A 144,179-nucleotide genomic window follows, 5' to 3' on the forward strand; every position below is an offset into this window, starting at 1 on the left:
ACTTTAAATCATATTTAAGGTTTTCACATACTTCCATATTTGTATTAATAACTATTTTCTGTCACATATTAACCAAGCTATCAATTATAAAAATCTCTTTGTACCAATGAAAACAAGATGTGATATTTCTTTTATGTCAACATATCTATAAATTGTATTTGTTTCAAACCCTGCCCCTGATAAACTGCTAAAGTCAACGAAATATGCAAAGATAACACCTTCATAAGTGAACATTTATAAAATGTTCATTTTAGCTATGAACATATAGGTTTATCTATAAGTCAGTATTGTTCTTGGGCACCCACGTAACGGTCCTTAAGGCATTGAACACCACCCGTGGAGGTTAGGCCTGCAGACTCTGACTTAAAGATAGATGAATAAATGTACTTTTACACTTGGCTTGGTGATTTAAGTTGGCTAGGGATGGTTGTTGGCTGCTTTTTGAGGGTGAAATGCAACTAATTGACCCACACTTTTTTTTTTTAACATTTATTTAGTATGAATTTTATAACAGAGGTTTTAACTTAACATGCTTGTGGATAATTAACATGGTTAAAAGAGTGGTTTTACAAATGATAAAAAGTTTAGGTTTTGCCCCTTCCACAACCTTCATGGAAGCTGCTCTTTCTCTTTTCTGTTTTTTTCACCCTTTTCGTTCTCTCTGCCTAAATAAATCATTTTCTGCATTAAAAAAAAAAAAAAGTTTAGATTTTGGGCCCAGAGTGAACACTATTAATGGGTAATTCCCTTTGATTTTTTCCCTGAGAGGGCTATCCAGCACAAAGTTTACATGAGTAAACAGCTAGAGTGGGGACAAAGGGATGTGGAGTAAACAGATTCAAGCTGGGAAAGCCCTTTATTGTCCCTATCTTCTCCCTAACATAATGGGCCCGCTGCCTTGGCCTGTCCCTATAAAATTTTTTGGCCTTCCAAAAGGTTTGAGTCCCTAATCCATAACTTTCCCTAATATTTTCCCTAATATTTTGCCAGCCACTCCAAGTGAATTCAGCAGGTCCTGAATTAGATATTGCAATTATTTTTTCTTACTTTATCTGACTTCCCCTATAATTTTCTGAAAATATATTCCTAGAAATTGAACTTTTGTACCCCAGAGAATGGATATTTTAATTTTAGTATATACATTTAAAGTGCCAATTTTAGAAACACATTTTTATATGTATCTTAAACTATCTCCATTTATATTTTGAAATATATAATACAAAGAAAAGAGTATATAACATACATGTATATTTTAAAAGAATAAAAACGAACACTCATGTCACCACTACACAGATTAAGAAATAAAATACTGGCAGTCCCAGCACTTTGGGAGGCGGAGGCAGGCAGGTAGGTCACCTGCGGTCAGGTATTCGAGAACAGCCTGGTCAACATGGTGAAACCTCGTCTCTGCTAATAATGCAAAAATTAGCCAGGTGTGGTAGTGGGTGCCTGTAATCCCAGCTACTTGGGAGGCTGACACAAGAGAATTGCTTGAACCCAGGAAACGGAGGTTGCAGTAAACTGAGACTGTGCCATTGCACTCCAGCCTGGGTGACAAGAGTACAACTCTGTCTCAAAAAAACAAAACAACTGGCAGTGTCTCAGGAAATCAACCTCTCCCTCTCTCTCTCCATCTTTCTTTCATTGTCTCTCTGCCTCTGTTCTCTTTATTTCTCTGTCTCTCTCTCACAACCTTTGTCTCAAGCACAGTTTTATGAGTTTAATATAATAGAAAAATCACAGATTAGTATAAAAAACTGAAAACAATGTTTTAAGGTGTTTGACATGTCTTAAATACAGTGTTGCAAATTGAAAGCTTTGATGTCAAGGTTATGTCTAGTAGGATTAAGCACAGTATTTTGTAAACATAAAAGCTATAAATAATAAGTAACCACCAAGTATACACCATGAATAATAAAATCAATCAAACTAGTTGTAAATTAGACTTTTGAAAAAACACTATTTTCCCAACTTAATTTCTGAATGGTTGTTCTCAGAACCCTCCATCGTATGATTTGAAATAAGTCAAGTAAACTGCAAATGTGTGTAGATTCAGGCCGGGCGCGGTGGCTCACGCATGTAATCCCAGCACATTGGGAGGCCGAGGCGGTGGATCACTAGGTCAAGAGATCGAGACCATCCTGGTTACCATTGTGAAACCCCGTCTCTACTAAAAATACAAAAAATTAGCTGGGCATGGTGGTGCATGCCTGTAATCCCAGCTACTCAGGAGGCTGAGGCAGGAGAATTGCCTGAACCCAGGAGGAGGAGGTTGCAGTGAGCCGAGATCGCGCCATTGCACTCTAGCCTAGGTAACAAGAGCGAAACTACGACTAAAAAAAAAAAAAAAAAAAAAAAAAAAAAAAAAAAAAAGTGTGTAGATTCATACCTAGATTCAGAAAACTGGCAAAATAGAGAAGTGTGTGAGTGAACAGACCAGCTCTGCAGCTGTAAAAGCAACTTGGAGGCACCATGTCAGGCAAAATGGGATTCACCAAATTACCGAATATATTGCTACTGATTTGGGGGCTGTGTTCCTGGAACAAGAACGTAAGGCAGGAGCAGAAAGAAGTCAGCAGTCACACATTGACATTTCATCATGATCTGATTTTCTTTAGCAACCTAAACTCCAACTAGTTTAAAGGATCTATGGACAACATCATATAAAGTTGAACTAAACTTCAAAAGCCCCAGATAATTTTGCTTAGGATTGTCTTGGCTATATCGGCTCTTTTTGGTTTCACATAAAATTTAAAAAAGTTTTTTCTAATTCTGTAAAGAAAGTCAATGGTTGCTTGAAGGGAATAGCACTGAATCTGTAAATTACTTTGGGCAGTGTGGCCATTTTCATGATACAGATTCTTACTATCCATGAGCATGGAATGTTTTGCTATTTGTTTGCGTACTCTCTTATTTCCTTGAGTAGTGGTTTGTAGTTTACCTTCAAGAGGTCCTTCACATCCTTTATAAGTTGTATTCCTAGGTATTTCATTTTCTTTGTAGCAATTGTGAATGGAAGTTCACTCATGATTTGGCTTTCTGTTTGTCTATTTTTGGTGTATAGGAATGCTTGTGATTTTTGCACATTGATTTCATATCCTGAGACTTTTGAAGTTGCTTATTAGCTTAAGGAGTTTTTGGGCTGAGACGATGGGGTTTTCTAAATATACAATCATGTCATCTGCAAACAGAGACAGTTTGACTCCCTCTATTTCTATTTGAATATCCTTTATTTCTCATCATGCTACTTGACTTCAAACTCTACTATAAGGCCACAGTAACCAAAACAGCATGGTACTCGTACAAAACAGATATATAGACCAATGGAACAAAACAGAGGTCTCAGAAATAACACCACACATCTATAACCATCTGATCTTCAACAAATCTGACAAACACAAACAATGGGAAAGGATTCCCTATTTTTAAAATGTTACTGGGAAAACTGGACAGCAATATGCAGAAAACTGAAACTGGATGCCTTCCTTACACCTTATACAAAAATTAACTCAAGATAGATAAGTGACTTAAATGTAAGACCTAAAACATAAAAACCCTAGAAGAAAACCTAGGCAATACTATTCAGGACATAGGCATCGGCAAAGACTTCATGACTAAAACACCAAAACAATGGCAAAAAAGCCAAAATTGACAAATGGGATCTAATTAAACTAAAGAACTTCCACACAGCAAAAGAAACTATCATCAGAGTGAACAGACAACCTACGGAATGGGAGAAAATTTTTGTAATCTATCCATCTGACAAAGGTCTAATATACAGAATCTACAAGAAACTTAAATTTACAAGATAAAACAATCTCATCAAAAGGTGGGTGAAGGATATGAGCAGACATTTCTCAAAAGACAACACTTATGTGGCAAACAAACATGAAAAAAAGCTCATCATTATTGTTCATTAGAGAAATGCAAATCAAAACCACAAGAAACCATCTTGTGACAGTTAGAATGGTGATGATTTAAAAAGTCTGGAAACAACAGATGCTGGTGAGGATGCAGAGAAATAGAAATGCTTTTACACTGTTAGTGGGAGTGTAAATTAGTTCAACCATTGTGGAAGACAGTGTGGCAATTCCTCAAGGATCTAGAACTAGAAATACAATTTGACTTGGCAATCCTATTATTGGGAATATACCCGAAGGATTATAAATCATTCTACTATAAAGACACATGCACATGTATGTTTATTGCAGCACTATTTACAGTAGCAAAGACTTGAAAGCAACCCAAATACCCACCCATGATAGACTGGATAAAGAAAGTATTGCATATATACACCATGGACTACTATGCAGCCAAAAAATAATGAGTTCATTTCCTTGCAAGGGCATTGATAAAGCTAGAAACCATTGTTCTCAGCAAACTAACATAAGAACAGAAAACAAGACACCACATGTTTTCACTCATAAGTGAGAGTTGAACAATGAGAACACATGGACACAGGGAGGGGAACATCACACACCGAGGCCTGTTGAGTGGTTGGGAACTAGGGGAGGGATACATTAGGACAAATACCTAATGGATTTGGGGCTTAAAACTTAGACAATTGGTTGATAGGTGCAGCCAACCACCATGGCACACGTATACCTAGGTAACAAACCTGCATGTTCACATTCTGCACATGTATCCCAGAACTTAAAGTATAATTTTAAAACATAAATAAAATACAATAAAAATCCAATGGAAAAAAGCTCCAGATATTTATGTAATAAAACATATGAAAAATATGAACAATTGTTCCCCAGTATGTGTATTCCATGAACCATCTAATATTGAGAATTACTTAAAGCCTACACAACAGTTATCTTTCATACCTGTTACAAATGCACTTTTATATTTTAAAAACAAAAACAATTGTTTAGCATCATTAGATATGAAGTCAGTTAAGCAAACATAATTTTTATTCTGGGAATCATGACTTTTTTACTGCTTTATTATATATATGTTATTTAATGATGTGTCATCTTGAGTGAGGATATCTAGAGTCTATACTTTTACCCTTTATATTTTAAATGCAAAGTATAGCTTTTCTAATGGGTTCTTCCCAAATATTGATTCTTCATATGAGAGTTAATATGTAATCATGATGAGTATAACCTATTTGGAGGATACAATGTTTAGACATTGAAATCTCAACATGGTTTAAGGGAAATTTAACAAAGTCATACAGGAATAATTAAATTGACCATGACTATCAATCAAGTGCTGTTAGAAACTCAAACTCCAATCTCACTCTTTTTACCAAAAAAACGGGGACTATAAAGCCTATTTCATGATGCAGAATGTGCCATTTTATAAAAGAATCTGAATTGAGGACACATAATTCACATTATTCAGGACAGGAAAAGTAAATCGTTACAGAGCTACACAAAAAGGTAAATAATAAGTAGCTAGCAGTAGGAATAGTTCTGTAATAAATAATAAGTAGATAGCAGTAGGTAGGATTATTTCTGTGGGTACCTCCCAAAAGAAAAAAAATCCTTTAAATCAGACATTATACTTGGTTACTTATTTGCTATGAGTATTTAAAAATTACAGATTAAGAAACTAACAGAGGCAGATTTTTCTACAATTACTATGAAAAGCTCCAACAACTCTCAGTGAGTGAAGAAAGAAGAATTCAGGATAAGGAAAAAATGACAGCATATAAACTGAATGAGAATATAGAACATTTTATTTTCCATATCCAGTTAAAGGTTTTTCACCAATTACTAATGAGAAACAATTTAGTTATCTCAACAACAAAGTTTAAAACATAGATACCATATATTATAGATAATACATAACATGTATTAATTCCCATGCATCTTAAATAAATTGTCCTATATGTCATGTAACCAGAATGTTCTGCCAACTTAATTCTGTGGACACGATCAGAAAGAACTTTATTTTGACCCTTGGAAGCTAATTTTTCTTTTGGCCTTATATGAAAATTAAGGCCACACTTTTTTGTTGTTTAGCCTTAGTCACTCAAAATGACAAACACAATCGCAATGCGGTAATTAAGTATGTTCAGTCTCGGACAATTCTATCCTTGGTTGTTGGGAGACCTTCCACATCACCAGGGCTCTTTGATTCACAGAGTCCTTCATGCAGTAAATGTATTCCTATCCCAGCCAGTCAATTACTACTTCTTTAGCCCTCAGGAATTTGATGTCACCTTATTTCCTTTCTAAGTCAGGTTTATCTATTCCCGTGGCTTTATTGAACAGAACTCAGTACAATTCAACACAACTACTCTATTGCGTGTGTCCCATCCTTCATCCACATAAAGCAACTTCCTTCTCCCCAACAAATCCTGGACTGCAGACCAATGCAGCCGCCAGGTGCACATGTTATGCTCTCAACTTTTCCACCAATAAGAGCCCACAACTCACTATGTGTGAAAGTGAGGAAGATACCCCAAACTATTTCTTTTAGAGAGATTATAAGTCTAATAAAGGGTAACTTTAAATGTACTTGTGTGTGTGTATACATATATATAACAAAGAAATGAAATGTGTATATAGAGAGAACATCATCATACACATAATAGGTAAAATGTAGACAGCCTTCCCCTTTTAGAAAGGGGATGAGAAAAGATGTTTCACTACAGCATCTTCTTGGTGTCCTCCCTGCCCCATTCTCAAAGCTGTCCACCGGTCATTCTCTGGGGCAGATGAATGCCATCATGCTGATGGCATAAACAATCAAAATAGATTGAACTTACTGTCCACCGGTCATTCTCTGGGGCAGATGAATGCCATCATGCTGATGGCATAAACAATCAAAATAGATTGAACTTACTGTCCTCAAGTGTCCATCTAAAAACAAAGACTAGAATCAGTTATTTAAACTGAACTGAGAATCTAGGCACAGTGGTTCACACCTATAATCCCAGCACTTTGGGAGGCAGAGGTGGGTAGATAGCTTGAGGCCAGGAGTTCAAGACCAGTCTAGCCAACACACAAATTAGCCAGGCATGATGATTCGTATCTGTAATACCAACTACTTGGGAGACTGAGATGGGAAGCTCACTTGAGCCCAGGAGGCGGAGGTTGCAGTAAGTAGAAATTGCTATACTGCACTCCAGCCTGAGCAACAGAGCAAGACACTGTCTCAAATAAATAAACTGAACTGAGAACTAAAGTCTATCAGTTGGCTAGGATGTCATGTTGGAGACAGTCAATATCTGTCCCCCACCTCAACTAATGTAGGTCCCTCTTAGGGGCCCAAACAATAATAAATAACACTTGTTTTCACAAGGGATATCAGGTGCACCCCCAAGAATATTTATTGTGTGAAAGCCAGTTACTACCTTCCCTTCCTCCCCAAATCCTGTGGCTTGTACTGGCTTGTACAGGGTGGCCATAATGATCTTCAAGTATTTAAGAAAACATGACCAATAGGTCAAGTATATGTAATATGATTGTGCAAATCTCAAAAGTGAGGCTAAATTTGCATATACATGGAAGATAGTCAGAGTTTTAACTGACTCATGTATTACTATAATTTATGCCTACCCTGTGAGAACTTCTTCTTACTTGGGTGCCTTCTAATTAAAAAGAGTATTGATACAGGTATTTCTGACTTTTATATAATGAATTACACCACCTTGACATTGCAAGGCTACCAGACTATCCTCGAATCATAGGTCGGGAGGTTATGGACTGTAGAATTGTCTTAGACTTTCTCGGAGCTGGCTGAGGTAGTCATTGCAATCTCTAACACTTCCTACTGTACCTGGTTTATATTTCAGGTGAAGTGGAATTATTGATATAGAAATTTAAGGAGAAATGTCAATATAGAAATTTTAGGAGAAAACTACTTGCATTTCTGGGAGAGATTCCAGTGAGATTTGTTCATTTGAGCCTGGGAACCAACAGGAATAGTAGCGGTCAGTACTGCCAGATGGCCTCAACCTGATGTTTGGAATTGTGTTGAGAGTAGCCTTAAAAAACACTATTTGAATTGAACAGCTGCGGTTTCCGTTTTTGTTGGTCATATTTATCAGAGTGACTGATACAATACCGCACTTAGGAGAAAATTCTTTAGAAACCAGGATAAAGTTGAGAAAATTGTTGGCAGATGATTCTCTGTAGATCTCTCTCATTTTTCCGTATCTTGAATGCACAGACACCAATTGATCTTTGTTCTGCAGCAAAAGGCAGTCATGTATACTGTTTAGAATCATAAATAAGTTATCATTCTGTGGCAAAGATCAGGCCTGCTAACTCTCTGTTTTGAATGACGTGGGTTCCATAACTCAGGAATCCTCTCCTGTAGAATATGTCAAGCATTAATCTGGGCACTTCTTGGAAAAGGAAACTGGCAAATATGCAGATGCTCGTGCTTCTTGTTTTCTTGTGAGTAATAAATTCCTTTTTACCTTAGTTAATATAATGCATATTAATTTTATTAAATTTTAGGTCTTTAATAAACGAAAAATAGTTTTGCATTATATAGAAATCTGAGGAGCATTTGATAAACATTTAAATCATTTTCCACATTTACATCAATTTACTCAAAAATTCAAATTTATTCAGAAAAAATGAGTCCCTAATATTAATATTTAGAAGAGCTAGGTACACCCTTGAGGTAAACTTCTCTGAGACCTCATCACAAAAGAGACCTGAGGTTAGCCAGGCCTTCAAGGTTGACTGACTTTGCTAACAAGCCTAATGGTATGAGGTAAAGGTAACTGAGAACATAATACAAGCAAAGTTATAGAAACGGAAATATGAGAACACATGGATACAGGGAGGGGAGCACTACACACAGGGGTCTGTTGGGGGGAAATAGGGGAGGGACAGCAGGGGGTGGGGAGTTGGGGACAGATAGCATGAGGAGAAATGCCAGATACAGGTGTTGGGGAGGAAGGCAGCAAATCACACTGACATATGTGTACCTATGCAACAATTTTGCATGTTCTTCACATGTGCCCCAAAACCTAAAATGCAATTTAAAAAAAGAAACGGAAATACATAAAGGAAAAAACGAGACATTTACTCACTGAAGAGATAAGAACATTAATTGAGGTAAAGAAGAGAAAAAAAGCAGTGAGAATCAGGGTTTTCTTGTATGCCATAAACTTTAATATTCAGAGAAGATTATGATCTCAAAATGTTAGAACAATTTCCTTATTTGTGTTTATTGATTTCTATTACTTCTCTGGGATAGAACAGTTATATCAGATTGACACTCACAGATTTACAAAATTGCATTGCTTTTCCCACAGGTGTTTTTCAGGGCAGAAGCAGGGACAGTTAGTTTCCAATGAATCTGAAACCATTTTATTAATGTGGAACATTCTGGTTAACAATTGGCATTGTGTCAAAGATACTCATCTCACACTTAGCACTGTTTTTTCTTTCAAGCATTTCAAAACACTAAGTGGAGAGAACAAACAGACTTTTGAATATCTTGATGTTTTTACATAAAAGCTACACATTATTTCCAATCTGGAGGCTTCATTTTCATGTTCATTTGTGGAAGCTGTAGTTATAAATTTAACAGGTGGTGCATTCCCTTGTTCCAGAACAGGGCAGATGGATCCCTCGTCACTGTTGCTGGTCATTAATGGTAAGCAGCTGCCTTGCCAGAAAAGTGAGACAGCACATGAGTCACAACCGCATGTTAATGCATTTCTGCAGTGATTCAATCACTTCATTTTAATGGTCTTGTTCAAATGTTTTCTTTCCTCCATTATACGCCACTTTAGTAATTAAAAACTGATTTATACATACCACACATGCGCATGATTGTGTGTGTCTATGTATGTATGTTTTACTTTTCTCCTTAAAATACAATTCTCCCTTATCAGTAGGAGGCTGTCACCATCCTTTTGTGGGTTATGAGGCATACCAGTGATGCTGGTTTCCCAAAAATATTGTTCCTTATTAGCACATTTTAGTTCTGACAATTCACATTGTATATTTGTTCTGTTAGTGTAAGACTTTTGTCCTTAGGTGTCTTTTTCAAATGCAAATTTTCCTTATAGCAACACTAAATCATTAGCAGTTATTAATAATTTATCTTGGACATATTTTTTATGAGGAGGAGTGCAAATGAATTTTGACATCCATAGTAAGAACAGCAAATTTCACAGTTTAAGAATAATTTATGCTGGACATGACGGCTCACGCCTGTAATGCAGCACTTTGGGATGCCAAGGTGGGAAGATGACTTAAACCTGGGAGTTTGAGGTTACAGAGAGCTGTCATACCATTGCACTCCACCCAGGTTGACAGAGCAAGACCTGTCTCAAAAAAAATAAAGAATTATTTGCCATTCTGACCATGACCTGTAATTTCTTGGGAAGTTTGGGAAAAATGAAAAGTTTTCAGGTTTTAATTCCAGCAACTCTCTTATTTAGTAAATGTGGATTTATAAAGAAATGTGGTTAATTTATAAAGAAAAGAGTTTTAGTTGACTCACAGTTCCACATTGCTGGGGAAGCCTTGGGAAATTTACAATCATGGTAGAAGGCACCTCCTCACAGGGCAGCAAGAGACAGAATGAGTGCCAGCAGGGAAAGCGCCAGATTTATAAAACCATCAGATCTCATGAGACTCACCATCATAAGAATATCATGAGGGAACTGCCCACATGATTCAATCGCTTTCTACAGTGTCCCTCCTATGACACATGGGGATTATGGGAACTACAATTCAAGATGAGATTTGGGTGGGGACACAGCCAAAAATTGAAGTGTGTGTGTGTGTGTGTGTGCGCGCGCACATGTGTATGTGGGTGCTTGCACGTGGGTATGTGCCTGCATGCCCTTTGATGATGATGGTTGTTGCCAGTGTGGGGTGGCAGAGTAAAGTATATCCTCTGCCTTAGTGGTGCTGCTGGCACTGTAGGGTGGTGGGGCAAAGTTTATTCTCTGCCTCAGTGGCAGCAATGTGAAGAATTTTAACCCCAGTGTCTGGCGAATGCCTGTTGCCTGGTAAGTACACAATAGTCTTTGAATAGAGAGAGAAATAATTATGAAGATGTAATGGAGAAAACAAGGGAGGGAGGACATGGTACAGAGGGAATAACTACCTAATATTAATTTTGTTCTGTCCATTTTATTTTCTAATGGGCTAAAAAAAATGCCATAACCATAGACCACGGTTCTAAATCCATTAAAACTTCACCTTTTCCTCATGATAATAAGTCATTCGTACTAAACAAAATCAATAGCTGAAGTCCTGCAACATGGGATATAAGAGTAATAATAGAAACACTCCAGAGCTTCAGAATCTGCCGAGGTCAGTCTCCCCAGTCTACGTAAATTATCTCATTATTTCACATCTCAAGCTGGATATTTGCCTTATATGACCCAAGAAATCAATATATGAATTAGCTGTCAGAAAGAGAAGATGTTGAAAAGAACGTTTTAAAAGATAGAGTATAATAGGAGTTGAAAATCTCTGTGATTCCATTTTTCAATCTGCTGATTCATAATCCAACCCCAAAATAAGGCATCATTTTGTGATGTGCATCATGTATGACAGAAATAAGTAAAATCGTATTAAAGATTAAGCATGATTATAATTTAGTTTCACCTTACAAGGGCATTTTTATGGTATTTTAAAAACGTACTATACTAATTCTGGTCAATGAAAGTATAGTAAAGGTATTAGATTCATCTCATCTACTTTTTTAAATAGTCGAAGGAATGATGAGCTTGATTTTTACATAGTAAGATTCCCTTGAATCTTGGGACTTCAAGCAGTTAAGTTCTCTTCTGGTTCCTAACAGGACAGATAGTATGAAGATACGCTATACTTACTGATGCACGAAGAGTTATTAAGACACAATATGTTTCCCAAAAACAGAAACTCAAGGAGGTGATAATACAATTTTATGAAACGATTTTTTAAAGAATAATACAGCTGTCAGGTGTGGTGGCTTACAACTGTAATTGTAATCCAAGCATTTTGGGAGGCGTAGACAGGCGAATCACGAGGTCAGGAGTTTGACATCCGCCTGACCAACATGGTGAAACCCCGTCTCTACTAAAAATACAAAAATTAGCTGGGTCTGGTGGCACGCACCTATAATCCCAGTTGCTCAGAAGGCTGAGGCAGGAGAATTGCTTCAACCCAGGAGGTGGAGGTTGCAGTGAGCCAAGATTGCACCAGTGCATTCCAGCCTGGGTAACAGAGGGAGACTCCAACAAAAAAAAAAAAAAGAGAAGAATACAGCTTTTCTCGAAATCTAAATATGCAATTTGCTTTGGCAATCACATATTTTTGAAGTGTTTTATTATATATGACAGTGTCCTGTATATATTTGTAGAGCTTAGCTGGTGATTATAAGTAAATTTTTCTAGAGTTGAGAGAGACAATTGCATGGGTAGGGTGCTAGATGGCCTTTTTTCTGACCATTAACAACGGTATAGTAGGAATCTTATTTTTCAACGCCAAAAGTTGTCATTTACTCAGTATTGTGCTCGTGCTCTTGACAATCCTCTAAACACTGCAGAACAATGCCTCTTGTAAGCAGAACTTCGGCACACAGATGTCCAGAAAATTTCCCAGCCTCATGTGAATAGTAAATAACACAATTTGACTCTCTGTGCCTCATTGACACCAGGAATGCGAAGGGAAGATAAGTTTACCAAGCAGGGCAGAAAGCAGTAAGTTGTAAAGTGGGTGTAGAGAATTACGGAGCAAGTGTGGGATGAACAAAGACAACAGTAGTGGCTTGGATTCCATTCTGTGAAAAATAATTACAGAAATAAGAGCTAAGAAAACTTGCTTCAAGGTTCTTCACAGAGCTCTGAGGTGAAGCTATTTCTTTTCTGACATAGATAAATAACCAGGCTGCTTCCAAGCTAAGATAATTTTGCCTTTGTGGTGCAGTCAGCAATGGGTGTGTTTAGTTTGGAGTAGCACGCCTGTCACCAGTGCAAACATGCTATGTGCCTCCTCCAAGCCCCAGCAGGTGCAGCACCCTCTTGGGCGTATCCGCACGCAGGTCCCGCCCCATCCTCTGCCTGCCACGAACTGCTGAACTTATTTGGAGTTAATTCCCGCAGTGCTCCAAACAGAACACCATCCTGCTCTGTTTACAGGAGAAATCAATGGGGCGATAAAGTTGTCAAAATGGGACTGCTTTTCTTTAATTCTGAACTTTTTTTAGATTGTCACAGAACTTAGACACTCCTGTGGATGTTCAAATGGGCTGAGAAACCATGGCCTGTTTTCAGATATATCGAATATGGACTGGGAAGGGAGATTTTTTTCTCTAGGTGAAGATTTTATGTCATAGAGGATGGGCCAGACCAACAGCCCCACCTTGAGAAATATGTGAGAAAACAACAAAGAATGAAGAAAACTCCTGGAGCAACAGTTCCCACACAAGCCTTTTTGGTCCTGAGATTGCTAAGATCCATACGTTACTTATTTTTCAGAGGTTTTTTCCTAGTTCTCTACCTTAAAACCCATAGGTTAAAATGCTGATGGAATATTCTGTGTAATCCCTGTATTCGTCTCAAAAGCGTTGAAGCTTTCCTCTGTGACCCAGCCCTTTCCACTGATTTAGATGACTCCAAGTTCAACTTGTGCTTATGACACTACCCTTCATGAGTCTATGAAATGCCAACACGGTAACATTGCCAGGCTAACGTGTTAGAATCATTTGCAGAATAATTATAGGAAAGTAAGACAATTGCTATTGAATGCATAATATGTGGCAGGCTCTATGTGTGTTAGCTTGTTTCATCTGCACAACTGAGGTAGAGTCTGTCACCTTTGCCCACTTTATACATGTTTAAACGGAGACACAAAGGAAGTTAAATCCCTTTCCTAATGCCACACGTGTGATAAGCAGTACAGCCAAGACTCTAGCAGTCCAAAGCAGTATATACTCAAGGGAATATGTTCCTGGGATTCAGAGCTGGGAAAAACAATTCATATGTAAGCATAATCAGAAAAGCTTCATTGAGAAACTCCAACTTCTGCTAGATTGTAAGCTGGCAGAAGGAAATGAAGACGCCAGATTGAAGAATAAAGAAAGGGCTGAATAAAGAGATAAAAAGAGTATAAGCTCTAGCATATAAGAGTCAGTCCATTTAAAAGTTCATTTGTATACTAGAGATAGAGTGATGAAATAATATAATAGAGAATATGATTATGACCTGGAAATTTTAGACAGGAATGGATAAATTACATAAACCATTCAGGGGCTTGAGTGAAATGATTAACAAAAGTCCTGATTGATGAATAATAATCTGACAGCGAAGACAGGGAAAACTAAAGGAGAGAAACAATCTTATTTCATGAGTGGGTGACAGGATTTGAAATAATGGTAGCTATAAAGAGTTCAAAAACACTAAGTTGATAGGCATTATTTTTAGGGAATAAATGAAATCCAGGATAAGTAGTGAGTGAAAATAAAAATTAATGTGCCTTCTCTATTTTGAATTTAATAAAGAGGAAAACGGAACCATTGTCTCTAAAAGTTGGAAACATATTGCTAAAGCATATGTAAGAAAATTATTAATTTACTTTATATGCCACATGTCTTTAAACACTGTATAATTTATCTGTGAGTTATTCTTAATGGGATATAGGAACAAAGAAACATTAACTATAAGAATATGGCTGTAAAGTCAACTTGTTCACAGCCATTTAGTCAACAAATAGTCACTGGATGCTCACTCTATGTCAGAGGCCAGGCCAGATCTTAGTGATCAGGATGTTCAAATGGGCTGAGAAACCATGGCCTTCAGCATACACCGCTGAAGAAAATTCCAGCTGAGTGCACTCAGAGGGAGGATAGATGTGAAATGAACCAGGGTAACAGAAGAAGAGGAGTCCCATGTCTTAGGGCCAATGGGGTTAAATTGAGACTGCTATGAGAAATTATATCTAGTCAAAACAAAAGTATTCCAAGAATTCAAAAAAATGGAGATTGATAAGAGGGAGAGGTGAGAAAAAGGGAGGAGTCAGTGATGAATCTCCACTGTCTATGTTAAGATGGGTCCATTTGCATCCATCAAGAAAAACCAGGTATGAATAGGAAGAAATAACGATAAATGATAAGAAAATGTAATGTCTCAGTATTGCATGCTTGTAGAATAAGAATAAAAAAATATGAATAAATGAATTAATTAAATTGCATGCCACTTTAAACATTGAAAAATTATATATTTTTTGAAAAACAATGAGAATACTGAAGTAAGTCATATATAGTTACCAACATTTTATATTTTAAAAAACGGCAGCATAGTACATCCAAAAAAGGCTCATGGACTCAGAGAGACACCAGTTCAGATCTCAGCACTGACGAAGTTCATAAATCTCTAAGTCTCACTGAGAAGAAATAGAAGCTAATAGTCCTGCTTGGTTAGGATTTCTAGGGTATTTGATGCAGCAGAACAATATTAAAACAGCATTTCCTTTTGTCTCCACATGTGTGGAGTACTTTAGCTCACCCTAATATTAAGTGGGAATTCTAGTATTGAAAATCTGGACATAATAGAAAGCTGAGTTCTTACATATAAAGTTATATTTAATTATTTTCTTACTCTATCACACAGACACTGCATAGAGAAGTCAGTGAAAACATATAACTAGTAGGCATTTAATAAATATTTATTGGTTAAATTGCTAATAAATAGTAGATGAATTTTATCGACAACATTGTTAAATCAGAAAAGGAAAGCTCATAGTAGAGTGGGAGGTGACTTGTGAAACATGCAGTTTAAGTGAACAGACAATTGGAAATAGGATTTTAGTTTGAGTAATTAGCAAGAGTCAAGTCATGAAACCAGAGCTTTACTAGATCTTGTAGGTAGGATGAGGAAGAAAGGTAGTAGAGAATGCACCAATTGCAGTGAAAGATGAAAATAGCATCCAAATAAATCTCCAAAGTCCTCTTTCTTTTAAAGATGTATACTTTCTAAAATGGGATACATTTAACAATTTAAAAAATTGACTTTGGTTTAAATTACATTGAGTCTGATAGAGTTTTCTTCAGAAAAAAAAAATCCAGTTAAAATGGTTAGTTTCACTAAACATGATCTTATGAGTCATATGAGGATATTTTTTTCTGTATTTATTCACCTCCATAGAAAAAAATATATTTTTAGAATTTAAGTGTAAAATGTAATGAAGAATTAATGAATCGAGCTCATTAGAATATAATAATCAGTATTTTCTTTCAAGTAGTTTCAGTAATTTGTGTTCTCAGCTAACTAAAACTGGACTCTTCAAAATGATATCAAACAGTTGAAATATTTTTAGAACCTTTATCAGACATATTCATACCCCCTGTGATCTCAGAGTCTGTATCATATCAAAAGAATAAATGTCCAGAACTTTAATGAGATCCTTTGAGGAAAACTTACATTTCTGGCAATGATAAATGGTTGTACGTACAGTTTTGAAGTTGTACCGCATGTCCTTTTCTATGAAGAGAAAACCTAATTACATAAGTTTATGGCATAAATTTAGAAAAAAGCTGTACTCCAGCTTAATTAAAGCTAAAAATTCTGACATCCATCAAACAGTATTTGATAGTATATTTTGCATACCAATGGTATTACATTGCATATGTACAAATGAAGCCCAGAGAAGTGTATTGACCCTCATCATACATACTGTGGTCTGCTTCCTAAACTTCCTAAACAATTCAGAAGTTAAAAGACTTAGTAATTTGAGGCCTGGCATGGTGGTTCATGCCTGTAATACCAGCACTTTGGGAGGTTGAGGCGGGTAGATCACCTGAGGTCAGAAGTTTGAGACCAGCCTGGCCAGCGTGATGAAATCCCATCTCTACCAAAAATATAAAAATTGGCCAGGCCCAGTGGTGGGTGCCTGTAATCTCAGCTACTTGGGAGGCTAAGGAAGGAGAATCACTTGAATCTGGGAGGCGAAGGTTGCAGGGAGCTGAGGCACCATTGCACTCCAGCCTGGGCAACAAGAGCAAAACTCAGTCTCAAAAAAAAAAAATTTAAAAACTTAGTTATTTAAAGGAAATTACAGGTATTGCATTGTTTCCAATAACAGATTGATGATGACTGATAGATATTTTAAATACGATTCACAAGTTAAATTGAAGAATTTATATTTTAATTTCAATTTAGAGAATTTTTCCCCAATTATTTTATCTTATCTTCCTCTATAACTCATGCCTTACTTCTTTACAAAGAAGTGAGTATCCACCTTTCTCCTCTGTAACTCATGCCCCACTTCTGGCGTCATTCATCAGATTGAAGACATCAAGACTACATTCACTGTGACTCCTACCATAGTCATAATCTCAGTTTAGAAGGATGGTCCATAAACCATATTCTCAGATAATGCCATTGTTCTAAAAAATAAGTTGAGATGTTTTATTTCTAAAATTATATTCTGATAGTCTTCTCAAATTAGTAGAAATAGTTGATTGGCCAAATTTAGATAGTTCTCTAATACGCTTTTCTTAAACTTTTGGCAGATGTTATTGCTTATCCATGGTTTAGATAATAATTTAATTTAAAAACACACTGCAAGCACCTATTAATATTATTCCTGGGTTATGATTTGTATTAATTAAATATTTGTTGAATGAACAAATGTGAAATTTTGGGAAGAATCATGCTTAGCTGGACTATCTTTTAATTTTTCAATGAGCCCATGTGCTTTTGGTACATTTTACATGCATTAATTCAATAAAGGAATTTATTCAGTAAGCAAATTTCTAGCATAGCTATTAGCACTGGGGATTTGGCAGACCGTAGCCTCACAAGGCTTAGAGTCTAGTGCAATTCTTCTCACATTTTCATGTATGTTTTGCATCCCCGTGGATGTGAATACTGTTACAATGCAGATTGATTAGGTCTGAGATCAATATTCTGCTTTCCCCAGGTGACTTCAGTGATGCCACACACTGGCCACATGCTAAGTAGAAAGGGTCTAGTAGGTGAGACTGACACTAATCATATAGCTAACTAAACAAAGTGTAAAATTACAACCACGACAACATACTATGAAGGAGATCATATAACAGAGAATTTGTCCCAACAGGGAAGAGCAAAAAAGTCATCCCTAAGGAAGTGAAAAGAGAGGTGCTATCTGAAAAATAGAGGCTATGATGCAACAAGGCAAAAGGAATAGGATTCCATGGAGAGAACAGGAAACAGAGGAAATGCAGGCATCTGGCAACAGTAAAATCACAAATACAAATATGTTGTCTGACTAACACACACCCCACCTACACTCATGCAGAAAAGGGTAAAATTAGTAGCTTTCTCACATTGGATAACTTCTCAGGGCACAATCTCAAGATTGGTGATTCAATAAAAAATTACATAATGTTTCACATGTCTAGACTTCAATCCATTCTAAATGATTATTTTCCTTCTTTAACCGGTATTGTGTCTGGATTTTCCATCTATTTAACAGCACAGCTTCTGTGCTGCTAAGTTGTTAAGAAACAGAACACTGAATAAGGAAATGTGTGTGAGTGTAAAAGATTTAAATCTAGCTTTTTCAAGTAATGACTTGATCAAATTCTAAGCAAAACTAGAGCATAATTTCCCACATCCGGCAAAATAGGCCCTCCGTAACACTGTGCTGTATTACCACCTGTCAGAAGGAAACTGGATTTTCAAATTAAAAAAAAAAGTCTTCACAAAAACAGAATATAAAAATAAATTGAATATCAAATTTAAAATATGCAATCAATATAAATCATTATAATTGCATAATACATGCTATGCTTGTCAAATTTTTATATTATACCGTTTAGTAAGAAGATTCACCCATCTAAATTATGGTTTCTTAAATTAGGTAGCACTTTTGGTGGCATATTTCATGTGGTAAAACTACTTGATAGTTTATAGAATGGAGATGATAATATTAACATTATTAAGATTCCACAAGTATATTCAAGGATGATTTTTACTTTTACTATTAGTGTATTCAAGGAAGGTTCTTACATTTCCTGCTAATTGTGAGAATGTCCCTTCTCTCTAGCACAGGAGGTTTTGATTTCTTACTGAATGAAGAAAACTTTTTCAGAGATGGAAAGTCAAATAAATACTCTTCTAAATTCAAAAAGTTTGCCTTTTTTCCCATGAAATCTCTTTATGGTCTACTAAAATATTAAAAAAAAGAAATATCAAAAGAGGAATATAAAAATCTGAAATTTTCAGATTTATTTCAACATGATTCCAAGACTACAATATTTATTTTGCTTATAAAAAAAACTGTGGGCGTGGAGCCATGGCTCAGGGCTGAGCGTGGTGGCTCACGCCTGTAATCCTAGCACTTTGGGAGGCTGAGGCAGGTGGATCACGAGGTCAAGAGATCGAGACCCTTCTGGCCAACACAGTGAAACTACATATACTATATTTATATTTATATTATATTTGTCTCCACTAAATATACAAAAAATTAACCAGCTGTGGTAGCATGGGCCTGTGGTCCCAGCTACTTGGGAGGCTGAGGCAGAAGAATCACTTGAACCCAGGAGGCAGAGGTTGCAGTGAGCTGAGATTGTGCCACTGCACTCCAGCCTGGTGATAGAGCAAGACCCCATCTCAAAAGAGAAAAAGAAAAAAAAATTGCAACATTTATATTGTCGCCTTGCTGATTATCTGATCAAAAACATAGAAAAGATCAGAATGTTTGCTGGTCAGGATATTACCAGAAAGGGGTGCTGACACAGAAGCCTAAGAGAAGGTTCTTGGACCTCATTTAAGAAAACATCAGGGACAAGTCCATAAAGTGAAAGCAAGTTTATTAGGAAAGTAAAGAAATGGTGTATTATTCCATTTCCAGGCTGCTGATAAAGACATACCTGAGACTGGGAGGAAAAGAGTTTTAATGGACTTAGAGTTCCACATGGCTGGGAGGCCACACAATCATGGTGGAAGGCAAGGAGAAGCAAGTCATATCTCACATGGATGGTGGCAGGCAAAGAGAGAGTTTGTGCAGGGAAACTCCCATTTTTAAAACAATCAGATTTCATGAGACTTATTCACTATCATGAGAACAGCATGAGAATGACCCTCCAGCATGATTCAATTACCTCCCACCGGGTTCCTCCCATGAAACCTGAGAATTGTGGGAGTTACAATCCAAACTGAGATTTGGGTGGGGACACAGCTAAACCGTATCAAGTGGTTACTCCATAGCCAAAGCAGCCTCACGGGTTGTTTGACTGAGTATATGTATAGTTATTTCTTGATTTTATATGCTAAACAAGGGGTGGATTATTCAGGAGTGTTCTGGGTAAGGGCAGGCAATTCCCGGAACTATGGGTTCCTCTCTCTTTTAGACCATACAGGGCAATTTCTGGACTTTGCCATGGCATTTATAAACTTTCACGGCCCTAATGGGAGTGTCTTATAGCATGCTAATGCATTAAGTAGACTATAATAAACAGTGAAGATGAACAGAGGTCACTTTTGTTGCCATCATGGATTTGGTGGGTTTTGGCTGGATTCTTTCCTGCATTCTGTTTTATCGGCAGGGACTTTGTCCCCTGTTTCTTGGGCTTACCCCCATCTCATCCTTTGACTAAGAATGCCTAACCTTCTGGGAATGCAGCCAAACAGGTCTCAGTCTTATTTTACCGAGCCCCTATTCAAGATGGAATCACACTGGTTCAAGTGCCTCTGACAAGATGAGGAGAAAATGGAGACAATAACATCAGAAATATGAGACAGAAAGAGAAAGGAATGTGGGGAGACTAGAAGCCATTGTAGAACTAAAAGAGGAAAACAAATGTTAAAGAAGGAAAAAATTACATTTGCAAAAATTAAGCCCTCAGACCCTTGGGTCTGTTAAGGTAGACTTGGCTGTAGTAACAAATAGACACAAATTTTAATGGCTTACACATGAAAAGTTCATTTCTTAATCACAATCTTGGGAGGAAAAAATGGCTTATCATGAGCTGGGCACAATGGTTTATGCCTGTAATACCAGCACTTTGGGAGGCCAAGGTGGGTGGATCACGAGGTCAAGAGATCAATACCATCCTGACCAACATGGTGAAACCCTGTCTCTACTTAAAAAAAAAAAAAAGAAAAAAAAGGAAAAAAAGAAATTCAAAAATTAGCTGGGCATGGTGGTGTGTGCCTGTAATCCCAACTAACTGGGAGGATGAGGCAGGAGACTCACTTGAACCTGGGAGGCGGACACAGTGAGCTGAGATCATGTGACTGCACTCCAGCCTGGGAGACAGAGCTAGACTCCATTACAAAAAAACAAAAAGCCTCATTGCTTCAGTCAGTGAGTCGACACAACACTCAACAACTCAGGGCAGAAACTCCTTCCATTTGGGGATTTCACCAAGTCCTATAATAACCTCTAGGTCATCTGCTTGTAGATGATCAAGGGACAAAAGAATGAAAAGCAGCGTGTGGAGGTTTTCTGGGCCCCCTGCCGGGAAGGAACACATCCCTTTGCTCATATTTCATTGGCCGAATCTAATTGGAATGAAAGACAAGAAATGTAGTCCAACTGTGGACTCCAGAAGAGGAAAGTGTAGATTTCAGCAAACAGATTTTCACCACAACTCCATTTTTGAAACTAACTACAAAGGTCATAGCATGGCATAAAGAAGCAGCCCTGGGTGACACAGCATGACCCTATTTATGGTGCGTTTAGATAATTTTTTCTGAAAATTTGGGAACCCTACTCAGTATCCCACAATTTATTCCTTTTTATTGTGTTAAAAAAAGTTATTTAAACCTAATTATGGGGAGATATTCTGGAGCCCTCATATGAAGATTTGCAAAGCTGAACTTTGAGTTAATGCTTTCCTCCCTTCTTGTTCCTTTCCCAGACATTCATTTTCTTTCTAAAATCTGGCAAAAGTCCTCTAAAATGAGTAATAACTTCATTAATTGCCAAAAGGGAGCCAGCTGGAGTAATCTTATTCAATGACACAAAGGAATTTGTTACAGACTTTTAGATATCAGCGTATTGAGAGTTAGAGCCTGTTTTCTCCCATTTACTATGCAGGGAGGGTGTAACAGGATGTACTTTTGCTGGATATGAGGGATTCACATTTACGTTTGAGCTGACATTCTCAAACTCCAAAATGTCAGGCAGCACAGATGCATCTGGAGCTCCTAAACCTGATATGCTGTGTGCCAGCAGCGTATTCTGCCCAGATTAAAAAATGCCTCTGACTCAGAATTTAAAAATGTGGATTGTTATGCTGCTGTATCAGTGAGACAAGGGTGAACTGGAAGAATGTAACAGTAGGAAAAGCAGACCTGTTGAAATACTGACAAATTCACTTTTTTGAGTTAGGGTTGACTACACATCCTGCCCCCACAATTCTAGCTGACATCCAGAAGCCCATAATGCCTATAGTTAAAGGACTTCTCAAAAAATTGTGAGTACATGTCAAGGTTTTATTTCCAGCTTGTCATTAAGGGAAATCTTCCTAAAAAAGATGATTCAAACTTCCCTCTTGGTAGAGACCAATTACAGAAAGAAAATAAAAGCAATATAATCATTGGTAGATTTAATACACAACAGGATTTCTGATTTAGGATTATTAGCAAAGACACAAAGCTGGCTAAAGATAAGTGTATCTGTCAGTGTCAGCTGGGCATGTAAATCTCTCATTTCCCAGAAAAGGCTCTCAATTTTATTGTCAAACATTGCTCAAGCAATTTATCGAGAGTGCAAGGCTTTCCAGAGAGGACCTCAAGCCCATTAAAAGTTCTTGTCTAGACCATTTTCCCTTGGACTTGAAGAAATTTTCCTATATTGTATAAGCCAAGCTAATATCAATCCTTCTTTATGTTATCTCAGGTAGTTCACAGCTCCAAGTTTCAATTTCCAAGTAGCAGTAACAACTCAGTAATGGTGAGCCAGTGGCATACAGGAGCTGGGTGTCTCTGCACAGGTTTTCCTGTTAGGATTTAAATGAGGTGTCACAACGAGCATGGAAGGCTTCAGTACTATTAAAAGTAGAAATTGGAGTCATCAAATCCTTCTGTGTGAGCTAAGTACCTCTAAGCCTGTGAATACTCCCTGGGAACATCACATAAATGACATCCCAGGCCTATTAACTAGAATTGCAAGAAAGTACAGGCTGCATGAAAACTCTGAGATTATCACCCAATCACAATCCCAGCTAATATGCAACAGTGAATTGTGGATGGGGCTACAGAGAAGACCAAACTTTCAAAAGGCAAATTATTTTCAGTAGGGCACTTTGAGAAGACTAGGAAGAATAGCACACATCTGTCTTTTCAACACAGTGGTGAAGGCGACTGAGTGACACTCATTCAAGAAATGCCTGCTGACGCGCTGGGATGGGCAGGGAAGGTGTAGGAATGAATCAAGCTGGCATGGTCTTTGCATCAGAAGGCTCAGGCACCTAAACTGGTCTATGGCAGGGGTTCTCAGCGCTACTGGCACTCTGGATCTGATCATTCTTTGCAGGGCGAGGGGATCTGCCTATGAATGGTAGGATGTCCAGCAGCATCCCTGGCCTCTACCCATTAGAAGCTGGTAGCATATGCCAGTTGTGTCAACAAAAACCACTTCCAGATATTACTAAATACCCCCTTGGGAATGAAAATGCTTCTGCTTGGGAAAGCACCGCTGTAGAGGCTTATTATGGAAGGCTTCTCAGGGACAACCCATTCAAGATAAAACGTAGCAGACAGGGTCTCATGTGAACAGCCGGGAAAGCAAGACGAAGTGCATGATATGACAAAGGTGTGTGCTTTGCGACACTCACTGTTGGGTATGAGAGAGGAAAGAGTGAAAGTTGGTGAAGAAAAATCTGCAATAGCCAGGTGATGAGTGCCGATGTGAGTCACATTAAGGAATTTCAACTGTGTCCTAATGACAGTAATAAACTGAGAAAAGAATTCTTAACAAGGATGCCAATAACAAACACAGATCTGGATTTTTGCTTCCTCATGCTCAGTTCAGGGCTTTGAATGAATGGGAGGCAAATAAGGTGAGAGTTGGTGCAGATAACTGTAATTAGAGAACTGATGTAGTTCTAGATATGCAATAATGGTCTGGAATATATATTGGCATTTTCGAAGGCATGGAAAAATTTGAGCCAAAATTTATGGCATAATTGATAAAACTTGGATTTTTATTAGTGTGGGGTATGAGGAAAAGTTAGGAAGGAAAAATTGTTTTTGGGCAAGAGGCATATGATAGTGCCGTTTTTAGAGATTACAGAAGGAAATTGTATGTGTGTGTGTGTGTGTGTGTGTGCGTGTGTGTTTATATATGCTTGTGCAAGGGGATGGGGTCTTGCTGAGTTCTTTGTTGGATATGATGTAGTATATGAAGTATCTGTGAGGAATCTATATGGATTGGGTAGTAGTGTATGTTGGCCTGGAACCTAGGAAAAAAAAATTAGGCTGAAAAATTTAGATTTGCACACCAGTTTTAAGTTAGAATTTTGGAATTCCAATGTGTTAGTTGAGGTTTTTCTCAAGAGGTGGGTGTCAGGTAGAGATTGAACCACTGGATTTTATTAAGGAAAATAAGTGTGTGAGAGAAAATAGGCAGCTAGCTACCTCAGGCTGGTGGGATAGCCATCAAACTGCAAAAAAAGTTGGATGCAAGCAACCTAAATTTCTACATGGTCTAAAAAAAGTTTGGCAAAGTGATTGCAGAGAACTTGGGCCAGCTTCAGCTATGAGAGGAGGCCCAGTCTCAGCTCTGAGCTGCCTTAATCTTCGTGCCACACTCTGTTATTGACTGGGAGCAAAACTGTGAGTGGATTTCAGAGCACAGCAGTCAGAGCCTGTGCTAATTTCCTAAGATGACTGTAACAAATAAACACAAACTGGGTGGCTTCAAATAACAGATATCTATTATTTTCATAGCTCTGTGGACCAGAAGTCTGAACTCAGTATCCACTGGGCTAACATCAAGGTGTCGTCTGGCCATGCTCCCTCTGGAAGCTCTAGGGGAGGATCTGTTTCCGGCCTCTCCCATCTGTCAATGTTTCCTTTTATGTCTGCATGACTCCACTTTCCACCTGGTGGTCACATTGCTGCTGCCTTTCTCTCATAAGAATTCATGTGATGGCATTTAAAGCTATTGCGGGTTGAATTGTCCCCAAAATTCATATGTTAAAGCTCTAACCCCCAGTAACTCAGAATATAACTGTATTTGAAAGTAAGTTCTCTTTTTCTTTATTTTTTAAACAGTGTCTCCCTCTGTCACTCAGCCTGGAGTGCAGTGGTGTGATCAGAGCTCACTGTATCCTCAACCTGCTACAGTGGACCAGAAGTGAAGTGTAAAATTAGTATCAAGTCATCTTCCCACCTCAGTCTCCCTAGTAGCTGGAAGTACAGGCCCACATCTGCACCCCGCTATTTTTTGTAGAGACATGGTTTCACTATGTTGCCCAGACTGGTGAATACAGATTGTTTACAAAGGTAATTTAAGTTAAAATGAGATAATTAGGATGGCCCCTGTGATGGTTAATATTGAGCGTCAACTTAATTGGGTTGAAGCATGCAAAGTATTGTTACTAGGTGTGTCTGTGCGGGTGTTACTAAATGAGATTAAAGCTGGAGGCAGTGGACTGGAAGAGGCAGACCACCCTCAATCTGGATGGGCAGCATCTAATCAGGTGCCACTGCAGCTGGAATAAAACAGGCAGGAGAAGGTGGAAGAGCTGACTTGCTGAGTATTCTGGTTTCATCTTTTTCCTGTGCTGGATGCCTCCTGCCCTCGAACATCAGACTTGAAGTTCTTCATCTTCTGTACTCTTGGACCTACAGCAGTGGTTTGCCAGGGGCTCTCAGGCCTTTGGCCCCAGGTTGAAAAACACACTGTCAGCTTCCCTACTTTGAGGTTTTGGGGACTCAGATTAGCGTTTTTGCCCCTCAGCTTGCAGATGGCCTATTGTGGGATTTCACCTTGTAATAATGTGAATCAATACTCCTTAATATACCCCCTATATATATAGATAAATAGATATAATACCCTTTATATATTTTATATATATAAAATACCCCTTATTATACACCATATATATATATCCTATTAGTTCTGTCCCTCTAGAGAACCCTGACTTATACAGCTCCATATTGAATATAACTTGTTTATTTTTTATAAGGGGAAATCTGGACACAGACATGCAAAGAGGGCACAACAAATGCACCTCAAAGACACAAGAGGAAGACAGCCAACCACGAGACAGAGAAAGAGGAAGACAGCCAACCACGAGACAGAGAAAGAGGAAGACAGCCAACCACGAGACAGAGAAAGAGGAAGACAGCCAACCACGAGACAAAGAGGAAAACAGCCAACCACGAGACAGAGAAAGAGGAAGACGACAGCCAACCACGAGACAGAGAACCAACCCGACCAGGATCTTGATCTCAGATTTCTAGCTTGAGAACTGTGAGAGGACAAATTTCTGTTAAGCCACTTTGTTACAGCACTCACAGCAAGCTAGTACAAGGGCCCAGCCAGATAAACCACAATAGCATACCAAGGGCTTTTTCTCATGGGACAAAAATCTTTGCTACAGATGGCATGACCTTATTACAGAATCCCAGGGTCTACCCTGCCTGGGATTCTCCCACTGAAGCTTCCTGCATTTGTATCACGACTAATACCTCCAACACTAGAGAGGCTCATACAGAGCACGTGGTAGGGCTGATTGTACTGTGGCCTGGACCTGCTGCGAAAAACAAAAACAAAGACTAAACAAACCAAAACAACAACAACAACAAAAAACTACTCCTTCTCTGAATCTCACTTGAATCTGTCACTCTTCTTTTTTTTTTTTTTTTTTTTTTTTGAGACGGGAGTCTGGTTCTGTCACCAAGCTGTAGTGCAGTGGCACCATCTTGGCTCACTGCAACCTCGGGCCCCACTCCCACCCCGGATTCAAGCATCTCTCCTCCCTCAGCCTCCTGAGTAGCTGGGACCACAAGCATGCACCACCACCACACCCAGCTAATTTTTGTATTTTTTATAGAGACGGGGTTTCAACACAATAGCCAAGACGGTCTTGATTTCCTGACCTTGTGATCTGCCCACCTTGGCCTCCCAAAGTGCTGGGATTATAGACGTGAGCCATCACCCCTGGCCTGAATCTGTCATTCTTCTATATCACTCGGAATATAGAGACAAGAGCAATATTACTAGGTGTGAAACATATTTATTGTTTCCAGAACCCAAAGGGCTGACCAGTTGCTGTGCTTCCTTCTTTTTTTTTTTTTTTTTTTTTTTTTGAGACGGAGTTTCGCTCTTACCCAGACTGGAGTGCAATGGCATGATCTCGGCTTACGGCAACCTCCACCTTCTAGGTTCAAGCAATTCTCCTGCCTCAGCCTCCCGAGTAGCTGGGACTACAGGCACGCACCACCATGCCCAGCTAATTTTTGTATTTTTAGTAGAGACGGGGTTTCACCTTGTTGACCAGGATGGTCTCAATCTCTTGACCTCGTGATCCACCCACCTTGGCCTCCCAAAGTGCTGGGATTATAGGCGTGAGTCACAGCGCCCAGCCTTGTGATTCCTTATTTATGGCAGAAATGCACAATGCAGCACGTTCTCTTTTGGAGGCTCTATCCCCGCACACCCCTGACCGCCAGGCCCTTATGAAATCTGGTCAAGTGACAGGTCCCTGAATTCCCACAGGGCATGTCCCTACCCTCTGGAGTCCATGCATCTCACCGCAGTCTCCAGCATGCCAACTACCTGTCACTCCTGTCCAAACAGCACGCTTCCTAATGTCAGGGACCAGCATGGTAAGTGGGACATGCAGGTGGCCCAGGCCTCTTCACTCCACATTTTGACAGAGAGGAGGAGAGTTAACACAGCCCTGAGAAAAACTGTAAATGAGCATTGCTGTCTGTCACACATGAATACACACAGATTCTGAATGTATTTCTATTTGCAGTGGAAAAGAATGGGGTTGCCAATTCTGTGACCACATGCCATGTCCCTCAGGCATTTGTTATCTGCTGCAATGATGACACTACACTTGTCAGAGCAGCTATGACCAGAGCTACTGTTTGCAGTAGTCTACAGTCATTTCCCAGGTTTCAGCTAGTTTCTGCAGGGGGCCCTCTGGGAATTAAATTGAGATGTGATACAGACCACCCACTTGCATCATTTAGATATTTAATGGTGGCATGAATCTCCCCTGTATCCTCAGAGTAAGAGATGTTTTTTTTTTTCAAATTCACTAAATTGAATAAAATATTCACTGAGACAGGGCAATTAAAAGTGTCAATTCATTTATTTCTAGTTGGCTTTCCTCATTCTGATAGCTCTTACTCCACAGTCCAGGACCCCAATGCAGAGGTACCACCGAATGACACTCTATTGATTCCAATTATGTACTGAGTGGCTAGAGAAATAACCAGTCGACACCATCACACATCTAGTGGGCTCTCTGTGAGCCACACATTAACCAGGACTCCATTTATTACTCAACTCCCCCAAAGACCTCCACTCTCGCAGAGGGGTTCCAAGGCACTTTGTATCTGGATCAACTCAGACCCTGTGTTTAAAAGTTTTAGGAATGTCTGATTATTCCTTTTCATCCCCAGTGTGCAGCACTTGACTAAATGACTATAGAGCCCTTTGGGGAAGGACTGGAGAATATACTTTTCATGATGTTGTAGACATTTTCCTACTAAGAATCTCCTCCATGGGTTCTAATTCTGAAAAATTGGTTCAGACCTAACAATTGCACAGGAGAGTCATAAAGTTTTATTTGGGTGCTGTCCTCAAGGCTCCGTATCTTCTCCATTCTTGCACTTCCTTTTAATTTTTATTTTGCATTTTAAATTGAAAAGTTATAATAATGAATATTTATGGGATACAAAGTAATGTCATGATTCATGAATATAAGGTAGAATAATTAAATCAAGCTAATTAACCTACCTTCACCTCAAGTGTGCATTTTTTTCATTTTATTTTTTGCAGTCAGAACATTTAAAATTTATTCCCTTATTGATTTTGAAAGCTACAATACATTTTTAACTATGTCCATTACACTTTGCAATATAGGTCAAAAAAAAAAACAAAAATATTTCTCTTTTCAATTTGAGACTTTGTACCCTGTGGCCACCATCTCCCCATTCTCTGCACACCCTTCCTCTTTATCCTTCAATACAAATGTTTTCGATTTTACATATCAATGACAGCATGTGGTATGTGCCTTTCTGTGCCTTGCTTATTTAGCTCAGGGTAATGTTCTCCAATTACATCCTTGTTGTTGCGAAAGACAATTTTTGTTGTTCTCCTCCATCACCATACAGAGTCTCACAGTGTTGCCCGGGCTGGAGTATAACGATGCAATCTCAGCTCAGTGCAACCTCCTCCTCCCGGGTTCACGTGATTCTCCTGCCTCAGCCTCCCAAGTACCTAGGATTATGGGCACACACCACCACACCCGGATAATTTTTTGTATTTTTAGTTGAGATGGGGTTTCACTATGGTGGCCAGACTGGTTTTGAACTCCTGACCTCATGACCCACCTTCCTTGACTTCCCAAAGTGCTGGGATTACAGGCATGAGCCATCACGTCTGGCCTTTGTTTTCTTTTCAAGGCTGAATAGTATTTCATGTTGTGTCTGCACCGCCCTTTCTTTATTCATTTGTTGATGGACACGGGATAATTCCATAATTTGGCTATTGTGAATCATACTGCAGATATCTCAACATACCGACTGATTTCAAATCTTTGGGATAAATACTCAGATGTGAAATTGCTGGATCATATAATTTCATTTGCAGTTTTTTGAGGTACCTCCATCCAGGTTTCTACAATGACTGTACTAATTTATATACTCTTACATTTTCAGTTATAGAGTTTTAGCAGTGCTCGTGTATTCTGGCCCTAGAGGTACTATGTCCTCTGCAACCCATGGTAGGTTAAGTATGTTGGACTGATCCTCTTACCTTGACAATACTAATTGTAATTGTGGTGTCCTTCTATCTGGAAGGTAAATGCCACCACCTGGCTTCTGTTGCTTGAAGTCCCATCATCCCCATGCGGCCAAGCTCTAACTGAGTGTTTTGCCGTCATCCCTGTACACCAGCACCTTTGACGGGACATTATGTGGCCTTGGGGAATGATGTATCTTTGGAAATTATTTTCTGGCAGATTTTCAGGCCTCACATGGTATATTAATATCAGTATGTGTACCTCCCTCAGCCTCTTCATTTCTTCATTCTGTCTTACAAGGTAACTTAGTCATTTCCAGTAAGATTGCTTCACCCTCTGTGGTTCTTGCTTACATAACACTATGTCCCACGGAAATGCTCCCAAGCCAATAAATTCTTGCTCACCAGACTTACATTCTGACCTCCTTGGCCAAGCGCTCTCAAACTTCTCTCCCCAGAGCTCTCCTCAGACTCACAGGACATGCAGAAAACTTTTGAAACTCTTCATATGTATCAACCTTTTCTTCACTTATTAGGTCCAACATGTGCCCAACAGGGTTGTGTAAGAGTCTAACTCTAATTATCCACCTGGCAGCCAGAAGGCTTCTGATGCCTTGAGGGAGAGGCTTCTCCAGTATCTTCAAACACAATGAATGCACTAACCCTTTCTGGGGAAGGTGAAGTTTCACGGAGTCAAGGCAGTAGAGTCAGTATCCTCAGGAGGACCTTATTCCAGTTTAAAGGATTCCAGGTGTTTCCTACAAGAGGCCTGAACTTCTTAACATCAGATTTACCTTGCTTTCTTATTTAAAAATATTTTGCGCTACATGCTTCTCATAATTAGGCCTGCAGCCTTCCATTTGGTCTCTAAGTTCAGCTACAGCTAATAAGGGCCTCTTTATTATGCTAGCATAGAGGCTCTCAAGCTCTCAGGCTTAGCCACTGAGCACTTGTTAACAGGCTCTTAGTCTCTCATTAGCCTTCTCTGTCAGTATATATCTGTATAAGCATGACTTTCCCATATTTTTCAAATGTCTGTGTCATCATACCTGCCATAGCATCTGCCTACATCAGGGCATTTTCCTAGAGCACCTCCAGTCATATCATTAGCAACTGAGCTGCCAACTTGTGCCAAAAACAATATGCGCCCCACCTAGTAACCAAGACAGTGTCCTATTTCCCTGCTAGGTAATATAAGAGCCAGAGCCAAACCTAATTTTACCTCGAATTTTGCTAAACAACTTCTAGTACCACTCGAATTCATCTGGGTCCACTGAGAAATGAATGCCAAGAAAACACTAAATACGCAATGATTTTAGGGAAAATGTCTTTGTATGATCAAATAGGGAAGACGCTGGATAAGGCTAGTAAACCTGTCAGATCATGAGCCAACTCTAAACCCAAGAGAACAGGAATGGAAAAGAAGTTGGGTGTTAAGTATTCCAGGCCTCTGTGCAGTGTGGTGTGCAGATAGTTCAAAACCATCGAGGAATCCTTGAACTGCCGTTGACCATCGGAAAATGCACTTGTCTACCAGGAACAGGTCTGCCTTCTGTACACACGTAGTGCACAGTCACTGGCTGGGAGTAGATCCTCAGAGGCATAACCTTGTCACAAATGTGAGTTTAGATATTAGAAGCATGGCAATTGGGGTTCTTCATCAGTTATGCTCCTTGTAATCAGCAGCTTGTGAGGCACACTTTCATGTCCTCCACAGTTAGGAACACAAACCAGTTGGATAGATTATCTGAATAAGCAATTTCTTCAGAAATTCCCTGAAGTCCAGAACTTTGTAAGACAAGTTGTATTACTGCATGATATACCATTTAGCAAAGTCCACATTATGTGTTTGAATAAAGAAATGAGTTTTGCCAAGTTAAATAATGTATGTATAAAAGAAGGACCCATTGTCTCTCTTTTCCTTTTTTATTATCATCTACCAAATTAAAGTTTTTAATTCCACTTTCAGGGTACTCAGAGAACCAACTAAGTCTCACCCCTTCAATCCCATGTGTCATGTGAAGTGCTAGCAAAATAATCTTTAAAATTAATTGACGTCACGCTTGTATAAGAAGTATCTTCTGTCATTCTAAAAAATATAATCTAAACATGCTACCCTCCCCTGTGTTACCTTTCATTCTTTCACCCTCTACTCCTTGAATCTTGTCATCAATTTCTGACCTTTAGAGAAAATTATATTTCTTGACATTCTCAGCCCTTTCCCTTTTTAGTTTCTAACCTATAGTTGATGCTGTTTAGTCCTTCAAAATGTTCTCTCTTCATCATTACTTACAAAAATTTTACCCAGCCTATTAAGCCCACTAAGGGCAATGGCCATGAGGATTTCCCTGATCTTCTCAGATAAAACAAATCTTGATGTCCTGATATCCCTAAACTTGTGGACATCTAATGTTCTCCTTGAAGTTTTTAAATGCAGCTCTGTGCTGTAGTTGTTTATTTATAAATTGTATAGGCCCCACAGTTTATAGCAATGATCAGACTTCAACACAATGACTTGTCCATGTAGGGGCTCATAAAAAAGTTGGTTAGGTTCCTCATGTAAGAATATATTTGGCTAGTTTTATTTTAGCTATCCAAAATATGTTCTTTGCCATTATTTTCTTAAATTTCCCCCCGCCCCCCCCCTTCCGGAGCAGTATACATTTCTAGAACATTCTTCTAGAATTCTAGGACAAAAACTCTATTGTTTAAGATACTCAGTTTTTGGCTTTTTTTGTAGCAACAATAGAAAGTTAATACAATGACCTACTGTGAACAACAAAATAAAACAAAATGGAATTATACTAATTTAACTTTATAAAATCATATTTTAAAAATCTGGTCTTCAAAGCATTAGAAAAATTTTATGTAAAATAAAAGCCACCTCTTTTCTTTCCAGTCAAATACCTGTATTGAAAAGCAAGAGATACAAGGCAAAATTTGTGTTACTTTTGGCATAATTTATTATTCAAAACAGAATTTACCTCCTCTACAATGTTTCTTTCATTTTCTTTAAATTCTAAGTGTATAATAGAAGTATTCTTCAATAAAATACTTATGTTCTTTCTTTAAATTGTTTGTGCCATTTTTTTTGTTGTGCTACTGTATAGTGTGATGCCAACACTGAAAGGCTGTAAACACATTTTGAACCAGAAAAGTAGAATACACCTCATATCTCTCCAGCACAGAGGTCTGTGTTGAACAAGGATGATAATTTTATTTCATAATGAAGAGGTAAAAACAATCATTTTCAAAGCACAAACATTCTTAGCTTAAAAAAATGAATAAAAGAAAAAATCTGAAATTCAAGCTCTTTCATAGTAAGCTTCTCTGGCAAAGAGCGAGAAGTTTTATTATTTTCTTTGTATTCCACCAATGGAAAGCGTAAAATTAAAAACAACTCTATAGATTCCAGTTTTGATTTAACATAGTAACTGTTTATCGTCTTTTACTACTTCTTATGAATTCTTTTCTTGTTTAGGTTGACAAAAAAAATTTGTAGCAGACTTTGTTTTTCATAATTCTTAAGAATTTGAATTTGAATTCTTGAGAAATATAAGTATGTCCCATTATAAACTGGCTTCAAATGAAGATTAATCAGTTAGACATTGGACCATTCTCCGCTGGAAGTTCCCAAGACTAAGGACATTGCTGCAAGCCCAGAAAGAAAAAGAAAAAAAGCCCAGATTCTGATCCATTTTCAAATCCAGAGGAATGTGGTTGTGATCCCCAAATCTGTGACATCAACACGCATTGTGGATGACTTTCAGGTCTTTGACTTAGTTAAGTGATGTGGAGATGATGGCCACACCCAGCTTCAACAGCAACTGGAGGGCCTGTGACATAAGCCAGTCCTCTATTTGAAGGACTGTCCCTTCAATGTATAACATTGAGACTGAATCTCCTGCGGACATTACCTAGCGCATTCACTCTCTGTGCTGAAGGGTGACCATCTCCAGTCAAGTCCTATTCTAACCCAACTTATGTAAAATCATGTTGATCCTCACCCTGTTAGAGGCCAGAAGCATTGCTGTATCTATTTCCATATGTTCAGCTAGGAGGAGATTATTACAGAAAAGCATGGCTTGAATAACCAAATGACAATTCCTTCCCACTTAACTGAACGAATGTTTATTAAACAGCAAAATCTCTGCCAACACTGATAATGTAAAGGTAAATGACTAAAAAATAATCATAATAGTAAACAAAAGAAAACTATTACTTCACGTTTTCTTGTTTAACCTGTCAATATTCCAGGCAAATTTAGACCTAAGTTGCAGAGGGAGGGACAAGTAAGCTACAAAATAACCTGTTTAAACAGAATCAGGCAAATGAATGTGGTGTAGGAATATACAAACATGCATGAATTCAAGAGTTTTGGAGCTTGTGAAGATTTGGAAGAAGAAAGTGTCAGAAAAAGATATATTTATAATATCTTAGATGGTTGAATCAAGAACAGTTTTAGTTACCATAGAGATTTTTTGATGGCACCATAAAGAAACCAGGCAGGTGCTCTTTTATTTTCAGTTTTAGAAAATCAGAAATGTAAAATTTGTCATTTCTTATCTTTCACGTTTTTGTACATCTCTATTCTCATAATCATTGTAACACACTTAACTATTTTTGTGTTCATCACCTCTGTTAATGTATATTTTATAGGGAGGTGTGATATAGTACATTGTACTATGTTTCATAGGCTGTTTTGTTTTCTTAATATATGCTAAATTAAAAACTCTGGCCAGGTGCAGTAGCTCATGCCTATAATCCCAGCACTTTGGGAGGCCGAGGTGGGTGGAACACCTGAAGTCAGGAGTTCCAGACCAGCCTGGCCAACATGGGGAAACGCTGTATCTACTAAAGATACAAAAATTAGCTGGGTGTGGTAGTGGATGCCTCTAATCCCAGCACTTTGGGAAGCCATGGTGGGCGGATCACCTGAGCTCAGGAGTTCAAGACTAACCTGGCCAATATGGTGAAACATAGTGGGGCATGCCTGTACTCCCACCTACTCGAGAGGCTGAGGCAGAAGAATTGCTTGAACCCAGAAGGAGGAAGTTACAGTAAACTGATATTGCAATACTGCATGATGAATAAATAAATAAATAATACAACAAACTCTGGACAGCAGACATGACAATTATTTTCACTACTATCACCTCAACAATTAGTTTGTGCCTGATTTAAGAAGTATTTGTTGAGCTAATGAGATAGTCAGTTATAGATACCATATTCTGAAACTTTTTCTAATTGGATTTGATCTAAAAATAAAGAATGGCTGTGAGGATGGTGTGATGGTGACCTGCCTATAGAACAGAAAAACATATTACTACATATAAAAGAGTAATGATATTCTTACAGTACAGGAGTTTTAGCACAGATATGTTCTGTCTTTAGTGATGTGATAAGTATGATGTAGCTGCTTCTTTTGACAGCTAGAAAATTTCTAGACATAGTCACTTTATTAAATATGAATATGCTAATAATATTGTAATATTGCTATGAATAGTTCAAATAATAGCAAATACCATTTATTGTGTCAAACACCCTGCTAGTGACTTTTCTTACCTTATTTCATCCTCAAACAACAGTTCATGGAAGGTCTTAAAGCTTCATTTCACAAAGAAAGGTACAGACTAGGAGAGATTAAATGACTTGGTCTAAAAGCTAACAAGAGACGAAACTGGAATCAAACCAATCTGTCTTCTTACAAATCCTCTGCTCTTTCTGTGATAAAGTGGAGCTTTCCATAACAACTTCTGTCACTGCTAAAATTTTCTAAAGCAAACTGAGAGTCTGTCTCTGGTATGTCCAAGTAAGCTCCTACTAGACCAATCTTCCCATATGTGACAACCATTAACTTGGAACAAAAATATAATTTATCTGAAGGCACACTGAGCAAAGAAAAACAAGCAGAGTATGAAGAGGCTTGTATTTCCCAGGTTTTGTGACTTTTATCCTGTGAATTGGCCACAGTTGGCACAGGGTAGCAAAACGAAAGCTTTGATAAATATATAGTCTTTCAGAGGATACACTTTGAAGAAAGCATAGCTGCTGGAAAATGAGGGAGACATTCTATAAAGGAGATGCACAGAAGAGGCGTCACAAGTTCTGTGTATAAACTCTCCTCATACACTTCCTCATAGTTCTGGTTGACTTCTGAACTGTGCATGCACAGGGTAGACACTGTGCCACTTAGCTAAGGATAAAAAAATTAGGAACAAAACTGCCACCGAAGAGACGAAGTATATACTTTTTACCACTCTAATTTCCTGCTAAAACAACAGCAAACAATAAAGGAACAGAGTCTAAAGTTTCCACAGCATCACCTTCATAATGTCCAGCATACATTCAGAATTATTTGACATACAAAGAAACGGTGAGATATGATCCATTCTCAAGAGAAAAACAATCACTGGAGATTAGCACGGAGATAACAGATGTTAGAATTAGCAAATAAGGTTTTTAAGGCTGATTATGCAACTGACAAATGACATAAGGGAAAATATGCTTGTAATGAGTAAAAATATTGAAACATTTATCAGATAATAAGAAAACATTTGAAAATAACCAAATGGAATTTCTAGTACCAAAAAAATGTATATGGAAAAAAACCCTACTGAATTAGTTCAACAACAAATGTGGGCAATAGAGGAAAGAATCAGTGAACCTAAAGATAAACTAATAGAAATTAGCCTCTCTGAAGAGGATGGGAAATGATTGAAAAAAAAATAACATATTTTCAGGGAAGTGTGCAACATCATGAAAGTTAGTATCTGTAACATGCTTAATATACCTGTAATGTCTCAAAAGGAGAGCAGTGAATAAGGGAGAAAAAGTAATTTGAAAAAATCATGACTGAAAATTTCCCCAATTTGTTTAAAGATATAAAATTACAGATTTAGGAATCCTCCAAATAAACCATATACTAGGAAATACATGCTTGAGAATATCATAGAAAAACTGATAAAAACCAAAGATAGGAAATTCTTGAAAACAAAACAACATATTACGAACAAGGGTACAATACCTTTAAACTGTGAAACAGAAGCTACCTGACCATTCTCTACATAGACTGCCACAGATTTTCTCATTGAAAAGTTTGAATTAATTTATATAGGAAATATACGGAAAGTGGGAGAGATCAATGTAGTATGTTTGAAGGATACTTAGGGACTAATGCTCCCCATGTACGCTCCTCAAATATACTGTCATAGTGCCCCAAACTTTAATGAATATTCTCTTTAGAAAGCATATTAAAGCATGCATTTTGAAGGTAGAAGCATGGACTATATTACACTATCTCATTTTCCAATTTGTTTTCACCGTCTCTCTATTTGGATGAGAACATTGTTAGGCAAGTGCTTTTACCGAAAAGGAACAGTTTGTAAGGTCTTAAAATGTGAGAGTTATAGTAGGAAATCCTAAGCTGTAAGGAGCAAAAGCAAACTCCAGACAGCTAGGAGTCCTGATGGAAAAGGCATCAAAAGAGAAAGGGTAAAAAAGATTAAATTTGCTTATTCACAAAAATATGGTTAGCTGCAGAAATATTTTCATTTTCTATACATTTGCTGCTATAAAAGCAATGAAGTACCAGAGGAAGAGAGAGGAGAGAAATAAAGAGACTTATTCCTCTTTAGGTTGGCTGGGGGTAAATGGATTCAAATCTGAACAGACTTGAAGTAGAATAGAAGACAGACTCACACTGAGACTCAAATTTGTGCTAAAAGAGAAAGTGCTGCAGGTCTCCTCTCTATTGCCATGTTTGGCTGATTTGAAACTAGCAAAGCAATGTTACATCTATAGTTTTAACAGAGCCATGTTATCCTTTGGGGAAAACTTCAATTACGGTAATAATGATAACAGATAAGGTTCTAAATTCGAAAAATATGAGACGATTGTAGTATTATTTTCCACATGCTCTTTCACTGCTGATTCCTCTACTTGCCATCCTCATAGCATTTTATTTTTGTTTAGCTGTTCACATGAAAAAAGAAAACCAATTAAGTTTTTTTTTTTTATTTAAAGTAGGGAACTGTTTCAAATCACAAACAGCTGCAGTGAATGTAAATAATGAATACTGGCCCCAAGTACTGCCAATTTGAGCTCCATAGTTAAAGACACAAGAGGTCTTTCACTCTTCCTTTCACTGGGTGGCTTTTATTTGGTGAAACATAAGGAACGTTATACCAAATAGTCACTAAAACATGCACGTCTCTAAAATCACATATGTTGCAGTAATTTTCACTGTCTAGGCCACTTGTAAATGGAAGCATTTCCATGCTGATTGTCCAAAGATAAAATGTAAATTAGCCAAATAGACCTGAGCATGGTAAAGAAAATGCTGAAGTTCTGAGGTGCTTTAGAAAAAACACACCTGGTCTTTTTTGAAATACAAAAATTCTAATTTCTCTAAGTTTTACATTTTAAAAATGTCATGCCAGCAGAGAATATACAAACATCTTCATTTAGTAAAACTGTTGAATCTCTGGGAGGTAATATTTTACAGTTGAGAATCTGTGTTTGTTTATAATAAAATAAATAATAGCATAAGAGGCCTAACCACTTTTCTGTGAAGTAAATTCTTGAAAGAGTCCAATATTTATATCCGGAAAGTCAGGTTTGGAAAATCAAAAGGACATCTAGTCAATGGGATTTTTTGAAATTAATGAGACCTTCTGAGATATCACTGAATAATGTATTAATAGGTATGAGCAACAGGGAGAGACAGTTAAACCGCTGTCCCCTACTGAGTTCTGAAATGAGGAATCTCCCACTGATGAATTCAATGATACTACGCATGATTACTGCATTTGAAACTGTAATTTGGTTAGAATAATATTGTCAGATAAGATGTTTCACAACAGTTTCTCACCTCAAGGATTCGTTTATCATTTGTTTGTTTTCTACATTAATTCAGAAAAAAACATTAAGACAGTCTAGAGATACTTAATGTTGTAATTATCAGGAAGCAAACCTGACCCTGAACAAAGTTATGAAGTAGGAAAATGTGTGATCTTCACCTTTCCAGATTTGTTTTCTTTATTTCTGTACTGTGTAAATCTGTACTGTGTAAAAGATTTAAGTTTTTTACTTTCTCAGAGTCAGAAGTCCTCAGGTTAGAACAAAGTTATGAAAAAAACAAATAAATATTGTTAGGTCATAAAATACAAGCCTTAGTAGATGAGATACTGTGATGCATATGGCCTTCCTATATTGAGCTTTTATTCTACATCATGCCAAATTCTCATGAAGACAATGCTATTCGTATTTGCTCATGAGAAACACTGAACCATCTTCACCAAACAGTCTGAGCAAATTCTCTGGCAAAGGTCATTTTCTTTATTTGCTCAACCATGCAAAAAGCTTCAATTAGCTGTCAGACCTCTGTTTGGTTGGCAATGAGAAGACAAGAATGGGTAAGGCCCAAAACTTTCCTAGAAGGATCTCACTCTCGGTCTACAGGGAAACAAACAGATAGTTATACATATGTAAACAAATATATGTTGAAAATATAGGTATCTAGAGAGACTATTTAGATAATACATACTTTTTTAGGATGGAAAAATTATACCTCCTAATTTTTCTAAAAGAAATAAACAAGTTATCACTTGCTAAGATGTGTAATTATTATTCTGTCTTTTCTCTCTGGGCGCTCTTGTGATTCTCTTTAATCTCCGAAGTTCCACAGTTTCTCATTGTCATTTAATTGTTTGTAATTTTGTTATTATTCAAGATTACTGTATCTGAGAATTGTATCTTTCATCAATTTAATGATATGCTCTGGAAATATGTTCTTTCATATTTCATTAATTTCAAAAAAATTCCATTGACTAGATGTTCTTTTGATTTTCAAAACCTGACTTTCCAGATATAAATGTTGGACTCTTTCAAGAATTTACCTCACAGAAAAGTGGTTAGGCCTCTAAAGCTATTATGAAACTGCAAGTTTCAATATTCTCGTGCCAACAACACTATTTTCTCCAATTTCTCCTGTAACTTCTATTAGATGTGCAACAGAAATTCTTATTTTATTAACCACAATTCCCAAGCTCTCTGTGATATTTGTTTCCTACCAGTGTATCCAGGTATGCTGAATTCTGAGTTACTATCACAATCTATTCAGCTCATTAATCCTCTTTTCAGCTGTGTCTAATCCACTGAGTCTGTCTACTCCAATACTTTGTTTCTTCTATCTTCCCTATCTCTGGACTGCTTACTTTTGAAGTTATTTCAGGGACAATTTGAATACAAGAAATAGAGAGTGACTTCTCTTCTATTCAGTGAGATTTACTTTGAGGAATCAGAGGAAATCACTGAAGTCAAGGCCAGGAACTGGATCCTTCCTATACTTCAGGTGAGACCGGATGCATAACTGGAGAGCAATCAATAATTACAGATTTCACACCCTCTTCCTTTCCTCTCAGGGTCTGTCAGTTATGTGTGCATTTTACATCTCCCTATATAAATGTAGCCACTTTGCCTTTAGCAGAGTTATGCATCTTTATAAGGTCAGCAACTGCAGCATATTAATTTGTTTCTCAGAATGACTGGGAAATATAGAGACTTCTGAAAATAAAAAGAATTAATAAAAATATTTATCAACTATTTAGTCTTAGGCAATTACGAATGAGCAAAGGGTCCTAGAGGTCCACTCCTGTAGAAGTAGTTGTGTGTTGTGAGAGGTCTGGTATGCCTTCATGGAGATAGCTGAGGTGGTGTTGAGACCCTGGTAGGTTTTGGCAGAACACTAGCTCTACCAAAAATGTACCTTATGTCAATTCTGGTGGTCGAAACTGTCATTGTCATGGGGAATAGACAACCAGCATGTGTACCTTCAACTTAGGTGCCAGATATTGGATTTTGTAGCATTTTCTGAAAATAGATTTTTCACACCACAGTCTTGTATATTTCACTACTTGCTCCAGAATCATGCAGATAGCAGAGATTACATAACTTGTCTGTGCCCTAGCAGTGGGAACAAGCTTCTGCAAGTTTTGAACTGTACAGGTGGTTTCTACTTCTTAAAAAAAAACCTTAGCATGAAACATTCACAAATCATACACAAGAGGTTCAGATGCAGAGTTGTCAAAAAAGAAACAAACACAATAATACAGCCCCAGATATGTGGAAGGCTAAGGCAGAAGGATCTCTCGAGCCCAGGAGTTTGAGGCTGCAGTGTGCTATGATTGCACCACTCTACTCCATCCTGGGCAAAATAGTGAGACCTTGTCTCAACAATAACAACAAAAGATTAATGTCTTCTAATGTACAGTTAGATAACCAAAAGCTGAAGCACAAAATGTTTTAAGAAAATTAGAAAGAAGGCTAAACCGAAAAACCGAGGGATCCATACATTTATGCATGCTTTATCACTGATATTTCACATATTTAGTAACCAATTATCCTTAAAGATGTTTTGTCAATGAGAAAAAATCTTGTATTTACTCACACACATATTTATCAATTTCAATTCTCTTCGTTTATGTTGATTCAAGTTTCTACCTTATTTTGAAATAGTCTGAAGGACTTCCTTCATTTTTTTTATACAGATAGGGCAAATCTAATCTCAAAATCCAAAATCTGAAATGCCCTAAAATCGAAGATGTCGCAAACAGAAAACTCCACACCTGACACCATTGCTCTCTGGTGGTACAATGTATACAAACTGTTTCATGCACAAAATTATTTGATATATTATATTAATTTATATTCAGGCTATGTGCACAAGGTATATAAGGGACATAAATGAGTTTTCTGTTTAGACTTGGGTTCCATCCCCAAGGTATCTCATTATGTATATATACAAATATTCCAAAATTTGAAATCCAAAGCACTCCTGGTTTCAAGCATGTCAAATAAAAGATATTTGGCCCATAGTGAAATCTTAGTGGTAACAGATTCTATCAGCTTTTGTTTATATGAAATTATTCTTTTTCTATTTTTGAGGGGTACTTACCCTAAATACAATATTCTTGGTAGACAAATTTTCATCCAACTTGAATATTTTATCATGAGAAGCATGTGTTCATTCTTATCTTTGTTCCTCTGTACATAATGTGTACTTTTAATCAGATTTTTTAAGGTTTTCCCTAACTATCCCTCTTAGACCATCTGATATTGCTCCAAACAGAGGCTCTGTTCATTTTTTTAGTCACCGATATTTCTATGCTTCAGGATGCACTGTTTAATTGCCATATCTTCAAATCCACCTTTTATCTTATCCCTGTGTCTCCTCTATTTTCAAGGCCATGCAATAAAATTTTTATTTCAGATGTTGTTGTGTTTAGCTCTAAAAATTGCATTTGGCTGCTTTTTATATCTTCCCCTTATCTCATTATAATCAAGTTTTTCATCGCATTTATAAACATATCTATAAATATATTTTAACGTGGCTGCATAATAATTTCATCACCTCTGTCATTTCTAGGTATTTTTCTATTAACTGATTTTAGTTCTCATTACAAGTAATATTTTCCTGTTTCTGTGCACATTTAGTAATATTTGATTGAGTCCTGAACAATCTGAATATCATGCTAAGATTCTGGATTTTGTTATCTTCCTTAAGAAATTTTTGAGTTTTGTTTTGGCAGTCCGCTAAATAGCATGTAGATCAGCTGATCCTTTTGAGTCTTGCTTTAAAGATTTTATGTTGGATCTAGAGTAAGCAAGTAAGCCTTGCTCCAGGGCTAAGTTACCTGTACTATGAAGGCATGATCCCCCTTAATCTCCCATATATCCAACATGGTCTCCCTGACTTGACTCATCAGAACTCACGCATTTCCAATTTTGAATAAGCTTGGGGAATTGTTGAGTTCATAGGCACCTTATGGGGTTTCACCTTACATGTGTACAGCTGAGAACTCAGCCAACGACTTGGCAAACATCATGCAGACTTCTGGACCGGTCTCTGCATAGGTTTCTCTTTCAGGATAATTTTCTTCACCTCCCACAGTTCTCCTCTCTGTTATGTGAGTTGACTGAGAATATCGTTTTTTTCATAGTTCCCTCTCCCTCCACTACAATCCAGAAAGTGACTGCAGACAGAAAACTGAAGCAATTATAGGGTTAATGTCTTTCCTTTTTATCAGAGACTAGAGTCTTGTGCTCCCTTTTATACAATGTTTGAAAGGAGTTACTTCCTATATTTTTTCCTCTGATCTAGTTTATGGCAGATTCCCTTTACACTCGCTTGTTCAGAAGTGGATGTTTAGTATTTCCCTACTAATATAATTTAAATACTTATAATGTTATTTGAGGAAGGTGATAATTATTTTTGATTTCCAAAAATTACAAACAACTATGATATCCCCCAGGACTGCAGTGTACAGTGTCTGTTTAAGAAGTAGAAAATGTCACCAGTGATGAAGTGAGCAACACTGAGGGCAATATATTTCATACTTACTGTACTTGTATTACTCTCTGTTCTACTCCATGCAAAACATGAAATTTCTGTTGTTTAGTCTACATGTCACATTTACTGATCTATCGACAGGGCCTACATCAGTGCATATCACCCAGCCAATAATAAAATACATGTTAGATTTTAAAAAATCCTTCAGTGATTCTTGAGTCTTTACTTCATCATGATGGTAATTCACTTTGATTTTCTGTGAGAAAGAAATGGGATTCTATTCAACCCCTCACACTGAATGTGATGGTTCTCAAAGTCTTCTGACTAGATTCTAATTTCCCATATTTAGTACAGGTTTAATCCTACCCCATTAATGTTATCAATATGACAATTAGACTGTGCTAAAGGTGCCTTTCAGAGGGAGTCTTAGCCTCACAGCCCCATGAGCAAACACCCATGTGGATCTAGTGGTGAACATCTGCTAAACTAGTCTTGTCCTCTCTCCCAGAAATTGAGAACTGATACTTAGAAACTCAAGTTAATGATCTATTGATGCAGGACAATGGCCCATAAAGATATTTACCATTGAGTCTGAGAAGTGAATCTCATTCATGATGAAGTAGATAGATGAACACATGGAGGGTGGAGCAAAATAGAAAAGCATTGAGAGCAGTGATGCCGTGCCCAGGAAAAGCAAAGGGAGCACGCCTTTCAATCTGACGGCTCCAGCAGTTTGCAGCTCCAGTCTTTCTCAAAGCATGACTGTACCTCCTGTCTGTGAGTTCCGTGAAATCTTCTGAATCTTTATAATCAATGCCCTTTCTCAATATGGCTCAATTAGATTTATTTTTATTGCCATGAAATCATACCTAAGACAAAGCCCAAGAATATGTAGCTCAGAGTTGGTAGAGGGGAAAGAAACCAAATATTGGAATGAAATATAAACAAATATTAAGGAATGCTTCATCAAGCTTACTAGTTCTTAGCTTTTAGTTCATAGGCTTCATTCAGTATCTTATCAAAGCTATGAACCTTTTATCCAGACAGTTCTTATTCATACAAATTTTTTCATACAATTTGACACCATGAATGCCATTCAAAGATTCTTTTAAAAGAATATAAGTGAGTCATGTTAATACTATGAAGTTTCAATTTACACTTGAAAAAATACATGTTTTCAGACATTAAAAAAAACTTTGAAAACATGAAATAATAATTGGCTTTTGAATTAAAAACTGATCTTACCATCCAAATGAGTACTGCTGTATTTTATTAAAACTTTTCTTCCCTGAAGTTAAGACTACAATATTCTGGGCCTCATTTAAAATATTAAATACTAGAAAATAAATTATGTCTCTATGAATTATTCATCTGCTTTGGAGATTTCAGATAAAAATTTTTCCTTTTAGGATGGAGAACAAAAAATAATGCAATCTATGATAAGCACATCAAATCCCACATGTATTTCATTTCCTTTGTTAGCTTAGATACAAAGTTAAAATGTCATAATACAATGTATTTTTGCTTTAAATAAAGGTTCCTATGGAACTGATAGGCTTTTTTGAAAAATCTGAAATATTTTATTCACAGGTCTTCTATCAAAGTCTTTCCAAAAAAGGTTGTCCAAATAGCATGGTTTCAGGGACACCAACGAGGCTGACTGCCCAAAAATATCTCTCCTGATGGTCTGTCATTTCATTGTCTACGGCTCATTCTTTGTAAGCAGTCCCTCTGCAGGAATCCACTTTTAAAGTGCAGCTACTGTCAGTTTAGAAGTGTAGAGAAAAGGTAGTTATGCATAATTGTCTTCCAAATTTGTGTTCTGTTAAAACTGATTTTTTTTTTTTTTTTGGTCCCTTAAGAAAGCAGCATGTCAATAGACATTGATTGACAGTCAGTGCTGCCTCTTAGATTCAAAGGGAGAAAATTCCCCATGGAAGTCATGAACAAAAACATCCTAAGCTATGGAAGCAAGGAGAACAGGGCTTTTCTGTCGGGTATGTTAATAAGGCAAAGATAAAGCAGGTAAGACAGGAGAGCAATGTCCAGGAGCAACAGGGAAGAAAACAGCTGTGGGATAAGAGAAGAAACTATTGTAATAACAACTTATTGTTCCCTTTAATAAGAATTAACTGAAAAATCAACCTGGGCCGGAACTGACTCCTCAAAACAGAGAGAGAGAGAGAGAGAGAGAGAGAGAGAGAGAGAGAGAGAGAGAGAGAGAGACTGGCTATTAGCTTTAAAGGAAATTTAATTTCAAAAACTGGACACATAAAAGGCTTCACAGTAATTCTGAGGTTGCATCAACTCACCAGCCAGGCCAAAAGCTAAAAGCAGACATTAAGCAATCTGTGTATGTGAAGTACTGGATATAAAAAGAAAGATTATAAGTGAGAACTTTTAATGGAGGACCTTGATAATAGAATTTTTGAAAGCAGAAATTTTTAGCCTGGGCTCCTGTAGAGACAATGTGGAGGCAGAACACAGACTCCACAGCAAGACTGCCTGGGTTCAAGTGTCCACCCGACTCACAATGTGATCATGGGTCTTTGGCATTAACATTTCACTATTATAAAATGAGTAAAAAGGCCTCAACTCACAGGGTAACTGTAGGAAATAAGCAGGTTAATATGTGGAACTCACCTAACAACATCTCTCCCTAGCACATCACATGATCAATAGATACTAGCAGTTATTTTCATTTTAGAACAGCATTCCATCACTTATCATGAATATTGCTTAGAAAATGCAAGGTTTGTAAAGATACTTTGTGCATTACATAGTTTACCGGGGTTAACAAAAAAAGGAAAAATAAAGAAACCAGCCACGATGAGTGCAGGATTTTCTTATTTTAGTAATTGATGCTGGAGGAGATTTTGCTTCTTCAATCAATGCTAAACTAACAACTCGGTTGGCTGTTGACAAGGCTGCTAACAGCACAAAAGCCCTGAAGTTGTTCTAAGCCTCTCAGGACTATGCCTACTGAAACACTCCATTTTGGTGATAGCAGACATCATAGAAGAAATAGCCCAGTAAATAAAAGAGGAAGAATTCAATCACATGATTTCAGATGGAAAACCTGTAGAAATTACCTGTCCCCAAACCCTAACACTGCAGTGGATAACTGTGAGGGACAGGGAGGTTCTGTGCTGTGTAGATGAAGTCTCCCACGTCTGCAGATTCCCAGAGTCATGCTCTTGCAGATGCAATAGGTAGCCTCTACTCATGAACTGCATGAAGTCAAACACAATTCGATATGGCTGAGGTGTGTTTCCTTCTTTACAAAAGGATACAGCCACATGATTCCACAAACAATACTAATATACATTAAAAGATCCATTTTCCCACTTTACTCAAGATGAACAGAAATGTCTTCTTTCAAAGACACTGAATTGAACATTAATATTCCCATCTAAAATTGGATGGAACAGAGGTCTTGTCAGAGTCCAGGGCAGTGCCGCTTCCATTCTTGCTTCCCTATCTTGCTTGCCTTCCCTTTGGAATTCTCGGAAAATCAGCAATGCTTCCTATCAAGCCTCGCTGCCTCTTCCCTTACTGCATTAAGCATCGACATTTGAAACAGCAAAAACATGTACTTCATGAAAAGGAGAAAGTAATAAAACAACAAAATCGAGAATGGTGAGATTTTTCTAAAGTTCTTTGAGTCATGTCTTTCCTTAGAACTCAAAGGACTGGGTTTCAATTCAAAGTCAGCTTCTGTAGCTGCCTCCAGCTCACACAAAGTATTTAAAAGCTTCTGTTCCCACGATGTTTCCAGGCAGGATGTATTTTTCCCTGCTAAAGAGGAACATACTGAAAGACGAACACTTAACTTATCTACTCTTCTCTCCAATGTGAATATATTCCACCTTAATTTCTGCTTCATACAGTTGACCTGCCCAACTCCACTCCAGTCTCTAGCTGAAACTTTCGCTGCTGCTCCTCTTCTGTACCAGCAATTGGAACCTACCAGCTGTGCCTCATCAGATCTTCCCATTGTGGGTGGCTTCTGGCAGCCATGATTTCCACTCAGAGACTCCCAACTACTCAAGAATGAATGTGCCTGTGCAGGTGCTTTCCCTACTACTGCTTCAGTTTGCTGTACACTCACTTCCATACCCCACTTCTGTGCACAGAGATTAAAGTTATAGAATCTGCATGTCAATAACATTGCAAGAATATTGATGAGTTTTTCATATTTTTCCAAAAGTCCTGTGAATAAACATGTCAGTGATGACATGGATTTAAAAATGTATGTTATTTAATATTTAGCTACTAGGTATTCTAATTTTAAAGCTGTCATTTGGGGATATCTATTTTCAATTATGATTTTAGTAGAGGTGCATATGCTCTCGATCTTTACAATTATAGCCTCAAATCCATGAAAGCAAAATTGATGTTGATTTTGAAAACATAATTTTGATTGCAAAGGCTTGCCAAATAAATATTCCTAGCTCTAACAGCTTCAATGATCTGTGATCAGATCTCATTCATAATGGTTTACTGTATTCTGTTGTTTTTCCATTACATTCTCATTTCTCTAGTTCCTTGAAAATGATTACCGAGTTAACATAATTAGAACCTACACCATAATGTATTGGAATAATTTCAGTACCATTTATATGGCTATAACACTCATTTACCAATGAATCATACTGAAATTTCTAAGTAAAGCCTTTTTAATAAGGTATTATTCTTTATTATCTGTTGTTAGTTTTGCAAAAGCTTTACTTACATTGGATAAACATATCCATACAAATTCACAATAAAGAGAATATTTTATTTTCTTTACAGAATAGTGCAATCTATAAGAAATAAGATATCTTATTGTACAAGTAAATTTCAGTGGGATTGTTTGAATATAATTAGATCTAATCAAATTAAAATTAGAGAAGTGTCTATATATCTTCATTTGTTATGGAAATAGTTTCTTTGTTGTGATTATATACCATTTAAATTTTTAAAAAATATATAATTTATTTCTCAAACCAGTTTAAAATTAGTCTCTCTGAATCTTATTTCAGGGAGATAGCATTGGCTTTTAGAAACCATTCTTAAGGAATGGGGAGATAGCTATAAACTCCAAGTCTCTATTAATTCAAGCTCTCTTCCAATGGATTTTTAAGCTGTTGTCTTCTAAAAGCTGAATTTCATGAATATTTGAAACAGCAGAGACAACCATATGTTTATAAAGAAGTATTACCACTGCATAAATCTCTCATTCTTTGTTATGTGTGGTTTATTGACATAGGTAAATGTATAAACAAGAAGTGGCCTATTATTGGCCTACAATTTTATGTTCATTGCGCTAGCTTAATGTGTTACCTTCTCTTATTGAGTTAATATATGATGATGGGATTTACACAAATTAGTCTTTAAAATGTGTTTACAGTCACTCAAAAGAAACTTTCGTTACAAAAGATAATTGTAGCAGAAAATATTCTTGCTAAGTCGTTCAAATCAGTGCTTTTGAACTTGCCCTGTTTATGTGCTGTGCTAGCAAATTGCCAGTGTTTTATAAATATTTAACTCCAGAGTTCATACCACTAGACCAGAAATAAGACCTCTAAATCAGAATAAATTGTTTTCAAGTTCATCTTAGTAAATCTAAATATCATGAATGTCTTGTTAGCAGTTATTCATATTTTGCAATTTAAGTGGTGAGCCTTTTTAAACAAACAAAAAATTCACTAGTTGCTACCCCAGAGTTCAAAATTATTTGACAATTAACATGCAGTAGAAATCCTATAAATAATAAAATGATGTGAACATCTCAAATAAAAATAAAGCAAAAACATCTTCGCTAGACATCACATGGTGGTATGTTAGCAGGATTTGGGGGCTCAATTATAGCATCATTTATAATTTTGTTGTAATTATTAGTGTGTGTTATTCCTTATTAAAGATCCATAATCATAAAGTATTACTTTCAAAGTAAATGCTTCTGTATTTTCTCATAACCCATTTTATTCCATCCCTAAAGAATAATAGCCAGGCAATCAAAAGTAACTGGAATAATCCAAAGTTTTCATATGAGATTTTGGAATGCAGTTTTAACTTGCACAGAAGTCTGATTTTACTATTATTCTGCCAAGATGTTTCCAGTAAGAAGTTTTAAACACATGAAAACCTAATTCAGGAGGATTAGAAAACTCTTTGTACTCTTCGTATTGATGAATTCATTTGACAATTCCCTTCTATACCAGCAGCTGTCTGCAATTTTATATAAATCTGCAAGCCAAGGCAAAACACCTTTCCATCTGGAAAAGTGAATAAAAAGTTGGAATGGCATCGTGTCTTTAGTGCAGAGAAATTGCCCCTTTCCTTAATGGGAATCAAAAAAAGTAAGGGATGCAATAGTCACCTTGAGAGAAAAGCTAATCCTGTCAAGCCTGAAGCCACTATTTTGAGAATTTTCAATTATGTGCACTTTTGTCTAAGTCAAATTATTTAGCTGAGATAATGTGTAGAAAATAAAGGACTCATAACTATATGAAATCCAGTCACTTGTGTTTTGCAAATTAAATTTTTTTCTTTGAAGAGGTGAGATATTATATTATACAGTCTATGTCTAATATGTTACCATCTTGCTTTTCTAAATCCCAGAGTACTTCTTTCTAAAATACTATAAAATAATAGAAATGAGTAGTAAAGCACCGACTTGAGTCAGATGGACTATGTAGCTGTATAAGGTGTTGACATTTATAATGATGTGACACTTCCAAGGCCCAGCATAACCATCTCTAAAATGGGGCAACTGCCTCTTTTTACAAACCTGGTTAGCATTAATAACAACACAGACAAATCTAGCAAATATTTAAAACTCATTAAGAGATATATTTTATTTTTATTTTCATTTTCTTTTCTGAGATGGAGTTTTGCACTTGTTACCCAGGCTGGAGTGCAATGGCGCAATCTTGGCTCACCGCGATCTCGGCTCACCACAATCTCCGCCTCCTGGGTTCAGGCAATTCTCCTGCCTCAGCCTCCTGAGCAGCTGGGATTACAGGCACGTGCCACCATGCCCAGCTAATTTTTTGTATTTTTAGTAGAGACGGGGTTTCACGATGTTGACCAGGATAGTCTCGATCTCTTGACCTTGCGATCCAGCTGCCTAGGCCTCCCAAAGTGCTGGGATTACAGGCTTGAGCCACCGTGCCCGGCCTAAGAGATATATTTTAATGTTATCGTCACAAACTTTTAAAGCAGGGGTAAATAAAAGTATCCTCACTTTAAAGATGTAGATGAGCAAAGAAGTAACACACAGTCTACATGCTATACTGAAACCCACCATTGCCTCTATGCTTCCAGCAGGCTAATCTTTGGTGTCAACAGTCTACACTCCCTTGAATACATCTGGATGTTTCAGAGTCCACACACAGACATGAATGCTTCTCAAAATAAGATTTTATCTGTGTCCTCTCTTATTTCCTTGAGCAGCAGTTGTTTATAGTTCTCCTTGAAGAGGTCTTTCACATCCCTTATAAATTGTATTCCTAGGTATTTTATTCTCTTTGTAGCAATTATGAATGGAAGTTCGCTTATGATTTGGCTCTCTGTTATTATTGATTGGTGTATAGGAATGCTTGCAATTTTTGGACATTGATTTTGTATCCTGGACTTTGCTGAAGTTGCTTATCACCTTAAGGAAATTTTGAGCCGAGATGATGGGGTTTTCTAAATATACAATCATATCATCCGCAAACAGAGACCATTGGACTTCCTCTCTTTCTATTTGAATACACTTTATTTCTTTCTCTTGTCTGATTGCCCTCGCCAGAATTTCCAATACTATGTTGAATAGGAGTAGTGAGAGGTGAGAGAGGGCATGCTTGTCTTGTGCCGGTTTTCAAAGGGAATGCTTCCAGCTTTTGCCCATTCAGTATGATATTGGCTGTGGGTTTGTCACAAATATATTATTTTGAGATATGTTCCCTCAGTACCTAGTTTATTGAGAGTTTTTAGCATGAAGTGGTGTTGAATTTTATCAAAGGCCTTTTCTACATCTATTGAAATAATCGTGTGGTTTTTGTCATTGGTTCTGCATATGTAATGGTTTGCATTTATTGATTTGCATATGTTGAACCAGTCTTTCCTCCCAGGGATGAAGCCCACTTGATTGTGGTAGATAATCTTTTGATGTGCTGCTGGATTTCATTTGCTGGTATTTTATTGAGGATTTTCACATCGACGTTCCTCAGGGATATTGGCCTGAAAGTTTCTTTTTTTGTGTGTGTCTCTGCCAGGTTTTGGTATCAGGATGATGCTGACCTCATAAAATGAGTTAGGGAAGAGTCCCACCTTTTCTATTGTTTGGAATAGTATCAGAAGGAAGGGTACCAGCTCCTCTTCGTACCTCTAGTAGACAGATTCAGCTGTGAATCCGTCTGGCGCTGGGCTTCTTTGGCTGGTAGGCTATTAATTACTGTCTCAATTTCAGAACCTGTTATTAGTATATTCAGGGATTCAACTTCTTCCAGGCTTAGTCTTGGGAGGATGTATGTGTCCAGGAATGTATCCCTTTCTTCTAGATTTTCTAGGTTATTTGCATAGAGATGTTTATAGTATTCTCTGATGGTAGTTTGTATTTTTGTGGAATCAGTGGTGATATCCCCTTTATCATATTTTACTGTGTCTATTTGATTCTTCTCTCTTGTCTTCTTTATTTGTCTGACTAGTGGTCTATCTATTCTCTTGATCTTTTTAAAAACCACCTCCTGGATTCATTGATTTTTTTAAAGGGTTTTTCATGTTTCTATCTCCCTCAGTTCTGCTCTGGTCTTAGTTATTTCTTGTCTTCTCTTAGCTTTTGAATGTGTTTGCTCTTACTCCTTTAGTTCTTTTAATTGTGATGTTCGGGGTCAATTTTAGACCTTTCCTGCTTTTTCCTATGGGCATTTAGTGCTATAAATTTCCCTCTAAAGATTGCTCTAAAGCAATCTTTATTACATTAAATGCCCATAGAATCTTTGTGTCCAAGAGATTCTGATACATATTTATTTCTGCATAAATGTTGTTATTTACCCAGTAGTCATTCAGGAACTGGTTGTTCAGTTTCCAGTGAGTTTCTTAATCCGGAGCTCTAATTTCACTGCACCGTGCTCTGAAAGACTGTTTGTCATGATTTCCATACTTTTGCATTTGCTGAGAAGTGTGGATAGGAAGAAGCAATATTATAAAAACAGCCAAACTGTCTAAAGTAATTTATAGATTCAATGCTATTCCCATCAAGCTAACACTGACTTTCTTCACAGAATTAGAAAACGCTACTTTAAATTTCATATGGAACCAAAAAAGAGCTTGTATATCCAAGACAATCCTAAGCAAAAAGAACAAAGCTGGAGGCATCATGCCATGTGACTTCAAACTATACTGCAAAGCTACATTAAACAAAACAGCATGAAACTGATACCAAAACAGATATATGGACCAATGGAACAGAACAGAGGCCTCAGAAATAACACCACACATCTACAACCATCTGATCTTTGACAAATCTTATAAAAACAAGCAATGAGGAAAGGAATCCCTATTTAATAAATGACATTAGGAAAAATGGCCAGCCATATGTACAAAACTGAAACTGGATGCCTTCCTTATGCCTTATACAAAAATTACCTCAAGCTGGGTTGAAGACTTAAACACAAAACCTAAAACCATAAAAACCATAGAAGAAAATGTAGGCTATACCATTAAGGACATAGGCATGGGCAAAGACTTCATGACTAAAACACCAAAAGCAATGGCAACAAAAGCCAAAATTGACAAATGGGATCTAATTAAACTAAAGAGCTTCTGCACAGCAAAAGCAACTATCATCAGATTGAAGAGGCAACCTACAGAATGGAAGATAAATTTTGCAATCTATCCCTCTGACAAAGGGCTAATATCCAGAATCTACAAAGAACTTAAAGAAATTTACAAGAAAAACAAACAACCCTATCAAAAGGTAGGTGAAGGATATGAACAGACACTTCTCAAAAGAAGACATTCATGCAGCCAACAAACATGAAAAAAAGTTCATCATCCCTGGTCATTAAAGAAATGCAAATCAAAACCACAGTGAGAACCATCTCATACCTGTTAGAATGACAATCATTAAAAAGTCAGGAAACCAATAGATTCTGGAGAGGATGTGGAGAAATAGAAACGCTTTTACAATGTTGGTGGGAGTGTAAATTAAGTCAACCATTGTGGAAGACAGTGTGGTGATTTCTCAAGGATCTAGAAACAGAAATATCATTTGACCCAGCAATCCCATTACTGGATGTATAGCCAAAGGATTATAAATAATTCTACTATAGAGACATATGGACACTAATGTTTACTGCAGCACCTTTCGCAATAGCAAATACTTGGAACCAATCCAAATGCCCATCAATGATAGACTGGAAAAAGAAAATGTGGCACATGTACACGATGGAATACTATGCAGCCATAAAAACTGGATGATTTCCTGTCCTTTGCAGGGACATGGATGAAGCTGGAAACCATCATTCTCAGCAAACTAACACAAGAACAGAAAACCAAACACTACATGTTCTCACTAATAAGTGGGAGAAACAGTCAGAACAAATGGACACAGGGAAGGGACATTACCCACCAGGGCCTGTTGGGGAATGAGGGTTTGGGGGAAGGATAGCATTAGAAGAAATACCTAATGTAGATGATGGGTTGATGGGTGCAGTAAACCACCATGGCACATGTTTACATATGTAACAAACCTGCACATTCTGCACATTTATCCCAGAACTGAAAGTATAATAAAGATTTTGTCATCCATTCTATTTACAATCAATTATTTGTTTTAATGACATTTAATCACGATTTTTTTTTTACAATCATCTGAGATGTTTAAAAACTAACACCAAAGGCCGGGTGTGGTGGCTCACACCTGTAATCCCTGTAATCCCAGTACTTTGGGAGACTGAGGTGGTTCGATCACTTGAGGTCAGGAGTTCAAAACCAGTCTGGCCAACATGGTAAAATCCCATCTCTACTAAAAATAAAATAAAATTAGCAGGATGTGGTGGTGCATGCCTGTAATCCCAGTTACTCAGGAGGCTGAGGCAGGAGAATTGCTTGAACCTGGAAGGTGGAGGTTGCAGTGAGCCAAGCTTGTACCACTGCACTCTGGCCTGGGTGACAGAACAAGAGTCTGTCTCAAAAAAAAAAAAAAAAAAAAAAAGAATAAATAATAGCACTAGCTACATCATTGAGGCAGAAAGCTAATAAAGAAATTCTGGACTTAATTCAATAACTAATCAATTGGACCTAATAGACAGATACAGAATACTCCATCCATCAACCACAAAATGCACATTTTTCTCATCTGCACACTGAACACACTCCAAGATCAACCACATGCTTGGCCACAAAGCAAGTTTCAATAAATTCAAAAACTCAAAATTATAACAGCCACACATTTATATGGAAACTTAACAACTTGGTCTTGAATCACTTTTTGGTGAAAAATGAAATTAAGGCAAAAATCAAATAGTTATTAGAAATAAATGAAAACAGAGACACTACATACCAAAATCTCTGGAATGCAGCAAAAACGGTGCTAAAAGGAAAGTTTATAGTGCTAAAAACCTATCTCAAAAAGTCAGAAATATCTCAACTTAACAATCTAACATACTTTGCAGAACTAGAAAAACAAGGAACAAACTCATGAAATAGCAGAAGGCAAGAAATAACTAAACTCAGAGCAGAACTCAATGAAATTGACACCTAAAGATCCATACAAAGAATCAAGGAAACCAAAAGTTCATTTTTTTGAAAGGGTAAACAAGATTAGTAGACTACTAGCTAGAAAAAAAGAGAGAGGAGATCCAAATAGGCACAAACAGAAATGACAAAGGTGACATTACAACTGATCCCACACAAATACAAAAGACTCTTAAGTACTTTAATACATACCTTTGTGAATACAAATGAAAAATCTAGAGGAAATAGATAAATTACCAGAAACACACAACCTTCTAAGATTGAACAGAGAAATAACAGAAACCCTCAACAGATCAATATAAAATTCTAAATTTGAATTAATAATAAAAAACCCACAAACCAAAAAATGCCCCAGATCAGATGCATTCACAGCCAATTTCTAGCAGACATACAAAGAAGAGCTGGTACCAACCCTCCTGAAACTATTCCAAGAAACTGAGGAGGCACTGCTCCCTAACTCATTGTACAAAGCCAGCGTCATCCTGATACCAAAATCTGGAAAACACACAACAGCAAAAAACAGAAAACTACAGGCCAATATCCCTTATAAACATAGATACAAAAATTCTCAACAAAATACAAATAAACTAAATACAGCTCAAAGTTAATTCACCATGATCAAGTACACTTTACTTCAGGGATGCTGTATGTTGTATATTTATATTCATCTAGGTATGAATATAAATTTTTATTGTATGTTTGACTATATATGAATATAAATCATATTAATATAAATGTTTATGTTGTATGAGAAATATGAATATATGTATACATGTGACATATGTATACATGTATATGTGACATATGACAAATGTATGTATATATAACATATAGGAATATAAATGTCATATTTATAACATGAATATAAATGTGTTGTATATTTATATTCATCCAGGGATGCTGTATGCTGTATATTTATAATATTTATAATATACAACCGAGATTGTTCCCATTTGTGTCTCCAGCCAACTTCTTGAGTAAAGGAATTTTATTTATTATAATTGCTGAAACAATTGCAATTCTTTAGAAAACTTGAATTAAGAACTAATTTAACTGTTTGTCTCATTCAGTTGTCTAATCTAGTCTCCGAGACATTCTTCAAATACTCCCCTTGTCCTTCGAGCCACCACTATCACTATCACTACCACTGTTGCCTGGGTTTCCACTACTTACTTTATATTATTCAAGACTTTAAAACACTTTATAAAATAAGTATTACTAACGTATATACCAACAAATAAACCAATATTCATGAGGATTAAGTAACTTGTATATTTAACTATCTGTAAGTGAAATATAAGAATTAAACCATGCTGCATCTCGATCAAAATTGAGTTCTACTACGGTCACAGCTGGAAGAATTTCTGTTTGAGGTATCTCAGGAAAAGCAATTTCTCATACATAGGCTTATATTGTAAGAGCAGAGAGTGAACATGTTTAAAATATTTTAGGCAGTGTTCAGTAGCTCACACCTATAATTGTAGCACTTTGAGAGGCCAAGGAGGGAGGATTGCTTCTTGAGGCCAGGAGTTCAAGACCAGCCTGAGCAACATAGCAAGACCCTGTCTCTACAAAAAAAATAAAAATAAAAAATAATTAGCCAGGTGTGGCAGCATGCACCTGTAGTTCTAGTTACTCTAGAGGCTGAGGTGGCTCATGCCCAAGAGTTCAAGACTGCAGTGAGCCATGACTGTGTCACTGCATGCCAGACTGGGTGATAATGTGAGATGGTATCAGAAAAATAATTTTAAAAATTAATTATTTTAATGAATAGTCTCAAGTATTTGAAGGAGCAGTAGATACATTATTTAATTAGCAACAGGGCAACCACATAATTTCTTAAAGCTGGAGTAAATTATGCTATAGAAAGATATGTGTTTCAGAGTTATGGAAAACTATCTAGAGGAGAAAAAACTGGGAGCAAAAAGAGATTAAATCAGTGGAATGACAAATGTGGAACGATGAAGAATCATTTGTTAAGACCGTTTATACTTGATAGATATTTTAGGTAGGAAACTTCTCAGGTCACAGAGAGTCCAAAAACCTCAGGAAGTAATGTAAAGTCACAGAAACATACTGTCTGCTCAAATAAACTTGATTTTTTTTTTCAAAATAATTTGGTTTATAGTGTTCATACATAACAAAAAAGGGGAAGTATTATAAATCTGATTCTTAAGGCTGGGCGCGGTGGCTCAAGCCTGTAATCCCAGCACTTTGGGAGGCCGAGGCAGGTGAATCATGAGGTCAAGAGATCGAGACCATCCTGGTCAACATGGTGAAAGCCTGTCTCTGCTAAAAATACAAAAAATTAGCTGGGCATGGTGGCGCGTGCCTATAATCCCAGCTACTCAGGAGGCTGAGGCAGGAGAATTGCCTGAACCCAGGGGGCGGAGGTTGCGGTGAGCGGAGATCATGCCATTGCACTCCAGGCTGGGTAACAAGAGCGAAACTCCATCTCAAAAAAATAAAAAATAAAAATGAATAAATAAATCTGATTCTTGTATACACAGGGTATTGGTGTGAAGCCCTCCAATCCTGGGTCCAGGCAAACAAACTCATGAGGAGCAAAAACCTCTTTAACCCTTTCAGTATTGCCCTCTAGTCCCACCCCCACCCCAACATCAGTTCCATCCCACCCACAGTGGGCCTTCCATGGCCCCAGTTTTTTCAGCCTAACCCTCCCAGTCCCTGCATGACTGCAATTTTCTGTTGACAGAATCGCTTACCAGGCTCTGCCTGCTTCCATCATTAAAATCTCCCCTTCCAGGTAATCCCCACCCACACCTTCTAATACTGTGCCACAGGGGCTCTGCACATAGAGTGTTGTGGGCACACATCCATGTTATCCCCATATTCTCCTTCAGGGGAAGACAAAGAGGTAGGATCAACTCCTTAACATCTCAATACTTAGCTTTGCCAGCACTGGCTTAAGACTCTTCCAGGCCTGGACAAATGCTACACACATCTCCAGCCAACCCTCAGGGGCCCTTACTCAGCTCAGCTGAGGGCAGAATTTCACATTTTGTTTACCCTGTATAGACAAGGAAGAAAGTCGAGGCAAAGGGCTGGCAGAAGCTGGTCCAGACCAAACATATACACATGCGTGCACACAGACTTTCACTCTCTCTCTCTCTCTCTCTCTCTCCCTCTCTCTCTCTCTCTCTCTCTCTCACACACACACACACACACACACACACACACAAAATACAAAATACACAAGTGGGGGTTGGGGCAAGTACCAGAACCTCAGCCTGTTGGTGCAGGTGATAGTTATGAAGCTAAGTGCTAGGCCAGGAACAGGGCAGCCAGTCCAGCCAGCACAGTTGACTTCTCTATGGACTGGGGCCAGTGCAGCCACAGCATTCCAGTACTCAACCCCTTAGTTGGGAGATCAGCAACTGCTGCCACGTGCCCGGAAACAGCTCGTCCTTTCACTACAGTGGGATGTAGTGAGGGTGGGTGAGAAGATGATGGGTCGGTTACTTCATTCATCTTCTTTTTACAACTTTACTTTCAGAGATTTCAGAGTACTGTGTCTAAAACTTGATTTTTTGTGTGCCAAAGGCAGGCTCTCTTCCCTTGAGGCTGATCTACAGCATAAAAATAATTCATAAAATGGAGAGACATGAAATATCATGAAAATTAGAATAAGTATTTTAGAGAATGGATTATTGAGAGTAACTGAGACTCCCTAAAGGACAGCTGGATTTAGGATGTAAATATCAGGAACCTGGAATAAGTGACTGCAATACAGTGTGTGCACTACACTCAGTTTAAATCCCTGCATAGTGAATTCAAAACAAATGTCCTAGAGAACTGTTTAATGGTTATTATTCAAAACCTAGTGTGGAATTTGCAAAAATCACATGGATTTCCAGTGATCCAGGAAATCTGCACATAATTGCTACAGCAATGAAAGCATAGCAGGCCTTTTTTAGAGAAATTATACCTAAAGTACTTACATAGCTATTCTAGTCCTTAATATTCTACTTGGTTCTGAAGGATTTCACCAACCTGCTTCTGTCTCCTTTTATACAACTTCAACTCATTCATGGAAGTTAGTTTTCTTATTTTCAACTAGTATATACATTCTGAGTATAAGGTAAATTAAATGAAAAATATGTCATATTAAATATGTACAAAATATAAGATTTAGGTCAACAAAAATATTTCAGTTTCATAAAAGTTCTTAATGTGGTATGTCAGCTTAGATATTATATGTAGTAATATGCTGATGAGTGTCTCTTTCTTTGGTTTTGTGTCTCTCACTGGGAAAGGAATGTATGTATAGTCCATTAAGGCTGTTTGCTTAATTATTGAAGCAATTATTTTCTTGATTAAAAGGAAGAATCAAAACTATTATTATTTAAGGTTTGAATAAATTGGAAGCTAAAAAAATTGTTTCCCTTTCTAGGTTAAAGACCTAAGATGATTATTTTACTAATTGCACTTAATTAGGTCTGTTCCATCCTATTTCCCAAGATCAAATTAATAATAGAGTGATTACAACATTAATATTAGTATTAAAATAGGTCATCACCTTCAAATATTCCAGTGTTTACCAGTAGAATTTTCCAATGCATGTATGGTAATGCTAGAAGAGATAGGTTCACAAAAGTGGTAATTATATCGTAGGCATACTGTGACCTTCTGAGATGATGTCACCATTTGATAGGAAAGGCAGGTTTCTCACCAGCTAGAAGAAGCTGATATATGCATAATATTTTTTTTTGTTTTTTAAACTAAGTATTGATCTAGAATAATTTCCTAAATAATTATATTTCCATAAGTGCCATCAAATTTATTCTAATGATATACATATAATATTAATTGTGGAAAATGAATATCTCTAGCATTTTAAGTAGGGAGAAGCTGAAGCAGAAAATATCTAGAGACCTTTCCAATATCGCACTGTAAATTTCAAAAGCAGTGATATAGGAATTAAGAAGAATGTATTGACCCAGCAATCCAATTACTGGGTATATATCCAAAGGATTATAAAATGTTCTATTATAAAAATACATGCACACATATGTTCAGTATGGTGCTGTTTATAATAGCAAAGGCCTGGAACCAACCCAAATGCCCATCTCGACAAGGAAAATGTGGCACACGTACACCATGGAATACTGTGCAGCCATAAAAAACGATGTTTGTGTCCTTTGTAGGGACATGGAAGAATCTGGAAACCATCTTTCTCAGCAAACTGACACAAGAACAGAAAATCAAACACCACATGTTTTCACTCATAGGTAGGTGTTGAACAGTGAGAACACATGGACACATGGAGGGGAGCATCATACTCTCGGGTCTGTTAGTGGGGACCAGGGGAGGGACAGCAGGGGGTAGGGAGCTGGGGAGGGATAATATGGGGAGAAATGCCAGAGATAGGTGATGCGGATGGAGGCAGCAAACCACATTGCCATGTATGTACCTGTGCAACAATCCTGCGTGTTCTGCACATGTACTGCAGAATCTAAAGTACAAGAAAATGTATTTTAAAAAAAAAAAGAAGAAGAAGAAAAATGTACTGGTGGCCAGGTGCAGTGGCTCACATCTGTAATCCCAGTACTTTACGAGGCTGAGGTGGGTGGATCACAAGGTCAGGAGTTTGAGACCATCCTGACCAAGATGGAAAAAACCCGTCTTTACTAAAAATACAACAAAATAGCTAGGTGTGGTGACAGGAGCCTATAATCCCAGCTATTTGGGAGGCTGAGGCAGGAGAATCGCTGGAACCTTAAAGGCAGAAGCTGCAGTGAGCTGCGATTGGGCCACTGCATTCCAGCCTGGATGACAGAGCAAGACTTTGTCTCAAAAAAAAAAAAAAAAAAAAAAAAACCCAGAAAGTACTTGGGCAAATAGTGAGGATACAGGAACCCTTGGTGAGGTTTTTCTTTTAATAAAAAGCAGCCCCAAAATCATTTTCTTTTCTAACAAAGAGCAGCCTGTAAAATCGAGCTGCAGGCATAGACAAGCAAGTAAGAAGAATGATGGCAGTTGTGACAATAGGAAAAGGCTACCTGAGACTAGGCATGATCACAATGGCGACTCCATCTTCTCATCTCTTTGCCAGCCACGTGTACAGTAACGAGCAGACAGGATGGCACTGACCAAGTGGAAAGCCCATTTACATAATAAGATTAGGGTGGGAAAACCAGCCTTCTCTGCCTGCTATGTAAACGCCAAACCTGGTCAAACCAATCTGTGGGCTCTACGTAAATCAGACACTGCGTCACCTAAAGCCTGCCTATAAAATCTGCTGCAGTCCAATGCAGGCCAGCTTTTCCCTTTCAGACACCTCTCTCTCACAAAACGGAGAGAGCCGCTCTCCTCTCTCCTTTCATCTGCCTGTTAAACTTGCTGCTCCTTAACCCACTCACATGTGTTCCTGTCTTTAATCTTCTTGGCGGGAGATGACGAACACCAGATATTTACCCCAAATAACAATGCAGCTTCATTAGCAATATCATTGTGATGCACATTGTTTTCAAGGTTATATTGCTTTCTCATCTAAAAAAAATGCTTTCCCCATAAAGCACAACAGAAATTCTCTGAACATATTAAGAAACTTCAGCTGCTTCCACCCCACTACCGCCCCATTAGCTCTGAAAATACTCATCACACCTCTAACGTCCTCATACTGCATATGGCCTCTGCTTTGGCTACTTGCTACTGACAGCCCCAGACTCTGAGTCATTTCAATCTCTTTTAAATAAAATGTGCTGATAACAGCAACCACTGGATTAATTGGCAAACGTCTTCAGGAGAGCACATCTGTCTCAAGCTCCAGGTCCACTTTCATCCCTGGTCACTTTCCTACCCTTAGGGCTTCCACTCTTCTTCTGGGAAGTTCACAGGTGGGCCCTGTGGGTACCTTTGTGATTTACTTATCATTTCTTTCTTTCCTTATCAGTTATTTTTGAAAGGTTAGAAAACAAAGAAAGCAAAGCAAATTTTCTCACAGACTGTGCTGCCAATTAGAAAAGATTCCCATCTATGTCCTTTTTAATTTTAATGATTTATCATTTGGTACTTCCTGGAAAATAACTAAGCAAAACAAAATTTCTTTTAAAAAAATAACTTCACAAACACTCAACAAATCACACAAATCTCATAGCTGTTTTCAGTAGATCATTCTTGCTCCTTTCCAAATTCAGTATTTCTTTCCTTTTATGTTTTATATTAAGCTTGTCCAATCCATGGCCAAGGGGCCACATGTGGCCCAACACAAATTCCTAAACTTTGTTGAAACATAATGATATTTTTTTTTGTGATTCTGTTAAGTTCATCAGCTATTGTTAATGTATTTTATGTGTGGCCCAAGACAATTCTTCTTCCAATGTGGCCTTGGGAAGTAAAAAGATTGCAAACCCATATGACCATTTAAAAAATTACTCAAGCAATTATTGCTTATTGTAAATCGCCAAAAATATAAGTATGCAAAAACTAGAAAAAGGGGTTTTCAGTTATGTGATCTCATATATATATTTTCACTTTTTTATTATTATACTTTAAGTTCTTGGGTACATGTGCAGAACATACAGGTTACATAGGTATGCGTGTGTCATGGTGGTTTGCTGCATCCATCAACCCGTCATCTACATTAGATATTTCTCCTAATGCTATCCCTCCCCTAGCCCTGACCCAACGACAGGCCCCAGTGTGTGATGTTCCCCTCCCTAGGTCCATGTGTTATCATGCCCATTCATACTGTGGGGTTTATTTTTCCAGATGTATTTTCTTTTTTTTTTTTCTTTTTTTTTTATTTTGAGACAGAGTTTCGCTCTTGTTACCCAGGCTAGAGTGCAATGGCGCGATCTCGGCTCACCGCAACCTCCTCCTCCTGGGTTCAGGCAATTCTCCTGCCTCAGCCTCCTGAGTAGCTGGGATTACAGGCACACGCCACCATGCCCAGCTAATTTTTTGTATTTTTAGTAGAGACGGGGTTTCACCATGTTGACCAGGATGGTCTCGATTTCTTGACCTCATGATCCACCTGCCTCAGCCTCCCAAAGTGCTGGGATTACAGGCTTGAGCCACCGCGCCCTGCCTCAGATGTATTTTCTTACTTCCCACTGATTGCTCATCATGGTCCTGTTTACTGAGATGCTAAGGAATCCCTAAGCCAGGCATCCTTTCAGTATGTTTCTCTGCTCTTTATAGGGTCATCCAGCTTTTCATCTATTCCTTCTCAAATCTATTATTTATGTTATAAACGATATCTTTTCATACTCAATATATCATGGTTCTTAGAATATAAAGCTTTGTTCTCCCAAGGCTCATCTCTCTGTCATGGACTTCAAAAGTCCATTTTTTTTTTTCACTCAAAACCAGGCAATGATGCTTTCTCGATATATTTCTATGGTAACAACCCTAGACTGAGGTCAAAGTATAAATAAAGACTTCCCTGGTACTATAGTGAAAAGAATTAGAAGGAAAAAATCTCCTAAGCTCATGTTAAATACAATATATATATGGAGGGTGTATAATTGCTAAGAATATTTACTTTCATATAAATTTTTAACTAAAAATAAGATTACAATGGTTAGCAACATTTTTCTGCTTTAATATAGTGTACATATATTTTATGACAGTGTACATAAAACTTAGCTTACTTTCCGATAGCTGTATGCTCTTCTATTGTTTGGATGTAACAGCCTTAAGTAATCTGTCCCTTACTGATGAAAAATGCCATAGTGAACATCTCTGTACCTATTAATAAAATACCTAAAATAATTGCTATCTCAAGATTTCAAGAGTTAGACAGATTTGAAATGTTATGTAGTTTTATCAAACGCCATCCATTAAATGTCTAAGGAATTTAGCCATTGTTATGCCAGTTTCTACATATAGGATATAGACATTACTACTTCTTCAGACCTTTGCCAGCATAGGGATTTTATCATTCACTGAAAACAGTCAACAAATACAGTGGCTCTCCCTTAACTGTGGTTTCACTGTCCATGGCTTCCATGACCCACAGTACACTACAATGAGATATTTTGAGAGAGACTATATTCACATAACTTTTATTAAAGTATATCGTTGTAATTATTTTGTTTTATTATTATTCATTGTTGTCAATATGTTACTGTACCTAATTTATAAATCAAATTTTATTACAGGTATGAATGTATAGGAGAAAACGTACTATGCATATTCACTGTTAGTCAGGGTTTCAGGCATCCACTGATATCTTAGGACATATCCCCTGAGGATAAAGGGGGAATTACTGTAATGCACTGATGTTAACACACATTTTTTAAAAGTCAGTCCCTTTGTTGAAAGAAAATGTCTAAAAATAATAGTAATTAATAAATAAAAGGAAAAAGAAAATATTGTTTTTGTGGCTCTTCCTTTAAGAAAAGAATTCTTTTAATTGAAAGGTGATCATGAAACAAAATATTTAGGCACAAAATAAGTATATTATTTTCAAGTGATGTATAATAAATATTTTATCATGTGCCGCTGAAGATTGGAATTAAGGCTCTTTGAACTAAACAAAGAGCTTTGTTGACTAACTGCTCCGACTGAGTCAAATGTACCAAGAAAGATTATACTTGACTGTAGTTTGTATTACATGATGCCTAGTATTTCTGCTTTTATTCAGTTTATTATATAAAAATAAGAAATATTATTATTGAAGACAAACCAAAGAATACAATGACATAGCCAACATGAAAGACGTAATAAAAACAGCAAGAAATAAATTTAGATTCCCAGGAACTTTATATGACAATTTATTAGAATTGTCATACAAAGAATATAAAATTACGTTATGTATGCATTACTTAAAGAATAAAACATATATCTTTCTAAAAAGCCACAAAATAAAAGATTAACAGGTTGGATGCGGTGGCTCACGCCTGTAATACCAGCACTTTCTGAGGCTGAGGTGGGTGAATCATGAGGTCAGGAGTTGAAGGCCAGCCTGGCCAAGATGGAAAAACCCCGTCTCTACTAAAAATACAAAAAGTAGCCAGGCATGGTGCAGGCACCTGTAATACCAGCTACTTAGGAGGCTGAGACAGAGAATTGCTTGAACCCGGGAGGCAGAGGTTGCAGTGAGCTAAGGTTGCACCACTGCACCTCAGCCTGGGCAACAGGATAGGACTCTGTCTCAAAAAAAAAAAAAAAGAAAAAGAAAACATTAACAAACATAAGACCACTTGGAGGAATTAAAAACTTCTAAAAATAAAAAATTAAATAGTTGAAATTAAGAACTCAATGGATGCATAAATTAGTGGCAACTTATGTTGCCATTCAAAAATCAAAATATTTGAATTGTTTGTTAGCAAGACAAAAATAGGCATGAAACAGTTGACAGAGAGGGGGAGAGAATAAGTTAGAAAATATCAGTAGAGGTTGTATCTTGGAAAATAAGAAGGTCAATCATTTACATAATTGGAATCTCACAGAAGAAAAGAGTAGGAATGGAATCAAGTAGTACATGAATATATAATAAACAGAAAACTCCCAAAGTAAAAAAAAACACACCAAAAAAAACAAAAAACATTAATCCACAGAGACAAAAAACACAATGTACCAGAATTATAAAAATAAATACATAAAAATAAAAATGAGATAAAAAAACTTTTTTAAAATAGTTAAGATATATCTAAACACACCACAATGAAACTCTAAAACACCAAAGGCAGAAAGAACTTAAAAGTATTCCAAAACAAAACAAATGAAAAGTTTCTAAAACAACACAGTTAATCTGAAAGCATATAACAAAACATTTATATACAAATATGTCATTTAAAATATTCAAAAAAAGACCATTAACCCGGAATTGTTTATCGGGAATAGTTTATCTGCTCAGCAAAACTGACTTTCAGAAATAAGAGCTTTATAAACATACTTTCAGATAAATGAAACAACTGAATTTTTCCCAACAATTTACCTCTACTATAGGATGTCTAATGTATATGCCTAAAAAAGAAGATAAATAATCCCAAAAGGAAGATGTAAGTACAGATATCAATAAGAAACACAGAAAACGTTAAACATATCAGTAAATCTAAACAGAATTTTAAAGCAGAAGAAAAATGATCATAAAAATAATGTCATCTGTGGGATTTAAAAATACAGAATTAAAATACTAAATTATTCAAGAGAATGAGAAGACAAGCCACAGATTCAAATAAAATACTTTTAAAAGGCCTATCTGATTATATATATATAATTACAAAGGACTCAAATTCAACTCAAATTTAAACAAAAAGAAAATTAAAAACCTGATTAAAAATGAGCAAGACATTAATAGACAACTCACCAAAAAAGATACACACCTGGCAAATAAACATTTGACAAGATTTTCACATCATATGTCATAAGAGAAAGTCAAATTAAAACAATAATAAGATACCACTACACACCTATTAGAATAGCCAAAATCTAGAAACTGCTACAAACACTAAATTCTGGTGAGGATGTGAAGCTACAGGAATTCTCATTTATTGCTGGTGGCATTAGAAAATGATACAGCCCATTATAAAGACAGCTGGGATGTATCTTACAAAAGTAACCATATTTATCATATGACTCAGCAGTCATATTCCATGGTATTTACCCAATTGAGCTGAAAACTTACATTCATACAAAAACCTGCACATGGATACTTATAATAGCTTTATTGATAATTGCAAAACTTGGAAGCAACCAAGATGTCCATCAGGAGGTGAATGAGTTAGAAAATTTTGGAACATTCAAGAGTGAAATATTGTTCAGTGCTGAAAAATGAGCTGTCGGAGCATGAAAAAACAAAGAAAACTTACATGCATATTATTAAGTGAAATAAGCCAATCTACAAAGGAAACTGTACTAGTCTATTCTCACACTGCTATAAAGAACCACCTGAGACTGGGTAATTTATAAAGAAAGGTCTAATTGGCTTTCAGTTCTGCAGTCTATACAGGAAGCACGGCAAGAGCAGACCTCAGGAAACTTAAAATTGTGACAGAAGGCAAAGGGGAAGCCGGCATGTCTTACACAGCTGGAGTAGGAGGAAAAGAGAGAAAGGGGAGGTGTTACACACTTTTAAACAACCAGATCTCATGAGAACTCACTCAGCATCATGAGAACAGCAAGGGAGAAGTCCACCCCTGTGATTCAATTACCTCCCACTAGGTCCCTCCTTTAACACGTGAGGATCACAGTTTGACTTGAGATTTGGGTGGGGACACATAGCCAAACCATAACAGCTACATATGGTATGATTCTAACTCTATGATGTTCTGGAAAAGGCAAAACTATGGAGGCAGTATAAATACCAGTGATTGCCAGGGGTTTGGGGGAGGGAGAAATGAATAAGAAGATCACAGAAAATTCTTAGGTCAGTGAATCTACTCTGTATGATACCATAATGGTGGATAGAGGTCCTGATACATTTGTCAAAACACACAAAATGTACAATATGAAGAGTGAATCCTAACGTAAACTACATACTTTGGGTGACAATATATCACTGTAGGTATATGGGTTATACCTACCACTCTGGTGATAGGTTGACAGTGGGGAGACCATCTGAGGGGCAGGTTGGAATGCATGGGAACGCTCCCTATTTTCTACTTAATTTTGCTGTGAAACTCAAATTGCCCTAAAAATTAGACACTATTTAAAGGAGGAAAAAGGTACTAAACCACAATAATCACTCATGAAGGCATGATTACATGTAATGTGTTCCAAGGTATTTGTGTTGCTTCAGAGTATCTCCAAAGAAAAGAAGATTTTTAAAAAAATTAATAAGTAAAATATGCTGTTTGAGAACAAACATTACATGAATATAGCATTATTAAGTTTTAAATCAGTTGGGGGTAATATGAAAGAACAGAGAAACAAAATGCTCAAGAAAGAAGAAAAAAGAGGCATAGAACTAGTGGAACAAATGTAAAGCAAAAATGAGATGTTGGAAACTAGTTCGAGTATTTTTAAAGCATTAACCACTACTATAAATCTTTCCAAAAAGAAACTAGAATCTCTGATCATTTATAGATCTTCCTTCTTTCCTTTGGAATGTATTTCCAGAGGTCCTAATGAGCTTATAAAGCTGAACAAAAGGCATAAATAAGAATTTCTTCTCCATAGGGAGCCTGGCTCAGAGAAAATATAGGCAGAATCCCTTGGACTGAGATTTAAAATGAAAAACAGATTTAATGTGAGACATTCCAAGGTATATTTGAATCACTCAATATCATCTATCCCAAATTTTTTTAAATCTCAAAGAAGCAGCTGATACATTAAAAAGTAAATAAATATAAAAGTCCCACTGTGGCTGACCTCAATCTCAAATACAAAAGAAAAAACATACAACTAATGAGTCATACAACAAAATGTCAGGGAAATGGTGGAGGACCATTCAGAAGCCTGAGACTGGAAATGATAAAGCAGGCAAGTATACAAGCTGTCCCCCAGCACCTTTCCCCACTTCACCCATACACTGCTCCTTACGGGGCATAAAAGAGGTTCCCCCTGCTCTTGACTGTGCTAGATGTAGAGAATGGATGGGACGTCCCCTCCCAAGACTTCAGAGCCACAGATCTTAAGAGAACTGGAAGCTTTCGCTTCCTGCCTCTTGGAGCTGTTGCAGAAATAAAACCCCATAATTTGGCCAAGTGCAGTGGCTCATGACTAATCCAAGTGCTTTGGGAAGTCGAGTTAGGGGGATTGCTAAAGGCTGAGAGGAGACTAGGAGTTTGAGACCAGCCTGAGAAACATAGCAAGATCCCATCTCTACTAACTAACTAACTAAATAAATAAATAAAGTTAGCTGGGTGTGGTGGTGCATGCTTACCTGTAGTCTCAACTTCTTGAGGGAAAGTCACTTGAGGCCAGGAGTTCAAGGTTGCCATGAGCTATGATGTCATCACTGCACTCTAGCCTGGGTAACTGAGCAAGATCCTGCCTTAAAAAAAGAAAGTAACCATTAAAAAAAGTATAGCTTCCTCTCTCTACAAATGTAAAGGGAAACAGTTTTACTATTAAATAAGCATCAAGGGCCAGCCGTGGTGGCTCACACCTGTAATTCCAGCACTTTGGGAGGCATAGGCAGGTGGATCACTTGAGGTCAGGAGTTCAAGACCAGCCTGGCCAAAATGGTGAAACCCCATCTCTACCAGAAAATACAAAAATTAGTTGGGCATGCTGGCGTGCACCTGTAATCCCAGCTACTCGGGAGGCTGAGATAGGAGAATTGCTTCAACCCAGGAGGTGGAAGTTGCAGTGAGCCGAGATGGCATCATTGCACTCTAGTCTAGGCAACAGAGTGAAACTCTGTCAAAATGGAAGGAAGGAAGGAAGCAAGGGAAGGAGGGAAGGAGGGAGGCAGGCATTAAATGAATGTGATGTGCATCACGGCAATACACTAACAGAAAGAAATCTCACCATTTTATATAGTCAAGCAGATACAATGCAAAACATACGCGTTCTAAGGTAAATAGTCCTCAAGTAAGACAACTCAACAGTGCTATTGGTCCCACGTAGTTCTTTCTAAATTTACATGGTAGTTGGAACAACCATCTGTGTTAGATAATTGCCTTAACCAAAGAAAAATAAATTTATCATGTCTTTACATCAGGAGGTAGTTTTGCTACTTGGAGCAAGGCGCCTGCACAAGTTAGACTCCTACCCACCACAAAAACTGGAAGATGGAGTGCTTCTTTCTGCATAATTCCATTCCAAAGAGATGGTTCCCAGGTACTGGAGAAGAGCATTTTTGAATGGTAAACCTGGCAAAATAGACTTTTAAAAATATTTTACATCTCAAAGTGGCAGAGGGATAATTTACAAAGGCAGATTTTCTAAAATAAGTGGTCTAAAACAAAAAAAGGAAGGGAGGGATTTCTCGGCCTTTCATGCATTGGGAAGAATTTTCTTTTTTCCTATTAAGCACTATATTTACCTCAACAGTGCTCAGTTGCATCATAAAAAGTTCCAGATTCAGCTCAACAGTGAGAACCCAAGCACAGCCCACTTCCACACATTGGAGTCATCCCAACAGAGGTCCCAGATGTATGAGTGGAACGCCACTTCAACCTTAAGGCTGAGAAGGAAGACATCACGTGGAGGGAAGGAAGATGAGCCATCCCTCCTGTTCCCATCTCAAATCCCTTTTCCCACGGTTTCAGGAGCAAATATGAATAAAGTGATCATTGTTTGAAGCCACATCAGTGTAAGCAATTGAAAACCAAAGCATATCTTTGAAAGTTCATACAAAGTCAAAACTAAATGTTAAAAAATGGGCCAGTCACAGTGACCCACATCTGTCTTCCCAGCACTTTGAGAGGCTAAGGCGGGAGCATCACTTGAGCGCAGGAGTTCAGTACCAGCCTGGGCAACAAAGTGAGGCCTCATCTCTACAAAAAAATCAAAAATTATCTGGGTGTGGTGGGTGCACACTGGTAGTTCCAGCTACTAGAGAGGCTGAGGCAGGAAGATATCTTGAGCATGGGAGGCTGAGGCTACACTGAGCTATGATCATACCATCCTACTCGAGCCTGGACAACAGAGTGAGCTCTGTCTCAAAAAATTTATAAAAAATAAATTTTTAAAACAAAATCAAATAACAAATGAAAAGCTACTTTTTATTTGTTGTCTCTTCCAGGAGCACACTTTCTCCCCAGCTTGCTCTCCTTCTGATGGAGTAAATTCTAATTATTCTCTGAGTTTTCATTGAAAAATCACTTTGTAAAATTAATTTTTTAGGGAAGATTCTCTTCTAAGCTCTTAAACTAAATTAGGATCCCTGCTATATGCCTCTCTTCATATGAGTACTTTCCAATAAAACGTATCATACTTTATGGTAATTCTTTTTTATTACATGTTTTCCCGCATATTAGGGAAGGTCAGCTATTTGCATTATTTACCATTTTCATAAATAAATACTTAAAGCAGGGGGGTAGAAAAAGTGAGGGAAGAAAATTTTAACTTAATATCATGACATTTTTCTAACCATCTGGTTGTTCATAGTTTTAAGTCGACTGTCTTAAATATTGAGCTACTCATTACCAAAGGTATCCAGGTATCAAGTCAGTAGATCAACCCTTTGCATCCCATGGAAAAGGCTTCCTAAACATTCCTACTGTAAATGGCTTTGTTTCTGAACCAACTGTTCTGCTTGCTCTTCATTCTATATCTTTAAAATTTCTGGTCTTATGATTTCCATTTAGAGACTGCTCTTATATCTCAGATTTCTGATCAAAAATACTTCTCTGGATTTGAAGTTCACTTCCTTTCTGAACATCATTCAGACATTCTTTTCAGTTATGTTGCCTTTGCCACTCCTGGTAAATAACTCATTCAGGTGTTCTCAACTCTAGGATTTCTAGCTGGAAGAGCTGGTTCTTCAAGATTAGACTTTCCAACCACCCCTACTGTATTCAACTCAGTCTTGACTGGAGAAACCAGAAAGTAACTGGCATTAGCTCAAAAATCTAAATATTTCAAGATGAAGATGACCTTAAACTTTAGAAAGTGATTTGACATCTAGTCAACATGATCATTGATATACTCCCAGTAGAGCACTAAGTATCTATCAATACTAAAGTGTTTGCATCATACTCAAGACCATTATTATGTGTCAAAATAGCTCAAGAATCTTAAAAGATTAGCAAATGTAACCACCAATACAACTCTCTGAGATAAGCACTATTATCCTCATTCTGCAGAAGAAGAAACTAAGGCAGAAGGAGGTTGAACAACTTACTCAAGGGGACATCTAGTAAGTGATAAAGCCAGAATTCAGGTTCCAGCATTCTAGCTACATCAGAGAGAGGTCCCCTGTGTTAGCTGGGTAGTCTTTCAGAAAAAGTTTATAAACCATAAGACTGAAGTAGAGGAAAAAAGGAATTTTTATTTGTAAGAATCAGTTAACAAAATAGACGTCTCCAGATATTATCACTTCAAATGAAAAAGGCCAGCTGTGATACTGTGATTGAAAAATCATATTTGAATAATTGTATCATGGAGAAGCCTTTGAACTTGACCTATATTTACTTCAATAGAAAGGAAAGACTGCTTTCTTTTGATGAATATATTTAAATTGTGTTTGCTAGATAAAAGGCAACACTGCAATTAAAGTAAAATCTTGAGGTGAGGAGGAACATATCTAATTAAAATTCCTATGGGTATATTATTTAGAAATAATGGGAAGAAAATAGTTGAGAATAGTTCAGATTAAATGAATATGATGATATTTTACACAAATTATTAATATTGTTTTTCTCATTGAAGTCAAAGTTTATAAGTAAATCAAATTATTAAAGAAAATTTTCTATTTTAAGAAAGAAATTTTAAATAAATTTTCTATTATAAGAATACAGATGATATGAATGAATCCATCTTACTGTAATGTGTTTACTATAGTGTTCACGAGGCATTAAAGAAAAAAAGAAAAGCACAATATGGAAACTGAAGTGTCATTCAAAATACATTAACTACATTGCCACTCTTTTAAAATTAAGAATAAATCTCCTTAAATCAAGCAATACTGAGGACTTAAAATGTATTTTTTTTACAAATTCATAAAAAGAAGTTTACTTATGTATTTGGTCCTAAGCTTAAAAAAAAAAAAAGAGGGGGAGAGAGAGAGAGGGAAAGAAAAAAGGAAAAAACATAATGGTTTAGGACCTGCTAAAAAGCTCCACCTGGCCAGGCTCAGTGGCTCACGCCTGTAATCCCAGCACTTTGGGAGGCCAAGGCGGGCAGAATACAAGGTCAAGAGTTCGAAACCAGCCTGGCCAACATGGTGAAACCCCATCTCTAGTAAGAATACAAAACTAGCCGGGTGTAGTGTCGGGTGCCTGTAATCCCAGCTACTTGAAAGGCTGAGGCAGGAGAATCACTTGAACCTGGGAAACAGAAGTTACAGTTAGCCGAGATTGTACCACTGCACTCCAGCCTGGGCCACAAACCAAGACTCTGTCTTGAACAAAAAAAAAAAAAAAAAAAAAAATCCATCTGGATTTCTCATCAGCAATTTAACTGAACAAGGTCTTGTTTCCCAAATGTACTCTACCTCCAAGATGCCCGTACGACCATGATTTGTGTTGCTCAGCTTGGAACCAGCTCTTTCAGCCTGATTATGCAGTGGCTGGGGTAGCTCAGTTCTTTTGTTTGCAATGCCACTTTCCTCTGCCCTTCCTTTCTCCTTTCCTCTGCCCTTCCTTTCTCCTTTCTACAATCTGCTTTACTCCACCTTGCAGTACGTTTCCTGTGACCTAGGAAAAAATAACCACAGAGCCCACCTAAAAATAACTAAACTACTAAACAACTACAGACACTATAAATCCACTCTGTGGAAACCAGTTAAAGTGTTCCTCTCTGGCTCAGTGAGTCTCAGGTCCATGGGGAGGAAAAGAGGCAAATCTTTAAATAGCATTCAGGAAAAGCTTTTTGGAGAAGGTGATATTTTAAGCAGAGGCTTGGATGATGAGAAAGAACTTCAAGAGATAAGAATGTGCCTTTTTTTTCCACAAGGGGAGTAAAAGCAATAAGAGTGATAGGAGCTTTGATAACAACGACCAAGAAAGGAGGGGCGGGTTAATCATGATTAACACGATTATAATGTAAAAAGCAAATAGAAAGTGAACACCCGCATTGAAGAGGTAGGTGAGTTTCAGAGTCATGCTGAGGAGTTTGATCACGGAGGGGACCCTAAGGGCAATGAGAAGTATCCAATTAGTTTCCTTTTGCTAAAGCAATCTAGTGTTCTAGAGTTAGAGGTGAGAGGATTAATTGATGAAGTTAACACAGGTTTTTAGGTTTTATTTATTTTTTGGGGTTTTTTTGAGATGACATCTCACTCTGTGTCTCCCAGGCTGGAATGCAGTGGTGCAATCTCGGCTCACTGCAACTTCTGCCTCCTGGGTTCAAGTGATTCTTCTGCCCCAGACTCCTGAGTAGCTGGGACTACAGGCTCATGCCGCGATGCCCGGCTAATATTTTTGTATTTTAGTACGATGGGCTTTCACTGTGTTGCCCAGGCTGCTCTCAAACTCCTGAGCTCCAAGAATCTGCCCACCTCAGTCTCTCAAAGTGCTAGGATTACAGGTCAGGCGTGAGCCACTGCACCTGGCCAACATAGGCATTTACAGTTAAGTTTCCCTCTAAGCACTGAGTCTTGCATCCCATACATTTTAATAATATGTTGTGGTTTTCGTTTATCACTAAGTACTTTCTAATTTCTCCTTTTGATTTATTCTTTAATCCATTGGTCATTTGTTGTTTAAAACATTTGCACGTATTTGTGAGTTTACGGAATTCCTTCTGTTATTAGTCTCTAATTTCATTCCATGTGGTCAGAAAACATATTTTGTATGACTTCAGTACTGTTAATCTTTTGAGACTTATTTTATGGCCTAGCACGTGATGCATCCAGATTCCTGCCAGTCTTTGGTTAATTTCCAGAGGTCTGAAAAACACTGACTCAGATACTTTTGCCAGTTTTCTCATGTTTTTCTGGTGGAGATTTTTGGAGATTCTTATTCCTCCATTTGTGGTGATGTCACGACCAATGAATTTTAAAGGAGAAAAGCATATTTATGTTTTATTTTTTTTTCTTATTTTTTTATTGCATTTTAGGTTTTGGGGTACATGTGCAGAGGATGCGATACAGTTGCATAGGTACACACATGGCAGTGTGTTCTGTTTGCTTTCACCCCTTCACCCACATTTGGCGTTTCTCCCCAGGCTATCCCTCCCCACCTCCCCCTCCCACTGGCCCTCCCCTTTTCCCCCCAATAGACCCCAGTGTTTAGTACTCCCCTTTCTGTGTCCATGTGTTCTCATTTTTCATCACCCGCCTATGAGTGAGAATATGCGGTGTTTCATTTTCTGTTCTTGTGTCAGTTTGCTTCATTTGAATAAGTTTGATTGCCTTATCTTAAAAATTCAAGAAATGTTTAAAAAAACAGAGTTTTTGCCTCTCTTCTCAGTTTACAGATATAGGATATTAGAGTAAACAAAATATTATAATTAAATTGCATTACCGCTTTGTATAGTTAATATCCTTTGTTTTTCAATTAATGTTAATTATCATGACACAATATAAACTACCTCTCTCTTAGCCTATGATAGCAGTACTCGATTCTGGCAATTTACTAGAAAAACTAAGTTACCTCACATGTCCTGTTTTTTGCACAGCACTTAAGACAATCAATAATTATCTTAGTTCATGTCACTCTTCTCACACATACTTTAGAATATATATTATATATATTACAGTATCTGTAATATAAGAGCAGAAACAATATTTTTATTCACAATTATATTCTCAGCATCAGCCAGAGTGTCTGACCCATAGCAGTGCCTCACTAAATGTCTGCCAAATGAATCAATGAATCAATTTAAGTGTAAGTGGAGGGATAAATTGTTCACTTAACAAAATTACTTAAGCAAAGATAATGGTTATTGCCTTATTTTAAAAAACAATGACTTCTTAATGTCTTTATTTATAATATAAATTTCTCATTTTTCTCTCTAGCAAATAAATTCAAGTTTTGGATGTGATTAATTTTTTTAATAATTTTTACCTCTGCTATTAAAATTAAAAATCAGTACTTAGACAATGGACCATTCAATATGAACATTCACTCTACTGTGAATTTTCAAAAAGATGATGAACCTTAAGCAACATTAATAGAAGCAGAGTATTCAGATGTAAGGACTATTAGTCTAGAACATTCTCTCGATCCAGTCATCATCTGCAGCTTGTTTGCAGTTCACTTTTAGACTCATTCATTGCACTGTGGCTGTTTTCAAATTCTGTGAGGAGAATCAGTACATTACTTATTAATTTGGGCAATAACATTTGAAAAAAAGCGTGTGTGCTGAGATGGGTAATGATGATGATAAAAGAGCTAGACAACTTGCTATATGAGAAAAGGTTTAAGTGAAATGTTTAGCTGGAACAGAAATGTCATATGGGAAGAATAAATCACAAATATTTGAAGAATTGTCATGTGAAAGAAAATAAAATGTATCCCACGTGCCTCCAGGGTATAGAATTTAGACAAACATGTGGCAATGATAGTAAAGCAGACTTTGACAGCATAAAAAAGAAAACTTTCTAACACTCTTAAATTCCTGAGACTGGTATCATCTGCTCTAAAAGACAATCTCTAAAAATAATCAAGCAGAAATTGAATACCATAGAAAAATTTTTGCTCAGATGAGGTCATTATACTCAAGGATTTTAGTATCACATAATTTTAAAATTCTTTGAATTGTGAAATTGTTTTCCATGAATCACTTTCATAATAAAATTGGATATTGATTTTTCCATGTTGTATTTTTGAACGTGAAACATATTTCTCATTATGAAAAGTTGCTTTAAAATTGTACACATAAATTATTATGCTAACTTATATGAATGCAAAATATGCTTAACTGCATTTATTGTAAATTTGCTTTGTTTCCTCATAGAATGAAGAGAAACGGTATAGTAATAATACAAAAAATTTACATTTTAAATGGTTAAATCTGTTTTTGCATGCAAAACATACTTCTTATACATATTAAAACACTTAATAATACAATCATGCAGGTATGAGAAACCAGATTCTGAAAACAATGCCTCCTACATTGTGCCTCTCATAAAATCTACCAGTGATGTAAATTGACTTGAGTAAATTCTTGACAAAACATGATGATGTGTGAGGAATGGAGATGGAGCAACTTTAAAATGGTATCTTTATGGCCTTGCACGTGTGGTTGCTACTGTGCTGCATCTCATACAGAAGCTAAAGGGACTCAAGCAAAGAGAGAAACACCCTTCACCTTAGATGGTTCTTCTTACAATAATTTGTGTGTGACATTTATATAAATAATTGCTTCACAAGGAAATGTACTAAAACTACACTTAGAGGATGCATGCACAGTAAAACTAAGCTTTGAAACATAACAAAAGCAAAGGAGAAAACCTCAGGTGTACTAAGTTGCTTTTTACCTACAGAAAGTAGCAGAAGGGCCTCTGCATTGTCAGCCCATGGAGCAACTCCCATGTGTACAGTGTCTGCACACAATCAGGGACTTCACAGAACATCTCAAATTCTATTTGTGTCGGTCTTGAAAATCATGAAAACAATACTATTTCCGTCTGTTTGTTCCATCACTAACTCTATCAATATCAACATGAGGCAGTGTTAATCTTTAAGTATCCACCAAAGGGCAGAGGATACTTGCTCTACATCAGACACAACACAAAAGAGTATCAGAGACCATATTTACCCAACAAAAAGTGATCTAGTTATTTTTAACACATAAGACAGCAACATCATGAGTCATGGCTAGAATGTACGTCCCAATAGCTGTTCTCAACTATTATAATTAAGACTGTAATTCATATCTATGGTAAAGAAGAGAATTTGGGTGAAGGAAGATAAAATAGAGTTAAAACGGGCCTTGCTCTTGCTTAAAAGGGAAATAAATTATGGTTATTTATTGCTTTATTAAAGAAAAATGTGAATAAAATACAGGATTTAGGCCTTAAAAATCATAGGTAGCTGAGGTTAACTTGCACTTGTTAAGATACAGAAGGGACCAGCATTCACAAATGAAACCAAACAAAGGAACCCTCCCAACTCGGAGTAAAAGCTGACCTTGAGCTTCTCAGTTCAGCTCTCTCAGCTGTGGTTTCATCATTTACAAATGTGTGTAATAAATCTGTCGATGTATCTTGTCCAATTGCCAATCGTGAAAATATCACTATTCTCCAACGCTGGACAAAGTATGGAGAAATAGAAAGAAGCACAATTTGCTGGTGGAGGTGTAACTTGCTGCAATATTTTTAGTATCTTTTAAAAGCAATAATGCTTATGTCTTTAAATGCCAAAATATAACTGTACTGAATCTCTGTTATGGAAATAAAAATGCACTTACAGATGAATCTACTAAGGTATATTAATGTATGTATATATACACATACATATACATATAAAACACATAGGAAAAATATTTGCTGTTCCACATATATGTGCACACATATGTATTATACATAGAGACAAATGGACATTTTTACACATATATGTTATACTACATATACTATGTTAATATTATATATATCATATACACATATGAAGATTTTTATTCACATTTTATAGAGCAGGCAAGTATGTATAGAAAAAAGTAGCAGAATATTGTGTCAGATTTTGTCCTATTTTGTTATTAACAAAATGTAGGCAGGGCATGGTGACTCACGCTTGTAATTCTAGCACTTTGGGAGAGTGAGGCAGGTGGATCACCTGAGCTCAGGAGTTCGAGACCACCCTGGGCAACATGGTGAAACTCTGTCTCTACTAAAATATGAAAAATTACCTGGGCATGGTGGTATACGCTTGTAGTCCCAGCTACTTGGGAGGCTGAGGCACAAGAATTGCTTGAGCCCCGGAGGTGGAGGTTGCAGTGAGCTGAGATCACACCACTGCATTCCAGCCTGGGTGACAGAGAGAGATTCTGCTTCAAAAAACATAAATTGATGAAATAAATAGTAATATATGTGCATAGCAGCACATATATTTCTGTGTGTGTATGTGTATATCAATATATATGCTGAGGGCTACACATCAAAGGGTTACTACCAGAGAAGCAGGGCTGAGAGAAAGAATGGAAGGCCTCCCAAAAGCCATTCCTCTCTCCCCTGGCCTCCATTTTCCTTCCTTCCAATGTACAGACTGGAAAGTCAAAAGTAACTTATCAACCCTGGCCTATTGTTAGCTATGTCTATGTAGTCAAGTTCTAGTCAATGAGGCTAAGGGAAAGTCTGCTAGAGGAATTCCAAGATATCTTTTGGCTTCAGGATAAAAGAGACAGAAACTGCTTTTCCTCCTCCTTTTCTGCCCTGTACTCAAATATGATTCTTGGAACTTCAGCAATTATATCGTAGCCATAAAAAAAATGCCTAAAGAACAGAAATTTATTCTCTCACTCTTCCAGAAGCTGGAAAGCCAGGATCAAGTTGCCAGCATCTAGTGTGGGTCTTGTCACCGCATCCCCACATGGCAGAAGGCGGAAGGCAAGGAAAAGATGAACACTATGTCTTTGCATGTTAGAGAGGGCAAAAGAGAAAGCAAACCCACGCCTACCAGCCGTCTTCCTAGCACTATCAATACATTCATGAGAGCACAGTCCTTACGACTTACAGACCTCCCCAAACACCCAACTTTCCAACACAGTTGCATTGGGGATTAAGTCTCTAACACATGAATTTTGGAAGAAACACATTCAAATCTTAGCAGTAGGCTTTTCTATTATTTACATTTCCAAGCATGCCTAATGTTTTAAAAAGGGTCTTTTTTCTTCATTAAGTTGTTAAAATAAACATGTATTATTATTGTAATTTTTTTAATGATTTTTAAGGAGAAAATATAAAGATGAAAGAAAATAGAGCAAAAAACAAACTTTTAGAAAGATATATTTATCTTGTGTCATTGTACTCAAAAATTTTACTTATTTCAACAAAAACATACTCTCTCACTAGTCTGTGTGCCCTTTGTTAAGTAACTCTGAGAAGCATTGAAGATACACTTCCCTTTTCCCATAATCAAGCCTTGAGTCCTTAAGAGAGATCAAGGTTAGTATTAATAAGAAATATGTATTTATTGTCAAGTATTTATGAAAATGCTCTATTGTAATTATTCTTTCATCAACACTGAAAGTCTTTTAAAACGTAGATATAAAAGCTATTCAAGAAACCGTATCTATACAGAATCAGAAAACTGCTTTCTCCAAATCCAATGGAACGTACTGCACAGAAAAAAAAAAAAAAAACAATTGTTTTTCTGGTGTGAATTTGAGGCAATTCCAAATCAAATACTTACTTACCACAATAATGGCTTAAAATACAAAAGTAAGCAGTAAGGATAACATTTCAGTGCCTGCATAACAAATTAAAAGTAGAATATTCCAAGAAAATACAGCATTATAAAGAAGATGTCAGGGTGGTAAGGTCTGGGAGGGAGAAGGAAATGGGTTAAGTAGAGAAGGTTTAAATACAGACAACATCTAATACCAGAGAATGGCAGAAATAAGCCAACAAAGAAGGTTTGATGCTGTTTGCAAAGATGCTCAAGGTATGTGGCTAAGTGAAAAACAAACAGCATCCATATCAAGTCTGTTTTGTGTTGATACCAGCAAGAAAACTACTTTTATTAGTAAGAACTATATATACCTACCTTGTTTAATATGTTTCTAACTTGTTATGTATAATAACTATTTTCGTTTAGGATTGGGATGATTTTCCTCTCTCCTGTAGGGTTTTTCAATTTCATTTCTATTGTGACAATTTTTTCTTTATGAGATGGAGTCTTGCTCTGTCATCCAGACTGGAGTGCAATGGTGCAATCTTGGCTCACTGTAGCCTTCGCCTCCTGAGTTCAAGTGATTCTTATGCCTCAGCCTCCCAAGTACCTGAAAGTACAGGACTACACAAGCATGCCCAGCTGCTGCTGCTTTTTTTTTTTTTTTTTTTTTTTTCTTTTGGTCTTTTTAGTAGAAACAGGGTTTCACTATCTTGGCTGGGCTGGTCATGAACTCCTGACCTCAAGTGATCTGCATACCTCGGCCTTCCAAAGTGTTGGGATTACAGGCGTGAGCCACTGCACACAGTCTTGACAATGCTTTAACATAAATTTCACTGTAAAGTATTCAGTGAGCAGCCCTATCAGCAAAAGTTGTGAAAGATTAGGGGTAAAAAAAGATACTGTGTGCCTTGTCTAGCACACTTGATGCTATAGGGACTCACTCCTTTCATTGTCTTTGAGCTACTTTACAAAACCTGTTATTTGTGGAAAACTATTAATTATGCAAACTTGCCCATATAATGTAAATAAATTTTGATCTACAAAATGCTGTTCAATATCACTCTGTGGATATTGAACAGGGTTACATCTACTTGTAAATTCATTTTAGCTTTTATTACTCCCAGTGTATGAGTGAATTGAATTGTCATTTAAACTTATTACAACCACTTGTTACTTTCATCATTAATTAATGAATTTAAACATAATATCTGATGTGATTATTAAAAATAAATTCCTTAGAGTAGTGAAAAAATAGATGCATAAATAATAAATATTAACTTTTTTGAGAGAGAACGTCTGCTGCATAATTAGTCACAGATTTTGGATTTTGAGGATGTCTTTTGTCTTTTAAATTCTCTGTGTAACTTCAGCTATTAACAATCTCAGTGGTTTTTCTTTTTTAATTCAAATATTCACCTTTAAGGAGACAGAAGAGTCCCTTTACTTTGTTTCTGTAAGCTTCTGTGAAAGGCCTCGTTGCTATTAACATTCCAAGATATCAATACTGGGATGTGCTTTACCTTGTTAGATATTTAGACATTCATGTCTTCTCTGCTCTCACCACTACCTACCAGCTCTCCAGCCTAAGCTGATAGAACTAGTCTAAGTGGTAGCAACCAAGGTGGCCTTAACATCCCCCTCAGCTTGCCTGAACTTTAAGGAGGTTTCTTCCTGACTATAGGCTCCTGACCTCCTTATTATTAAAGCGTTTACTTTAGAAAACTTGTGATTGTAAATCCTTTCTCTGCCCCTTGGAAATGAAAATCTTCTCCCATCCTCTTCACAGTTTTACAACGCAGGAATGTCTTACACAAGGACCCAAGAGTCGTCTCTTTAAAAAGCAGTCATCAAGAATGATAGTGCCACTATCTCTCAGCCTCTGTGGAGAGTGGAAGTCTAACCTCAGTAATGAGCACCAATTAGCAAACACAGACGGCCTAATAACATTGACCGGCCTCTCACCTAAGATTTCCATCGTACTTTTCCACTAGCTCACTTCGCACTTAAAAACTCTCCTGTCTGTCGGTGGGAGTTGGGGAGAGAGAGCATGGGGAGAAATGCCAGATATGGGTGAAGGGGAGGAAGGCAGCAAATCACACTGCCACGTGTGTACCTAGGCAACTGTCTTGCATGTTCTGCACATGTACCCCAAAACCTAAAATGCAATAAAAAATAAAAATAAAAACTCTCCTGTCTGTATTACAAGAGTTGAGTTCAATCTCTCTTCCCTATTGCAATAGTCCCCCGCAAAAACAAATATGTTTTTTAAAGTGCTCCCTTTCTCCTTAACTCAGCCTGGTGCAATTTCCCTTTAACAATAGCAGATGTTGGAGTGTTGATTGCTGCCTTTCACTTAATGGTATGCTCCAGCTTTTCAACTTCAAGTGTTCTCTCTTATCTGTCATGAGCTCTCTCAAATCTTCTCTCTGTCCCCGCTCTGTTATTCTCTCTCCCCCCGCCACTCTCTCCCTCTTTCAGCCTCTCTCTCTCCCTCTCTCTCTCTCTCTCCCTCTCTCTCTCTCTCTCTCTCTCTCTCTCTCTCTCTCTCTCTCTCTCTCTTTTGCCCCTCTCTCTTTTTCTCATTAGAAATTTGTTTTCTTTTGCTGGATTTGAATTCTTTCTATTTGAAGAGTAATTCTTCACCATCTCCACCCTCTCAGATGTTCTTAATTATGGCTTACTTATAGATTTTACATACACTATATTATCCCTTTATTGTGTTTTGTAAAAATCTAAAATATTTACAGATACTACTCCTTAAAAATGAGCTGCTTTTTAAATAGGGGCACAGCAAAGACACCAAACCAGCATTTTTTTAGCTCCTACCCAGATGCCCTACAATTCCTCATCAGAGATCTAGCACATTCCAGAGAGAAAATCATATGGGCTTTTCTCACAACTTTTTCTCTCTCTCTTAAGCCATGTAGTAAAATCAGTAGGCCTGGCCTTAGCATTGCTGGCAGAGGTGCAAGAGAGCTTGTATCCAAGCTTAGGGCCAATTTTATGTTTAGAATGACAATTTACTAATATACCACATATCAAAACATTTTAAAGAATAAATCAGAAAAAAAAATCTTCATATTCAGATTTAAGTCATAAAATCAGTGTCAAGAATAACATCAAATATTGCTTTTTTTCTATACTAGATGCTTTGAATTTATAAAAGCCAACCAAACACTGTTTCAAGGAATTGTTTAAGCTTTGATCCCATAAACAATCACCTAAAGACTTGTTAAAAGTTTAGGTTTTGGGGACTCATTGCCCCTGGAGACTGACTCGATAGGAATCGCTGGCAAGTCAGCTAAAAATCTGTACCTTAACATGCACCCAAGATGATTCTTAGGCTCACAGTACTTGAGAACCTCAGCCTTGGGCCACCACATACTGTGATAACAGTCTGCTTTCACTTCAAGTACCCAGTACATGAGGCAGAGCATAATAGGCTGTGTTGAAACACCAGGAGCATTCCAAACAAATGGTTTCTTTATTCGGTTCCACAACTAAAATATCAAAGCAGGGGCTGATTTTTATTCTAATGCACCAACAAAATACAAATTAAAAAATCAAAGAAACAAAACAGAAAAGAAAAATGAAAAAAATATGTCAATTTATGATAAATATAGCATCTCAAATTTGTGAACAAAGAATGGCATTTAAAATGTTATTGACAACTTGATATAGATACGGAAAAAATAAAGCTGCTATTTCTACCACAGCCTCATATAAAAATAATTTCCAGACTTATTAAAGGTTTCAAAGCTGAAGACAAAACCATAAAAGCATTAGTGATAATTATAGGCTAATGTTTAAATAATACAGAATAGGAAAACATAACTAGAAAAAGACATCATAAGGAAGGACATCATAGGCTGGGGGCAGAGGCTCATGCCTGTAATCCCAACAATTTGGGAGACCAAGGCGGGGCAGATCACCTGAGGTCAGGAGTTCGAGACCAGCCAGGCCAATATGGTGAAACCCTTGTTTCTACTAAAAGTGCAAAAAATAGCCAGACATGATGGTGAGACCCTTTAATCCCAGCTACTCAGAAGGCTGAGGCAATAGAAATGCTTGAGCCTGGGAGGCAGTGGCTGCAGTGAACCGAGATTGTGTCACTGCACTTCAGCCCGAGTAACAAGAGCGAGACTCTGTCTCAAAAAAAAAAAAAAAAGACATCGTAAAAAACTGTTTGACCACACATGCACATTTCCTATGACTGAAATGCAGAAATTATCAAATATATAAGAAACAGCAAACACACTGTAAAGATGAAAAAAATACAAATGGAGAAAAACAAGTTCTTGTAATACGTTGTTAACTTTCTTGCCACCTGTCACCATTTTAAGATGTTTGTGTTTTCTTGGTGGCAGCAAGGCCAAGAAGAGCAACTGAGGCAGTATTTTTCTACTCCTGCCAACCATCCAAGAACCCAAATCACAAGAGGGACAGACTTAGTTCAGGAGTGTTCTCCCATGCCGCTACGTCCTCCAAGTCAAAAGGCGAGGCAGCTTGGAAACATAAAGCATTTAACTTTTACGTGGATTAAGCGAGACCTTAAGAAAGGTTAAGAAACTCCAAAATACCTAACTCAGTATAGTATCTTTTATTTTCAACTTCAACCGTTTTCTAACACAAAACGCGACTTTCTCAAGGTAGAGCTAGGGACATGTACTTGATGTTCACTTCATTTCCATGCCATCACCATGAGGATGAGACCTAATGACCATAACAGCCGGACTGGAGGCCTCACAGTTTAATCCTGCGGAAACTTGTTCCCGCTTAACCGAAATCCCATTATGTCCTCTGCTTATCTGCAAACTTAGTTGGGTCTTCATCTTTATCTCTTTTCTGTCAGCCAATTATTCTTCCTCCTTATCTTGCTGACCAGGAAAATTTCAGCACAAAACTTAAACCCTCCAAGTGTTTACGTCTGTGTGATCTCTGCCAAACTATTTACAAGACAATTTCAAATTTAATTGTAATTTACGATACAATAGTCTGTATATATTTTGTGACATATGACACTAGTTCTTTTGTGATAAGTATTTTAATTTATTTTACTGCATCCTGCCAATCCAAGTATTACTATGATTGATTTAAAGAAACGGTTCTTACTATTAAAAAAATCCAAACAATACAATGTAACATTGAGTTTGGGAGATAAATGTGCAGTTCACTAAAAAGGAATGATCATGCTTAATGAAGATAAAGTTTTCATTTCATTACTAACCAATAAAATAAAATAACTATGAAGAAATGTTTTTCACTATTAAATTAACATTAATTTACACAAACTATTTTTGTAATTAATAAAATCCTTTTTCAAAATCATGTATCTGACTGCCCCATAAATAACACAAAATCAACTGTGAGAGCTGATAGGGGAGTTTCAGTGTCTGGAAAGCCTCCATTTTAGTCCTACAAGGTCCTTTCAGGGGAGCTCCCCCAAGGTACTCCATACGAAAGTTACCTACTACAAAATTTTATACTCTGGAAAGTCTTAGGAATGGGTATGCCTGAACATTAATAATACATAAATGTTACAATTTTTCTGACAGGCATTTGAAAAAGCATGCCATTTTTATTTGAGGCTGTTATAGATTATGTTCCCCCAAAATTCATATGTTGATGCCCTGAATCCCAATGTGATGGTATTTGAAGGTGGGGCCGTTGGAAAATAATTGGGTTCATGAGGGTAGGGTACCCATAAGTGGATCGGTGTCCTTATAAGAAGAGGAAGAATGACCAGAGTTCTCTCTCAGTTATGTGAAGACACAGTGTAAGACTTCAGGACTTTGTAGGACTAAAATGGAGGCTTTCAGGACACTGAGATGAAGGAGGTAGGCTCTGATTCCAAACTCCCCTATCAGCTCTCACAGTTGATTTTGTGTTATTTATGGGGCAGTCAGATACATGATTTTGAAAAAGGATTTTATTAGTGAGAAACCATCTTTGAGCCAGGAAGCTAGCCCTAACCAGGATTCAAATCTGCTGGTGCCATGATCTTGAACTTGTCAGAACCATAAGAAATACATGTTTTTTTGGTTCAAATAACCTAGTTTACAATATTTTGTTATAGGAGCCAAAGTCGACTATGACAAGGTCACTACAGTAAAGGAATAACGTGACAATGAGACAAGATAAATGATTTGGAATAGTTAAAAAATATTAGTTTTTTTTAGCAAAAAGCTGGAATTATTTTATTGAAGGCATTTAAAAATAGAGAATAAGCCTTTAGGTTAAACAAATTATTAAATACTTAGGCAATGGAACTTTGTGACAATTAATAATGAAAGTATCTATTTACATAATAACATGAAATTTTATTTACAACATATAACTGAGCAAAAGTCCTTTAAAAGAATATAGGCATGATCCTCAAATTGTTTGAACACAAACATATTTAAAAGAGAGAAAAAGGAAGGGAAGAAATGAAGAAAGGAAGGGGAGAAAGAAGCCAAAAATTCTACAAAAAAGAAATACATCAAATGATTTTAAAATTTTCTTTAAGAAGTAATTGTACAGATTCTATATTAGTTGATCATGTTTCCAGATTTTTACATATCTGGATTTCTGAATTTTTTTGTTGTTTTTTTTCACAGAAACAAAAAGAATAAAGTATTTTTAAAAAATCTAATAAATAACAAATTAAGGGAAAATGCAATACATATGATAACCAAATTGTTTGCCTCTTTTCCTATATAAATGCCATACAATATTTTTAAAAGACACACTGAAAGAGAAATAGCATGTAAACATAACTATCAAAAGAAATAGAAATGTGTAACAAACATATGAAAATCATTAACCTTGTAATAGTAAAAGGAAATTCAAACTCTATATAATAAAATAGCATTTTTCCATACAAGTAATAGCTCACATCTTTTGGCAATTGGCTTGTGTCGGGTCCTGTTCCAAGTGTTTACAGAAACGACCTCGTTTACTCCTTGCAGCTTCTAAGTGCAAAGGTCTCATATTCACCATTCCCATTTTGCAGACCAGGAAACGGGGAAAGAAGATGATGATGGGCTGTCCAGAAGCATGGAGGCTGCGGGGCTGAGATTTAAATGCAGCAGCGCCCAGCCCCAGGGACCATGGCTGTCACCATCACTGGGCAAGCTCTCTCAGACCAAACTTCCAGAAAATACCATTGAGCATACCCAGCGTCGGTCAGGGTTCCAGGAAAGGGAGAGCTGTGAAAACACTCCTGGATTTGGTGGAAGGAGTTAACATTCTTCTGAAGAGCAATTTAGTCTTAAGGACTAAGAGCGTTAAGAAGTGCCCATAAAGTCAGAATTCCCAAGTCCTGGAAGTTATTCTCAAGAAATAAACACAGATCTACACCAAATTTTATGTAAAAAGTTTCTTTTGCATTATTACTTAAAAGAGAAAAAAATAGGTAGAGTGTGAATATGTACATGGTAGATGAACGGGGGATAAAGGATGAACAATTTATGATTATTAAAAACATGCTCTTGGTGTTGGTCAAACAGTACAAACTTGTAGTTTTACAGTAAGTCCTGATGACCTCATGTATAGTATAATTAACATAGCTAATAATAATGTATTTTATGCTTAAATAAAAAGAGAATTTAATATAAATCTCTGCAGAAGAAAATAGAAAATGTCTTGAAATCAATTCTACATCAATTTGACTTTACGAATAAGTTATGAAATTATCAAAATTATATCTATTTATCTGTCTATCTATATATACACACACACACACATATACATATTTCTGATCCATCAAAAAGAAAAAAACACTCGCAAGTGTATTTGGTGAATTATGGAAATGCTATTAATAAATTGCAATGAGAAAATTTGAAATTAAAAATCTATATTTTTAATATAACCCATATTTGCTTTTAAAATGCTATATATATACTTATTTGCATATGTAGCCTCATTTTATATATTTATATGATATAATATATGTATACCTTTAATAAACACACATTTTTGTATAGTTTCATATTTTATGCATTATATTATTAAATAGGTGTAAGTATACTTATGATTGACAAGATAATATACCAAAAAAATTACGAGAAGTTTGATGGGGCATTGAAATCACAAAGTTTTACAATTATTTTTCTGTATACTGAAGCCTGTCTATAACAAGCATACACTTCTTCCATAAGGGAAACCGTGAAGAGGAGCTGGAAACCAAGAGGACAGAATGGAAAGGCACCTTTCTCTCGGTACCTCCAAGCCTCCAACCGCATCACATCATCCACCTGCCTAGCAGTCAGGCCAAAAGGGGATCTGCAAGGTGGGCCAGTGACAAATGACAAGCCATACCATGCAGCATTTGCGTCTTGCCTCCTCCATCAGCGAAGAAGCAAAATATCGCTGCTGCTCCCTCCCAAATCGCATGCAAAAGATGAAAAACAAGGGTGGCCCATATTAACCCAGGACTATGAGACATGGAATTTTGGAAAGCTGACACGAGACAAATCCACTACATGGACCAATCTTTGTCTCCTTAACTCCATGGACTCCTCCCCTCAAAAAGAGCATGCTTTTTCAAACAAAGCAAAGGATCTGTGAGTGACAAGTTGGAAGCATCACCTCAATCTTGTACAAGTCCTTCCCTTGACATGTAAAACAAAAGTTCCTGCTGACTCCTGAGAGCGTGGTTTTCTTAGCCAACTCCATTTCCCCGACTCTCAAGTGTGGCAAAAATTCTCCCCCTGACATACGTAAAATAAAAAGTGCACTCCACTTTACTTCTGAAAATGTAGTTAAGAAAATCAAATTCTATTTCCTTTACTCTAAGGAGTAAAAGAGACTCTTAAAATTTTTACTTGGCAGCAGGAGAATATTTATCAGTTATAAAGCTCAATTACAACTTTGCAACTTTTTTCACAGATCTTCTGTTTAGGAAAGGGAGAAAGAGAAAGAGTAAAGAAAGAAAAGAAAGGAGAGGAGAGAGAAAGAAGGAAGGAAAAAGGAAAGAAAGAGAAAGAAGGAAGGAAGAGAGCGGGGGGAGGCAGAAAGGGAGGGAGGAAGTAAGGAAAAGAGGGAGGGAGGGAGGAAAAAAGAGAGAACGTTAATTAGTGATTAATATTTATTAACATTTAGGGTATGAGTTATGGTGCCCAGCATAAGGCATTTTATGGCTACTAGGTATCAACTAGTATAGAATCCATGGAGCAAATGGCTTCAAGAGGTAATTATTTAGGCTCCAGGCCAGAGTGAAATGTGACAGTTGTCACATGCTGCCACATTTTAAGTGCCTCCTGGTCCTGATAACTCAAAGGAACTTGCATTTCTCAGATAAATGTTTTACTCTTTCTCGGTTGCTTCAGGAATCTGGAGCACTTTTATGAAGTACATCATGATAATGTTATTTCTATAAATCAGTGAGAATTCCTGCCAAACAGACAATTAAAAAATGTTTGCGGTTACCAACACACAAAAGTGTCGAATTAGGAAAAGTAATTTTTAAATTTAACCTAAAGTTTCTATCACAACTTAAATAGAATCTCTCCTCATAGAATGCCTCTTTTTTCCATATTCCTATGTTTACAACATGCCTACTAATTACCCTATATGACAGGCTTATAAATTTCACTCTCGGCTCTGTGAGCTGGCTAATGGATCAATGCCATTAGCCAGAAGGAGAGTGAGCAAAAGAGCAAACGTGCATGACCTTGCAGAGAAAATCACTTTATTTCTCATTCTGCGGTAAACGCATTTGAAAACAAAGGACACATTTCTTTAACATTTAGAGATTGGATTAGGATTACTCTGTGAAGCCTTTGGTGATTAAAACTTTTAAGGTTTTACGTACTTAAACTAAACCTGCTAGATTGTTTCATCCTCCCCAAAGCCCATTGCTGCATCCCAAAGGCATTTCCTTCACCAATCTAAGCATGAGTTGTGCAAATACCTGAAGCTTCTGATTCTAAACTTAAAGAGTTGTCATATAATCCCTAGCATGGCAAGGTTTTCATAGGGACATTGGGACTGGTGTCTTGTTCCGTGCCATTTTTCCTGATTCAAATGTGCACATACTGAGCTTAGACAAATACAAGGAGAGGCTCAGTAGAAGCCCAGTTTACTACCTAGTACCAACGGCACTACATTTCCCTCCTCAGCAGCCCCAAATTCTTACACATACTTGGATATTTCAGAGAAAGCACCAGTATTATGTACATTTATGGGAATCAGTAAAATTCAAGACATTTCCAGAACAACCAGTTAGAACTTGAAGTTTAACCTAGCTTCAACTGTTACACAATTTAAAAAATAGCTATAACCTTTCCTAAAAGAAGAAACATGGCTTTAGTCGATGTGATTAACTAGTTTATGGCCCCTGCCCTGTTTCTCTTGCTGACACAGGACCCTCTGGACACTGAGAAATAGAGTTTGCTTTTGATCAGGCTTTTGGAACAAGTCACCCAGGCTGCCTTTCCTACTTTGGGTCCCAATAAAACCTAGGTACCTCTGTGTTCCCATTAAACAGGATGGAGAAGAATGTCTGCATGCCAAATGTGCTGGAACAAAAACACATAGAGGTCTATGCTCCATGCCTCTTTCTTAGTTTTGAGTGCCATGAGCTGCAAGAATCTGCCCTTACCTGGAAAAGACAGTCCCAACATGTTCCACACCCACTGAATCTTTACAAACTTCACTCGTGTTAGAATCCTCCATTGTCATTGGATGTATTTTCTACCCTCTAGAGTGCACAGATTAGGACCTACAACATACATGCTATTTTTTGTCCATACGGTCTGATTAGCTTAGTAGGATATCATTAACATAATGGACTCATGTTCTGCAGGACATCCAGATGGTTCTGGTGACACTGGACTGTATTATGAGACAGGGAAGGAGAGTTAATATCACCCTGGGTCAAAGTGAAGTGTATATTGCTAAAGGTTCCGTCCACACCACCGCAGATCCCCATCTCCACTTTCAGGGCCTTCACCTTGTAGGCGCTTGGCTGGAGCCGAGATTTCAACTTTCTTTACCGTTCCTTTACTATCACAATTAGACCCTGACCATTTTCCTGGCTCTGTCTACTCAGAAATGGCTGCAGGATGTTGGGATTGTTTTAGACGTAATCAAGAAGATCTCCTGGAGTTCTCGATCTGCTGTGGACTGTTGATTAATCACCCGAGATCTGTAGTTACCTTTCTGTAACAAACAGTCAGCAATGTTAAAGCAACCGTCACCTGAATCTGTAATCTCTAAGTTGCCATTTCTCTTATACTTCACCGGCACTGGAGATATCGCAGCAGCTGGCACAAACACACTCAGGTCCTCATCTGAGTTCACCCCTGGTTCACCTTTGACCAGCCTCACTACTATAGTATTCGTGGACTACCAATACTTCACCACCAGTGCTAGGCTTCTCCTTGCTCCTTTTCTAGGAAGTAATCTATTGCCGTTTTCCTTTTTCTGAGTCATTTATCTCTGATTCCAAGTTTCTTTGACTCAGTTCTTGGAATTAAACACGCGATTGAGAATTCCATGGAAAAGTTTGACCGGAAGCTGATTTTTGTGAGATACATCAGTAAGGAAGTGAGAAAGGTAGTACTGGGAAGTGGGAGAAGCCAACTTGCAAGTGTTTTATGAGATCATTCTACAGTAGACACTGGGCTTGGGTTGACATTTCAGAGGTTTCCCAAATTAATCAAAGGCACAAGTCTTTTACCCTTGGATGAACTAGTCGTTGGTCACAGGTTACCCCTGAGAGGAGACATATTTTAGGGGAGGCAGTGATCTATGACTGAGGGTAACGCCTAGTGAAGGGTTCAGTCCAGACTGGTCAACAGCTGACGAGGATGAATGTAACAGCCCAGAAGACGTGGTCTGGAAAGGCCACCCAATATCCACTGATCTGTAGTAAAGGCTATGGGTAAACAGAATATTGAGTAAGACTTTGAGACTAGAGGACTTTGAGTGGTACCTAGACTATGCTGCTAAATGTAACAGTATAGACCTTAGAGGTGTTGGACTTACATGGATTCACAAAACTTGTGCAAGTCTTGAAATTAATAATTATATATAGTCACAGATCAGTGGATCTCTTTGTCTCTACAGACGTCCCTAGCATGGCTGGAACAGCCATTTGTTTTTATGAGACATTGCCAAGATTCTGAAGTCAAATGCCTCATCATGCATTAACAGGAAAGAGAAAAGGCCTCTGTGTGTGTACCGCGATTTTTAGAAACTCTTTTGTGAGCTGTAAAACACAGCACAATGTCATACAGCTCAGAAAAATCTGACCCAGGGGTGGCAGAAGTTGCTATGGATTGATTTAGAGTGAAACCTCGCAGAGGCAACTTCGACTTCACGGAGACCAGAGGGACTCACTGACTTTTCGCAGTTAGTGAAACAAATTTGGGAGGATGAATAGAAGGGGGTCACATTGACGGCCTTAGAGAATAAAGGCAAACAGAGGAACTGGATCCAGAGTCTTCTGTCAAAAATTGGAGCTATAATGGCAGCCGATTCAGCTCCCTCTGCATGGCTTCCTGGGAAGCAGGGATGTGCAGGTCTCTCATCTCGTCAGGGAGCTTCCCAGAACAAGCTCTTGCAGGAAACTTCATCTATTAGTTATTTAATATGTGAGCACCCTATTATCTAAAGGAGATGTGTGACCTTCTGGGTCCTGGGACCAAGGATGTGTGTCAGAAATGCCTTCTTTTGCACTGAATGACCACACATCTTATCTCCAGAATGTGGGGCAGGCAGCTGAGTAAGTCTCTTGACCAGAACGGCTCATTAGTCTTGCCCCAAGAAAATATATGACTTTGCAGAAGACTAAGTCCCTGAAAAGAGGGGCTAAAGAGACAGAGACACCAGCCAATGATACCTGTTCACCTCCTGGGAACATTAGAGACATGGGGAGTGAATCCTGGGTTTGGGGATAGAGACTGGAGGTAAAGAACCCAGATTGGAAGTGCTGCTTACTTTCCTAGTTTCTTCTGATGTCAGAGGGATAGAACTGACAATATCTAGTCATTCCACATTTCTTCCAGACACACAGAAGCAGAATAAGCAGCCCCTGCCTGACAGCGTCAAGGTATGAATGGAGCCCGTGAGGAGAGCTTCCTTGGCATCTGGGCCTGGTGCCAAGAGTGCTTGTTGGTCCTCATCTCACCTTCCATTAGAAGAATTTATATTTTACTGTGGATTTTTTCAAATCTTTATTTCTGTCCAATTTTAAACACTTGATTTTCTTTTTTCTGGAACTTCTGTTTGATTTATATGAGTCTCTTTATTACCACTCTGCCTTAGAGCCTTGCCATTATTTTAATCTATTATCTATCATTATCACATTTTTTAAAAATTTCACTCTATTTCATATAGACTAATTATATCTTCAACTCTACTCAGAGTGTATCCTGCCTATGGAAAGATTTATTTATATGTAAAATTATTTTTTTCTAGAATTATCAGTTGGTCCTTTTCACATCTATGAGTCAGATTTCCACATCTGTTTTCTTTTTTAGAAATTGAAGGATTCCAACCATTCTTAAAGTCATGTTTAGGTCACTTTACAAAGTTTTGTTCTGTTTTGTTTTTGAGGGTAAACTGCACCAGGGTGATGGTTCTTACTTCGTATGTTCATTTTGTCTTGTTTTTGAAACAGAGTCTCACTCTGCCACCCATGCTGGAGTGCAGTGGCACAGTCTCAGCTCACTGAAACTTCAGCTTCCCAGGTTCAAGAGATTCTCCTGCCTCAGCCTCCTGAGTAGCTGGGACTATGGGTGTGCATCACCATGCCCAGCTTATTTTTGTATTTTTAGTAGAGACAGGGTTTGTCCATGTTGGCCAGGCTTGTTTTGAACTCCTGACCTCAAGGGATCCACCTGCCTCAGCCTTCCAAAGTGCTGGGATTATAGGCATGAGCCAATGGCCAGGTGTTTGTTTGTTTTAATGTACTTTTCAGTCACTTCTTAAATGCATTTTTAAAAACAAATTTCTTCTCTCACTCTGCCTGGCTTTATTCTACCTCTCTGTCCTACCAAAATCTAAGACCCATGGAGACAGAAACAGTTCATTTTTCAGCAGCATGGAGCTCTCATTCTGAAAGATATTTGGATGTTACGAATCACTCTGCTGAGTCAAAATGGCTTGGCACATGTCCTGGCCTGAGGAATTTCTGCTCCTCCTTGCTGACTGTCTCAGGTAATGAACTTGATATTAACCACAGTCTCAGAGAATGGCACAAGCCAGACTTTTTGCAGCATCTGCCCCACACCCTGTCCAAACAGTAATCCAGGCCTTAGTCCCATTCCTATATTGGATATTTTTAGTAAGCATTGTTCTAAGAGAACTTTAACGGCATCGTTTTTTAAAAATGTAATGCAGGAACCAAAAGTAAAGTAGTAGGCCACTTGCACTCCAGCTCTGAAAAATGGCAGAAGTCGCCATGATCCACTCAGCTAACTGTCGGCCACCATCCAAAGAGGCCAAAATGCCTACGGAACTGGGCAGTGTGGAAGGGCGGGGCTATACGAGGGCACTGGAGTATTTCTTTCCTTTTTTAAACTTTTATTTTTGGTTTGGGGGTACACGTGACGGTATGTTACAGTAGGTAGATTCATGTCATGGGGCTTTGTTGTGCAGATTATTTCATACCTGGGTATTAAACTTAGAACCTTTATCTACTTATAAATGAGAGCACATGATATTTAGTTTTCTGTTCGTACCTCAGTTTGCAAAGGATTCTTCAATCCAATAAGTACTGTGTGAATACAAACAAAAGGCCAACTGAAGGAGTTCATGCTGCAGCCTGAGACAACAGCCTGACACTGTCCTTGTTCAGTGCCAGTTTGTCTCAACAGAAAGCAGGGCTCTTAGCAAATCATTTTAGATATATTGTAAGCAGGGAACTTGCCATTTAACCTAGCACTCACGACAATGCAATGGGGTAGATATTATCGAAGTCATTTTTCAGTCTAGAAAATTGATTGTAAATAGAGGCAGTTTGAAAAACAGCAACTTACAGTTAGAAAGATACGTACTTGAACTTTAAATCTGGGTCTGAATCCAAAGTTCATGTATTTAAAAACAAGAATGTTAAAAATAATTTAATTTCCATATAACAACTTAAAACATACTAAAAATTAGACAAATCATTTAGGAATCCTTCATATGCGCAATGGAAAACTTCACATTTATCAATACTTAAACTTTTCTTTTATCTATACCTTTTCATAAAGACAGTTTAAAGAAGTTGACATATAATTTTAATACCAGGTTTGGTATACCTCTCTGAAAACTGTAGACAACTACATCTATAACCAGAATACCATTATCACAGTTATGGTCTGAAAGTTTATGGTCTCCTAGCCTCAGAAATTTGTATAATGAAATTCTAAACCACATGGTAATGCTATTAGGAAGGGAGGCCTTTGGTCTCTGACCTCATGAATGGGATTAATTCCCTTATAAAAGCAACCCCGAAGAGACCCTCATTTTATCCACCACCATATGTGGAGTTATAACAAAAACATGGCCAACTCTGAACCAGGAAGTGGGCCCTCACCAGACATCTGTCAGTGCCTTGATCTTGAACTTCACAGCCTCCAGAACTATGACAAATTTCTGTTGTTTATAAGCCACCTCCTTTATAGTTTGTTACCGCTGCCTTGAGAGACTAAGACACATGCCTAACAAAATGAAAAATATCTTACCCCCTAAAATTCTACCCATAAATTTACACAATTATTTTTTAAAATACATTTTAACAACACGTCTGTTCCCTTCTCTCCTTCTCTGTGCGTATACGTGTGTCTACACTGAGCAGACCTCCCTACCTTGTCAACTGTTACTAAGTTGTGTGAACCTTCTGTAGCCTTATTAAATTTTGTCCACTACCCTATTTAGGGCTGTAAAAAAATATCCTTTTTTAAAATGTTGATTTAATCTTTCTCCTTCCTTACCTCTATAAATTTCTCTTCGTTTACACGTCATACATTGTGGCATGTGAGAGTGGCTACTGTGTTATTTTATAAATATGTGTAATTGATACACTGATAACTGGTTTATCTTCAATGTGAGTTGTATTCTGCAGTGCTATGAACTGTACATCTTTGTCTTATAATACTTTCTGACCCTAGCTCCATGCTGGCATCAAAGCTGTGGTCTGTGCTATTCTCTTTATTTGCATTTGCTTGATAAATGGTTGCCTGATACATATTTGTCCACCCTTCTATTAATAACCTTGCTAAATCATTTTGTCCAGCACGTGTCTCATGAACAGCATTGGGCTGAGTTTTGCTATTAGTCAAATTGAGACATTTTTCTTTCAGTACATGATTTACATTGAAATTTTTGACATGGCCTCTATGTTTGGGGTCTTAATTATGTGAGATTATTTGTGTTATACTACTGATTATGTGGTGTCTTATTTTTACTCATTTTGTTTAGTATTTCTTTAAATCATCAGAGTTATGCAGTTTTTCTTTTAGCTAGTGATTGCTTATGTAATGCCCTCAGACAGTTCTCTCTCCATTTACTGTCATTTAACTCCCACTCTTGAGTAAGCCAGAAACGGCTCCTTCCCTTCTTACCCAAAACTACTTTGCCCTTCAATTTTAGTCTGTTGTATTATATTTGGTGTTACTTTCTGCAGCACTTGATCGGTCAGCATTATGACTACCCTAAAGTTCTTTTCTATTTTGCTCTTATTCTCCCTTTTTTCTTCCCGTGTTAATAGATATATAATCGTTACACATATCTTTAATTCTAACCCTGATTTTTGGCCTTTTAACCTTAGTTTTACATTTAAATATATTTAATGATCATCGCAGGGTTCATGTGGAAAGTCTCCAGTCATGTTGTTCTGGTCTGAAATTTCCTTACAGCTGGTTCCTTCTTGAAACAACATTAAGTTCACAGATAAGTGACATGTATCTATTTATAGATGAACAATGGTTTGGCTGGATATAACTCATCTTTGGTCATCTTTCCTTGAATGTTTTAAATATTAAAAAGGTCCTTTTTGCCCCTTGCTACCCCCACCCTCCAATTCTGGCATAAAAGTAACAGAGCAAAGTCTGAAAAGCATCTGAGTTTCTTTCCTTTGGATATGTTGTCTGGATACCCGAGGGATATTTCTTTGAAGACCAGTAGCAGTATTAGGATATATATCAGTATTGTTTATTCTGGTTTTATTTTCCCAGACACACATTACTTTCTGTCACTAAGTAGATTTCAACATTTTGTATTATTTCAAGAAATTTCTCATAAACTCAGAGTTCCATTTCTTGGTGCCCATCATTGCCTGTAGGAATATTATCATGCTTGTTTTCATCTTGTTCTAATAACAAATCAATGTCATATTTAAGTAGTCAGTTTTCCTAGACTGTTGAAGAATGTTTAGGTATGACAGTGAGGATGGGCTACAGTACAGTTTCCTGTGAAAGAAAGGGGGCCTTCTTACTGCTGGGGAAGGGGCAATCCAGGTTGCTCCATGACACCATGCAGAGGGGCCTCATTACCAACTGGTGATGATGAAAGTCCCAGCTCCTTATTTGACCACTTCTGACAGTCCCCTGGTAGACTCTTTACAGCTTCGCAAGGGTAGAAGTCTCTTTACTCAGCCTTTACTGGCATAAATGGAAGGAGGACTAGTTTTGTGTAGCTGGAGTTGAGTGGCTATGGTATCAAAGTTTTCTGTCTTACCAGTTTGCTAATTTCCTGGTTCTTTGGCTAGAAAAAGCAAGATTTTTTTCCCCTTTGTGCATTTGCTGGTTTTTCAAGGTTGCCAGTTTCTTCAGTTCCAAATCTAAGATATATTTGGCGAGAAGAAAATTCAGAGAAGTCACCACAATGCCATTAGTCAGGTTCCAGAATTTCTTTCTGGCCTGCATTCTTCTCTACATATTTTAGAATCTTATATTTATTTTATATATAATGCCCAGCATTTTTACTTATATTTAGCAAAAGAAATAGTGAAAAACACAACTATTCCATCTTCCCAAAAATAGAATTCGCCCATCATTTTTTAAATAAACAGCTTTGCTGGATTAAAAAATAATCCCATTAGTTTAATTAATTAATAATGCCATAAACTCACTATATAATCAACCTCAAGGTAGAATAAATAAGCAAAACAGAATCTGAATAATAAAGAATTAACAAAAGACCAAACAAGAAGTGAACAGGGTAGAAGCAATTTGATCCGGGGAACCAATCTCAAATATACCGAATATACGTGAAGAACCTTTTCTGGGGAATTTATTGTAGAAATGGCACAGAATAATTTCCTAGCTTTAGAGGCAATACTTCACAGTAGCCAAGAGTGACAAAGTTAGCTAGAAATTTGAACTAAAAATAGAAAAGATTCTACTCAGAATCAGAAAGGATTTTGTGAGACACAGTGAAGATGGAATTCACAGATGAGTGCAGAAAGAAAAACTCTCACCATGGGCCATTCTGAAATTCCTCCTGCTGGATCTCCAAATAATATGCTGTTATCTTAAAGCAGACATGATTTTGGACTTTTACAAAAGAAAAAATCTTTGCTATATTTTTTTCTATTCATCTTCTAATATCTATTACCAAGGTTGAATTTAAATTTCAAAACTGTTTTCTTCTTGCCAGTATGTCTCTAACATTAATAATATTAATATTTTAATTATTAATATAAACACATATTATTTCTATACTTACTAGTAACTACTGGATTTGTATTCATATGTCTATTGTTACCAAAATTGATATTGTCATATTTTCTTCAATTTTCTATTTGCTGAGCAAATTCCTGGTAAAATTAGTACAAAACCATGTTTAAGGTGAGATTAATTTTATTTTTACTCAATTTTTGCATTAATGTATTTTTTTATTGCATTTTAGGTTTTGGGGTACATGTGAAGAACATGCAAGATAGTTGCATAGGTACACACATGGCAGTGTGATTTGCTGCCTTCCTCCCCTTCACCTATATCTGGTACTTCTCCCCATGCTATCTCTCCCCAACTCCCCCGCAAAAAATATGTTTATCAAATGAGAGGACAACAAACTATCCCCAAGGGCATAATAAAACATTTCTAAATAGCAATGGAAGAGTTCAAAGACAGATATCTTAAGAATATGTATTTCAGCCCTTAAATGCATTCCTTGAAATGCTTTAAAACATCTTACAAATTGCATTGTGCTAAGAATAACGTGAGAATAAAGTTAGTAACAAATAACTCCTTCATATTACAGATGAGAAAACTAAAACATACGAAGTTTCACAGAGTCTTGCATCATAGCTTTTTATGTCAGAAACAAAAAGTACCTTAACTTATAGATCTATCTTTTTCTAAATGATAAATCCATAAAAAAGTACTTTTGTGAGGATTTAGCCAAACTCCCACAGAGATCAATACATCGATGCTCTTCCCAGCCTCTCTCATATGCACATACACACAATACTAAAATGACAGAATGCAATTTTAGAGTGTTCACAATATTTTAATATTGTTCTAACACTTGGGATCCTCAATTAAAATGTAGCACAGAAAACAAAGAAGCTATAGGCTTTTGGCTTTTGTCAAAAGAAAGGAAAGGGTTGAAATTTTCAGTCCCAGAAAACATACCGCCGATACCTCGATATAAATTTTATGAAGTAATAATAGCATTTTTTTGTTTTTAGCTTATTTTATTGGTTTACCATTTTTATTTAAATCACCAATTCTGGAAATCGCTGAGAAGGCTAGAACTCTTGCTTGTGGGCATGCAGAAACCAGGTGAAAGCCTCTGGGATTTTTGTAGGCATAGAGACATCTAGGTGCATGGTGAGAATTGGATTCAAGTCATTAAGATTAATATTGCTGAAATTCAAAGACTCTTTCTTCCTTTCCCTTTTGTTTTTAATGATATTCCCTTTATGATTCAGCAACACTACCATACACACCCACCCACCTATACACACACACACACACACACACACACACATGCCCTGGATCTTATTTCAAAGCAAACCTATCACTAAGACTAGAAAATCAATTACTTGCAAAGACTCTTTATGAAGACGGAATGTTGTGCCTTAACAACCAATACTAGTAGCCACTTGTCTGTTGAAAAATTAGCAAAAACATTTCACTGTCTTCACTTTTAACAACAGTCACAAACAAGTAAATTGTTGCCTCTAACAATGCTATAGAAGCAAGCAAAAATAAATAGCTTCAACCAACTTAAAATATTATTTGCTATTACCTATTATTAGTAATACTAAGTGCAGACATTTCTTAGGCTTGATAGTTTATGAACAAAAGATGACATGGCCCTTTCTCAGATAGTGGTAACAATCATTACTATTGAAATCTCTCAGTTTTAAAAGGGGAAATTGTTTTTCACAATGGAAACATATATATTGGGTCAAAAGAATATCTTTGTTTTTTCTGCTATAAATTTCAAATACTAACAAGATTGACACTATACGTGAGCTATTTTTTTCACAGTCAAGTCCATGACAGCGACTCTAACCTCTACTTTCTTTTATTTTTTTGATTTTCCATCATCTTTCATAATTATTTCTGGGTATCATGATGTCTTCCCATCATGAAAATAAGCATTCTGAAGACAAGATCCATGCCCAATTCATGTTTACATGTAATACATATGTAGCTAAGCAAATACATGAGTGAATGAATGACATATTGACACACTGCTTTACTTTTACAGTGTGTACACAGATATACACTACCCCACTTGACCATCAAAAGTGTAAAATCCAGCCAGGCACAGTGGCTCATGCCTATAATCCCAGCACTTTGGGAAGCAGAGGTGGGCGGATCAGGTGAGATCAGGAGTTCAAGAGCAGCGTGGCCAAGGTGGTAAAACTCCATCTCTACTAAAAATACAAAATTAGCCAGGCATGGTGGCACACAGCTATAGTCCCAGCTCATTGGAGGGCTAAGCCAGGAGAATCGCTTGAACCTGGGAGGAGGAGGTTGCAGTGAGCCGAGATAGTGCCACTGCACTTCAGCCTGGGCGACAGAGCAAGACGCCATCTCAGAAAACAAAAACACACATATGAAATGTAAAGTCCATTCATTTGTATCCCCTCTGTGGATGAGGAGCATAAGAACCAGAGTTAAGTGTCCCTCAGCTTGCAATAGGCCAAATCAGTAAAGTATTCACTCAGATTTCCTAAAGTTTATGTTCTTCTCTTCTCTCTGTTTTTAATGCACGCATACATAAAGAAACACCATCAGCCACTTTCTGTCATGGAACAGACAGCTAAGTCTGAAGCAAAACATAGAAATCACCATGCTTCACCTACCAACTAGAAACATGTCCTGTGTAGAGAATCAGTGGCCACATCTTTCAAAGCAGAGTAATAGACTGCATTGTCAAACTAAATAACCGACCTTGTTATTTTTCAATTCAAGGGTTAGATTTTAACACCAATTCTAATATCATCAAACAGTAATGAGGTTAAATCTCTGTTTTAACCAGTTACTGACATGTGACATGTGACTTTGACCTAGTGAGCTAACCTCCCTAAGCTTCAGTTTTCTCATCTGCAAAATGTGAATAATTATACTAATTTCTTAAGGCTGCTGTGAAGATCTCCTTCCTTTTCCAGCTCTATCCAGACACTTAGATTAAACTATTTTATTTCATGTGATACTGATCTTCTACATGTCAAGGATTCTACCTTTAGTTGGGCATAAGTGGAGACCAAAGATGTCTCAAACTATTGACAAAGTGGAAGTCCATTTCAGAAGTTAGGATAGCCTGGGGTGTGAACACATGGCATTCTTCTGGCTGACAGGAGGGAACAGATGGAAACTGTTAAGGCAGCAATGAGAAGAAAAACTCACATGGCTTATTGTACAGATAAGAACTGGCCCACATAAGTAGGGAAGAATAAACTGTCTCCTAAGGACCTGCATCCACCTCTGTCTCATTCTACTGCCTCTTTGAGAAAGGGTATGGCCATATCTCTTTATTTTCCATTCTAACGCTTGCTAGTTTATATTAGCTCTTGGCCTAAAACTTTCTGAGCCTTTCCCTTTGAGTTTCAAAGTTCTAGACCTGATGTAAGACAAGGCAAGAAAAACTAAAACAAACTCTCAGTTGTTCTTTCTTTTTGACTTCCTCTCTAAAACTCTAAAATCATTTTCAGGCTTTGTGGGTAGCTCTTTGTGAGAGGTTGTTTTTTGCTAATTCCAAATAAGGCAATAGCTCAATATAAAACCTCATTCTAGGCATTTGCCTCTATACTCCCTCTGTCCATCTTTAAAAAAGCATTTTAATTGTTTCGTTTGTTTCTCTTTCCATTGTTTATATTTTCAAATATTATAAACACTGTTCTGCCCTTTGATTTTTTTTCTTACTCAAAAGTACAATCCAAAGATCACTTCATATCAGTACACAGACATTTTCTTCTTTTCGAGGCTACATGGTATTCAGTTTTATAGATGTCTCATATTGTATTTGGACTTTACCCTGTTGATGAACATTTTACTTTTTTTAAGGGTTTGCTTTTGGAAATAATGCCACAATAAAGGCTTTATTATTTTATACTTCAGTCTTATTTGGAACTGTGGGTAAACATTTAAAATCGACTTATTTATAAACATTAAAAATCTACTGTCTTAGTAATTTTTAAGAATACAATATATGGCTCTAACTACAGTCACCGGAAGTAAATTCACATGTTCATCTTTCTCATGATGTATTTAGCAGTTTCTTCACGTATGTTTTTGTGCTTGAACATGTAAAACAATGTTTTGTTTTACTTGCTTTGATATTTGTTAATAAGGAATATGAAACTAATTTAAATATTTTAAACATGAGTAAAATTCACTTTTCTATGAGTAGCTGTAGTTCATTTGTTTTGGTACTCTGAAATACTGTTTATATGAACATTGTTGTGCCTGTGTCCTGGTATATATATGCAAAAGTTATTTTATGAATATGTGTATATACATGTATGTCTGTGTGTATGTAGGTATATGTTTGTGTATATATAATATATATTCATAGATATGTATTAATAAAGTATTACTAGGTTTTAGGCTATATGAATGCTCAATTTCAATATCTAATCTCAAAATCATTGTCAAAGTGGTTGTAAGTTTAATCATCAATTTTCTTATTGATAAACATTCTCTCCAATGCTTAAATTATTTCTTGACTTTTTTCAATAAAAATTGGCATATAATGACAATGTTTCATTGTAATCTCAAATATATTTATCAAATTAATTAAGGAAAAGAGATATTTATTCATGTATTTATTGGCCATAGCACGTGAGCTTCCTCTTCTGTGAAATGTGTTTATGTCTTTTATCTGGTATTCTACATTGGGGTTTCTGATTCAGATAGTACCAATATTAATGCATTGTAGGTAATATGGATGTTATTACCTTCTCCCAGTATAGTAGCCATATTTCCATTTTTATTAACTTATCTTCTGATAAACAATTTCTTGATTTTATATAATCTGCTAATAAAAAATATTAAAACATATGAAGAAGAGAGTTCCAAAAGGAATAAACTCAGTGTCAGTATAAGAATAATTGCAAAATAATATTTATTAATATTATTATTCTTCCTATTAATCCCCACAAAACAGCTCTTCAGCACTGGAAGAAGATACTTTCTAGATCACAATAGACAGTCCTGGAGTTTTAGAGAAAGCTGTAGATAAATCTGTATTTGAGGCTTAGTCAGTGTGCACCTGATTTCTTTTATATGAGGCACTTTTGCCCTTTCCTGGTTTTATTTCTATGGCTACTTCTCCAGAGATGTATTCGTTGGCCCCAACTTCTGCAGTGAGGGACAGTCAGTGATTAAACCGAGCCACAGCTGGCAATGAGGCATGAGCAGAAATAATGGTCTTCACTTACCTGCTTCCCAAACCGCAGACAGCCCAGAGCCCACCACCTCATACTTGCAAATGCAGATTAGCCTCCTTATGACTCCTCTATCATTCCCTTTGCTTTTCTCTTGCTCTTTCAATGGAGATAATGTCCTAAGTCTATTTTTAAATGAATATTCCAGACTTTTTCTTGGCGTGGGAAGTCAGTAGCATATGACTGTCATTTTAAGAGTCAGGTTAATCATCTTTCAGAAACTAAAGAATAAAATTATATATATTGTGCTGTATACCATGTTTTTATTATATATACGCATTAAGAAACTAGTAAATCAAATTAACTAACACATATATTACTCACGTATTTATCTTTTTTGGAGTGGTAAAAAACATTTAAAATCTACAATCTTAGCAATTTTCCTGAATACTATACATTGCTCTTAACTACAGTCAGCATGTTGGACAGCAGGTGTCCTGAACTTATTCCTCCTATCTAACTGAAATTTTGTGTGCTTCAACCAACATCCTTCCAATCCCCTTGCCCACTTCTCTGGTATCTACCATTCTACTCTCTGCTTCTGAGTTAGACTTTTTTAGACTCTACACATAGGTGACATCATGCAGTACTTGTCTTTCTGGGCCTAGCTTATTTCACTTAACGTAATATCCTCTAGGTTTATTTATATTGTCACAAATGATAGGATTTCTTTCTTCTTTGAGACTGAATAATATTCCATTTTGTATACATATAACATATTATGTATCCATTCATCCATTGATGGAAAGTGAGGTTGAATCTTTCTCTTGGCTATTGTGAACAGTGCTTCAATGAACATCAGGTTGCAGATATGTCTTAGACATACTGATTTCATTCCTTTTAGACATATATCCAGAAGTGAAATTAATAGATTATGTGGTAGTTTTGTTTACAATTTCTGAAGAAATCTCCATAGAGTTTTCCATTATAGCCTTACTGATCTGTACACTGAAAACTATAAGCATTGATGAAAGAACAGCATAGCACTGGCATAGAAACAGACATAAAGACCAAGGGAACAGAATAGGAAGCTCATAAATAAAACCATGCATGTACAGTCAGTTGATACTGGACAGAGATACCAAGAACACACAATGGGAAAGAACAATCTCTTCAATAAATGCAGTTTTTGGGAAAACTGCATGTCCCCATGCAGAAGAACGAAATGAAGCCCTTATCTCAAACCATATGCAAAATGAACTCAAAATGGATCAAATACTTCAATGTAAGACCTGAAATTCTGCAACCCAACTACTAAAGAAAATGGGAAAAAGCTCCTTGATATTGGTCTGGGAAAGACTGTTGGCTTCAAAGTCACAGACAATGAAAACAAAAACAGACGAGTGGGATTACCTTGAACTAAAAATCTTCTCCACATGCCTCTGACATGTTTAGTTTCCAAAACTTGTGAGGAACTCAAACAACTCCACAAATAATCCAATTAAAAAGTGGGCAAATAACCCACAAAGCCATTTCTTAAAGAATAAATACAAATGGGCAACACATATATCCAAAAGTGCTGAAAACATCACTAACCATCACGTGGATGCAAATCAAAACCACAATGAAATGTCATTTTACACTTGTTATTATGGCCATTATTAAAAAGACAGGAGATGATGAGTATAGGCAAGGGTGTGGGGAATAGGGAGCCCTTTTGCCCAAGAGATTATGTGACACCTAATGTTTTACTGTGTACATTTTGTATTTTATTTCACAAAGTCTCCATCTTATTTGAATTGAAGATATATTGTATCATTTAAACTTTTTCTCTAAATTATTGAATAAAACTGACCTTCAAAAAAGTGAGATAGTTTTATTCTATGATTTAAAATACTGAAACTCATTACAGTAACTGCATCACATAACTGGACTCAGTAAAGCATTAAGCCCTCAGGAGTCCTTAGTTGAAATCAGCTGATTAATGAACAGTGCTCTCTGTGAAACCTAGTAATGTCAATGAACTGGACCAAAAAAAGTGAAGTTCAGCACAGAAAACAGAACCTAATTTCTAATCCTATGTGCATTGTTCCTTCTACCAATGTAGTCCAGTCGGAAGACAGCAATCCCTCTTGTGTTGTTCCTTGGTGAATTATATCAAAATCCTATGTATAGGCCAGGCACCATGGCTTACATCTGTAATCTCAGCACTTCGGGAGGCCAAGGCAGATGGACCACTTGAGGTCAGGAGCTTGAAACAAACCTGACCAACATGGCCAAACCTTGTGTCTACTAAAAGACACAAAAATTTTGTGGTGCATACCTGTAATCCCAGCTACTGGGGAGGCTGAGGCACAAGTATCACTTGGACCTGGGAAGCAGAAGTTGCAGTGAGCCAAGATCACACTACTGCACTCTAGCCTGGGTGACAGAGCAAGACTCTGTCTCAAAATAAAATAAAATAAAAATTCTATATACAAATATAACATAGAAAAACAATAAAATATACTTATAAAAGAAATAAATTCCATTAGTATTTTAGAATATTAGATTGAAGAGAGGTCTCATAGTTTATAAAGGACTACATTATATTATGGAAAGAAAACATGTTGTAGAAAGAAGAGTTTTATGATTGATAATACTATGGTGTGCCTGGGAAAGTGTAAGGTATATACATTATTTCATTTGAGCTTCATTCCATTCTTATATTCATTCATTCTATCTTAATTTTACATACAAGAAGACTCGAGAAAGATTCTCTAACATCACATCAAGTCGAGGCTAGAATTAAACGCCTTCAACTGCAGTCATTTGTCCTTCAGGTACTTCATGGATACTCTCACCTAGAAATTTTCATATGACTAATCGTGCTATGCATTTCTCTCAGATTTTAGTTGTTTTTTGCCAATATCTTGAATTCTTTGCCTTATCCCCCTTTTTAATGTGAACCAACTATTTCTCTGTGGCACTAAAATGTTGACTAATTATGCTATTCATTTCTCTCATATTTTAGTTGCTTTTTGACAATATCTTGAATTATTTGCCTTATCCCCTCCTTAATGTGAACCGACTTTTTCTCTGCAGCACTAAAATGTTGACCACACCTCTGTTGTCTTTCAAGCATATTTAACGCAAAAATGACTACAATGTCTATTCTCAAATTTAAGATATAAAATCTTAAAACTATGTAAATAGGGTGACATTCCCTCAAAACTTCAATAAATTCATATTTATCATTTATAAATAATCATACAAATTTCTATTGAAAACAGCATTCTCAGCTTCTTACACAGCATGCTGAATAATTTTCTACTGAAGAACTGAAATACTGCAGTTCAGAATCATTGACACATTCATAAAACACACACAATGCCTCAAGCAGAGCAAAAGTTTCCCACATCCATATTTGGCATTCAAGTTCTGTGAACAAGTTCCCAAAGTAATGAAAGGCCATAGAATATGGCTTAGAAATACTTGAGAGACACATGTTCATACTCTGACAATTATTTATATGCTTAGTGAATAATTGAAGAGAAAAAGCTAATAGAAGACCCAGGAGAACATGGTTATTATAATGCAAGGATTGTTCTTTTCGAAAGCTTTGTTCCTTTAAAATTCTGGTGGCCTTCTCATCTCTATCAGCCAGCCTAAGACACAAGAAAAAACCCGCAATTCACCACTGTTCCCTTCTCACGTATCCTTTGTAGCGTCCATCAGTCATGCACTAAAGCTGATTCTCAGGAGATACAGGCAAATTTTCTATTCTGACACCACTATAAATTCTATTACTAGTTTGCTGCAACAGTAATTGCGGTTTTTGCCATTACTTTCAATGTGGCAAAAACTGCAATAACTTTTGCACCAACCTAATCAATCCAAGCAGCCATATGAACTCAAGAATTTTTACTAAACCCTAGGCTACTATTTCATCAACATCTTTTCTGCTGATTTCTCTAATGTATCCTTCTGAACAAGTCAAGAAAATCTTATCAGGTAGCCCATATCTTGTGTTTCTTCCATGTTTTCAACTCCAACTTCTGATTTGCTTTAATCAGTTCAGTTTAATTCAACTCACCAGACATTACTGAGTAGCTGATATATATCAGGTGCTCTGCTAGGTTTCAATGAAGTAGCTACACAAAAGCAAATACTGGTATCTGAATATTCAGACCTATAAAAGTGAATACATGCTCTAAGTCATCTCCTTCTCACTTAATTAATCAACCCCTTTTTTCTGCCACCACCTCTCTCATTTGGAAGTGCATAGATAAAAGGCTTCTACACCAAATATACAGGCTCTTGTTTCCATCACCTACCTGCCAGATCCTCCGCTAGTCTCTAAATATGTTCCTTCTTTATGCCCTTGAGATGTAGGGGGTTTAAGTATCTTCTTCACAAGATTGATTGCAGAAGTGCCTGGGGCTGTGTTTATTCATAAAGGGAAGTAAAGAGGGAGATACGGAAACCAAAGATGAACTAAACATTCATCACTGATTTCACTGGCAAGTGAAGAAAAAGACCATTGGCCTCTGAGTTTTACTAGCTACCAATGCTGCTGGGACTCAGTCCCTGATCAAATGTCACACACCCACAAGACGACCAATAAACATGGTATTGGTGAAATAATCATGGGACTGTTTGAAAAATGGCACCACCATAAAATAGATTCTGGACCTTTTGGCTAAGATCAAGTGAAAACTGGCACCATCAAGATCAGGGCATGTCACAGAAGCCTCATGCTGGAGACCAGACCTTGACTCTTTGCCTTCCTCCTGCTGAGCAACCTAAGCATTCCTGCATGGGCTTCTTCCATCTGGAATTATGCTGGGAGCCACATGGTCACACTGGGGTTGTGTGGCTCCACCACCCCTCACTGAACACAAGCTGCTCATCTGTGCAGAGAACACAGAATGGCCTCAATTCTGCCTCCAAGAAAGTTACTTTCTAGATAGCATGGCCCAGAGGCTACATGAAAAGTCACATTTTTTAGAAGCCCCAAGTACACTATCACTAAACCAGCAATGAAGAAACATATCCTGACAAATGAGTAAATATTAAACACAGGCTACTCATTATTACATTATGATTAACATTTACTTTGTTGGGTGTTATGATGACATTATTTTTAGGTTCTGATATGTTAGAGCTACTTACTCAAATATTAATAAAATCAAATGTTAGTAATTTGCTTTAAAATATTCTGGTCAAAAATAAAAGCAGGGGCATTAGATGAAATTAGAATGGCAGAATTAACGATGGTTGTAAAAGTCGTAAAGCTGGGTGATGGATGCATAGGGTTCAAAATCTTATTCTATTTTTGTGATACTTGAGTTTTAAAAAGTTAAAAATAAATGTACTGATCACACCAACAACTGCATTATAATGGGGCAAAATCTATACTCATGGTACGCACCAAATCTATTGGATGACCAAGGGAAGGGTAAAGAATTCTTCTTGGGATTTCAAAGAAAGCCTCACAAAAGGGTGAATGTTTTGCACTTTTTTGGTCTGAATGTTTTCTATACTTGCGTTGTCACTGTAATTCTGGAGATTCTTTATCATTATTTTTAAAACAATTGAGTTTAATTTGCTAGTACTTTATAGTTACACTGATATATAAAATCAATTCATACATGTGATTCTATTCTCTGTTATTGTGTGTGTCTGGGCTCTTTGTACAAAATGTATTCCATTTTGAAACTCTAGTCTTGGAGAAAAAAAAAATCCTTCTCATCTATATTTGGTCTCTAGAACAATTTAAAGAACATATAAATAGCATATTTGTTCTTTGCGATTTAGCAGAACTCACCTGCAAAATTATCTAAGTATGCCGCTTTTTCTCTTTCGGTAATAGATTTGGATTGTTTATCTCACATTACTCTATGAATTTATTCCCTATCTTGCTAGGCATATTGTTAACATACAGAAAGCAAATACATTTTTTTGTGTGGCATCCATCTGAAACGTCATATAAAAATATTCATCCAGTAGGCACTAAATAATGCAGTAGTGCCAATTTTCATTACTCGCAGAAACAACTTTGATGTATGTCCATGTGTATGTTGCATATCTTTGTAACATGAACTCATTATAGACTTTTTTAAAAGATAGAATGTAGATTAAAATAAAAGTCTCACACAATCTAACCTCCTGGAAATAGTAACTTTTAATAATTTTATATATGCGCTTTCAATTGACATATATTTTAACAAATTTAAAGATCATGCTGAAATCTGTTAAAAAGCATATAGGGAGTGTATTGGGCAGAATGGTACCACTGAAAGATTGCAGGTCCTAACCCCTGAAAACTGTAAATGTTACCATATAAGATAGTTTTTGCAGATGTGGTTAAGGATTTTGAGACAAAATTATCCTGGATTATGCAGGCTGGCTCAAAATGCTGTGAAATGTATCCTATGAGAGTGAGGCAGAGGGAGATTAGTCTCACACACACACACGCGCGCGCGCGCACAAAGTACAGCCAGAGGCAGAGATTGGAGTGATGTGGTCACAAGTCAAGGAGGCCAAAAAATGCCAACAGCTATCAGATGCTAGAAGAGACAAGGAACAATTTTTTTTTCCTGAGCTTATGCCTACAGTGTCCAGAATGAAGCTCACAACTTGATTTGAGATGCCTGGCCTCCAGAACTGTAAGAAACTGTATCTCAATGATTTCGGATCACCAAGGTTGTGTTAATTTGTTACAGTAGCCACAGGAAAACACAGAGGGCAATATCTTACCTCTGTAAGCATGCCTCAAGGGTATGAATGGCTGCCTAGCAGTCCTTCCTCTGTTTATATTTTATTTAACCAACAAATATGTTATTAGGCACTTAAGCTACTTTTTTTTGGTTTTGTTTTATTTTATTTTTTTAAGACAGGGTCTGGCTCTGTTGCCCAGGCTGGAGTACAGTGGTGTGATCTCCTCTCACTGCAACCTCCACCTCCTGGGCTCAAGCAATCCTCCCATCTGAGCTACTTCTAAGTGCTCTTTATTATTTTTTAAAAAATGCTTAGATGAACAAACTTCACCTGCTCTGTATCTCGTTAACACCAGCTGCATATTAGACTAAACAGGGGACTTTAGAACATCAGTTGCCAGCCAGAAGCCGTGGCTCAGTCTGTAATCCCAGAATTTTGGGAGGCCAATGTGGGCAGATCATGAGGTCAGGAGTTTGAGAGCAGCCTGGCCAACATGGTGAAACCCCATCTCTACTAAAAATACAAAAATTAGCCAGGCATCTTGGCACGCCTCTGTAATCCCACCTACTTGGGAGGCTGAGGCTGAAGAATCATTTGAACCCAGGAAACGGAGATAGCAGTGAGTCTAGATGGTTCCGCTGCACTCCAGCCTGGGCAACAGAGGAACACTGTCTTCAAACAAACGAGAAAACCCAGCAGTGCCTGGCCCACACCTGCAGCTGTTGTGATCTAATTTCTCCGGCCTGGATCTAAAACATCAGTAATGTTAAAACTCCACAGGTGATTCTGCTGAGCAGTAAGAAGTAAGAACATCTGATCTACCTAATGACGTGCCTTGTGCTAAGGATTGTATAGAACAAAATAGGTGTTAAGTCTATTGAATACCCATGTGACTAGCACACTCATTCAAATTACATAAAATTTATAAACATTGTAGAACTGGAAGAAAATATTAAAATCATTAAAATAGTTAATTTTAATAATTTAATAAAAAATAATTTTAAATATTAATACATGTAAGATTAGCTATAATGTGAGAACTAAAGTTTTTTCAAAAATTATATGACTATGAAACACAGATTATCATGAGAAAATACAAGATTTGACTGTTACTGACATGCTGACAAATGTATCCAAAAAATTACTTTTATATGCTTTATTTGCCTCAAGAGTTCCTTAACTTACAGAAAATATAACTAAATGTCCAATTTAGCCAAGTGAGGTGGCTCATGCCTGTAATCTCAGCACTTTGGGAAGCTGAGGCAGGTGGATCATCTGAGGTCAGGAGTTCAAGACCAGTCTGGCCAACACCGTGAAACCCAGTCTGTACTAAAAATACAAAAAAAAAAAAAAAAAAAAAAGCCAAGCGTTGTGGTGGGCTCCTGTAATTCCAGCAATTTGGGAGGCTGAGGCAGGAGAATCACTTGAACCTGGAAGGTGGAGGTTTCAGTGAGCCGAGATTGTGCCATTGCACTCCAGCCTGGGCGACAGAGTGAGACTCTGTCTCAAGTAATAATAATTATTATTATATATATAACTAAATGTTCAATTCTATATAGTTTTAAAAATTATACTTAATCTAGTGTTTTGAATTTTTGTACATCCCATTATTTTACACATTGGTAAACATAGTAATATGACTATTGAGTCGAAAGTGTACTTATTTAGCTATAAAAGATGTAAACACATGGAAGTAAGGTTCATCAACTTTGTGATTTGATTTTTTTTCAGTATCATATGCATAATTAAAATATGACACTTGGAGCCTCCTATTTCTCTCCACCAGTTCTGGATTTACTGAGAGCAATGATGACATACTCTTTCACATGCTGGATTGGGTTCATCCTGGAACACAAAACCAAGGAAATGCCTGCATTCAACATGATCAAATGTTCTACCTCATCAAGTCAAGCATGTCCAGATGCCAAGTCACTGAAGGCACCTCTTCCAATGGCAACATCTGGCATCTTGGCATGCTCGACTGGCTTCTCCATGTGCATTATGTTTGTTTTTTATTCATTCTCTTTCCTAAAGAAACAAGCATCTCCCATTTACTTAGAACACTCCCATGAGACTTTTAGGAAGGTTTCCCATAATGATATGAGACAAGGGCTTTGTAATAAACAAAATTTGAATTTCTATGTGATTCTCTTTCAAAGAAATATTAATGTTTTAAAGAGTTTTCATTTGTTCTACAAACGTGAAGTTAAAATAAATGAGAAGCTAAAACTATTATGTTTTCATTAGAAAAAAAACTGTGATAGAAATCATTATATTTTTGTGGTGAGAATGGTTAAAATCTATTTTCCTAGTCATTTTCAAGTGTATATTACATTTTTATTGACTATAGTCACCATGGTTTAAATTAGTTCCTTGAAAGTATTCTTCCTGTTTTACTGAAATTTTGTATTTTTTGACCATCATCTGCCCAATCCCCACCCTGCCTCCCAACATCACCCTAACCTCTTGTAACCACAATTTTAGCCTCTGTTTCCATAGGTTTGTCCTTTTTATATTTCACAAATAATATGACTTAAAATTTCCCAGAGTTGAATTTAGGTATTCTCGTCATACACACACACACACACACACACACACACACAGACACGCAAGGTAAGAATGTGAGGTAATGCATATGTCAATTTACTTCATTTAGCTATTACACAATATGTACATATATCAAAACGGAATTTTGTACTCCCTAAATATATACAATTTTAATTAGAAAAATGAATTCTTACTATGTAGTAAGTATATTAGGAGCAAATGTAAGACCAATTGTCAGAGAGTTTTATAAATTCCAAAAAATTATATTCATATACCACATTTACTTTGTGATAAGATTGCATAAAATATCAATTGCTATTTCATTATCATAATGTAAAATAGATTGAGCTCTTGGAAGGTTGTTAAAGATTGTTCCTGTTTATATAAATCTTTGTATGTCTATATGTATCCAACTCTGAGAACAAAATTATTAAACAGTAAAACCTTGCACTATTACAGAAAGTGGATTTTATTGGTGATACATAATAGATTTATATTTTTAGGTATAATTTTTAGGTGCAAATCCAATATATATTTTTATGGTAGAAAATTTTAATTACCAACAATTTAAAAACTTTTATAATTCATAACTTTTTTCCAAAAGAAATGTCATGTATAGATCACATCCAGACCGAGAGATGTGAACTGGGTCCACTGAACCCTACTCTGGGGGCAAGGCTTTCTCTCCACGTTCCACACCTGCCTCACTTATCTAGAGCACCCATTCCTTGTCTTTGAAGCTTATACATACCCTGGACTTATGGCTGGGATTGGATCAATTGGGGGATTGGAATCAGAGGTGCAAATTAGATCTCTAATTCACTCCATATCCAAAAATAAACTCCAGGCAGATTTTTATGCTCTGAAAGAACTGGAAGAAAACATAAGCCAAAACTGGCATAGTCTCTTACATAGCAGATTGATGGCAAAAGACATTAACAAAACATTGATACATTTAAGTATATAATAATATGAAACTCTCATACCACAAAAAAAAAATTTAAAAACGAAAAGTAGGGAGAACTGTGTGAAACATATTTAACAAAAGACTGATATCATAGTAAATGAATAACCTTTAAAAACGCAGAAAAAGGATAACCATTATAGAAGATTCATAATAGTAATAACTCAAAAAAGAAAAATTTTCTTAGATGGATAATTTGACAAGTCTGTCAATCAAAAACATTCATATATTTTATTACACTACATTCACTTTTGAAAATCATTTCTACAAAAATACTCTACACAGTGTACAGCGTCAAAAAAAATTTTAAGTCATCTCTATAATTAAGAAAATCTTTAATATGTTGTAAGCCATACTATGAAATCTATAAAGGGAGAATTAAAATTCATTGTCTGCAGCAACATGGAGCAAACTGGAAGTCATGTTAAGTGGGATAAGTCAGACCACAGAAAGACAAATATTGTATGTTCTCACTCATAGGTGGGAGCTAAAAAAGTTGATTTCATGAGGTAGAAAGCAGAATGATGGACACGATAGGCTGGAAATGATGAGAGCATCGTCGAGGGAAAGAAAACAGGTTGGTTAATGGGTACAAACCTTCAGTTAGATAGAAATAAAATAAGTTCTAATGTTAGATAAAAGAATAGGGTGACTATATTTAATAACAACATATTGTATACTTTAAAATAGCTAGAAGATAGGACTTAAAATATTCCCAACACATAGGACTTAAAATATTCCCAACACATAGATACCCTAAATACCCTGACTTGGTTATTACATACTCTACATATGTAAAAAATATCGAATGCACCCCATAAATATATGCAAATATTATGTATCAATAAAAATGAATAAAACCCATCATTTATATGATGATCTGTAAGATATGATGAAAAAAAGTATACGTCTCATCTAGAAAAAATATGATTTGTTCAAGAACATGTTAAAATATAAGATGTTCACTCCATCATTGCCTAATGGATACTAACTGCCCTGCTGGGATCTCTCTCAAACCTATAAAATACAGAAAAAAATGTCATAAGAGAGGACATACATGTGGAATTAGGGAGATATACTTTCTGTACAAATTTTAAGTCTACTCTTATTTGCTTTGTATTAGAAACTAAGGCAAGAGAGACAAAACAAAGAAAGAGTAGTCATTAGTTCATTCACTAATTACTCCCTGTGTAATAAAAACTTAAATTTTAAGAAAGAAAATAAAAACAGGTCACAAATAACCATGATATAAAGCTGCATGAAATGATCTTGAGAGAGAAAACATACCTAGCTGGGCTTCCTGAAGGAGATGGCATTTTAGCCAGGACTTGAGTGATAGCTAAAAATCTGAAAGGCTGGGACAGAGCGCACAGAGATTTCAGATGAAGGGAACAGCATGGGCTGAGCTGCAACATGTCGGGTGTGTGGTTAGAACAGGGCGTTTGTTGCCTATTCCTGCCAGAGCACTGAGTATGCAAAGTAGTAGAAGGCAAAACTACAAAAGGGAGGCTGATGTTCTCTGATATTCAGGGTCACCAATATTGCAAACATTCACAGCTTAACACAGCAGGTGCATTTATGAAGATCGCTGTTTTTCTCAGCTTAGAATGAATTTAGCAAAAGGCAGAGCTCCAGCAAGTGGGAGGGAGGGGCAGTACTATCTAATTAGCAGAGCCAGCATCCTTTGCCCTCCTCCCCTCCCGCAGACACTATTTTTTTCCCTAATTTTTCCCACCAATTTTACTTCTAAGCACTTAAAAAAAAATCTTGATCTGCGTTTTTCCATATTTCCCAAAAAAATACCTTGTATATCTCTAAACAGAGTCTTTAAACACCACACAGTACATAGAATAACTATGGTTTATATGTGTTTTTTAAAAATAAAAGCCTTAAAGATCATGCAATGCAATCTACTTCTCTTACAGATGAGGCAACTGAGGCATATTTCTTGATAAAATGATTAGCAATGAGGATTAACAATCATGCAATTTTCCTAAGATAGCAAAGAGGTCTCTAGTATTATGTGAGACAAAGTAGAGCTTTTTGTTTCATAGGAATTTACTCTGAACTACAAGCAAATGATAAATAAGGGTTTGGATTATTTGGACTTACTCTAGTAAAATATAATGTTTTGAGAGGAGACTTGTCAAGCTATATTGAAGCAGAACATCTTGCACCAATTGGGCTTATTAATGTACAAAATACATTGGTTTCTTGAAAACTGGCTATTTGTAATTATTTCTTTACATTTAACCAAGCAGACAGCTAATTCTGTAGAAGGAAGAAAAAAGATGCATGAATTATTAGTGGATAAAAAGATTAACTGTGATGGCGAGTTCAGTTTCCATTTGGGAGAGCAAGAAAAAGTAAGTTAAAAATATATCTTTCATTGAAAAAGTATGTTATTCAAGAAGAATGGCTTTGCATTAGATTGGCAAAGAAATAAAGGATGAGAGGCAATGCATGGCAGCAGGTTTGAATCAGAATAAAAATTTCTCAGCTAGATTCACTAGGGAAGTTTTACTTCTCTCAAGGATTATTAAAACCTTGAACTTGAAAGAGTAACAAAAATTGCAGCTTTTCTTTTTTAAACTGTTCATCTTTATTCCCATACCATGCCAAGAAAATCCAATAATTAAGCCCATAGAGGTAATACAAAATCAGAGATTATGCAGACAATGAGTTTGACAAGTGAACATTCCATCAGACACATAGTTTGCCCTGTCTATTTCCATTCCAAAGTCCAACAGTTACTTAGCCTTGTACAGACACGGAAGTCAGGACTGTACCTCAACCACTTCACTATACATAATTGAAACCACATGGCAATATATAAAGAAGAAACTGACAGCTTGGACTGTCTTTTCTACAGATCAATACACATTTTGAGAATCCTAGTGTCCTTTCGCACAAATTTTCCCCAAAACATAAAATAACTTTGGAATCCTAATCTTTAAAATAATATGAAACTATGAATTGTCATTAAACTAAAGGCAAAGATGGACTTATAAAATACACTAAATGTGCTGTGTCCCAAATACCTATTTATTTATTAGTAATAACCCCACCTGATTTTAAATAGAATTTAAGGTATTTTATTTGCAATAACAACCACACATACATACTGTATGGAAAAGTGCTCCTACAAACAGAAAGATTAACAGAATGCAGTACGATGTAATTAAACTACATACATTAACATCAGCAGCACAGGTAAATGGAAAACTGGAAGTACCTAACACTGGCATCAATAGCTTCGTTTTCAAAAGACTTGGAGTTGCTCTCTATCCAAATACGAGTTCAGAATGGCCTGCACTCAGGCACTACTGTTGTAGCATAGGCCACTCTCCTCCCCACAGAAACACTGACTCCTCAGTAAGCTTCTGTACTAGTTTGTTCTCACTCTGCTAATAAGTCCCAGTAATAGCAATGTACGATAGCAATAGTACATGCTTGAGAACCACCAGGTGAGGGGGGCTCCAATTTGTAGATTTCCTGATTTACTAATGTCTGTGATATCAATACTCCCATCATGGCCAATTTCGACTACTAACTAAATATCTAACAACCAGCTTGCAAAATTCCTGATAAATTAAGACCCAGGACTGGGTAATTTGTAAAGGAAAGAGGTTTAATCAACTCACAGTTCCACATGGCTGAAGGGACCTCACAATTATGGCAGAAAGTGCAGGGAAAGCAAGTCATGTCTCATATAACAGCAGGCAAGAAAGGGTTTGTACAGGGGAACTCCCATTTATATAACCATCAGATCTCGCGAGACTTACTCACTACCAGGAGAACAGTACGGGGGAAGCTGCCCCCATTAGTCAATAATCTTCACCTGGCCTCACTCTTGACATCTGGAGATTATTACAATTCAAGGTAAGATTTGGGTGAAGACACAGCTTAACCATAGCAGCTTCTTTACACTATTTGTCAGCTTTTTCAGGACTTAAGAAAAACAATATATATTAAAATCAACTCAAAACACAAGTTGAGACAAATCAAAGAATTATCTTTTCATCTAAGAGTCAGAAATCTATTATCCTTGCTTCTGCAATAAGATTTAATACAACTCTTTGCTCCTAATGGTGTACAAGGCTTCATATTTTCACAAAATACCTTCTAAGTATCCAAATCAATAAAATCATGTTCAATGTCATTTTAATGTTATTTTTATTTTACCGTGTGTTTTTGCCAAACACTTATGCATGAACAGTATCTGTTAAACTTTAGTCACATAATTTCTGGATGTATTAAAGAAAAATTAATTATTTTTAAAAGTACATGAATGATTTATCACCTAGAAAAAAAATGAAGACAATGGTAGTTTTTCCTGTCCTTTTCTTCTGGTTTCAAAATGATGTGAGGATACCAAATTATGTTTGAGCATTCTGTGGTGTAGTTCTGCTTTTCAAAGGTGAGTAATGGTTTCTGCCAAGTAAGTAGAGGAGATAAGTGATGGAATTCATGCCAACACTTTCTTAGTTCCTGGAAGAAGGTGTAAGCTAATAACCGCACATACACAAATACGCACAGAGGACTCAGGAGCTAGAAACATATGTACTTGTTAGCAGGGGTGCTTAATGACTAGGTCACATAAAAAGTCAAGATTTATATTCCTGAGAGTTTGTAGTAGGAGTCACTTAACTTGGTGACAAAATTAAAATAATGGTTACTAACTAATCTCGAGGGTGTTTATTCCCCAAGTAGTAAATATTTATAAAGGCTTGGGGGCTCCTTATTACAAGAAAGGAACTAACAATTATTTATTTTGTCATATCAAGGGTGTTCTCTCCATAACAGGTATAGCTAAACAAGAAACCACAAGTATTTTTTATTATTATTTACTCCCCTAAAAATAAGTGACATTATGGACAATGAGTAATTTTCTTACCACCGAATTTATAATTCTGCTATATAAATAGGACTATGTAACAAGAGTAGTCTCAGATTGAATTGTGTTGTAGCTTTGACTCGGAAAGAAAAAAGCAGCTCCTGACCTCCACGAACTGATCTGACTCTCACAGCTCAGTCGTGTTGTCTTTTATTGCACATAAATAATCTCACAGAACATCCACTTCAGTCAAGGGCACTGTGCAACTGATAACAGCCAAATTGCTCCCTCTCACACTAAATGAGTGGCAGCTACTTCTTTATCAATTGCATAAATTGCATCTGCCCCTCCTATAGATAAGATTTATAGAAATGCTCCATCATTTTTTTCTGACAACACCCAATCCAGAATGAATGTCCACTTACATGACCCTCTCAAATCACCCAAACACTTATGTTATAGCCCGAATGTTGTAAGAGATTCTTTCTCACACCCTCTCACTGAAACACCCCATGATTCTCCAGGTGTGTGTTCTTTCTGCCTGCAAGGAGTATTTAACCAAAGGTGTACCCTAGTAGTCTTTAGCTGGAAAGCATTGACACTATTCCTATATTTAATCCTCATGCAGGTGTCAACAATATTTTCTTCACACTCAGAACATAAAGGAAGAGCTCCTATCATATTAATAAATACAATAATTTTCCTCGTTTTCTTATGACAAGAGGAGGAGAGAAGCGCACAAATTTGGTTCCAACTTTTACAAATACAAGAGTCCATTTAAACCTAGATGACAGGTTGTTGGGTGCATCAAACCACCAGTGCACATAAATACCTATGTAACAAAACTGCAGGTTCTGCACATATATCCCAAAACTTAAAGTACAATTAAAAAAAAAAAGTCCATTTAAAATTCTAGATGCTGAGATGGCCAAATAGAACCCTCCAGGGATTATTCTCCCTGATGGAACACCAAATCAAACAACTATCCACATAAAGTATCTTTGTAAGAGCCAAAAATTAGCAGAGCTACCACAGTACCTAGTTTTAACATCAGAGCAAGGGAAAAGGCACTGAAGGGGGTAGAAAAGACAGGCTTAAATTATTACACCTCCTCTCCCCGCCACCAGCAGTGACCACAGGATGCAGAGAGAGAATCTATGTGCTCAGAGAGTGCAGTGACTGTGGGACTTTGCGTTAGAACTCAGGGTTGCACCAGCACAGTGGAAAGCAGCACAGGGCAGAGTCCAGCCAGCACTCCCAGAGGGATCATTTAGACCAGCCTTAGCCAGATGGGAATTGTCCATTCCAGCAGTTGGAATCTGAGTTCCAGAAAACCATGCCACCTCAGGCTAAAGTGCTCTGGGGTTCCAAATAAACCTGCAAAGCAATCTAGGTTGCAGAAACTGCAATGGACAGGGAAGTCCTGCTGCTGTGCTGGGCTTTGCGCCCATGGACGTGGGGTGCACATGACTCAGTGGCACATCAGCTGGGGCAACTAAGGGAGTGCCTGTGTCTCTCCTCCCACAACTCCAGGCAGTGTAGCTTGAGGAGAGGGCAGGGGAGAGTAAAGAGGACTTTGTCCTATAACTTGGATACCAGGTCACCTACAGTAGAATAGGGTAACAGGTAGTGTTCTGAGGCCCCCATTTCAAACCCTAGTACCTGGAAAACATTTACAGACATAACATGGCCCAAAAAGGAGCCCATTGCTTGGAATGGAAGGCCCCTGTCCTGGCAGGATTCATCATCTACTAGATAAAGAGCCTGTGGGCCTTGGATAAACATCAGGGACACCCAGGCAGTAGTAGCCATGGGCCTTGGGTAAGACCCAGGACCATGCTGACTTCAGGTGTGACCCAGCACATTCCCAGCTATGGTTGCCACAGGGAGAAACTCCTCCTGCTTGAAGAAAGGAGTGAGAGGAGTGGGAAGGACTTTGTTTCATGGGTTGGGTGCCAGCTCAGCCACAAAAGAACAGAATACCAGGTAGATTCCTAAGGTTCCCAAATCCTATGTATTCCTGTATAACAATCCTGAACATTCTGCACATGTATTGCAGAACTTAAAGTAAAATTTCAAATAAAATAATCTATTTAAAATTTTAGATGCTGAGATGGCCAAATAGAACCCTGCAGGGACTGTCCCGCTGCTGGAACACCAAATCAAACAACTATCCACATAAGAAAGTATCTTTGTAAGAGCCAAAAAATAGGTGAGCTACCACAGCACCTGGTTTTAACATCAGAGCAAGTGAAAAGGCACTGAAGAGGGTAGGAAAGAGTCTAAATTATTACACCTCTCCTCCTCCACAACGCACAGCGGCCACAGGGTGCAGAGAGAGAATCTATGTGCTCAGGAGAGTTCAGTGACTGTGGGACCTGGCTCCCAGATGGCATTCCTGGACCCACTCAGGGTTCAAGAGGAGCTTATTGCCCTTAAGGGAAGGACACAAGTTCAGCTGGATTTGCCATTTGCTGACTAAATAGCTCTTGTGCCTTGAATGAATATTTGTGGTAGCCAGGCAGTGCTTGCTGTGAGTCTGGAGTAAGAGCCAGTGCTGTGCTGGCTTCGGGTCTGAACCTGTTGACAAGGATGCAGAATCATACACCGGGGAGAGGACAGTCTCTTCAATAAATGGTGTGGAGAAAACTGGATATTCATCTATGGAAGAACAAAAGTGGACCCCTATCTCTTGACACATACAAAAATAAAATCAAAATGTAGAAAAGACTTAAATCTAAGAAATCAAACTATGAAACTACTAAAAGAAAACTCTGAGGAAACTCTTCAGGATGCTGGTCTGAGCAACGATATTTTGAGTGATACCCCACAAGCACAGGCAACTGAGACAAAAATGGACAAATGGTATCATATTGAGTTAAAAAGCATCAGCACAGCAAAGGAAACGAGACAAAGTGCAGAGCCAACCCACAGAATGGGAGAAAGTATTTGCAAAGTATCCATCTGACAAGGGAATAAAAACCAAAATATATAGGAATCTCAAACAACTTAATATAAAGAAATCTAATAATCCACTTAAAAATTTGATGGAGGATCTGAATAAACATTTCTCAAAAAAAGACATACAAATGGCAAACAGGTACATGAAAATGTGCTCAACATCACTGATCATTAGAGAAAAGCAGATCAAAACTACACGAGATATCCTCTCACCACAGTTAAAATGGCATTTATCCAAAAGACAGGCAATTACAAATGCTGGTGAGGACGTGGAGGAAAAGGAACCCTTGTACACCATTGGTGGCAATGTAAATTAGTACCACTACTATAGAGAACAGTGTGGAGGTTTCTCAAAAAAATGAAAGAAAGAACTACCATATGATCCAGCAATCCCATTGGTGAATATTTATCCAAAGGAAACATAATTAATATGTTGAAGTGATATCTTCACTCCTGTGTTTATTGTAGCACTATTCACAATAGCTAAGGTTTGGAAGCAGCCTAAGTGTCCATCAATAAATGAATGGATAAAGAAACTGTGGTACATATACACTATGGAGTACTATTCAGCCATAAAAGAGAATGAGATCCTGTCATTTACAACTGGATGGAACACAAGGTCATTATGTTGAATGAAATAAGCCAGGCACAGAAAGACACATTTCATATTTTCTCAATCATTTGTGGTAACTAAAAATTAAAACAACCAAAAGATAGAGAGTAGAATGATGTTTACCAAAGGCTGAGAAGAGTAGGGGAAGGGGAGAGAAGTACGGATGGTTAATGAGTACAAAAATATAGTTAGAATGAATAAGATACAGTATTTGATAGCACAATAGAGTAACTACAGTCAACAATAATTTATTGTACATTTAAAAATAATTAAAAGAGGCAGGGCACGATTGGCTTATGCCCATAATCCCAGTACTTTGGAAGGCAGAGGTAGGCAGATCACTTGAGATCATGCAACCATCCTGCCCAACATGGTGAAACCCCATCTCTACTAAAAATACAAAGATTCACCAGATGTAGTGGCAAGTGCCTGTAATCCCAGCTAGTTGGGAGGCTGAGGTAGGAGAGTCACTTAAACTCAGAAGGCAGAGGTTGCAGTGAGCCAAGATTGTGCCACCATACTCCAGCCTGGGTAATAGAGTGAGACTTTGTCTCAAAAAACAAAAAACCAGTAACTAAAAGAGTACAATTAGATTGTTTGAAGCACAAAGGATACCCCATTTACTCTGACGTGATTATTATGCATTGTATGCCTGCATGAAAATATCTCATGTGACCAGATACAGTGGCTCACGCCTGTAATCCCAGCACTTTGGGAGGCCAAGATGGGATCACGAGTCAAGTGATTGAGATTATCCTGGTCAATATGGTGAACCCCCGTCTCTACTAAAAATACAAAAGTAGATGGGCATGGTGGTGCGCCTGTAGTCCCAGCTACTGGCGAAGTTGAGTCAGGAGAATCACTTGAACCCAGGAGGTGGAGGTTGCAGTGAGCCAACTCCAGCCTGGCAACTGCACTCCTGCCTGGCAAAAGAGCAAGACTCTGTCTCCTAAATTAAAAAAATAAAAAATCTCACGTGTCCCAGGAATATATATGCTTACCATGTACCCACAACACAAAAGGTAAAAAGAAAAAAAGCTTTAGGTACTAAATTGAGACTTTGTTGCTTGATCTTGATTCCAGTGCCAATCATTTGTCTCCAGGCTAAGAAGCAGAGTGATATCTGCAATAATTGCACAGATTATGTCCTATATGTTATAAGACATATGTATATGTTATAGCTTATATGTTATGTTTTCATTTTTCGATGTGATGATTTTTTAAAAACCTGTCCCTTGGGGCAATTGAGTGTCATCTGAAAAGAGAATAAACAAGGACTGTGAGTATTTAGATATCTGAGAACCTGACATGGAAAAGTTTGATCATTTCCTGAACACAAGGTGTTTGTTCCACATATGTTTTAGGTAGCTGAAAGCTAGAAGTGTGTTTCACGTTGAAAAAAAGAACTGCTTTGAGCCATCTACCCAGAGTCACTGAGATCAGAAACTGGAAGACAGGAGGAGTCTATTGTGACTAATGTATAACAAACAGAATCTAGGGGAACTTAACAGCAAGATAGTGTTTTGACTCCAGATTTATTTTAACGATTGTGTACACTGTTGATTTTTCAAAGCGTGGTCATCACAGGTGGCATTGGCCTCCTCCCTGATCTTGTGAGATATGTAAATAAATGGGCACTGCACTAACCTACTTCATCAGAATCTCAGGGGATGGGGCTCAGGAATTGTGCTTCAGCCACTTCTCCAAGTAATGCCGATGCATATGAAAGTTGAAAACATGGTATAGATGTGGTTTGATTCTCTCAGAACTTACGAATCACTTAAAGTCTGGCTCAAATCGACGTATCTGCAGCACTTTATATATATGCCTGAAGTGCCCCTGGAGAAGCTCTCTCTCTCTCTCTTTCTCTCTCTCTCCCTTTCCTCCTTAAATATACCTCAACAGGAAACTATTGAAAAAGTAGCAGATAGCACTGAATTTGTGATAATATCTTTCTATATTTCTAACATTTCCTTCTTAAAAAATGAACAAGAACCAAAGGAAAAAAATAAGCAATAAATACAAAAATATTGTTTAAAAAGAAGGTAAATTAAAATATATTTTACATGAAAAATTAAAGCCTTTAATGGCATTGTTTATTTTTAAAAAAGTTCTAAAAATAAAAATGCCAGTGAGAATAATACACCCCCTCCTCAGAGAATGATTTCTTCTGGAAGCAAGATGAAGGAAAAAGAATTCTAAGATAAAGTTTTATTATATTAGTAACATTTTAGTTTTCAAGAAAAGGCTATAAAAATAGTATTACTTCTGATAAATTCTGAAAAGTGAGCAGATGAGAAAATGTTGTATCATACTCCAAATTCTTGAAGTATTGCAATAATAAAATAACTCATGTTTTAAAATCCAAAACAAAATATAATTTCCCAATTTAAAAAAAAAGTTTATTTTTTAGAATAATGATACAGTGCATATAGAGAGTGAAATGTTTTTGTATATTACTGATAAGGGTGTAAATTGGTAATGCGTATTATATGAGAAACTATAGTTGGAATCATACAGACATTCCAGAATAGCTTTTTTCACCTACCAGTATGTATTTAAGCTTTCTCCATTTCTTTCCATGGCTTGATGGTACATTTGTTTTTAGGGCAGAATAATATTCCATTGCAGAATTACCACAGTTTATCTATGCATTTACCTATTATAGGACATCTTGGTTGCTTCCATATTTTGGCAATTATGATTAAAGCCAAAATAAACGTATGTGTGCAGGTTTCTGTGTGGTCACATATTTTCAACTCCTTGTCAATATTTTGTGTTGGTGTTTTGGATTCAGGCCACGCTAACCGGTGTGTAGTGGTATGTCACTGCTTCCATTTGCAATTCCCTAACAATAATCTTGACTGACTTGCCTACCATTGTCAATTTATTTTAACCTTGTCAAAATTTCCTCTTTCAAACATCACTCTCCCCTGTATGGAAATCATTCCTCCTGAGGTTTAGGTAACTAGATGAGGAAAATAAGAGGAGATCATATAATGAGAAATTTAAGTAAATATGCTTGAGAACATGGACTGGAAAGCTATATCATAACAGTTTATGTAATTTAATAAATATTGTTTATGTGCTCTTTTAGGTGTTAAATTCATATACAGAGATACATTAATTAAGCATTTCTCACCTGCCTTAGCTGAGAACATCATAGATTAAATGTTAGAGCCAAATATTATCCTGTGAGAAACTAACTGTAATTTGAGAGGATTTTTTTAAATAGGAAGGAGAAACAAAGAGAGCTACAAAAAAAAAAAAATAGGAAAAAGAAAGTATGTGTTTTGTGTATATCCACAAAACAAATATATGTGAACGCTATCTTGTTCTGGTTTCAATAATTATATTATATTTTGCATTAAAAATAGTTATCTTCCCACATGTTTATGGCTTTCAAATAAAGAATACATTTCTTTAACTTATCTGATGATGTACTAGAAACAGCCACATCTAATATCTTAGAAATATAAGAGAAAAATATCTCTTGTATTTCTACCATTACCTCATCTTTTACCTGAGCCCCAAGATTTATAGAGGATGAGAAGTCTCCCAGGCATCGACCTGTCTATGCTCACAGCACAACACTTGCACCTACGTACAGGCTATAACAGAAAGACTGATTTGGACTAATTGGGTAGCAACTCGTGTGTGTTCCTCCAGCAGTTCAAGCCTGTGCTTTACCAAAAGGAAAGCTAAACTCAGTCTTATTGGATTCACTAAGACTTGATCCTGTTTAGAAAATAAAATATATCAAACTAAAAAAAATAGTATTTCTCTTTGAAATATTATGGCTTGAAGCAATTTCAACACTCAACACTGATGGGATCAGGAATGATTGACCATTTTCATAGGAGATAATGACATACATTACTTATTTTCATTGGAGGAATTTATGAAGTGTGAAAATATTGCTTATCCATAGGCATGTAAGACAGACATCAAAAGAGAAAGACATAGGAGAAAATTGCCTTCTTAGAGGATGGCTATAGGTATTATCAAGAGGATGTTTGCATTCACAAAAAGTAACTGAGGGACTGCAGACACTGGCTAGGATAATCATGATGATAATGATTATAAAAATAATTACTTACATTATCTCTAGCTGTTGGCACAATTCTTCCCCAGACATTTTCAGAATGGGAAAATCAGAGTATATGAACATTTCTCCCTGAAAAATGAATGTAACCAAGAAAAATTTCAACTATCTCTAAAATAAATACAAACTTGCCTTGGTTCTCAGCCCACTTCCAGTTGGAAATAAACATAATTCAACACCTATTTGTCTCCAAATAAGCCTGTTTATATCACACCCATCATGTTGGTTGAGTGCTTTGTGTAATTTTCAGAGTAATTTAATCCCAGTCTTCTGCTTAATATGTACAGGAAAAGAAACACTTTTGGCGGAAAGGAACCACCTATGCTCCACAATTGAACACTTGCAGTGACTGATACATAGTATATGTGGAATAAATATTTACTGAGTATTACAAAAAGACAAAAAAAAAAAAAAGACCACACAATGAAACCATAGTTGTATCTGGTAAGTTTGTATAACTTGTCTGTATGTAAACAGGGGAATTCATACCTGCTCATCTGAAGTGTTTGGGTGAATGTCAGTAGCACACTGAAATTTTTACATTCTGCCATAGGCATTGTTACATAAATAAACTCCAACATACTTATTGGTGGTTTTGGATGTGTTGAGAGAAGCATCCAGCTCCAGATGAAACATTGTAACATCACTCAGTGGAGCATGTGTGACTCTTGGACTGTTTTCTCTTTTTCTTCTTGCCATAACTTTTTTACAAAGACAGAACCATATATACCCTGACATTTTCTCCCATGAGAGTGATTGAAATGTTAAGTGTACAGTGCTGCAATAAACATAGGAGTGTAGTTAGAATGGAAGGGCATTATGTTACATAAAATAAGTCAGGCACAGAAAGAGAAATTTTGCATCATCTCACTCATTTGAGGAAACCAAAAATTAAAACAACTGAACTCGTGGAGATAGAGTAGAATTATAGTGACTAGAGGTTGGTAAGGGTAGTAGTGAGTGGAAGAAGTGGGATGGTTAATGAGCACAAAAATATGATTAGATAGAATGAAGGAGATCTAGTATTTGGTAGCACAACAGGACCACTACAGTCAAAAATAACTCATTGTATACTTCAAAGTAACTTAAAGAGTATAACTGAAATGTTTGCAGTGCAGAGACATGATGAATGCTTGAGGTGATTCGTACTACATTTACTCTGATGTGATCATGACACATTATATGTCTGTATCAAAATATCTTATGTATTCCATAAATATATGCATCCACTATGAACCCACAAAAACTGAAAAATTCAATGCTAAGTATTCTGTGGCTGAACAAAACCAAGGCTCTCACATAGTAAATGGAAGAATGAAGGCCTTCAAAGGTTCATTTATTTACCAAAGGACCCATATTTAATTACTGGCTGTACTATTATCTATTGCTCTATTAACAAAAGCTTAGACACTAAAAGTAACAAATACTTCTTATCTCACAAAGTGTTTTGAGGGTCAGGCCTCCAGGAACAGTTTAGTTCTGGTTCTAGGTCTCCCACAAAGTTGTAGTTCATATATTGGTCAGGGCTGCAGGCATCTGATTCCAAGATCACCAAGTGGCTGTTGGCCAGTGGCCTCCAATCCTCACCATGTGGCCCGCTGGATTTCCTCAAAGCAAATGCTCTGAGACAGTGAAAGGGAAAGAAAGAGGAGGAGGAGGAAGGGAATGAGGAAAGGAAGAAAGAAAACCTGAAATGTCCCTTGTAATCTAATCTTAGACAAGATATACCATTGTATCTGATATATTCTATGGGAAACACATATCAATTTTGATAAATGGAAGTGGGGATATTCACAAAAGAGAATGTGGATACCTAGAGGTGAAGATCATTGGGGGTCATCCTAGAAGTTGGATACCATAGTGACCTAGCAAAAATTACACACCAGGCATTCTGACTTAAGTCCACACTCTTTTTTACCACCTTTACACTGTTTATCATCCCCTTCTTTTATGGAATGTTTCATAATTTTCTTATTCTATATCTCAGATGATATCTATATAAATTCCAATTATCTTTTTGTGATTAAAACTTAAAGACTATAATAATAAAAATACTTTTATAATAATAGCTCAATTCTTAGTATAATTTTCAATAAACTTGATAATAAATTAACCAAAAAATAACTTTCTTATTGAAACAAAAAGGATAACAGATAGATTATATATAGTCTAGTTATAAAGAGAGAATTAGTATGTAATAATTTAATTGGAAAGAAAAAAATACCACAATGTCACACACAGAAATAAAAAAAAAGATATTCAAAAAATTTCAAAGATTAGAGAAATACAACAGATCAAAAAGCCTCAGTATTTAAGAGCAATTCCAAAAATAAAAGAATTGAGAGTATTAAAGAGAGTCAATATTTGGTTGTGAATTTTCCATAATTAGAACAAGATGTGACTACTCAAATCAGGGAAAATAATACAGTTCTTCATTTAACTCGCAAAATAATCACCTTAATTAAGGATGATTTCCGGTAAATAAAAATAAGCACAGAGAAGTTAAAAATAAACTGGTTAAATCTACCCAGTAACAAGCACTGGAAGAGTCATCCTGATCCCCAAGCCCATTCCCAGGAGCACCTACATCTTGGTCGTTTACATTGCCACCTTCCCACAGCGGTACCTGTACCTAGTTCAAAATGCTGCCCCTTCGCGACTACCCAATTTCTGAGATCACCTGGGCAGATCAAATAAACTCCAGAGACACAGCATTTGGAAGGACAGATGAGACTGAACATCCATCCTAAGCAAATAAAAAGCCAACAGCATAAGCCAATCCATTTTTGCAGAAGAGTAAGTAAATTTCGTTAGAAAAAAAATCATCAATTTCAGGCTCATCTTGAACAAAGACTAGGATGTTTGAATTCAACTTTGAACATTGAGCATGAATTATTTCTTTACTGTGCCATAAGGTTCTTGAGCCAAAGGTATGTTTTATTCATCCTGTATCTTCCACAGCAGCCGTAAGATTGCATGCACAGGATAGACTCCTCCTAGATTTGTGGTAAGTTCTGGAACTAGACCCTGAAGAACACTCACATTTAGGGTATGGAAACAGGAGAAGAAGGCAATTAGGGAGACAGAGGAGAGTTCAGTGAGATAAAAGAATAACATTGTTAAGGACGGCAAAGTAGCACCTAGAAAAGAAGGGGTAACAATCAATGTCCAGTGTTTCCGAGAGGCTAAAAAAAATCAAAGCTCTCTAAAAGGCTATTGGGTGTGGTAACTGAGAGATGAGTAGTAAATTTTTCAGAATAAACTTTCAGAAGTGTATAAGGAGGAAAATCAGGTACAAGATGTAATTTTTGAACTCTGAGAATTTGGAAGACAAGATATAATCAAATATAATAAGCGATAAGAATTATGAGTAACTAAATTTTCAGAATTTCAGCCGTTTGACTTTGTTGTTTGATTGCATAAAAACATCTCTACCAACTCACAAAAGATAAAAATAATCTAATTCTGAGAGTATTCTGAGATAGTCAAAGATACTTAGCACTAGAAAGACAGAATGTTCTAATTAAACTCATATAGTTTGTTATAATTAAGTAAAACAATACCCTTCGTTATTAAATAATCTCTTAGATTTGAAGTCAGAATCTATCCCTTGTGTAAGTAGAAATAACATTCATGTGGTCATTTTAGAAATAGTATTTTTCCCTCTTCAAACTTAAAGAATAATTTTAATGAGTACAATGTTACTGCTTACTAAGTTTAAATTTTAGAGCAAAATTCTCTTAGAAATGTTATTTTTTTTCTCTAAGGTAGAAAGACATTGATTTCTTTTTCTATTTCCTTCTTTAAATGTCAATCTTTGCTTATGATATTATTCTTGTTTACTAATTACAAAAATATTATATATATTTAATTATAAGATACATGTAGTATATGTATGTATCCATATGACAACCCAGACAAAGAAGGAGGGATTTACCTCCTGGAGCCTGAGTAGGATGTTTTTAAGTATTCTGCTAACCTTTTCAACCCAAGCCAAGAACAAGAGGTCAAGAAATGTGTATAATTGTCAATATTATTGAGGATTAGTCTAGTTGTCTTTGTTGCAAGGCAAATGAGTTTAATTAGTGCAATCTCCTTATAAGTAAGAATTGTTTATATTCCCAAATGCTTTCTTCTTTGAAAATGAAAGTTCTCTTGAAAGGAGCAGTTAACAGCTACACTCCAGTCTGAGAGAACTACAGAAAACGAATTACAACTGGAGTTTACTTTCATAGAGAAAAATAACTGTACTCTAATGTTTGGAAATGCACATGCATTTGAACAATCTCTAGTCATTTCCTTGTTAAAAACAAAAGGACTTCTAAGCCCTACTGGTTCACCCAGTCAGCTGTTCCTCCCCATTTTTCTATTTTTAACAGGTCTGAAGAACATTTTCTATCTCATATTTACTTCTAAATCTTCGAGACATTTAAAAACTATCCAGGACATAGGAGTAGGCAAGGACTTCATGAACAAAACACCAAGAGCATTGGCAACAAAAGCCAAAATAGACAAATGGGACCTAATGAAACTCCACAGCTTCTGCACGGCAAAAGAAACAGTCACTAGAGTGGATCGGCAACCAACAGAATGGGAAAAAATTTTCGCAGTCTCCCCATCTGACAAAGGGCTGATATCCAGAATTTACAAACAACTCAAGCAGATTTACAGGAAAAAAACAAACAAGCCCATTCAAAAGTGGGCAAAGGATATGAACAGATACTTTACGAAAGAAGACATATATGAGGCCAACAAGCATATGAAAAAATGCTCATCGTCACTGGTCATCAGAGAGATGCAAATCAAAACCACATTGAGATACCATCTCACGCCAGTTAGAATGGCGATCATTAAAAAATCTGGAGACAACAGATGCTGGAGAGGATGTGGAGAAAAAGGAACACTTTTACACTGTTGGTGGGAGTGTAAATTAGTTCAACCATTGTGGAAGACAGTGTGGCGATTCCTCAAGGCCTTAGAAATAGAAATTCCATTTGACCCAGCAATCCCATTACTGGGTATATATCCAAAAGACTATAAATCGTTCTACTATAAGGACACATGTACACGAATGTTCATTGCAGCACTGTTTACAATAGCAAAGACCTGGAATCAACCCAAATGCCCATTGATAATAGACTGGATTGGAAAAATGTGGCACATATACACCATGGAATATTATGCAGCAATCAGAAATGATGAGTTCGTGTCGTTTGTAGGGACATGGATGAATCTGGAAAACATCATCCTCAGCAAACTGACACAAGAACAGAAAATGAAACACCGCATATTCTCACTCATATGTGGGTGATGAAAAATGAGAACACATGGACACAGAAAGGGGAGTACTAAACACTGGGGTCTATTGGGGGGAAAAGGGGAGGGCCAGTGGGAGGGGGAGGTGGGGAGGGATAGCCTGGGGAGAAATGCCAAATGTGGGTGAAGGGGAGAAGAAAAGCAAAGCATACTGCCATGTGTGTACCTACGCAACTGTCTTGCATGCTCTGCTCATGTACCCCAAAACCTATAATCCAATAAAAAATTAAAAAAAAAAAATGGTCTCTGTCATCGCATCTGTACCATTTGCCTATATCCATGTATTTTCATAGTAAATTTATGGATGTCATGTGGAAAAATCATATATAAAACTCAGAAGATCATGTAGTAACTGAGTGGTAGTTACTGCTATTTAGGGTAGCTGCTCGTATTCGGCAGGACCTAGGATTTGAGAGGCTGGGTTGGTGACAATGGAGCAGATGCCCAGAAAAACTTGCTGGTATAAACCCCTATGACATTTTTCATCATCTTGACAATTATTTCCTGTTAGGTCTCAGGTTATGGTCCAATCTTATCTTATGCTTGATGGAGTTATCCTGATACTGACAGAGAATAAATACTTGAACCAAAATGCAGCCTCCAAAGTATGACAGGTCTGTCTTTGCTGATATTTAATGCACAGCTAGTTGCCCTGGAAGACAAAACTTTGCCTTATTGCTGATTCTTATATCAGGTGGCAGATTGAAAGCAAAGAAGGGAGGAAGAGGGTGGGGATAAGGTCAAAGGCTAAATTCTGAGGAAAGACATTAGACCAGGGTAGAAAAAACAGTAAAGATAAGCTTGATTTCAGCACATGGAAAATTCCTTCATCCTTCCTAATTTAAATTATCAGTCTGCTTCATCTGTTGATGATCTGTGATTCCCAGCAACTTATTCTTATACATTGTGATATATATATTTTTTTGCACATATGAGAAAGGAATAGTAAGATTAACTCTGGCCCTCTAGTGATGTTGGAAAGATAAATCAGTTAATACTTCAAAAAGGGTAAAAAGCTTCTTTAGAAGAAAATTATTATATCAACCCAAGCTACAAATGTAATTGCAAGACAATTTTCTTTTTATTAATTGACGTAGGAACAGTATTGTTACCAGAAAGCGGTCCCAATCCAGACCCCAAAAGAGAGTTCTTGGATCTGGTGCAAAAAAGAATGTGGGGCAAGTCCATAGAGTAAAGTGAAAGCAAGTTTATTAAGAAAGTAAAGAAAGAAACAAAAGAATGGCTACTCCATAGGCAGAGCAGTCTTGAGGGCTGCTAGTTGGCTATTTTCATGGCTAAACAATGGATGGATTATTCATGAGTTTTCCAGGAAAGAGATGGGAAATTCCCAAAACTGAGGGTTCCTCCCTCTTTTAGACCATATAGGATAACTTCTGGGCACTGCTATAGCATTTGTAAACTGTCATTGCGCTGATGGGAGTGTCTCTTAGCATGCTAACACATTACAATTAGCCTGTAATAAGCAGTGAGGATGACCAGAAGTAGCTTTCACTGCCTTCTTGGTTTTGGTGGGTTTGGGCTGGTTTCTTTACAGCATCCTCATTTATCAGCACAGTCTTTATAAAGTGTATCTTGTAACCTCCTATCTCATCCTATGACGAAGAATGCCTAACCTCCTGGAAACGCAGCCCAGCAGGTCTTATCCTTATTTTGCTGAGCCCGTTCAAGATGGAGTCACTTTGGTTCACATGCCCCTAACAATATCTAAGTCTTGGGAAAGGATTTGGCATTGTTGATATAGAGCTAGTGAAAACCAAGGGAGGACAAAGGACTTGTCTTACAGTGTTTTATTCATTAACTCACCTTATGTATATTGGTAGATGTAATACAGATATGGATGTGTATTTATATAGAGAAATATAGCAACTCTTAGGTATGGCACTATGATAGTTATTAAAGGATACTTTAAAAATGTTGCTTTCCAGAGTTTAAAATAATGTTAGCAAAACAAGTTAATTATGCAGTATTCTGGCTGTTTATGCTTATTTTTTGGGTAGTATGAAGATAGATATCAAATGTATCATTGTTTAAAACAGAAGGATTTAATTTTTTTAAGGATTATATACTAGCAAATACTACTGTTCTTAATTCAACAGATTAAATTATCATAAAGACTAACTATGCATGAAAATAGGACTTTTCCAAAACTTTGAATGTGGCTTTAAAGAATGTCTGTGCAGCAGCTTTCACATTTATTAAACAAATGGATTAATGCCAACGGAAGCAATTAGTATTATAGACTTTTTATTTTCTAAATTTGTCAGACTAAATAACTTACTAAATCTGTGTCTACTTTAAAAACTCTTACTGCTAAATCAGTTTTGTGAATATAAACCATATTGAGAGGGGATAGTCCCCTTGACCTTGACCCACTTCATGGGCAGTGTAAGTTCTTTTAGGCTGACTGATGGCACCATGGACAACCACATAGTAACCTCTGTGACCTGCATGGACATACCAGATGGGTTCTTGGAACTAGAAAGTCTGAAGTAACTGGAAGAGCATGAAAAGGGGAAGAATGATCAACCCTTGTGATGTCAAATTAACTTGGTACATTCTTCTATTGTTCCTTATTCCTGCCTCAACTGACAAGGCAATTGAACTCTGTAACCTATCTTGGTCAACCTCATGACTCTAGACCCTACAATCACCTCCCAGCTTGCAAAAACTGCCCTAAACTGTAACTTCAGTAACTTTACACTGCCTTCCCCAAACCTGTAAAACCAACTCCTATCCCACGGCCTTCCACTGACTGTCTTTTCTGACTCAGCCTGCTGACTGTTGGGGTGAATAAACAGTCATGCTGTTCACACAAAGCCTGTTGGTGGGGGGGGGGTCTCTTCATTCACAGCGTGCATTTTAACAGGTAGCAACATTTCACTCAGCCCAGCACTGACCACTCTCCTTGTGAGAGGGAGCAAGCAAGAGAGTGAGTGTGGGAACCAAAGGGAATGAATGCTGAAACCAGCCAGTCACTCCTCTCTGGCAGGAGCAGGTGCTACGCAGGCTCTCCCAGCAGCATCCAAGTCCTTGCCCTCTTGGCACCTGGGTTCTTGTCTGGCCTCCAGGAAGAATCTGGTCACACAAATGGATTGAAGGGTAGTGTATGCAGAGGATTTTATTCAGTGATAAGCGTGGCTGTCAGAGGGATGGGGAATTGGAAAGGGGATGGTGCAGGAAGAAGGTGATCTATCCCTGGGGCCATACTATCTGTAATCTCTGATGCTAAGTTGCTGCTTCTCTGCTTGCTCCTCAGCAGCTCATATCCCTGTGCTGGCTGAAGTCCTTTTATGGGCACAAGGTAGGGGCATGGAAGGACCAAAAAAAAAGCAACATTTGGGTGGAAAAATGGGGTCAGCTATTTTCACTCAGAACTGCAGTTTCAGGCTTCAAGGGCTGGGGTTTAGCCAGGAGCCCTGCTGTTCTGTATCAATATCATTGTCTAATTTCATCACACCACTTTAAAATGATACAAAAAAACTCTCTATATAAAATTTTATATACATAACTGGGCACAGTGGCATGCATCTGTAGTCCCAGCTACTCAAGAGGCTAAGGCAGGAAGGTCTTGAGCCAAGGAGTTTGAAGGTGTAGTGTGCTATGATCATACCTGTGAATAGCCACTGTACTCCAGCCTGGGCAACACAGGAAACTCCATTACTAAAACAAATATATGGCAACAAGAAAAAACCCACCTCATATATATCTAATACACACACATATGAATTTCATGTCAAGGGTAAGGAACTGTAATTATAAAGAGAATGGACTTGCATGAGTGTTGCTGAAAGTAACCAGCATAAAAAGAATGAAAGTCTGAGGCTCAGGGGGTAAGTCCAAGGGTTTTGTTAACAACATTTGAGAGGAGAAAAGGCTCAGGCCCAGGATTTAATCACAAGAGCAGCAGAACTGGAGAAAATCTTGGATTCTCAGCTCTGGAAGGTCTTATATACAAAACTCAGAACACTGAGCAATTAAGAGTGGCAGCATGAAATAAAAGCTGGAGCATCAGTTAATGCACCTGAAAATGTGAATGCTCCGATTTCTATGAGCCTCTAGGCCTACAGAATCAGCCAACTGCTTTGGATTAAAGGAGAACGCTACCCCTCTGCCCCCCATTTCTTGAAGACAAGGACTGTCTTACCAGTAAATATGTGACACTTAAGGGCAAACACATATTAAAAATAAGAGGCTTAATTCTGGCTGTTAAAATAAGGGACAAAACTCCCCCACTCCCTTTTCTTAGAGCTTTGACGTTAGAAAATGTGTTAAGTTCTCTCTCTGAAATGTATGTAAATCTTTTAAAAAGCGAAATAAGCCTCTTGCCCCCTTTATAACCAAGGAATGTCTTTTTTAAGAACATGGGAATCATCTCTGAAATGTGACCATCAGGGAAGACAGCCGTCCTAGCTCCCAGTTTCTAAAGAATGTAGGAAATTTAACTTCATGGCACCTTGTTTCAAGTTGCAAAACTGTAATACCTCTAGTCATAAAGATGTGAGACATTTATTTTTCCTTTGGATAAAGTCAATTAGCAAACACAGATGGCCACCCTAATTACCAGATAAGCTTAGGATGAACTACATGTGACAAATGGTGGTGTCACATCCTTTTACTTGAGGAGTAGTTATTCATCTTGAAAACTTGTGCATAATGAGTTGTGTTTGCTTACTCTATCAAAGGGTGAGATTTCTTTCTGGTTTTGCAATCTCTTAGCAGATTTCCTGTAATGTGCATCACATTATGGTTTAATGATTATCCAATAATGAAACTGTTTTCTTTCTTTTCTACTTTTGTGAAGAGGTTTTCCACGTTCAAAGGAAATTATGTTTTAATTGTATTTCCCCAATAACCGCATCTCCAGGTCAGCCCCTCTCTTCTGGCCACTAGATCAATAACTGACAAGAGAACTTCTGGCGTCCTGAGAAGTAGGTGGGGCCACAGACCAAAGGAGCCGCAGGACAAGGCTAACATGAACCCCAGGAACTGTGTGCAGCTGGAATGTATCCAAGGGTGGTGGCTCAATAGAATAAGAACATAGAGATGGATATGAGAATTCTCAATCTGGGAACACTCCCAGAAGATAGAATTTAATACACTAGTAGGGGTCCCAGGAGGCCATTCTAATATTACTGCTGGATAATTTTGAAGCTTAGAAAAGGGATGCCTCATATCAACTGTAGTTAAAATAGAATCACAGTGGCATACTCTACAGGATGTCTTCAAATGATTTATGGGGGTTCACTAAATTGGTTCTGTATCTGAGACAAAATACCCCTGCCTACTCTGTTTCTCAGGAGGTCCTGCCTGAAACTCCATATCAAAGCAATAAGGAACATTGATCTCAGTTTATCAGAACAATAAGAAATGTGTATCTTACCAGCATCATTATCAAGTGATAGCCATCTTCTATAGACCAGGGATGATGGTAGGAGAGACTCTTACAGAAATACGCTCCCTGATAGCAATGAGGATAATAGAAACCTCAAATAAGAAGGGAAAGGCAGAGGACTTTTATGGGTACATCATAATGAGCAGCCAAAATGGGAGCTGAGCACAGGAGTGATGGAAATAGTTAACAGAAGATGACTTTCCCAGAAGCAAGATGTATGGGCATCAAAAAAGAATATTGTTCTATCTATATAATCAAACTAATTCAGGAATGGATGATTAGGAGCTGAGAGCAGTCATCCCTAAGAAAGCTCACAAACTTTTGACTAGTTTCAGGACATAAGACAGTTTTCCTGGAGCCCATATCTTAGAAATAGAAGCTGGATCCCAAGAAGGTTGTACTCGGAAATGCCATGGTAAGTGAATAAGGCAATAATTCCCAAAGTTCTTCCCCAAAAGACCCATGGCCATTTACTCAGGCAAACTATGTATTCTGAAAAAGGGGAATACTCTACATTTTGAATTTACTGGGTACAGAGTCTGAATAATCATAGACAACCGGAAATGCAAAGCATCATCATGTGCCTCTCTGAAAGAGTGCAGGTTATATAGGGGCCATGTAATAGAATTTCGCCCAGGACCAACTCACATTGGGTCCACTGGGGCCATGGACTCTATTAGTGATTGGACATATTTAGTAGTTGGCAGAACCTTCAGGGTCCTTGGTTTGGTAGGGTAAGACTTCTCACAAGAGGAAAGACCAGTTGGAACCCTCTGCAATCATCTTTACCCCCTGCAGTCAAAATAGCAGATCAAACACTATGCTGCATCCTAGAGTCTAGGGTAAAGATTGGAACCAGCATTCAGGACCTAAAGGTTACTGGAGTGGTGGTGGCCATTTTATCTCCATTTAATTCATTGAGCTAGATTAGAGATTAGCAAACTTTTTCTGTAAAAAGATAGACAGTAAATACTTAAGGTTTTGTGGGATATTCAGTCTATGTCCCAACCATTCAACTCTGACTTCATAGCACAAGCAGCTATAGACAAATACCTAAGTTAATTAGTGTAGCTAAGTTTCAATGAAACTTTATTTACAAAAACAGGCAGAGAGACAGATTTAGCCTAGACACTATAGTTTGCTGATCCATGATAGAGACAATTACTTAATAGCTCATATTGATGGAGAATTTATTACATTCCAGGCATGATCAAGTTCACAAATTATTTATTCCCAGCACTTTGGGAAGCCAAGACAGGCGGATCACCAGAAGTCAGGAGTTCGAGACCAGCCTGGCTAACATGGTGAAAACCCATCTCTACTAAAAATACAAAAATTAGCTGAGCATAGTGACGGACACCTGTAATCCCAGCTACCTGGGAGGCTGAGGCAGGAGAACTGCTTTAACCTGGAAGATAGAGGTTGCTGTGAGCTGAAATTGATCCATTACATTCCAGCCTAGGTAACAAGAGTGAGACTCTATCTCAAAAAATAATAATCATCATAATTATATACATATATATGTATATTAAGCTATGTCTTACTGTAGCCCTATAATTTATTATTCTCATTTAAAAAAATATAGTCCTTTTTCTTTTGCATAAAATAATAAAATAAAATTTTTGATTTTCAATAAGGAAAGAAAGCAAACCAATAGAAAAATGGGGAAATGATATCTCTGGGTGATTCACAGAAGACAAAATTTCAAACATATGTTTAAACATGTAAAAATACACTCAATGAGATATTGCTTCATACCTATGAGTATCACAAGAATAACAAACTATATTCCTGTTTAAAATACACGTTTTTCATCCCTTGAAGAAGAGTCCACTTTTATACCACACTGATATCTCTGCCACATTGATATTTCATCCCTGGAAGAAAAGCCTATTTCTCTACTATGTTGATATTGTGACTTAAAAATGTTATCAGGGAGTGTTTCTCCCCTTATATGGAGCTTGGCTAATTGGCAATTTACTTTGAGTAAATTTGCCCGGAGGGAGAATTATATATGATCAAACTGTTGAATCCATGTGACTTGCTTTGAACAATAAAATGTAGACGAAACTTACATGTGTCACTTCTGAGCCGGTGCTTTAGGAGCCAGCTTACAGTTACGAAGTCCTTTTCCATCTGCAACAAGACTGACAACGTCCTACAGAGAGGAAGTTCTGTCAGCCTCGAGTGGAATGAACACGGTGTAGCCTAAAGCAGCAGATTATAGATAATGGTTTTGCAACACAAGGCCTGTGGGGAAAAAAGTTGCTTTATGTATTTGCAAGAGCTGATTAGCTTGGTCATCGACACTTGGACAGGATTTGAACGTTGTCAGGCTCCTTGTTAGACACATCACCTTGGCCGAGTTGCTAAACCTCTCTTCTGCCTTCCTTTCCTAATCCAACATTGATAATGACAGTGTTTTTAGAAACAAGTTTGTTTTGAAGATTAAATGAATGAGTACCTGTAGAATATACAGAATCCTGCTTAGTGCTTGGCAGAGAGTCAGTGCTATCTCCATGATTCATTGTACTTTGGGAAATCAGCGCTACCTTTGCTGAAAAGCTGATTTGGGCATATAGCGTTGGCAGCAACTGATAAAACTTTGTTGCCTTTCTTTATTCTTGAACCTTCCCATGATGTTATTTTGCATCAGGATATCGGTTTTGAATATGAGATCCCAGAAGAGCAAATAATCATTTGGCAAGCCAAAGAAAGTTCCATTAGCATTTTCATCAAGTTTGGCAGATGGCACCTCAGACAGCACAAGAAGGGGAGATGTTAAGGGCCAGTAGACTGGAAAGATATTTCCTACTAAGCAGAATGTCTATTCAAAAGAAAAAGTAAAAGAAGAGATATGATTGTCCATAGGAAAGAATAAAAGGAATCTGAAAGTCATACTAATTTTATCCAATCTTTGAATCTTCATGTAGAAAGTATTCATTCCTTGTGATGCCCAGTGAAGTTTGGTATTATAGTCACTGTGATATTTACATATGAAAAGCATCTAGTCAATTATATTCTGACTGTTCCACCTGTGCAAAAAAGATAATCAAAACAAAGAAGAGTCAGGAAGAACATACAACATTCAGAGGCCACCTGAAGGAGCTCAGCCTCTACATGGAGAATAGTGAAAAATAAAATTGAAGTGTCTTGTTGTTGTTTGTAATATCACAGAGCATTAGGGCTTAAAGTGACTTTAGCATTCAGTTTAGTTCAACAGCACTTCTGACACTGCTAATGTGTGCCAGACTCTGCTGATTACTGGAGATGGAAAGGAGAATGATGGTGAGTGTGGCTGCCTTGAGGAACCACAACCTTCCCAGAGAAGTCAGGACATATAAACATAGTTTCAGGAGAAAGAGACATGCCTGTGTATAAAAGTAAATAAGAAAAAAAAAATACACAAAGGAGGAGTGATTCCATCTACCTTTTCAAATCAGGAGGAAAATTCCAGAAAAGAGTAAATCCCTATTTATTATAAGTTCAAGAGAAATAAATTATCTAAGGTTAGGTAGTCGGTTCATGTCAGCAGTGGAATTTGAACTACGGACTAACTCTTCGTTTCACTGAAATCTGAAGGTTTTATTTTTTTATCTTTTTAAATAGTTTTGTTCATTCTAGTGCCATTGTCATTCAAAATGTAGACGAGAGATATTCTTATTTTTAAAAATACCATTAGATCTGAATTTTCATTAGAATAGAGAATTACTCTGTCAATGTAAGGATTAGAATGTTGCTATCAAATTCAAACCTGGGGAAATACAGGCTATATTAGCAGGATTAAATTTCCAACATAGAAAATGTGTAGTGCAGAATATTTAGTATCTCACACATATTGAAATATCCTCATCTGTCAGAAAAATGCCAGTATTCAAAAACATTACCTCCTCAAAAGAACATGCACACAAAATTAACATGTGAATTCCTTTGAGCATATTTAAATTATTTTTAAATTATTTGATAATGTTCACTACTCTGGCAGTGCTTGGGACTTGGCCATCTTGTCAATTGCTCTGTTCCTAACTTCTAACAACAACAACAACAACAACAAACCTGATATATGAGAGTTTTCCAGAGAAAAAGAAACAATAGAATGAATACTGTATTGTCTTTTCTCATGCTGCTAGTAAAGACATACCTGAGACTGGGTAATTTGTAAAAGAAAAAGGAGCTGGGGAGGGATAACATGGAGAGAAATGCCAGATATAGGTGATGGGGAGGAAGGTAGCAAACCACATTGCCGTGTATGTACCTATGCAACAATCTTGCATGTTCTTCATATGTACCCCAAAACCTAAAACACAATAAAATATATATATTAAAAAAAAGAAAAAGAGGTTTAATGGACTCACAGTTCTGCATGTCTGGAGAGGCCTCACAATCCTGGTGGAAAAAGAAAGAAGAATGAAGTCATGTCTTACATGGTGGCAGACAAGAGAGTTTGTGCAGGGGACCTCCCATTTATAAAACCACCAGATCTCCTGAGACTTAGTCACTATCACAAGAACAGTATGGAGGAAACTGCTCCCACGATTCAATAGTTATCTCCACCTGGCCCCGCCCTTGACACATGGGGATTATTACAACTCAAAGTGAGATTTGGGTGGGGACACAGGCAAACCATATCAAATACATTATATGGAAAGAGATTGATTATACAGAATTTGCTCTCATAATTATGGGGGCTGAGAAGTTATCTTATCTAAGGCTGACCAATGACAGCAATGACATGCAGGACAGCCAATAACATAGTTTCAATCTGAGTCTGAAGGCCTAAGAACCAGGAGAGCTCATGTTATTGCTCCAGTCCAAAAGCAAGCAGGCTCAAAACTCAGGAAGATCTAATGTTTTGTTCAAGTCCAAAAGAAGGAAATGAAAACAAAAACAGCAACAAAATGCTGTCTCACCTCAAAGCAGTCAGGTGGGAGAAATCCCCTCTTATGCTCAAGAATCAGCCTTTTGGTTTTACTTAGGCCTTCAACTGATGAGATGAAATGCACCCATGTTGGGGAGGGCAATCCGATTTATTCAGTCTTCCCGTTTAAATGCTAATCATTCAGAAACACCTTCCCAGACACACTGAGGGTAATGCTTCACCAAATGTTTAAGCACCTGAGAGCCCAGTCAAGTTGACACATAAAATTAATCTTCACATATGTTAAATAATAAGACCCACTCTATAATGCATCAATGAATGAAGAAAGCTTTGAAAAGCAGCAAGTCAAGAAAATGTGTAATATGCAGACTTGTATTTAGGTGCTAGATTAGAAAACTGTAATGTCTCCATAATGGAAGAAAAAGGATCTCTAATCAAAGGAAACTAGTGAAAAACACTAATTGAACCTTGATAGCCTGAGCTTCCTGATTCTTCCTACTCATGATGAGGAGACTTGGGAGTTTGACTTTTCCTCCCTGGGCTCATGAGTTATACTGCCTTTCCATTTGGTTTGCTTCTATCCCAGGCAGCATGTAGTTATGAGGTATCAAACTTACACTGAAGAACTGAACACAACCAGAACATAATTTACCAGTCTCTTCACGTACAACTGGCTGCCTTCCTCAGTAACAAGTCAGGGAGCATTGTAATTAAAACTGCTTTCAATTTATTTCCACTTGAGAGCCTTGCCTCCCATGGGATTCTGCAGTAACCTAGGAATGGCTGAGAAGCCACACACAGTGAGAAACCTGGCTTATTTGCAAAACGTTTAGGTTGTCTTCTAACGTTGTGATCCTGTGTTAACTAAAAGCTCTGTTTAATCCTTCCCGTTCCTGGTTATTGCTTCTTCGTTTTCAACATTTATGACTAATTCCTATCTCTGTATCACATTTTCTACTCATACACTTGAACCCATTGCATTTTACCTGAAAGATTAAAAAATGTAACTTTCTATGTAACTTTTGGGGTTGCTGTAAATAAGAAATAAAATAATGACTTATAAGAACTCATTATCTCCCAGTTATACTGTTAGCAGTATTCTCTTCAATAAAAAACAATATTGCTTTTAAAATAAAAATGTCATCTGGGCACCTGTAATCCCAGCACTTTAGGAGACCAAGGTGGGCAGATCACCTGAGGTCAGGAGTTTGCAACCAGACTGGCCAACATGGTGAAACCCCATGTCTACTAAAAACACAAAAATTAGCCTGGCGTGGTGGCAAGCGCCTGCAATCCCAGCTACTGGGGAGCCTGAGGCAGGAGAATTACTTAATCCCAGGAGGAGTTCATGATTAAATTAGCCACCTTTGGCTGGGTGCTGTGGTCCACATCTGTAATCCCAGCACTTTGGGAGGCCAAGGTGGGTGGATAACCACCAAGGAGGCCAGGAGGTCGAGATCAATGTGGCCAACACGGTGAAAGCCCATCTCTACTAAAAACACAAAAACTAGCCAGGATGGTGGCGTCTGCCTATAATCCCAGCTACCGGGTGGCAAAGGCAGGAGAATGGTATGCCCAGGAGGTGAAGGTTGGCAGAGTGAGACTCCATCTCAAAAAAAAAAAAAAAAAAAGCCACCTTAATGAGTAACTGTTTTCTCACTTTCTTGAGACTTTCTACAAAGCTATAAATGTGTTTCTGTTTGTAGGGAGAAGAGGAGGAAATGTTCATTCATCTACTCCTGCACCCCAGTTGTCAAAGTCTTAAGCCCAAGGAGTGTTAATTGCCCTATTCTTTGAGGTTGGAGCGTCTGGGTATGGAGCATGCTCCAGTGCCATCCCATACTCTGACCAGAGCAGTGAAGCTCTGAGCTGGGAGAAGATAAGCAGTGTGACCCTAAGACAATAGTTCTGTTGTGAAATCCTCTCGTTGCTTTGTCCCACCTCTGGTGCCCTGTAACAGTTTCCCCATGTCATTCTACATGGCACTTTCTCATTTCACTGCCTTTGCACAATGCTAAAGGGCAGAGTTGCATAGTGTTAAGAGCACACACTCAGGGGTTAGAGTGCCAGAGTTTGAATCTCAGCCTCAACTTTTTTTTTTTTTTTTTTTTTTTGAGGCGGAGTCTTACTCTTTCACCCAGGCTGGAGTGCAATGCTATGATCTCAGCTCACTGCAACCTTTGCCTCCTGGGTTCAAGAAATTCTCCTGCCTCAGCCTCCTGAGTAGCTGGGATTACAGGCATGTGCCACCATGCCCAGCTAATTTTTTGTGTTTTTAGTAGAAACAGGGTTTCATCATGTTGGTCAGGCTGGTCTCAAATTCCCGACCTTGTGATCCACCTGCCTCTGCC

General features: G+C 37.2%; 1 long non-coding RNA gene across 1 annotated transcript; it reads right to left on the reverse strand.

The window, feature by feature from the left end:
• Positions 1-8,946: 8,946 nt before the first annotated feature.
• On the reverse strand, positions 8,947-117,561 carry LOC128929400 (uncharacterized). The gene is made up of 3 exons (XR_008475812.2): positions 117,349-117,561; positions 68,726-68,832; positions 8,947-9,591 (listed from the first exon to the last, which is right to left on the reverse strand). It is a non-coding gene; the product is annotated as an uncharacterized LOC128929400 (long non-coding RNA).
• Positions 117,562-144,179: the final 26,618 nt, after the last annotated feature.

Source organism: Callithrix jacchus, chromosome 13 (genome assembly GCF_049354715.1).
Source record: "Callithrix jacchus isolate 240 chromosome 13, calJac240_pri, whole genome shotgun sequence".
NCBI lineage: Eukaryota > Metazoa > Chordata > Mammalia > Primates > Cebidae > Callithrix > Callithrix jacchus.